The 144,179-nt window shown below is 34.8% G+C and overlaps 3 protein-coding genes and 1 long non-coding RNA gene across 4 annotated transcripts; 2 read left to right on the top strand and 2 right to left on the bottom strand.

The window, feature by feature from the left end:
- Positions 1-1,950: 1,950 nt before the first annotated feature.
- LOC129000589 (uncharacterized) lies at positions 1,951-3,480 on the top strand. The gene is made up of 2 exons (XM_054427550.1): positions 1,951-2,232; positions 3,364-3,480. Exons 1-2 carry the CDS (start codon positions 1,966-1,968, stop codon positions 3,478-3,480), a joined length of 384 nt encoding a protein of 127 aa, XP_054283525.1. The 5' UTR covers positions 1,951-1,965.
- Positions 3,481-5,134: 1,654 nt separating this feature from the next.
- Positions 5,135-13,102, top strand: LOC129000590 (leucine-rich repeat-containing protein 43-like). The gene is made up of 8 exons (XM_054427551.1): positions 5,135-5,339; positions 5,982-6,127; positions 6,332-6,523; positions 7,601-8,167; positions 9,228-9,311; positions 10,059-10,205; positions 10,866-10,899; positions 12,821-13,102. Exons 1-8 carry the CDS (start codon positions 5,135-5,137, stop codon positions 12,931-12,933), a joined length of 1,488 nt encoding a protein of 495 aa, XP_054283526.1. The 3' UTR covers positions 12,934-13,102.
- A 770-nt stretch (positions 13,103-13,872) lies between these two features.
- Positions 13,873-88,955, bottom strand: LOC129000591 (tonsoku-like protein). Its single transcript, XM_054427552.1, has 26 exons — positions 88,664-88,955; positions 81,286-81,413; positions 75,742-75,871; positions 73,006-73,177; positions 72,163-72,277; positions 69,756-69,947; positions 66,062-66,167; positions 64,151-64,302; positions 63,102-63,248; positions 57,502-57,688; positions 56,926-57,054; positions 55,169-55,314; positions 53,702-53,938; positions 51,907-52,039; positions 50,175-50,297; positions 48,952-49,166; positions 48,556-48,801; positions 47,252-47,343; positions 45,918-46,077; positions 44,249-44,379; positions 43,433-43,608; positions 41,726-41,892; positions 38,594-38,716; positions 38,120-38,279; positions 37,740-37,971; positions 13,873-14,784 (listed from the first exon to the last, which is right to left on the bottom strand). Exons 1-26 carry the CDS (start codon positions 88,953-88,955, stop codon positions 14,505-14,507), a joined length of 4,371 nt encoding a protein of 1,456 aa, XP_054283527.1. The 3' UTR covers positions 13,873-14,504.
- On the bottom strand, positions 49,072-52,040 carry LOC129001188 (uncharacterized). Its single transcript, XR_008491403.1, has 3 exons — positions 51,907-52,040; positions 50,175-50,297; positions 49,072-49,166 (listed from the first exon to the last, which is right to left on the bottom strand). It is a non-coding gene; the product is annotated as an uncharacterized LOC129001188 (long non-coding RNA).
- Positions 88,956-144,179: the final 55,224 nt, after the last annotated feature.

The raw sequence follows: 144,179 nt of genomic DNA on the forward strand, positions 1-144,179 counted from the left end.
TGAAATCTGAAGCAAGAAATCATTCTGACAGCTCAGAAAATGATCACAATAGTTGTATGTACTCTGTGGTAAAGAAAGAAAAGAAACAAAATCAACTTGATTTTGGACGCCACAGTGAGAAAAATCACAATCTATTCAGTCCTGATGAAGATGTTAGAGGACAAATGATGAAAAAACAATCAAGGAAGAGTAAAAAGTATGATGAAATTAATATGTTGGATGATTCTTGCCTAGATGAAAGTGATTCAATACATACGTTGAAGCTGAGTGAAAAAGCTGTTAAAACCATTAGTAGACAAAGGAAGAAAACAAATATTTATGAAAGCCTTGGAGACATTTCAAGTCAAGTTTTAGCTAGAAACAAACCTAATGGTAAATATAATAAATCCTCCCAATATGGAGACTCAGTGAGCGAAAGTTGCGATTGGATAAGAAAAAAAGGGGATTGCATCAAACTTGACAAAAACACTCTCGATACAATCAGAAATCAAAGGTTAAAATCAAAGATCTATGAAACCAAAGGAGTTGGTGAAGATATATCAAGCCAAAGAGAGAAAAGTGCACCACTTTATGAGGAAAGTGAATTTTGTGATTGGGTTGATCCAAGACAACATGAAAAATATGATCAAATTTCACTTGAAAAAATGAATAATCACAGAGCAAGAACATCAACCTACAACAGTGAGGAACTCCAGGAATCAGAGAATGTCAACATTGTGTGTCCTGGTCCAAAGCTCCCCAGACGAAACAGCAAGAAGCATTACAGGAGCAAAGACAGCGAGGTTTATCTGTGTGGATATGCAGAGGAGTCTGTTTCAACTAATGAGCATAAAAATCAGATTCAATACTGTCCCTCAAACTACTCAGAAATGAGTAACTCCGTAGATCATGTGAATCCTAAAATGCTATGTAAAATGTCTCGCATGTTCCTGTTCATGCTGAAGAAAAGACATATTTATCAGAAAATCAAATGAATTCGAAGTGTAAACTCTATCTAACAGGAATCAATTTATGTCTAGGATTCAAACTTTGTAGCTTTCAAATTATGGAGCTGATGGTCAAATGTTTTGGAGTACTGTACACCAGCATTTTGACACAAGAATGGGACTATATTTTAGGAATTATTTAAAAATTATTAAAGTACATTTACACAATAAAAACCTTTTTGTGTTTTAACACTTAAGTTATAGGTTTACATTTTGTTAGGGATGAAGATTTCAAACTCTGGTCTTGTGCGCTACTATCTAACTTCGACTTTCCCTTTGTTAAATACTGTAGCATCATCAAATTGATAGCATAATGACAATTGGCATCTCGGTCCAGAATCAACTAGCCTTTGGAGTTGAACTAAGCCAGAGACATACTAAAAAAATATTCCTACATCAAATTTATCTTAGATTTTAAGAAAAATCACGTTTCTAAATTCAGCTTGCTTCGATGACAAAATTAGAGCCAAGAATCTGGTCTTATAGTCACCTACAAAAAATAAATATCAAAAAACGCAACAATGATATTGTTTAGTGTGGGGATTTCCAGGGAGCAGATCGAGGAATAATGAATTCTACTGTACCCCTTTCGAAAGGAAAAGATTATTGATATTTACTTGGATTTTAAGTATTTTGTGTAAAACTATATCACTTTTATCTGATAATGGCAACTTTAACATATTTAACTAATTATATGAGCAAAAAATATGCTCTTTGAGGATAACTAACTTTGCTGTTTGCTCATTGCTGAATCTTGTCCTAGTTAATTTCCTATATTACTGACATGTGATTTAGAACAAAACTAAAACAGCTTTAATTATTAAAGTAAATATTTTAACTTTTAAATATGGCTGATCAAAATTGTTATTCCTGTGACTTTGCAAACCCCCACTGGACATATTTTGAAAGGCAGTTAAAATCCTTTGAATCGAGACAGTGTGAAAACTCTACTAGTCTTAATGAAGCAATCAAGGAAAAAATGGATAAATCTTATCTCAGCAGTTTTCTGTACCATCTCAACAAAAAACAGAAGCAGGAAACTTTCATTCAACAAGATAAACTGGAAAGAATACAGTTTGATATCGTGAAAGGTCTTGTGGATATTGAAAAGTTTGAGAGGTTCAACAATATTTGTGATGATTTGTTTGGGCTGATTGAACTTTACCTTAGGCATCATAGTACAGGGAAAATGACTGTAAAGGAAGTTTTGAAGAGAATGAAGGTCTTAAGACTGACTGGTTCTAAGGTAACGATTATTTAGTTATAATGTTTATAAATTTTGCTAAGTTCCTAGTACGTTTTGTAAAAAGTCTAAGATGGCAAGATTCAATTAGACTACAGTCATAGACAAGCTAATGTGCCAAACCTAACGTGTTGGGCCCTCGTCCTGGTGATGCCGATGGTCCCTTTGCTGCTGCTTGACTGAACTGGCCACACCTAAGCCTGTTTCACATCTACCTGGCTGTCAGGTGCCAGATTAACTGGCAATGCAGTGAAGAAGTATATGGGCACATACGCACAACATGTGTCGTGGCTTGTTAATCACTTACCCGGCTGCCGTGTACTAGTTGAGCGATGCCGGGTGCCCCATCGGCAATGGACAGCTGCTGGTGTCGGGCTGATGTAGCGGCCGGGCCCAATGTGACAGTTCACATACAACCGGCACCTGTTGCCTGTCGTCTCTGCACCACATGTTTTTAGTTCAGCTGTTTGTTGATTTGTGACTTTTGGTTTTGTGCACAACGTTTAAATAAGAATATAACATTTTTTATTAACTTTTTTTAAGAACATAAAAAGCACGATTCATTTGATTTGTTTCACGTTCAAAGGGTGGACCCAGTGTAGGCTACTTGATTCTTCTATCTTCTTCTTTTCAATCGTCTGTACAAAAGTAACATCGCTTAAGATGGAGTACAACTGCCAGAGTGCCGGTGTCGGCGTAAAGTGAAAGGAGAACCCATGCCGATGCCGGTTAGAAGTCAGGTTAATGGCATGCCGGGTATGTGTGAAACGAGTCTTAGGAACTTAAAATCAAATCAAAATCAAACTGATGGGTTATAGTCGTTGGATTGTACCACCAACAAAGTGCAACTGATGTTAGACACTGATTTCTTTTGCAAACATGCTGTCATTTTCACCAAGCCAAACAGAGAGGACAACTTAGTGTTAACATATCTTGTATGCTACAATGATAAAATAGTTAAAAATAAAATTTTGACTGAGCTCAATCTGTAAGTATCTCTCATTCAACTGCTGGAGGTTATCAGTTCAGCTCAACAGTCAGTCAGAACAGCCGACCTGAGGCCACTGTCTGTTGTCCTGCACAGGAGACAGCCAAGAGAGGATTGATTGTCAATGCTAATACTTGTTTGACCAGATAGGCAAGATGGATGACTCTCTACGCAGACTGGTAGACCTGGAGGTTCTAGTGTTGGCTGGCAACTGTCTGTTATCCTGCAAAGGAGTCAGCCAAGGGAGGACTGATTGTCAATGATATAATACTTGTTTGACCAGATAGGCAAGATGGATGACTCTCTACGCAGACTGGTAGACCTGGAGGTTCTAGTGGTGGATGGCAACTGTCTGTTATCCTGCAAAGGAGTCAGCCAAGGGAGGACTGATTGTCAATGATATAATACTTGTTTGACCAGATAGGCAAGATGGATGACTCTCTATGCAGACTAGACCTGGAGGTTCTAGTGTTGGCTGGCAACTGTCTGTTATCCTGCAAAGGAGTCAGCCAAGGGAGGACTGATTGTCAATGATATAATACTTGTTTGACCAGATAGGCAAGATGGATGACTCTCTACGCAGACTGGTAGACCTGGAGGTTCTAGTGTTGGATGGCAACTGTCTGTTATCCTGCAAAGGAGTCAGCCAAGGGATGATTGCTAATACTTGTTTGACCAGATAGGCAAGATGGATGACTCTCTACGCAGACTGGTAGACCTGGAGGTTCTAGTGTTGGCTGGCAACTGTCTGTTATCCTGCAAAGGAGTCAGCCAAGGGAGGACTGATTGTCAATGATATAATACTTGTTTGACCAGATAGGCAAGATGGATGACTCTCTACGCAGACTGGTAGACCTGGAGGTTCTAGTGGTGGATGGCAACTGTCTGTTATCCTGCAAAGGAGTCAGCCAAGGGAGGACTGATTGTCAATGATATAATACTTGTTTGACCAGATAGGCAAGATGGATGACTCTCTACGCAGACTGGTAGACCTGGAGGTTCTAGTGTTGGCTGGCAACTGTCTGTTATCCTGCAAAGGAGTCAGCCAAGGGAGGACTGATTGTCAATGATCTAATACTTGTTTGACCAGATAGGCAAGATGGATGACTCTCTACGCAGACTGGTAGACCTGGAGGTTCTAGTGTTGGCTGGCAACTGTCTGTTATCCTGCAAAGGAGTCAGCCAAGGGAGGACTGATTGTCAATGATATAATACTTGTTTGACCAGATAGGCAAGATGGATGACTCTCTACGCAGACTGGTAGACCTAGAGGGTCTAGTGTTGGCTGGCAACTGTCTGTTATCCTGCAAAGGAGTCAGCCAAGGGAGGACTATAATTGTCAATGATCTAATACTTGTTTGACCAGATAGGCAAGATGGATGACTCTCTACGCAGACTGGTAGACCTGGAGGTTCTAGTGTTGGCTGGCAACTGTCTGTTATCCTGCAAAGGAGTCAGCCAAGGGAGGACTATAATTGTCAATGATCTAATACTTGTCTGACCAGATAGGCAAGATGGATGACTCTCTACGCAGACTGGTAGACCTGGAGGTTCTAGTGTTGGCTGGCAACTGTCTGTTATCCTGCAAAGGAGTCAGCCAAGGGAGGACTATAATTGTCAATGATCTAATACTTGTCTGACCAGATAGGCAAGATGGATGACTCTCTACGCAGACTGGTAGACCTGGAGGTTCTAGTGTTGGCTGGCAACTGTCTGTTATCCTGCAAAGGAGTCAGCCAAGGGAGGACTATAATTGTCAATGATCTAATACTTGTTTGACCAGATAGGCAAGATGGATGACTCTCTACGCAGACTGGTAGACCTGGAGGTTCTAGTGTTGGATGGCAACTGTCTGTTATCCTGCAAAGGAGTCAGCCAAGAGATGATTGCTAATACTTGTTTGACCAGATAGGCAAGATGGATGACTCTCTACGCAGACTTGTAGACCTGGAGGTTCTAGTGTTGGCTGGCAACTGTCTGTTATCCTGCGCAGGAGTCAGCCTCCCACGCAGACTGATGGTTCTGGAGCTCTGTAGCAACAGACTGGCTGACATAACCTCACTGGCAGACGATTCTCCTCCTCTTCTCTACCTCGGCTTGGCTAGAAACAGACTGACCAGTGGTATTGTATGATTTTTTGTAAGAGAACGGTCCAAATCCTGTTCTTGTTACAGTCTATGGAACGTCAGAGAGCATCATCAACTGAAAGCCTGATGTCAAATGACATATAATCAAATGGGTCAATGGGTTCAGTTCAGTTATGCACCTGCCCCTGCCACCTTTAGATTTAAGGGCCCATCCGCTACCCGTTTTCAGACAACTATATTAGTGCTAGAATTTAATCCTTTGAGACCCAGGGATTATTCTTTATTTAATAATCTCTACTTTTATAAAGTTTTCCTTCTTCTTATTTATAATATGACTAAAAATCAAAGGTTTGGTGAACACAAATTTTCAGGATGTGTAAAAATTATTTAATTTTAGATGTCAAAATTTAAGAGTCTGTAGGCTCATAAAAAATTACAAGACTTTAGAGAAAATTGTGTGTGAACTTTATTTATGTAGGCTACCTTTATAGCTGCTGTCCTCAAATACTCTGAAATAAACTTACAGTAACTCTATAAAAAAATCCTTATCAGCAATGTGACTTACCATTAAATGATGATCACATTTGATATTTTAAAGCATTGACACCCCTTTATAATGCAATTATTATTGTTAATCCTGCATTAGCAACTAATTATTGTTGATCATTCTTTTACAGGTGTACTGGAACCTCTGGGAAAGTTTGAGTTCCTGTACCACTTGGACTTGGCACAAAACAATATAGAGGACATGACTCAGTTGGTTGTTGCTTGTTCACATTTGAAGAATCTTTCCTCTCTCGTGCTCATTGGGAACCCTTGCTCTGTTGGTGACCTTTTCTCATTGAGTATTTTAAGAACACAATGTTAGAATATATTGTATTGGGTTTTGATGAATGCTTGCAAAAATATGTTAGTGATAGTTTTGCTAAGCTACTCTTGACTGTCTAAATAATAATCTTTGGCGGGAAGAAAAATAAAATTAGCTCATAAATTAAAAACAAAAGTGATAAGACAAATTTATTTTCAGATGTCACCAAACTATTCAACATATATTATGAAGAATATACCAAAGTTAATCTTTTTGGATGGGGAATTGTTAAAGGATCATAAACCAAATGACGGAAATGAAAGTGATTTAGAACACGATGGTACATTACAAATATACTTGTTTCGTCTCATGGGCGTACCACAACCACATAATAAAAAAATCAATAATAAGGTACTTTATAGATTTACTTTATGATTTGCAGTTTGGATTTTTGTAGATTAAGAAGTATTTTAATAACTGTACGGTAGTTGCTCTTCTTTAACAAGTTTTAGCGAATTTCCCATTTTATAGGGGATGCTATTCCCATAAGTCTCTTAGTAAGACCTGGACCCCGAGACAAATTTAGTTTATCGTTTTGACGTCCCCAGAGCCCAAAAATACCATTACTTCACACTCCTATGTGTATCCATTAGTACGATTTTGATGAAATTTAGTACAAACGTGTGTACCTACCTTTATTTGAATGAGTTCTTGAACCAGCATGATCAGACTACGAGAACGGGGTTTTATGGGGAAAAAATTGTTTGTCTAATTTTTTCATAAATCATAAACCACATTTTAGTTTGTCCTGCCAACATATTGAACATCTCTCATCATCATCTCCTGTCATTATGGAAACATAATTGCTGTTGTCTGTCTTGATAAGAACAAAAGCGTGAAATAATTGTTGACCACACAATCTTAGGATAAACGTTTTGCAATCACGATAATATCATTAGCAAAAGCTAGGCTGGATCTTAATTTTCTGACTTTGTGTTAAACCCAAGATGGGTAGCCGAGTGGTTATAGTGCTTGCCTAGCAATCAAAAGTCGCCGGTTCGCTCCTGAGAAAAGTCAGTAGCTTTTTGATGGTTTCAAATGACCCAGCTGTTCCTGATCATTAGGATTTAAATAAATTTAATGGTCCTGGCCAATGAAACAGCCGATCTTAGTCAGTAACAAAGCTACACAGATCATCTCACACCATTCTACACTCCTATTTTTTGGTTAGAATACGCATCTAGGAAGCATCCCCATTTCAATGATTGATAATAATGGATAATAATTGATAACCACTTGTTGAGCTTTTAGTTTTAAGCTGGACTCGGTTTGATTAACAAAATAAGCCAATAAAATATTTTCTCTATGAAATATGGTTCTTGTACAAAACACTGCGGGCCTCTCTTTGCTAGTGGTAAATCCGGCATAATTCTTATGTGTATTAAATGTAGTGATAACATGACACATATAATACAATTTTTTTTGTAGAAAGTGACACATTCCTTCAGACTTGAATTTGAGCTACCCATTTTACAACAATATATAATAAATAGAGAGACAAGCTTTCTCATTGATGAATCACAGTTAGAACATGAAGAAATTATAGAACCAGATCAAAAGAATTACAAAACAAAAAATAACAAGAAAGAAAAAGGAAAATTAACTGAAATTGAAGAAAAATCAACAAAAGGAAAGAGTAAGAAATTAAAGAATCATAACAAGGAAGAAATAAATAAAACCTCAAAAAATTCAAAATCTGATGCCGGTAATCAATTAAGCAGTGTGAAAAGTAAGAAGGGGAAAAAATCACTCGGAGTAGTGAAAAATTCAAAAAATCCTGAAACTAAAACAACAAATGAGAGTGAGGAAATTGTGAAGTATAAATTACAATTGACATTGGACCAGGGTATTCAAGAATGCTTCAAATCACAAAGGAAAAGCTGGGGTAAAATTATAGAATTTGAAAGTCCAGCTATAGAGGTGTCTAATTGTGATTTGTGGTCATTGAGGGACGTTTTTAGAAGTGTTCTTACACTGAGAGTGGTACATTTAATGGTGAGTAAACTTGTAATACTAAACACACTCAAATACATAAAAAAGAAATATAGGAATAGATTAAATATAATTTGCATAGTCATTGCTCAAAAAGACTAATCTAAAAAATGTGTAGATCACACTTGTTTTTTTCCTATGACGTACATTGCTGGATAAGCCAACAAAAACATATAGTAAGCTTATGTCAAGGCCAATGAGTCCAAAAAGCTGTAAGTAGCCTGACAGTTAGGCAAATTTTAAATGTGTTCAATGGAGTTCATGTGAGGCTGCAGGGATGCCAACTCATAGATTGTCTTATCACCAGGCCACAATTGAGTGGGGAGGGGGGGGGGTTTGACACTCTATTATGCGCCATGTTACCCTAGGTTGGAAAGACTGGATAACTTTGTTCAGAGGACACTGTCTTTCTTTGAATTCTTTGGTTGACTGCAAGATTAAGAATCTGCAATAAAAACTAAATTTTAAGTTTGTTACTGCATGTAATATTGTAAAACAATTTGCAATCTGCATTCCATTCCAAATTTCAAGGCATTTTGTTCAAATTTTGTTCCACCAATTTCCAGAATAGATAGCTCTCGTCAGTCAGTCCATACATGTATATTTTCAAAAATGTCTGTTAACACAAGTAAACCAAACAAAAGCTCTCTGTAAAACTTTTCACAATTTTTAGGTTCTCTTCAGTCATCAGTCAATGCATCTGGTACATTACATTATTAGGTATTTAAAACCCACCTGTAAAATGTGGTGGAGGGATGTCCAGCTTCAGAGATCACTTTGAAGTGGTCCTTTAGCTTTCCATCGCTAGTAAGCTCAATCACCTGCAACTGCAATGCTGGTGATACTTCAATATGATTGGTGACTGTCCAAATCAATGTTGAAGAAGTTTTGAATCCACTTGAATTAGCAAACTGCATAGGCATTCATCAGGATGGCCTCTGTAATAACTGGGGTGGATTCAATATTCTCTGGAAGATTGTTGTTGATGTAAATTCATGGATTATAACAGTCACATTAGTTACAGTGCATTAAAAACAATGGTAACATTTCTTTATTATTGCAGACTTCAACTCCTGTATCAAAGGGAAAATCTAAACAAAAACGAGGAAAAGATGATTCTTTAAAAAGAAATGGTGTTTCTGAAGGGGTGAGTTAAAGCAATATTGGAACTTGACAAAATGTGATAAATGATAATTTAGTGTCAACTAAGAAAATTTAATTTATTAGTAAGTTAATTGGAGCAATGAGATCAATATTTTTCCAAACCAATGCAACAGTACAACAATGTACGGAATTGTACTCACAATATCTCTAGCACATTAACCCAATTTGAGTACTAAAGGCTAATTCAGCAGCCATCTAAAAAACATGATGTACCACTCCAATCCACTTCCAACTATTTAACTCTACAAAAGATGGAAGTCAACGAGATTGGTTGGATTCTTTGAAACTTCTCCCTCACATTACTCATCATGCATTTTGCTATTTTAATTATTTTTTTATTTTTTAAAGAGGTTGGCGCCCTCTTTTAACCTTGCATTTGCCCGTCCACATAGACTAAGCGCCCATGCGTGGAACGTTAACAGCAAAGCAAGGAGTGAGCCGGTACAGTACAAAGGTGAACTGTACTGATAAATTTTAGTGGCAGTGACCAGGATCCGAACCCACGACATCGCTGCCTTGGGCCCGAAGTCCGCGACGCTACCGACTGAGCCACCGACTCACTAAACATTTGATGATTCATTATTTGAAACATTTATTTGAAACATTATTTGATTCATAAACAAAAACATTACTGAAATAGGCATACTGTAGTTAAATGAAATATGTCTAAATTCAAAGGGTGAAATAGGAACCTCATGTATGTCATTACTGAATGGGCTTTGTCAAACAGGATCTTAATAAAGAAGTATTGATCTCCAAGTCAACTTTAGCTCTATTCAGAATACCTTTACAAGATATTATGTGGAATAAAAAGTATTTGGAATACATTTGGACACTAAATAAACCATTTGATGTTGAACCTGCCAATGATTTAGAGGTAAGCAGATATGCATTTAATTTCCTTCTGTTTGTCAATAATTTCTTACTTTTGCTAAATAATAAACACATAACACTTTTTTTATAACAAAATACTGTACAAGGATTTTCCTGTAACAAATTTGTATGGTCTATCACAGCATAGGACTAGTGCAATCATATCTGTTTAAGTGTACTGTACTCGGTAGGCATCCATCTGGATCCCTGTGCTATTTGTGTCTGTGAATCGTGTCTCTAGTGCTTAAAATTTCATATTTTTGACCACTGTACTACTTTTAAAGACAAAACGCCAAAACGGGTATCATTAATATGAATCAGGTTACATACTGGTAATTTTTTTTGCAATTGTTAATTTAAAGCATACAAATTCGTCAATACATAGGTAGCTAGAACACACACAACACAAACATTTAGACGGTACAAGATTAATTAATTTGAAATCATCACCAGGAATAATGTGGATTGATAAACTGACTTTCCATATTTGTGATTAAGTATCAAATTTTTAAGCCTTTGTCATCATGGTGAGTAAAAAACTTCACCGTTCCAAAAATATGTTTGTGGAAACTATACGTAGAAGTATAAGAGCAAGTAAGTAGAATATTGTTTCAAGCATTGGATAATGGTTTGAAATGTGCAATGAACAGAGACTCTTTTTCAGAATCTCCAGTATGCTGTCAAAAAGAAGAAAGAATGTAAGTTGAAATTTATGTTTTTTACCAAGGATATTATGTATGCTGTGAAATCACAGGTGTAAGGGAATACAAAACTGTTAGTCATTTAGCACTACCCAGGGGATACGTAAACCTTTTTGGGGATAGCATTTTCACAGACGGAAAAATCATCCCCTAGATTCCTGTACGCCATCATTACTAGCAGCCGTCCAGTTGATGGAAGTTCAACCGTCCTTCCAAGGACGGTTCGATTTTATCATCAGGTTCTTTTCGTGGCCAAATTAGGTTCTTGTTTTCTCACCTAACTGCATAGATAGGTAGAAAACCCCGTATTCGGAATCAGTTATTGCTAGTTTAAAATAGAGATCAGTCTTGTAGTTGTGGAGTAGAGTCAAATTATGGAGCATATATTTCATACATAAGGGAAGTACTTTTGGGTTGGTTGGTAAGCATAGCTAAGAGAGAAAAAGCTTGATTGGCTTACCACCATAAATTAAGTGATATTTTCATTTTTTTTTAATGTTTTATTTTTTTTTTAGACATGAATTGTATTTATTAAAAGTATTTGTGTAGTTCATTTAACCTGATGCTGGAATAGTACCCAAATGTCTCTTGGAATGAAAAGTTATTTATTTACACAGGCAAAGTTAGGGCCACATTGCCCTTTCTTACACTTACCCTGTCTCTTATACTTAATGATACTGAGCTCAGCTTTCCTTGAACAAGCTATTGTGGCTAAACGATCATTTGGTCTCAGTAAACTAGACAAGATTTTACCTCACTTTTTTCTACACTCAATTCTCACATTTTAGTCCAGTCAAGGAATGAGGTGTAGAGTGCGTGAGCAGGCAACTAAGCGATTCCTTCAGAAACTTGTTCAGGGGGCTTAGGGTGTTAACATACCAAAAGTCCTGACTCCTAGGTGGTGAGCCAGGGGGTGGAGGGGGGGAAAAGTGGGGGAAAAAGGTACGCATTTTGGGTTTTTTGATTATATCTCGAAAACTATCAACTTTTTGTACACTATAGTAAATTATAAAATTGAAGAAGATTAAATTTTCTACAAGAAAAGTATATAATGTGTTTATTTTGGTTCAACAGATTACGAGTTATAACTTATTTAATTGATATCTTATTAAAATACTCCTTCCATAAGAAATACATGTAAATTAGTATGCGAAATGGGGCGAATCCTATCCGCCCAAAGGAAATATAAATGATATTCTGGAAATCTTGACAAAATTTCCAGTAATTTGACACTTTAATCATTAAAATTGATCCAAAATTAAGGCCAGGGCGAGGTAACAAAATTTCGAGTTATGGTGTTTTTTTTATTGGAATGATAAAAAAACCTTAAATCATCCCATTTTTAAACACTCACCCTCGCTTTAATTTTTGACAAAATTTCATGATTAAAGTGTCAAATTACTGGAAATTTTGTCAATATTTCCAGAATATCAGTTATATTTCCTTTGGGCGGATAGGATTCGCCCCATTTCGCATACTAATTTACATGTATTTCTTATGGAAGGAGTATTTTAATAAGATATCAATTAAATAAGTTATAACTCGTAATCTGTTGAACCAAAATAAACACATTATATACTTTTCTTGTAGAAAATTTAATCTTCTTCAATTTTATAATTTACTATAGTATACAAAAAGTTGATAGTTTTCGAGATATAATAAAAAAACCCAAAATGCGTACCTTTTTCCCCCCCTTTTTCCCCCCTCCACCCCCTGGCTCACCACCTAGGAGTCAGGACTTTTGGTATGATAACACCCTAAGCCCCCTGAACAAGTTTCTGAAGGAATCGCTTAGTTACCTGCTCACGCACTCTACACCTACTTTTGGATCATTCATTGACTGGACTATTTACCTCAAACCATGGAGTATAAGCAATACAATGTAATAATTATATGTAATATTTTCTTTTAAACTTAGCAAAAACAAGAAAAGGAGAAGACAAGTCAAGAGATGTTCAGTTAATTATCCCCTCTGCTATGACATGTCACATTGGTATTGGGATCAAACGGAATACTTACCAAGAAAGCTAGAAAGTACAAAGAAATTCATGGAAAAATTGAAAAATACAAATAAAAAGTGTCAACTTCAATAATTTCTGTGGGAAACATTAATATTGGATGGATAAAACATATAAACTTTTATTTGGTTTAAGTAACAAATTTTGTAACATCCTTTTGAATTAAAGGATGGTATTCAATTTGCGGCAAAATGAAAAACAAAACAAACATTAATTTATTTAGAAAAAAACACAACTATATTTTCAGTAACAATTTATTTTACAGTATAAGAAATTGAATATAAGATATAATAATATTATTAAATACTGTTTCACAGTTTTAATAGTACAAATTTTAGCCCTTGGAAATCGGGGAGGGGCTAGATACCAACTAAGGTACAAATGCCAAATGACCAAGGAAATAAGAAAGTAAGCTTAGTTGTGATACCTAGTGAGCAAAATTGGAACCAATATAATTCCGAAATGGAGGGAAGAAGCTATTCTAGTGGCTGCCAAGCTGATAAGCAGTGAAATGCAGCCAAATAGGTATATGGCAGTGATGAGCAGTGATGTTGAAAGATTAGTGTTGTTTAAGACATGGACATAGTACTACTGGCCAATCACGCAATACAGGTTAAATGGGAAAATTCCAGCTTAAATAACTGTACTTTAAACATAAATAAAACAAGGTTGGTAGTCTGAATGTTAGACACAATAATGAAACCATTTGGGCAGCTTTCTTGATGTTGGAACATTCAAGTACTTTAATTCAACCTAATTTTATCGTTAAGTGATAATTTTTAAACAACAGTTAGAAAGCTAATGAAGAAATCAAACTTTTGCCAGGTTCATTACATAAGTTGGTGGGAAAGTACATTAACATTGGGCAGTTTAGTTTAGAGACAGAATCTTATCATACTTAATCTATGTATACACTATGACAGCTAATTTTTTATGAATCTACTGTCTGTAATCAGTAACACAATCTGTATAGTAATTAATAATATATTTTTAATGGTATAAAATAAAAAAAAAATAAAAGAGTCCAGATATAACTTTGGAAATGAAAAATACTGTCTTATTCACACAGCTAAATCTAAATTTAAACACACTTGCATAACTTTTTGTAATAACAAATTAACTTTTTAGAACAAAATACTTAAGCGCTGTTCTTCCTTATCTTACCCTAACTTTCATCTGGAAGCAGCTTATAAATATAGCACAAAATGAATAAATAAGTAACAGTAAAAACTCAAAAATTATTTTTTAAATCACAGTCTTAGTTACCCAAATTCCATGATTATTTTAATCTGCTTTCCCCCAGATCTATTTTTCACTTAAAAAGTGACAAGGGAAAAGCAACAGATTATAATGATTTGTTCGCCTAAGTGGTAGAAAATTCCAAAGTAGGGAAATCTTATGATTTAGTCTTATAATTTAAACTATCCTATTTCTCCTAGATACACTACATCCAAAAACAGGTACATCGGGATCACACAGAGAGTAAATCTATGCAGTACTAACAATCAATAAACGGTTCACCTAAAACAATGATAATGATGACAATGAACTAGGAACTCTATAAAAAAATGCAAACGTGAGCGTTCACGTCACATTTGGTTGCACTTTGAAGGACGTGCAAGTGTTGTTAGTGAAAAGCCCAAAGGGTCCTGTGTGGGCCCAAAAGGGAGTGGGGGAAGAGAGGGAGAGACAGCTGAGTTGATGCACTGGAGGAGGAGGAGCAGAAGGAGAAAACTCCACTTTGACTCCTGGTAGTCGCAAAACTCTGAGTGGCAGCTGGTATAGTGACTGTAAGGACTGTTGGTCTAGTGTCTCTGAGCAACTGAGTTCCAGATGTTCTAGAGATACCACTCTCTGAAGATTTCTGCAACAGGTTGAGTTGAAAACGGTTAGTATATGCTTTTTAAACTGCATTACAGATTTTCTATATTTATTCAATTGGAAACTAGATTATCAGTATAGCAAGGTCAATTCTGGATCCAGATGTTAATTTTCTATTTGGCTATTAATTATTGAAGCTAACTAACAAAAGGTTGTTGGATTGCTAGGGTTTGGACTTTTATTGTCAACCTACTCACAAAAAGTAAAGTTACATGACCTTTTATTTTATATGTCTACTAGACTCTAGGTTTTAATTTCCTCAGGTAAGCTAGCTGAATTCGTACCATTTACCAACTGTCCAAAATGAGTCTTAAGCTAAACAAGATAAAACTATCAGGAAATCACAACTGAGAAGACAAAGAAATTGACCAAGATCACCAAGGCCCCTTTGGCATATATGATTCAGACTCACGACGACAACAACTTGGACATAAAGCAGGAAGATGGGAGGGAAATGGAATTGATTTTGGTTGCCAAGCTAAGGATGGCATTTGAAGGGAATGCCTTGACAAGAACAGAAGTAATGAAGACGTTGTTTTACACCCCTGTAGAGAGTGATTATCATTACTTAGAGATGGATAGCCACAGATTCTGGGTTGGCTCATGGGAAGCGTCCTCTAGGTAAGGTAAGCTAGCTGAGAACAAGAGAATGGTTCATTTCATCCATGTTCAAAGCAGAAAATTAATCAGAAGCAAAAGGTTTGACTGGACCGGAGTGTCTAAAATCCACCACTTGATTATAACATACAAGTGTTGTTGTGTTTTAAATAAAGAATAGATTTGAATAACTTAATGAACTTATTTTATTAAGATGTAAACAGAAAACAAAACTGTAAAATCAAAACATAAACAATCATATTAAAATAATGATCAGCTGGTATAGCAATCCTCCTCCTTTATTTTTCTTCATATACTTACAATCTTCTTATTTGGTCCACATGTCTTTTACACACAATTCCGTCTTCCATTCTAACAAGATAAATAACATTTCCTATTTGTTTCTCAATTTTTCCAACTGTCCATTTGTCATTTGAATTAAGGGAGTAGTTCCTCACCAGCACTCCCTCTCCTATATTAAAGTGTCGCTTTGTTACTTGCATCTCTGTCTCTTTCAAATTAGGCTTCTCTACTAATAGATCCAGTTCTGTTCTTATATTCCTCCCAAACATGAGGCTGTAGGGAGACTTCCCAGTCGTGGAATGCTGTGTTTTTCTCAACTGTTTTAGTATAGTGTTAATCTTGCTCTCGACACATCCATTTGCAATTATAAGGCTCTTCACAGTTTGGACCACCCTTTCAGCTTGTCCATTTGACTTAGGACAAAATGGAGCTATGGTTTTTTGTATTATTCCATACCTTGTGAGAAAATCTTTGAAAGGTTTTGAAGTTAGCTGAGTTCCATTGTCTGATACCAGGACATGAGGAAACCCGAAGGTTGTAAATAATCTATCCAATTGCTTAACACACCAAGCTGTGGTTGTAGATTTTGTAGGTATAATTTCTACCCACTTACTGTAAGCGTCAACGACGATTAAGTACCACCAACCCCGCAGTGGACCAGCAAAATCAATGTGTATGCGTTCCCAAGGTCCGTTCGGGAGCTCCCATGGGTGAGTTGTCTCCTTAGGTGGATTTTTCAATTTTTGTTGACATGAATGACAATGTTTCACCATAGCTTCAATTTCTTGATCCATATTCCTCCAATAACAGTAGCTTCTAGCTAGCAATTTCATTTTTGTCATGCCCATATGACCAGCATGTAATTCTTCCAAGACTTGTTTGTGTAAAGTGGAAGGTACACAAATTCTATGCCCTCTGAATATGCAACCGTCTTGTAGACAAAACTCATTATCATTCAAACTGAGTTCTTTTAAGCTTTTTCCTGATATAAGATGATCGTATACCTTTTTAAGTTCCTTGTCCTTTTGTGTTTCTTCTTCAATTTGTCTTCTTGATACAGGCATCATCTCTACTTGATTTATTAGATACCGTTCATGGTCGTCACATACATTTGATACTTCTGTAACAGGAAATCTTGATAAATAATCCACATTAGCATGTTGTGTCGTACTTCGGTATTCAATCGTATAGTCAAAACCCGATAAGAAATGAGCATAATTAAAAATCCTTGATGCAGTCATAGATGGTAAGGTCTTTGTTGGGTTGAAGATGGCTACAAGGGGTTTGTGATCAGTTATTCAAACAAACTTCCTTCCATAACAGTATGCAAAGAATTTCTTTAAGCCCCCAGTAAATTCCCACAGCTTCTTTATCTATCTGACTGTATTTGCGTTCTGTTTTCGTAAGCGATCTTGATGCAAATGCAATGGGCCTCTCAGATCCATCCTTGTATCTATGTGATAAGCAAGCTCCTAGCCCTGTAGGACTTGCATCTGTTGCTAGGATTAACGTTTCATTTGGGTCATAGTGAGCTAGAGTTTGATCACTTGTTATTTCTGCTTTTACTTTCAGAAATGCATCTTCACATTCTTGAGTCCACGTAAATTGTTTTCCTTGCCGTAACAAACCATTCAGTGGTTCCAGTAAGCTGGACATGTTTGGTACAAAACGTGTGTAATAGTTGGCAAGACCCAAAAATACTCTTAGCTGGTGTACATCACTTGGTCGTTTGGCTTTAATAATAGCTTCGATATTATCAGCAGATTTGTGTAAGCCATTTTCGTCTATGACATGTCCTAAATATTTGACACTCTTCTGGAAAAATTTACATTTGTCACGATTCAAGCGCAAGTTAAACTGTTTGATTCTTCCAAAAACTTTCTGTAGGCGATCTAATGTCTCTGAAATAGTGCTCCCCTGTATCAAAATATCGTCAAAAAAACAAACTGTACCTTCCAGACCATGGAGAACCTTATAAACCGTTGCCAAATACTTGGTGCAACTTTTATGCCAAACATCATTCGATTTACTCTATAAAGTCCCAGATGTGTACTTATGGTCTGTATTTCTCTAGATTCTTCGTCCATCGGAAGGTGTAGATAAGGGGGACGCGGAAAGGTCGCCCCCGGAAACATCACCCCCCTACGTCATATTGACGTCAGAGACCGGGGGTGATGTTTCCGGCCGCGGACACTCAATTTCAGTTGCAGCATGCACTCGTTGATATGACGAGTTATTTTTGAGTTTGCGTAGTAATTAGATAATTATATTCACTTATCATATACATTTACCAGATTTTCTAATTAGAATTGATGTTAACCGGATACGTTAACCCCGATCGTTTTCAAAATGCACACCCCGGAAAGGTCCCCCCTGCCATGATCTCCCCCGGTATACCTGCTGTAGGGCTTGGGCTCGTGACTCGAGCCAGCTATTGTTAACAAGGGTAGAGACTGTCCCATAATACAACCGCTCGACTGAACTCGCAAGAATGGGAAGGATTTGGTATTATTACGCAAATGTTGTGGATATTAAGATAAATACAAATTAACACTTTGATATTGTGCTTTCTCTAGACATTTCCCCTTAATGTTATACATCAAATGATGTATAAATTACATATAGTTTTTTTCCGTCAACGTATAAAATGTATTTGAAAAACGTGGAAATGAAATAAAATGTTTATAGTAATAGTGACAATTAAGTAAGGAATGAACTCGTATTAATATGAGCATTTCCTAATTCTTAAATTGTAAACATTGAGCAATAAATGCTGTATATAATTTTTATACATTTAAATAATTGTCTGGATTTTATGGTAAAATAAATGCATTGAGAATATTCCTGATTTGATATTGGTGAAGGACTCTTTCCCGTAAAAAGAATTTAGAAAGTAAATATTGGTTAGTTTCTTCGGCAATAAAAGGAAAAAGCTCACACTGTTTACGTTTGCGTTGACAGAGAATCAAGCAACAGTGTCACATTCACTTTATTTCATGATTTCACACTGCTGATTTTAAATAACTAAATTTACATTGAAGTAGTACAGTTATTCCATGAACGGTCGCCCATTGTTTTGAAAGTTACACATTTAAATCTACCTGTAGTTCGCAGAATATTAATACGTATAACTTAAAAGTTTGCAAGAGAACATAATCCTAAGTAGTATCCACTATTCTCAGAGTATTGATTTATGGAATTCGTCTGTAATTTGCAGACTATTAATTCGTAGAGTACAACTGTATTTATAGCGGGAAGTATTTTTTGTAAAATAGCTTAGACTTCACCACTTCAGGTATCCCTCCCAGAATACCTGAGCCAAATACGTTTGTTTAACATAGTCAAGGAAAAGTTTAGTTAGTTATTTACTAAAGTCAGTTTCATCTTTTTACCATAATTCGTACATTAACATAATTCATAATTATCAGTGTTATCTAGCCTATGTACTTAATTAATTTGGAAGGGGTTAATTTGTGAACATAGAACGCCTCATTGAGTTTTAAACAGATTTTGAAAATGTTAATGCAATTTGTAAAAAGTATACTCTGAAGTTGCACTAACAATAAAATCAGCTGAAAATATGGTAGGGGATTTTCCCCAGTGTTTTCTAGAGACCTGCTACACCGGTTTACATTTTTATAACCCTCGAAATTTTGGTATATCGATATAGACTACACACATTCTACAAACATGACATAACTTTCATGACATAAACTTATAGGCCTACTTACACAGATTTGATTTCAGACAAATCTTGATTTTACCCAAGGGTAGAAGTATTAGAGATGTATAGTTCAAATCTACAGATTTCCTGAATACGAAGATCCGTTACGGTAGGAAAAAACAACATTTAAAATTGAAACAGTATGCGGGCAAACACCAACGATCAATATTTAAGTAAACTACTTGTAACATAAAAACGTCAATGACAGTTTGAAACCAGCTGTTAGTTAAAACAGCACTGAAACGACTTTAAATTATTAGCGTCGGCTGCTAGACTAAAAAAATTAAACTAAAAAAATGAAATCATGGCATTGACATTCCCTTCCTTAAAAAATTATATTTATTTCAACACAAAAATCACAAAATCGCGAAAGTGGTTGATCCAGAATCCTGAAATGAAAAAAAAAACTCTGTCACGTTTAAAAATATAATATATCACAATCGCACACTCTAGTGGAAATCTATGAAACCCACCCATATGAATTCTTGCTTATCCGTTTACTTTTCCACTCTTTGCGTTTTTGTACATGCCAAGTCAAGTCTTAAAACATTACATTTAAAACAATTGTATTAAATCTTCCATAAATCACAAGAAACAGTGACTCATCCATTTTCCCCGATTCCGAATATTTGTGCGCAATCTTGGCGACTTATGTTCAGTCTCCAGCATTTTGGAGGTGTTCGCAATTCAGACACGCCCGTTCCCATAGTCCGATTATGCTGGTTCACAAACTCGTTCTAATAAACTTGGGCTTACACGTTTGTAACATATCTCATCAAACTCGCAGCGTTGTTGCCCGAGTTACCGCGCTCACGGTCACATATACAGGGTGTATTTATAAAGTCCCGCATGGGCTTAATATTTTCAAAACGGCAATATATAAATCAATAAGATTTGGTACATAAACACCACACCTAAAAACAACGTTTTAAAGACTGTCAGTTTTCTGTCATATAATGGGGACATCCCGCAAGGAGTCAGAAGGAAATCTTAAATAAGAGCATAGGTTGATATTTACAGATAACCGTAGGCATATTCTACAACTTAGTAAAACGTTATTTTTTGTATTAAAGGAATTTTTCATTTAGGACACAAATGATTTTTCTTTTTGCTTTCTTTATTTGTTGTGCTCTTGGTCTTTAATGTTTACCAGGTTTTTAATGATTTATTTGTTGCCAAAAACAATTTAAGAAAATATATTTAATTATTTACTTACATTATTTTTACATAGTTAAAATGACTAAATATTTGATTTGATAATTTGAAATAATATCAACATATTTTTCAACCTTTTCCCATATAAGAAGGTGTCCAAACACTACCAAATAGGTAAAGGTACTACAGTAGAAAAATGTGTATTTATAAAAAGAAATAAAAATAAGAATAAGAAACTAAACACACAAATTTAAAGTGCGTAACACAAAAAATTTATCTTTATGTTTTTTTCTTCATTTTGTGCTCTTGATTTTGATTTTGATATATTTTATTGTTTTAAATTATATTGTAAATGAAGTTTGTACCGGTACTGTATAAATTCCTTGACACTTTTGAGAATATTAAATTGTTATTCAGTTATATTTTTGTATTTTCTTTCCATAATTAAAATGTATAGGCCTAATAGACGATTTAGTACTCATTGTGTGTATTTATTTCTCAATTTAAGTACCTGTCTTCCAAACTTTGTTACAAAATCCTAAATTTGTGTTAGCGAATTTCCCCTATAGGGAATAAGCTATTACCGTAGTACTCATGGTAAGACCTGGACCCGGGACCGATTTACTTTTTCGTTTTGAGGCCCCTAGATGCCAAAAACACCATCCGTTCAAAGTCATAAATTTGATGAAATTTGGTACAAGCGTGTAAACCTACGTTTATTCGAACGAGTTCGCGAACCAGCTTGATCGAACCAAGGGAACGGGGGTTTATGGGGGGTTTTATGGGGTAAAAATTGGGTTTTCCCATTTTTGACACCTAAAACTTAAAATTTAGCAATTTCTTTATAAACCATTTTGTAGAGCTTAAAAAACAAATAATTTAGTATATTGAAGCGTCAATTATGCGCCTAATGGTTACGGAGAAAATTCCAAAAATCTGTAAATTTAAAATTTAAGCTATTACCGTAGTACTCATGGTAAGACCTGGACCCGGGACCGATTTACTTTTTCGTTTTGAGGCCCCTAGATGCCAAAAACACCATCCGTTCAAATTCATAAATTTGATGAAATTTGGTACAAGCGTGTAAACCTACGTTTATTCGAACGAGTTCGCGAACCAGCTTGATCGAACCAAGGGAACGGGGGTTTATGGGGGTTTTATGGGGTAAAAATTGGGTTTTCCCATTTTTGACACTAAAAACTTAAATTTAGCAATTTCTTTATAAACCATTTTGTAGAGCTTAAAAAACAAATAATTTAGTATATTGAAGCGTCAATTATGCGCCTAATGGTTACGGAGAAAATTCCAAAAATCTGTAAATTTAAAATTTCCATGTTATACTTAGAATAAGTAAACTGTTGTAGTTTGCTTGTTTATATACATATTTTTATCAAATTTGGAAAATGCATTCATTTCATACTAAACTATTATCATTTTACAAAAAAAAATACCCCCGCCGCAGCAAACCTGCCGACTAAGCGAATTTCCATTCGACTGATTGGATTTACACTGAAATGTCTACTTAAAAATATAACATTTATTCTTGATTTAAATAGAATTAGTTTAACAAGTACTTAGGTTTGCTGCATCAGGGAGGGTAAAACTGTTTTTTTTTTGTAAAATGTGAATAGTTAGTAAGAAATAAAAACATTTTCCAAATTTGATCAAAATATGTTAACAAACAAGCAAACTACAACAGTTTACTTATTCTCCATAAGAATAACATGGGAATTTTAAATTTACAATTTTTTGAAATGTTCTCCGTAACCATTAGGCGCATAATAACGCTTCAATATACTAAATTATTTGTTTTTTTAAGCTCTACAAAATGGTTTGGAAAGAAATTGCTAAATTTTATGTTTTTTGGGTCAAAAAATGGGAAAAACCTGTTTTTACCCCATAAAACCCCCCGTAAACGGATGCATTGCACGACGTCCAAGTGCCACGACGTCCAATAATATTTATTCAGTGCCACGACGTCCAAAACATAATTTTTGAGTTGTTGCACGACGTCCAAGTGCCACGACGTCCAAAAGTACAGTAACTGCCAAAAATATAGTCTTTCTACAAGCTTTGGACGTCGTGACACTTGGACGTCGTGAAACAACGCACTATAGAATTGTAAAAAAGTTACATTTGCGGGAGTGTTGCACGACGTCCAAAGTCGCTGCCAGTTGCACGACGTCCAAGTGCCACGACGTCCAATAAATATTTGACTGTTGCACGACGTCCAATATAGCTCAGCGCTGTTGCACGACGTCCAAGCTCCTTCATGATGACCGGTTACGATGACCGGCTACTTGCCGAATAGTGTTCTCTCGTGTAAAATGCTTATGGAACGTTTATTAGTTATATATACATGGGTATATGTTCTTGTTCAGAAATATATATACTATGAATATTTGAACCATTAATTGAAACATCATAAAGTAAAAAAACATAAAAAGAAAAAAATAAACAAGGCAACAGTTGGAAAACTATAAGGTTTACATGGTTTGAAAAATGATGACATTTTCTTAACAACCGATCAACGTCATTATGTTTGGAGTAAGCTTTTAAATACTTATTTTTTCAAGACTAGATGAATGTACATTGATCAACATGATCTTTGAAAACTATTTTTTATACCCTCATTTTAATTTTTACTAGTATAAAGAATAGAATGCCTTTTTTGAACTGTTTTTAGGCTTCAATTAAATGTCTTTATGTAGCAAATATGTTTGTTAATAGTATTCACTTAACATTGACTTAATTTCATTTCAATAAATTTTGTGTTTGTGTTTTGCTACACCACTTATTAAATTGCAACCAATGAGAATCTATATAAATAAAATTGGTGTTTTGTCTGTACATTGCTCAGAATCATTCATTTGTAGGTTATTTTTACGTTTTATACATTAAAGAAGCCGAAACAAGTCTCATCTAAATTTCTGTCTGTCTGTCTTCCTGTCTTTCTATAACACTCAAGATGACATTTTACGCAATCTTCTCCAGGAAAACGAGAGTACCTATCAAGATCCAAGTCATTTTAATGTATTCACTGGATTGGCGATAGTGTCTTTAGCCATTAAAATATGGCCTCACTACTTAGTAAATAATATTACGGACTTTAAAAAATGCAGTTTTGTGCGATTTTTGTCAAGTTTTCGTCCAATTTTTATCACATAATGATCTATGAAATAACGAACAGCTGTTCGGATCAAGATTATTTTTTCTCGCTGTCACTGATATGTTTACAAATACCACAACCATTTCCGATCACGTTTTGAAGGCAAAGCCCATTTATCCAAGTGAGATTAAAATCGTTGTCTTACAAAACGGCTTTAATTAATCGCAAGTGGAATAATATAGTGAAACCGTAAATGAAATGTAATAACATCATCCAGGTTAGGAACCAGAGATTCTTTGTGTATAAAATTGTTCTTGAGTTTTGATAACCTTGAATCGGTTGAGTAGTATTTGCGCCGAGTAGTATTTGCGCCGCGTAGCACCAGCAGCATTAAATGAGGGTTAGCAGTTTTGACAGGTTAACAAAGGCGGAACCAATCAACTGCACTAATATGATTATTGATGACGTAGTTCCAACCACATTTTACTTTCAGCGTAAAGTGGTTGCATGCAGTCACCTCGTGATCCGTGCTAATGGTTACACATACATAATTTTAAATCTAATAACTGCAAAATTTATGCCACCACAAATATCTGCAAATATTGTTCACTGGTTGACAACAATACACAGTATACTCCGCCGTTTCAGTATAAAGGCTACCTAAAACCAATTAATTACCAATAACTCAAAAGAGAGGAAATTACGAAAAAAATTAGTTTGTTTCTGTACCAGTTTTGGCAGTTCTGTATACATCGCGGTTCGTGAAGCCTGGGAGTTGAGACAGGCCTTATATCAATTTAAGTTTATCTTAAGTCTAGAAATACTGTACAAAATAACTCTCTAAAACGTGTAGTGGCAATTACCACAAATATACCTCACTAAAGGCGTATTTCCCCATAAGAATAACATGGAGATAATTTTTTTGCCACTAATTCCAAAAATCCTGATATTTGTCTACATATCCCTACATATAATCCTCATATACTATATTCGGAATCAAGCTAAAAAGCTAATTCTTTCATTTACTGACCCATTAAATATAAAGTACAGTAGGTATAATATAACCTCAATTTAGGCACTTTTTCTCCTTAAGAATAACATGGGTGAGTTTTTTTAGCCATTTTCTAATGACCCTGCTTTCGGCCTATACAAGCCCATGCAAATGTTCAATACTATTATACAACTCAATAAACATTACAAATCCCCATCCATTTCCCACGAATATTTTAAAAATCATCAACTTGACAGTGCGAGATTTGCACGTGAACTCGGGCGTGCTCCCGGCCTATGCTTATCGCTTCTCGTACGATTTTGATTAAATTTGGCATGAATGTGTAAGGTTGAATCACCTGGATTAAGTTTACGAACCACCGATATTGGAATGAAACCTGTTGCTATTTGCCTACACATATAGGTATAATATAAATAAATTAACGATACTAACGTCTTCTGTACCATAATGTTAAATTCGCAAAAAATTGATGTTATTACCGTAGGTGGCACCGTAAGACCTAGGCCCGTGACCAATTTACTTTTTCATTTTGTATAGATTTATATACGTCCGTGAACGCGATAACTTGAGTAATTTTAGTTTGCTTGTTTATGGATATATTTTGATCAAACTTTGCAAATTTATTTATTTTATACTAAGCTATTCATGTTTTACTAAAACTCCACTTTAATAGTTTCCTTGTAGCAGCTAACCTAGGTACTCGTTAAACCTAATTTTATTTACATACATTCAATTGAAAATCAATTCAGACAAATAGAAATTCACTTAGTCGGCAGGTTTGCTGTGGCGGGGGTATTGTCTGTTTAGTTAAGTGTTATCACACAATGAAACTGTGAACCTGATACCATAAGGTTTTTTTTGTGAAATAACTTTTAACCCGTTTTGATAAACCAATGTTTTCGATTTAGGTGTCCTTGTACATCTTATGATATAGCAGACGGACGAATGGTAGCTAAAAGTGTCAATTTGGGCTTGCCCCCCCCTCAAAGTTATTGATTTATTTACATGGTTAACTTTTTTAGAACCTGTAATTATGACAAACCTTTTTATAATGGGGTTTTATGTATGAACCCGTGATCCTTCACTTTGATGTATAACCTTTAGATAGCAAACAAAAGACGAAACCATATGGGTCTAAACTATATAACGTTTTTAATCACCAGTTGTAAAAAGCCTTTTTAGTCCCTAGGGAGTACAAGTCAACTGTTGTGAACAGTTGTAAATGTCGATTGTAAGTAATTGCATGGTTCGACATTATTTATCGATTCATTTATTCGGTTAGAGGTTTCAGAAAGGTTTTATTGTAGCTTATTGTTGCATTCTTATCAATTGTGCGACATATCGATGATATAATGTAGGCTACAGAATTGTAGTAGACGAAATGATTGAAAACTGAGCCCTTCTTTGTGGATTCTACGATGTTCATTTTGCTAAATTCTACTCAAAACTGACAATGACAACACCATTGAGTGACCAAAGGTAACATTAGGGAGTGGGTTACTACGAAAGGTATGGGGATATATACCCCTAGCAAATCCCCCTAATACCAATATGACGAGCTGTTTGCATTCCACATAGCACCGCAGACTATCCTGGTGCAACTATTTTCAAAAAATTTCATAGGAAAACAAAAGTCCCCCTTTCTCCTAAATTAGTAATGTGATAAGTAGAAAATATCTACTGGTCATAATAATTATAGCTCAGGAAAAATATCTATACTAACTCAATACTGCATGTGGTGGTATACAAGTGTTTCATCATTTTTTTTGTGCAACAGTGCACTACTAGTACAAGTTAATTAGGAGTATGGAAAACGACACTATTTACAAGCAACTCAGTCAAGTAATGTGTAAGTAATTATGACCCTCGTCACTTCTGCATCATTGAACTAATCAAACTCCGCGGCGCTGGAAGCACGGTTTAATCCGCTGCGCAAATGCTACTCGGCGCAACTGCTACTACACGCCTTGAATCAGTGTTGTATAGGGCTGGGAAACTTGAATTTATTAATGATCGTCGCCAATACCTTACTAACTCATTGACGGCGCTTCGATGGTGGTTGTGTAAAGTGTAAAGTAAAAAATCACAACTGCAGTGGGTGATTGTAACAGAGGTTTACGGTTTATGGATGATGCTAAACTCGCTTTTCCAATGTGTCACTTTCTGTTCCTACTCACCGTATGATGCAATCGCTGGACCATACAGCCAATAGGCCCATAGCCCATCTCTTGGGTACTTACGCCTACCCAATTATTCATAACAACCTTTTCGACGACAATCCTTGTTACCGGTACTTTTCCCTAGAATACACGGCCTCCCTACTTAAGAAATAAAATTACAAACGTCCAAAAACCCAGCATTGCGTGATTTTTGTCACATTTCATTCTAATGTTAAAAGATATACCAATCATTGTTTAGAGAATAGGCCTGCGTAATCTATTAAATAACAAACAGTTGTTTTTATAAGGTTGTTTTTTTAAACTGAATAAGTTTACATTAAAAGTTGTTTACGAATAAAGCAATTAATGGGAAATAATTTTGATTGCCGATAACTTTTCACGAGAAAATCCAAAACCAAGAAATCAATAACCTTGGGACTTGATTAACGCATTTAATTTGTCGGACGTAATTCTTAACTGTAAACGTTGGTTTTTGGTACTGGTTTTGTTTCCTTAGAACCGTTGGTAGCAGCAAGAATAATTTTTACGTACCAACACATCACTGTAATTTACAAATTAGTTATCGTTGGTGTTGCACCTTATTTATACAGTGGTATCACAGCCTTATTCAATTTAATTGATGCCTTAACTGTATAAGTTTTGCTTTTTCTGTCTGTATTCCAAAATGTTAGTTTATGCTAAGAAAATGATAACTCATTTAAGTAAAACATTTGTTTAGCAAACCATCATGAATTGTTTACGATTTACGTTGTTTATGTATCAATAGTTCGTGGCCTATTTTGGTAATTTTTATTATAGGTTAAATTACCATTACCAATCTAAATTGTCTATAGTACTTCATTTTATAAAGTAAGCCGTCATTTCGACAGCATTTCGGGTCATCTTCGGTCCAAGCAAATATAAATTGTTATGATAAAATTTGATGACATTGACAAAGATTTCAAATTCTAATTTTATATGTACTTTGTTATGCTTAAAACGTAGCAAATTCCCTAATTAAGTTCTGTATTTTTGTGTGTATGTCTGTTGGTAACGCATTTATGTAGGGATGGACGGGATTGAATTTTTAGTTCGGGACGGGACGGGACGGGATTTTTATTTCCTTCCCGATTTTCGGGACGGGACGGGACGGGATTTTTTTCTGTGAATAAAAAGAAAGTACTGTATTGCAGTTACCAAAAAAGACATACAAAATCAATTTTTACCATTTGTGGCACTGATCTATAAAAACCAAAAAATGGGTAACAATTTACAGGTACCTATAGAAACTTGTGACTCGCGGGTCACGGGGTGATCGTCTGTATGACTCACGGTCACGGCGCGATCGTCGTCATGACTCGCGGTCACGGCGCGATCGTCGTCATGACTCGCGGTCACGCCACGATCGTCGGTATGACTCGCGGTCACGGTGCGATCGTCGGTATGACTCCGCGGTCACGGGGTTATCGTCGGTATTACTCCACGGTCACGGCGCGATCGTCATCATGACTCGCGGTCACGACGCGATCGTCGTCATGACTCGTGGTCACGACGCGATCGTCGGTATGACTCGCGGTCACGGCGCGATTGTCAGCATGACTCGCGGTCACGGCGCGATCGTCGTCATGACTCGCGGTCACGGCGCGATCGTCATCATGACTAACGGTCACGGGGTTATCGTCGGTATGACTCCACGGTCACGGCGCGATCGTCGGTATGACTTGCGGTCACGGCTCGATTGTCAGCATGACTCCGCCATCACGGCATGATCGTCAGTATGACTCCGCGGTCACGGCGCGATCGTCGGTAGGACTCCGCGGTCACGGCGCGATCGTCGGTAGGACTCCGCGGTCACGGCGCGATCGTCGGTATGACTCACGGTCACGGCGCGATCGTCGGTAGGACTCCGCGGTCACGGCGCGGTCGTCGGTAGGACTCCGCGGTCACGGCGTAATCGTCGAAATGACTTCGTCTCCTGCGTTCGCGGACCTATCGCTCGCAATAACGGCATTATCGGCACTCGCGAAGCGGAAAAATCGCCGACGATCGGACCAAATCCCGTCCCGAAAAATTCCCGAGTCAAATGTAATCCCGTCCCGTTAATCGGGAATATTTTTTTCCCGAAAAATTCCCGAAATTTCGGGACCCGTCCATCCCTACATGTCCTTATTTCTTAGTGTCACGAAAAGGACAAGAGCACCTTGATAATGAAAATGTCAACACGAATAAAGTGTTAAATGGTAAGGTTGAGGTAGTACTTTAAATGCCTTTAACCATTGTGGGAAGTAACTTTCAACTATAGGCCTTAGGGCTATGCCTCATAGATTTGTTTTGGCTTGAAACTGTCAGATACTGTATTTGCGAAGGTTTATATATAATAGTTTTGCCAGCATATCTGAAAATATGCAAACCAACTGCTTTTCTTAATATAAGAAGGTTTCAACTGACTACTTTAAGATCCCCGTGCGTAGAACGGGCACACAGCTAGTATCATATAAATAAGTTGCACACAGGGTTCTTTTGTTTCCCCAACTCTAAAATACAACGCACATGAATTGAAAATGTTATAGGTTTAATAGTACTGTAGCGAATCGAATATCAATAAAGTTAACGTATAACAATAAATTTACATATTCCTAGATTATAATTGAATGTGTTTACGAAGGAACACCACAACCTCAAAATTCAACATTACAGTATATTTACTCAAGATTTATTGTTTTCATATAGCACAGTTGACGTTGCCAACTAGCGTGGGAGCGGAAGTCCTGATAAAGGCTGGTTCTCGGAAAAGTAATAAAATAATAAAATTGTAGTTTGAATGAAACATTTTTTTTAATTTTGTACAGGATTCATGGGATCCTCAGCATCAAGTACAAACTGCAAAATATGTGTCGAAGGTCTGATTAGACCTTCCGAGATTTAGACCTTCAGCAACTGATCCGTTTTTTACCTTCCTTTAATTTATTCTTTTTCATGTTGTGCTTCATGTAACATACATAGACTAGAGGGCCGCTCATGCCCTTGACAAATAAATTAACATTTTCGCACTAATACAAATCAATATCGTCATTAGACAAGAATTAAAACATAAAATTTATAAACAAAACCTACCACGGCATAATCTTGAACAAGTATGCCTACAAACCTACGATAAGCATGTTTGTTATTATTATACTTAACCTACAAATGCTATGACTTAGGGCATACGTGTTTTCCTACATAAAACATGCGAACTAATTGCGAGTGCGACGTGAACTTAGAAAAAGACTAGTAAGAATTTACAACTGTGAATTTCTCAGAATTGATTGACAGTTCAGATGAACCTTTGGCCACAGACTACGGAAACGTACAGTATTATTGTATTAGTATACTGTATTTGTATTATTGTGTTACTAGCAGAGTACCCGTCCTTCGTACGGGGTTGACATATAAGTATAAATGCTTATTGCAGTTATAGAAGAGGACACGATTTAAAAAAAAAAAAAAAAAAACTGGTCTCTTAATTTATACGGTATCCTATTGTGTAGCACACATCTACCATAGTCCTGATGTTCTTGCACCTAGACCATGAAAAAAGTAAAGTTCTCATTGTGTACCACAACTTTTTTTGCTAGTTGGTTCAAATTAGCTGTAATGCAAACAAACAACATAATAGTGCTGCACCCTGTTTGGCAAGCCTTATAACTTTTTAATGCTGTTTAATATCATAGAACCAACTTGTACAGTTGAAACGGCTGACAAAATTCTTTAATTTTTTTAAATATGAATTCTCATAAGGTTAACTAGAGAAAGTCCAGAGCCAGAGCCACCGGGGCGGAGACTGAAAGAATTTTTGAGGTAAGAATATGTTAATCGGGGATGTCATCTATCATCATACCAAATTTCAACCTTGTCGGTTTAGTATTTTTCGCGTTTGCTTGTCACAAACATCCATCCATCCATCCATACATCCATGGTTTGCACTGTAAACAAAAAGCTATCACAATAGTTCCATACCGACAAATAGGAAAAATAGGAAAATATAAATAAATATGGAAAAAGGGTAATTTTCTAACATATTTTAGTGAAATTATATAATCAGGCAAATGGAAATTCAGTCTACAGATTTGCTGTGGAAGGGGGATTATATTACGGTTTACACAAAAATAAATCAAAACATAAACCTCATAACACTCAGGAAAAGGGCCTAGGTTGATAGGGCAATGATTATAGAATCCTAATTATTTCCTATATCCATGATGAATGATTTCTTTTAAAACGAATTATTCCCACTGTTTCACAGGAAACATTTTTAACCATTGTAGTAACATCATTATAGCTTAAAAAGTTGATAGTTTACATAATATTTAGCACATTTGACGGATAAAACTTTTTTGAATTCGTCATATTATAAGTGTATGAAAATTCATATATCTGTGTATCAATATCTACTTATCTCATTTCTGTTCAATGGAAGTTATACAATTTCAATGATACCGGTACTTAAATGGGAAGTCTTACAGCTGTTATAAAACTGTGCATACATTTTATCTTACGAGTAAATTTGCTACCAATTGATATAGTATGACAATTCTATTCTACTGCAGTACTTAGAATTCTACCACTACTCACATTAAACCAACCATATTTACTTTTGGGCTAGTGATTAATTTATTGTATTAATCATACAATATAGTGAATAGTGTAGGTAGTCATTTATTTATTTCGTTTCTATGACATAGCTCTATTTTGTAGAAATCAATTATGCAATCATAACAACAGAAATACTGCATCATTACATTTTACGGTGACATAGTATTTATTTTACATATACAAAATTTTAGCTAATGCAATAATTAGTTCAATTAGAACCATTGAATATTGAATAATTTAAACGATAATCGAAGACGAAGCGGTTGACAACTTTCAAACAGTTGACTAGGAATAGTTGCCTTCAATAATTGCAATGCGAACTGTATGCACTGAGGTCGGCAAACAGTGTTAGTGTTCACAGTGTGCAGGCACTTTGGACGTCGTGGCACTTGGACGTCGTGCAACAGTCAAATATTGATTGGACGTCGTGGCACTTGGACGTCGTGCAACTGGCAAAGGCTTTGGACGTGGTGCAAATGATACGTCTTTACAATTATATAGTGCGCTGTTTCACGACGTCCAAGTGCCACGACGTCCAAAGCTTGTAGAAAGACTAGGCCTATATTTTTGGCAGTTACTGTACTTTTGGACGTCGTGACACTTGGACGTCGTGCAACAACTCAAAAATTATGTTTTGGACGTCGTGGCACTGGAAAAATATTATTGGACGTCGTGGCACTTGGACGTCGTGCAACACTCCCCCGTAAACCCCCGTTCCCATGGTCCGATCATGCTGGATCGCGAACTTGTTCGAATAAACGTACGTTTACACGTTTGTACCAAATTTCATCAAAATCGGATCATTTTTGCTCGAGTTATCGTGCTGACGGACACACATTTATATATATATAAATACTAGCTGACCCGGCGAACTTCGTATCGCCTAAGTTATAGGTTTCCCCTAAGACAGACCGATGGAAAGAAAGTACCGTTACGTTTAATTTTCAAGATGATCTCGTTCGCATCGCTCAATCACGTCCTGGTTGAAGTTCGTTCGCTACGCTCACTCACCTTTGGGTTGGAGCTCGTTCGCTACGCTCACTCACCTTTAGGTTGGAGCTCGTTCGCTGCGCTCACTTGCCTTCAGGTTAGCTCGTTCGCATCGCTCAATCACGTCCTGGTTGAAGTTCGTTCGCTACGCTCACTCACCTTTGGGTTGGAGCTCGTTCGCTACGCTCACTTACCTTTAGGTTGGAGCTCGTTCGCTACGCTCACTCACCTTTTGGTTACAAATTAGCTGTTGTCATAAATGTAAAAGAAATAATAGTGCTGCACCCTGTTGGTAATCCTTGTAACTTTAATGCTATTGAACATCATAGAACAGAACCAACTTGTTTAATTGAAACAGCTGTTAAGATTCATTAATTCCATTTCTCATAAGGTTAACATGGGAAACTCCAGAGCCACTGGGGCGGAGCCCTTTTAAGAATTTCGAAACGGGAAATAGTTTACGTCCGATTCGCATACCTACAGAATTTACACACCAAATTTCATAACGATCGGTGAAGTCGTTCCGGAGGAGTTTGCAGACAAACACTGTGACACGAGAATTTTATATATTAGATATAAATATATATATATATGAATTTGAACGGATGGTGTTTTTGGCCTCTAGAGACCTCAAAACGAGAAAAAAAAATCGGTCCCGTGTCCAGGTCTTACCATGAGTACTACGGTAATAGCTTATTCTCTATTTGGGAAATTCGCTAAAAACACCTTTTTACCCTCCCTGTTGCAGCAAACCTAAGTACTCGTTTAACTTTGATGGTTCAAAACTGGACCCAGCTGTTCTTGATCATTGGGCTTAAAAAAATGGTCCTGGCTAATGAAACAGCTGATCTTAGTCAGTAACAAAGCTACACAGATCATCTCACACCATTCTACACTCATATTTGGGTTAAAATACAGGTGGCGTCCCCATATCAATTGATATTAATATTGATATATATTGAACTAATTTTATTTAAATAGGGAATAAATGTGATATTTTTACAGAGACATTTTAGCGTAAATCCAATCAGGCAAGTGGAAATTCGCTTAGTCTGCAGGTTTGCTGTGTCGGGGGTATTTTTAATTATAATTGGCACTTTGTGATACATTAATTGGAGTATATACGAATGTTACTATCGTTTAAGCGATGTAATACAAGTTTACAGCTCAACATTTCAAATTTTGATTACATATTAAAAATTTGAACTCATGTATATTTTCCCCTTAGTAATTATGAAACATAATTTTGCAAACTTCAGTAGCAAAAAGGTTTTCTAAACATATACATCTTATAACGAAACTAATTTATTGCTATATCAACACTGATTGCAAGTCCTCTTCTCGATTTAAAGTGATTCTGATATTTTGATTATACTTTCATTATATTTTGACTCTATTCCAGTGATATGAAACTAGCCTAGGCTGTTTCTGAATAAAGGTACTTTTTGGCATAACCTTTAGAATAGTATAATTTACATATTTGTAATTACTAACAATTAATTATTTCGATAAGTTTAAGGAATTAATCCCCTAAAAGATATTATTATGTTTATTCTTATTTAATAATCTGTTTCTAATTTTCAAATTATTAATTAAATCGGGGCCAAATCTAAAGCAATGCGATTCATTTTTAATACATTTACAAATTATTATATTTTTAACAAATGTGTTGCTTAACAATTACCATAGGGTGTAAGGTAAGTTTACTGATGTTGATAAGTATAACTACCATTTAATGCAACAGAAAAAATGTATACTTTACGCATTATCGTTGGTTATGAATTAAGTATAAAAGAATCATTTTTTTAAAGTCAATCTTTGCTCGCATTATTTAGTTGTCTTAGAAGTTCGTACACATCTAAATCTACTGATTGATATTCCACCCCAGCGTCTGCAATTTTCTTCTGTGGAAAAGCTGTTGTCCAAGCGACAATAATAATGAACGAGCGGCCGACCCTTAAGAACAATGGACTGAGGAGGACGGGCAGCAGGTAGGCTGCCGAGCAGCCCAGCCCTACTAGGGGTAGCGTTTCAGGGGGGGACGATTCCAGGGTGTACATAGGGGATGCCTTGCCGGGGAAGACCTTTCCGTTTCTACTTGTTTGAATTAAAATTAATAACATAATTAGTTCATATAAACTAGATTTTGATAAATTACTTGTCAAGCCCTTGGGGGGAACGATTCCGGTCGCGGACATAGATTTTATACCAGCTGGTTGTCTGGTTTCGTGACGTCACGTTTAGCCTGGGGGGTGATGTTTCCGGGGGCGACCATTCCGGCGACCCTAGATAAGCATTACTTATGTCTAATGTGCAGAAATATCGACCTTTATTCATGTTAGAAAAAATATCTTCAATTCGCGGGATTGGGTATTTGTCGTCACATATAAGTTTGTTTGCCGTCACTTTGTAGTCAGCACAAATTCTTACGTTTCCATTTGCCTTTCTTACTGGAACAATAGGAGTTCCCCATTTTGAATTTTCAACTTTTGATATTATTCCATTACTCTCCAGTCTATTTAGTTCTTCTTCAACTGATTTCTTCAATGCGTAAGGAACTTGTCGAGGTTTGATAAAAATAGGTCTAGCTCCTTCTTTTAACTCTATGTGACCTTGTTCTGATGTAATTTTTCCGATTCCGGGAGTGAAAATTTCTTGAAACTCTGTCAATAGTTTGTCCAATTTTTCTGAACAATCACTTTCAACCACTTTGATATCTGCCCAATCCATTTTTACTTCTCTCAGCCACTCTCTTCCAAATATTGGCTCAACCTTTTGTCTCAGGACATACAACTTTCCGTAGAAATTAAAATCTCTGTATTTACAATCGACAAAACAAACTCCAAGAGGCTTGATGATTTCACCAGTATATGTTTTCATTTCAACAGCGGTTTTGAAAAGACGTTTATTTACATGTAGTGATTGAAAATCGCTGTAAGATAATGAGCTTAACGCTGCTCCTGTATCAAGTTCCATCTTCAGCTTCTTTCCCTCAATGTCCACATCTATTAAAAACTTATCACTTCCAGATGAAGTTGATCCCATTGTATAAACCTCGTGGATCGATGAATGGTTGTCCTCAATATCAATTAAGTTTGATTTCAATTCCTTGTTTTTCCCAGTTCTTACATCAGTTCCACTTCTAGATAAGCAAACCCTTGAAATATGTCCAATCTTATTACATTTCCTACAGAATTCGTTCTTAAATCTGCATAAATTAGCCTTGTGCTGTTCACTGCCACACCTGTAACACTTGCCTCTTAAATCTTCAAATGAAACTATGGGTTTGTTTCCCTTAAATTGACTTTGTTTGTCTTTGTATCCAGATTGTAGGCGGTTAATGTTTGCAGTTTCTTTTAGAATTGTATTTCCATTTCTCCGGTTAATCTCATAACTTTCAGATTTAGATTGTTCTATGGAAATCGCAGTTTGTACCACTTCGTTGTAAGAAATTTTACCATCTTTTTCTTGAAGAAATCTAATTCTAATTTCATTGTCTTTTAACCCCCGTATGAACTGCATTTTTAAGAACATATCACTTACCGTACTTTCACAGTTATAACAATAAAAATCACAGTCCGTTGCTAAACGTTTAAGTTCTCTGGCATATACGGCTATGTTCTCTCCAGGTTCTTGAACCTTGCAAACAAATTTATGTTGGTTAGCTAGTATGCTAGGTGAAGGCTCAAGACAATTTTTCAAAGATTCTGTGAGTTCATTGAAGGTTTTGTCACCTGGTAACTCAGGAGCTAATGTATCACACAATGTTTGGTGCATCTCTGGAGAAAGTGTACTGACAAACAAACATGTCTTGGTCTTTTCATCTGTAATTTTCTTTAACTGAAAATAGTTTTCAAGTCTCATCAAAAAGTTTTTAAATGTCTCGTTCTCTGTGTAAGGTGTAAAGTTAATGTTAGGTACATGGCTATCGTGTGCAACTGATATAGAAGTTGTGTGTTCATCTGTAGATTTGTTCGGTATAAAGAATGGCTGTAACAATGCTCTTATCTCTAAATATACCTCTTCTACATCAGCCCTGTAATCTTCTTCTTGTTCAAAATCATCTTCATCTTCTATTTGTAAAATATCTTCGTGTAGTGAGATGAATTTATGCCAAGCTTCCTCTGCTACATTTAATCTGCCAGGAGCATCATTGACTGATGAACCCTTGCTTTTTAATAGGTGTAGAGTTCTTGTAATCTGGCCTTTTAGTGCTCCTCTTTTATGTTTCAGTCTTCTGATATCATTTCTTTCATCACTCGTCGCCATTTGTTGTGTTTTAAATAAAGAATAGATTTGAATAACTTAATGAACTCATTTTATTAAGATGTAAACAGAAAACAAAACTGTAAAATCAAAACATAAACAATCATATTAAAATAATGATCAGCTGGTATAGCAAGTGTAAAGAAAACCACACTCCCTCAAGATATACAATTTGATTTGGATACATTTCATAATGGTTTTCACATCAATGTTGTTGCTGAAGTTTTTCATTTTCATGAAAATCCAAAACTAGAGAGTGAAAATCCCTATAATAATGAGATGCAGAATATAGCGGTGACATGTTTGAACACAATGGTAATGGTTCACCCGATAGTTGCTTGTCCCAGTATCTCTTCTGTGGATTCCCCTCCCATTCTGGGACAGAATCTAATTCTCACCTTGGTACTTAAAGGAGATTTAGAGGGTTTCCCTTTCAGGATGGGAATGGATCATTTTCTTTTGACCCGTCAGAAGAGAATGGAGGTGCATTGGCTTAGCCTCAGGAAGTTTACGGCGACATTTTAGTCCCCATGGTTAAAACCGTGAGACGTTTGTTGCAAAACTAAGCAGAGTTGATATGCCTCACTTAAAGCATGTTATGCTGGGAATCATTGGCTGCACTATTTAAGACTGTAAGAGGTGACAATGTACAAAGCCCTTGAGGGTCTGTCACATTCAGGGAAGTTTTACAGGAATTGTTTAGCTCTGAAGCGTTCCATCATAGTGGGCGAACCAAGTGGGGTTTTCTGGCATTATTGACTCTTGCCAATGAGAATTATTTCTCTATAATTTCTCTGCAGAGACAATGTGTTATCTTTACATCTAACTAATCTGTGTAAAAATGAAAAAAGTCCATGTATTTTTGAACCCGAAATTAAATTCAAAATTTGCTAAAAAATATCTAGTCCACTTATTTAACAAGCCTTCATAGGCATACACAACAGGTGTAGAATGTGTTCTTCTCCAAACTGTCGAAGGTTATACTCACTGAGTCAGTCTCTCCAGAGCCGTCTGCTGGTCAGGACAGTGGGCAAGGTTGAGTGTTTGCAGTCTACACGGGTCTCCTCTTGCTAGCCAGTTCGCTACTTCGCCTACCACCCTTTCTCCCGTGTGAGCCAAATGTAGCTCCACTACTCGCTCCACGCTCAGTCCTCCCAGCAATGCTCGCACACCATCGTTCCCCAGTGAGTTTGAACTCGCTTCCAACACCTCAATTCTCTCTGTAACAAATTAGTGATAGTGTTTCAGAGATTAAAAACAGTTGCGTAATTTGTTAATAGCTGAAATTATGTTACTGGCATCCATAAAACAAAATTGTGATGAAAACATAACAAAACAGTCAAATAACACTATAAAGCTTCAACTTACCCATATTGAGTTGATTAGTGCCTGCAAAGCTGCCTGCTGTTAGTCCCACCGATGTGATGGACAGGCCCATGAGACATCTGGTTACTTGGAGTAAACGAGACAGTGGTCCTGTGCATGTCCTACCTAGTCTATTGTGACTCAACTTCAGTACCTTCAGTCTCTGTAAGGTACAAGTAATATTAGTTACCTGGTTCTGTCAATGTTGTACGCTTCAGTATGTTGAGTCAGTAATATTAACATGACTTTTTCTTGGTTTTAAGTTCTCATCACTATTTTAACAAGCTTTACACAAGCTGTAGACGTAGATGAGCTGTACAAATACAAGCTGTACACATACACAATTTTCTATTTACCATAGGAAACAATAAGTATGCACTCAGATCCTTAGATATCTATAAGTAAATTTTGATTTCACTCATGGTCCAATACAGTAAATTAATTATGTATGTATGTACTATGTATTATGTTGTGTACCTGACAAGCCTGGTGTTCTACGACCTGATCCACAAACATGGTGAGTCCATCTCCAGTGATTCCATTGCAACTGACATCTAACTCTTGGAGAACGGGCAGTTTTGGAACCAACTTTCCCAGCAACTACAAACACGAACCATACATTGTTCTGAATAAGAATACTCACACATAATTTTATAACACAACTTTCTATTCACTACTAAAATTAAATTTGGTTAAGATATGGTTTTGAATGGGAGATCTGAGGGGAAGGAGACCAGTAGGAAGACCAAAGGCTAGGTAGTGGGATCAAGTCCGGAAGAATATGGAAAAGATGAGACTAGAAGAGGAAGATTTAGAGGACCGAGAGAACTGGCGACAACGTGTTGGCGAGGCCAAGTACCAGCTTGGGTACAAGTGGCCATGGCAGTAAGTATGTTTTTGAATAGTCCTATGGTATAATTATTCAATGTGTACTAACTAGAACACTAGCTAATGAATACTCAGTAACATAAATGTTTGTGCCAAGGATTGGTTTCACTTGTTACATAGTGGTCAATTCCACAACTTTGGGATACAGGATTCAATTCAAAATTATTGATTAAAAATTCAATCTGAAATCTAAGTTAAATTATTTTTTGTATATGAAAATGACCATAGTAAATTGAGGTCTCAATATCTCTTCAACTGAAGTAAGTTCTGTCATGTACCTACTCCAAGTTAGTTGCACACCAGACCGAGTCCAGAGGTTTTTATAAGGCCCCGTCCTAGCTGAACGACGAAAGATCGGTCGGTCGTCCATGCGTGATCCGTCGCACCAACAAATTTCAAACACGACAATGCAACCGACGGCGTCAAACGACCGACCAAAGACAAACATGTTTGCCTTTGGTCGTGCGTATCATCAGACCGACGATTGCGATTGTAGGCCTTGAAGAGTGAGGTGGTAAAACGATGTTAAAATAAGGTGTTCTTCCACAGAAATTGGCCATATAATGTTTGTAGTCTTCAATGTAAATTCCTTCTTCAATTCGGTGACGATGTAGTCAAATGTATTCCCTGACATCCTAGTGTAGTTTTTATAAAGTTCAGGATACAATCTTAACATTTCATATAACTGATGAAACCCACCAAATTCATACCTGTCCTTAAAAATCTCATTTGTAGCATTCCTGTGGTCCACCGATTTCTTCTTTAGGTAAGCATAGATTATAGAAGAACTGTCCAGCAGCACGAGCTTACGTGTTTTCTCAACCGATAACATGGGTAACAATGGGGGTAACAATTCTAAATGCCTTGCATTTTTCTGAACAATAAGATTATTTGGTTGTAATATTAAAGTATGTATTGTAACATGTCTCCTTGTGTGTAGTATTCTTGTAAATATTGTATATTGTATTCATTAACTGACTATGCTAGTTTTAGCAGTTTTTCGGACATTGTCAATAATTTGTATAAATTCACAAGACAATAAACACATTTAATTTCATTTCATTTCATTTCAATGGTCGAATGGAGAGGAACGTTAGTCGCTGCGACGACTGCATGGCCCAGTGTGGACACTCAATTCCGTCGTCAGACCGACCGACCACCTAAATCTCAATCTGAAGCACTGTCACCTAGCTAGGAAGCTGTGATTAAACACCAATGGCATTAACAATACTAAGCTTGCCTTGCAGGTGTCAGTACATGTCAAGTACAGTTTTAGTGGTTTTGTTGAATTATGCTTGTATAAATAGTTGTAAGTGAAGGTTTTATTTTGAGCTTACTAATGATGAATGCTAAATCAGCTTTAGGTACTTAAAGGGTTAACACGCTCCCTACTGCAATAGTACACAATTTTTCATTCACATGAACCAGCGACGCACATATGCCACGACGAAAGATCGGTTGGTCGCCCATGCGAGCAAATCCGTCTCACCAAAAAATTTCAAACACGACAATGCAACTGACGGCATAGCTTTCAAAAAGTTGTTAGTGAAAAGCCCAAAGGGTCCTGTGTGGGCCCAAAAGGGAGTGGGGGAAGAGAGGGAGAGACAGCTGAGTTGATGCACTGGAGGAGGAGGAGCAGAAGGAGAAAACTCCACTTTGACTCCTGGTAACAATAAGACTGCCGTCGCATATTTGCATCGGGTTCTAATGTTATTGAAATGCTTATATCTTTGTAACGGTCAATTTGAAGGCACTGAATTCCCTGCAGTGGTCTACAGAGATGTCTGACGCACAACTGCGTTGCTTGGTCTGTGGATATGATGTTTGGTGACGGATTAACGTCCGCACTAGTGAGTACTACTACTATCCGCAGTGCTATCCTGATAATTAGACCAATTCGTATATACCAAGGAAAAAATGTGGTTCGGATTCCACTATAAACTGTAGGTCCCTTTAGTTGCCATTAGCTGTTTGGGCTATTAATTAACAGCTGTGTCTAAGGAATGTCGGCCTTAGTCACTAACAAGACTACAAGATCGCGCCACTCATCCTACACTCATCTCCATTCATACTTGGCTTAAAATACCTACATAGTATGGTCGCCATTTCATAAGAAAGTAAAGTAAAGTATAAAAGTCATATGATAGTTGGAAAAACTGGTCTTTACTTTTCTGCATCACAGTATTTATGTATGCAGTATGTATGCTGCATTATCCTATCTAGCTTTTATATTTGTTCAGTTATAAACTGTTCTTGAATAATCTGTTATTTTTTTACTTAAAAACATAAAAAAATTAACTGTTGCATATATGCGACGTTTGGTCTATTTCAAGAAAACTATGAACATTTTCTCTATTGTCTTCGCTGTAGACCGGGTGTCGCAAATATGCGACATTAAGGTTAAAAAAATACAGAAACACTAGAATAAATTATTTACAAACACGATTGTAGTGCATTACAATGTAAATGATCGCTGTTTTACAGGTTTTCGCCCGTGGTCTGTGTGTACTGTTAACCAACTACTGTGGTACCGTGGTACTGTGTCGCATATATGCGACGCTCAGTAGTGAACATGTTAAACGGTTAAGGGATAGCACTTATACAAATACTAAAAGAAGCATGCTTGTAGCTTTGACTAGTGTTTCATGTCAAAAAACACTGGTCTGATTCGAGTGACAGAGAAGTTGGCATTTGAACAAATACAAACTTTGTTTGACTGACCTGAAAGCCGTCGTCACCAAGTCTGTTGTCGCACAGCACCAGATACTGAAGATTTGTCTGAGTAATCAGTGCTCTAAACACAGGGTCCACTGTAACAGCGTCCAGCCCACAGTCTGCCAGTGAGAGAGGAATACCTTCCAGGCACCGTTGTAGGTGGTCATCCACTTCTGTTAACATAAGAACATTAAAAGGAAGTAATAGATCAATCTTATAGGGATGAAAAAATTAATTTAAAATACCAAGCTGGTGTTTTATTAGAAATAAAAACAAATATTTTTGATGCTGACAGGGTTTCTCATCACTTGGTTTCAAAAAACTCATTAAAGATTCAAACAACTCATTGAAGAAATTATGTAGATTAAAAGAGTGGGGGAAAAAAAGGGATGGATTTTATTTGAGTATTATAAGTGGAGGGAATTGTTGTTTTCTACGTTAGAATCCAGTTTCGGGAGCATGATGCAATAGACAAACTATTGCAGCATCAAGTTTTAGCTGTAAAAGATTTGTTCAAATAATGAATTTCAAATAATTATTTAATAATAATTATTTGGAAATTAGTAACTTTTAAAAATAAGATTCAAAGAAAGATTTATGGACCAATTTTAGAAGAAGGAGAGTGGAGTTGAAGACATAATAGGGAATTGAGAGAACTCTACAAGGATTCAGATGTGTTTTGTGAATTTAAATGTAGAAGAATTAGATGGGCTGGGCACGTTATGAGAAGAGAGGAGGGTGATAATATGAAACAAATCTTAATGAGAAATCTCCAAGGAAGACAACCGAGAGGATAGCCGGAGACCTGGAGTAACCAAGGAAGACGCACAAGATATAGAAAGACGGAGGGGTGTTGTTGGTGCGGCAAAATGTCTCCTTAGATATGCGTGGCCTAAGTAAGTAAGTAATGAATTTTGCTATCACAGTTCATCATCCGTTTTTAACACGGTTCAATGTTCTGGGGAAAGATTTGGTTGCTGGTCGCAATACATTCAATGGGTTAACTTTTTCTGTAAAACTGTGTGTGTAAGTATAAAAAGCAGATGTCGTCTGGTCGTCCTCATACGGCGAGAACCACAGAAATGATCTGAAAGTTACTAAAAAGGAAGTACTAAAGAAATTGCTGCTGGTTCTAATGACACTATGAAGAAAGTAATGGTCTGCTTCAAAGAGAGCCTTTTAATGTGTCAAAGAAGGACATGACTTCATCCAAAACTATCTTTGAGTGTTCAGTTAAGCAGGATTAACAAACTGGATAAATTACATATTTTATTGATGTAAGTACATTGTTTGTATGAGCGTAAAACAATTATTATTTATTTATAATAATAATCAATCAATGTATGTGTTCTTTTTGCACCCTCCCATTACAACACCTCCCCAGATATGATAATGAGCTCAGAAGACAGTTCAATTGTACCAAATATGATGTTTTGGGTTATTTTCTTACCTATTTTTACACTTGTTGGTTATTATAGAACAGTGCAATAAAGACTGCAAATTGATTATGTTTGTCATCATTGTTGTTTGCATGCATCTACAGGCCTACTCAAGGTTTCCCTGTTGCATAAAAAGAAACAATCCAGTCCTGAACCAAAAGTACAATCTTGTCCATCCCTGAATTTTAATAATCCAACACATTCCTTGCATAAGGAGCGACGTTAAGTCTGCCACAAGCGTCTGCCTGTGTTTTGTTATCAATGCTCCACTTACCGACACCTATTTCAGCGCAGACCTCCCTGTATCTTTCAGTAGCTTTGTGTACTTTCCAGCTGTTCACCACCCCCACCACCTCATTACAGCCCAGTAGTAGAGAGACAGGGTCCTGGGGGGACAACATGGCTCCCTCCCATGTCTGTAGGCTCAGCCGCGGCTCTTGACCTTCGAAACTGTAACACATACACAAGGGGGGTTGACAATTTTTTTTAATTGTCTACACCAGTGTGTTATGAAAATAGACTCAAACAATAAACGCTTTTGTTTATGGATATGTTTTCAGACTTTGATTTCATTATTACTAAACCTCATGTATTAGTGATTTATAGAGCTTTTTTTTTAAAAAAAAGAGGTTGGCTGCCTCTTTTAACCTTGCATTTGCCCGTCCACATAGACTAAGCGCCCGTGCGTGGATCGTTTACAGCAAAGCAAGGAGTGAGCCAGTACAGTACAAAGGTGAACTGTACTGATAAAATGTTATCGGCAGTGACCAGGATCCGAACCCACGGCATCGCTGCCTTGGGCTCGAAGTCCGCGACGCTACCAACTGAGCCACCGACTCACTAATATTTGGTGGGCTTATAGATGGGGTTTTGACCTGAGCTAATGGAATTAGAATTACTCATTCTGTCTTAACATTTTAGTAATTCATCAATCCATAAAAAACTAAAACATTTTTTTTTTGTAATTAGTTTGTAATAAAACAAGCTTGTAACAGTGTAGTGTTTGATGTCAAACCTTACATACATAAACCTTATATTTAGGATTTTATTGACTAACCCCCATGATAGAACTATAATTACATTTTACTACCTGTAGTAGCGTTTAGCAGCTTCTTCAGCCAGCCAGGCGATGGTTCGAACTTCCTGGGTGTTTTCTTGGGTTGGCAGAGGTATCAGTAGTAACTTCCCTTCCACCCGCACTTTTATGGATGGCAGCCCCATCTAAGGGAGAATACATATAAAATCATTGTATATTAAATATTTGTATTTCAGAAAAAAATTCTGCTGTTTAGTACACATTATAAATATTTTTGTCATACTGCAGAAAAAAACTGCTGTTTTCAATACTGTGTTTGGGTCCATAGTAACCCTTCCCAAAGGGGGGGGGGGGGGGATAAACTGGAGTCCAAGACATTAGCTGTACATTTTATCTACTTGAAAACGTAGTTTGAATTGTAAACAAAATATAAGTAATCATATTTACCATTGACAGTTTTTACTTTTTATACATTATAATTCATTGTTCCTTTCATATCAACTGGATTGCAATTTATTCATAAAGATCACTTCAAAAAAGGAAAAGTTCATAGTTGTTTGTTACTTTGAAGAAACTTTAACAATTACTTAAAACAAGGATCTATGGTTTTTGTTATTTTCCGTGTTATCAAATATTTCTGCTTACGCTGGGAATATCACTATCCCGTATTGCCTGTCCAGTTAAACGGGACCCGTTGTGATGATGTGGAGTAGTATGAGTGTAAATGAAGATACCTGGGCCCTATATATCTTCCTCTAACCACTGCCAAATCACGCACATTTCCTGTCGTAACCCAACTCTATTGCAAGAATTAATCTAACTCGTCAAAGTGCACAATATTACCTTAGCTGCCTATCACAGCCAGCTTTTATGTTCCCAACGTATCTAATTATAATATAGTGAACAGAGAAATATATATATACGGACTTATTCTAATTCGTGAAAAAGGTAACTAGATTTAGCAAATGTGAATTCTAATTTGTGATATTAATTGCCAGACCACGACCATTCTAGAACCCAATAAATTACATAATTTAATTACTACCTACCCTAGCCTACACCCTTCCCCAACCCCTACGAAACTATCTAGACATATTCCAATTTAAGGTACTTATCCGGACTAGATGTACAGCTCCAGGCGGTCGACACTACACTACTACCCTGGCTCGTTGCGCGTGCCTTCCCGGGCCGACTGCGCGCGCATCGTTGTCACGTGACTTGCGCTATTGTAGCGATCCGCTACACCGTTTGGCAGGATTCAAACGCATGGGTTTTAATGGGAGCGTTCATATTGTTGCGGTTGAGGTGCGTCGACGGGATCCACTGCATGCTGCTGCGGCGTAGCGGGATGAGCAGACGACGGGATGAAAGGCAAACATCATGCAGTTAAATGAGAGCAGCCACAACATCCCGTTGTGCCGCGCGTTTATCCCTACTGTTGTCGCTATCATCAGTGCTCAGCATGTGATACTCGCGCACTTCACTCGAAGTATGTTGTGGTAGAACAGGAAGTTGTGACAGGGTAATGTAAATGCGGTAAAAACACATTCCACTAAACAGGATAGTGTGGCGCCGGCCTTATCAAGCGAATCTGTGGCCGGTTTAGAATATTCAAGACTCTTTTTTATTACTTTGTACTTTCACACACTATCCAAACAAAACTCCTATAAGGCAACTGAAATAGACAATCTATAATTTTATTCCTAATAAATACTGTACATACCTGAGTATTCTGTGTGCATTGAGTAGGTTGCTGAGTCGGGGGCTGGAAGTTCATTGGCATTGCTGGTGGAAGTTCTGTTGGAGGAGGCATTGACTGCCTAACAACGCCAAAGCCTGTCAGAGGAACTTGTTGTGTGGCTGTGGAGACTGGCCTCACATTACTGGAACATTTGATTAGATTCATGTTTAATATTGAGGGTGTGATGCTTCACAGGGATTCTCAGATTTTTAGCTTTAAAACCACAAAGCGAAACTTCTGTTTACTACAAGGCAGAATGCTGTGCTGGAGGTGACTTGTGTTCGGTTGGAGCGTGATTGGAAATGTTTTTCCTAATTCTCCACACAGTCTGTTCAATAAACTGCTTTAGACCAGTGGTGTGGATTGTACAGTCAGTGACAAAACAATTTATTAAAAAAATTGCAACAAATTTTAATCAGAAATCGTCAAAATATTAGAATTATTACTAATTTATTTCAGGATGATGAGGTGAGAGATGTGGAAGCTAGAGGAGTGCAGTGGCAGTAAGTGAAGGAATAGGAATTGTGGAGGGACAAAAGAAGAAGGAGAGGCCTAGTGGACACCCAGATCCAGGGATAACCGGAACAGGAGAGGATATATGCATGTATTTATGATCAAGGGTACAACTTGCAAAGAGTCCACCCTGTCAAGTCACCTTAGTGGTCTACCCTTAGTTTCAGGTGGGTATACCCTACCAAGCTATGGAGAGCAAGCTGGTCTAGAGGTAGAGCGTGGGACTTGGTCCCCGAACTCCTGGGTACAAATTCCGCCAATCACCAATGAATTTTATCAAATTTATAATGCGATGATCCCCTCTAAGCCTAGCCTAAAGTGATGTGAAACACAATTCCGAGCTAGAATCTAGAAAAAAATCTACCAGACTCTGCCACAAACAGGCAAACTCACGAGTTTCATATCAGATCTGATTGAGAAAAGATTCCATCCCTATTTCTACAGTTGCTATATATTGGCAGGGGGACATAATTGATCTAACTGTCCAACACACCATAGCCGTAGACAGAATAACATGGACCAAGTGGCTGGGTCTGTATGCTAACTATTGTTCACGGGTTTAGGGACTGCTTTCTTATAACTGTTGCTCGACTGAATTCACATTAAAATGTACTAGGGAACCTAATAGCAAACAGTAATTTTCTCTAATATTACAGGGAAAAAAATAAAACTAGTCAATATTGTGGTTTTTCTAAAGAACTTGATCTAATTGTTGATTTCACACAAAGCATTCATCATATTTTTGTCCATAAAAATTAAGTTAATTTTTTTATTATTTTTAAAATTAGAGAAATAATAATTACCTTTGAGGTTGTTGGGGAGTAAGAATTTCCTGTACAATGTCATGTTCATCACTTATAGTCACAGAGTCTCTTTGCTGCACATCTTCTTCCACCTGAAATGATAAAGTTAAAATTAATATTGTATAAATTACTCTTAATGAATTTAATTATTAGTTGGTTCTTAAAGATTATTTATGTTGCTAACACAGCAGCAAAGTTATTTTTATCACCATGAACTTGTATAAAGCAGACTAGTAAAACTTAAAAAAATAAATTAAATCTGAGCTAACATACAATAGGCAAAAAAGTTTATTAGCGAATTTCCCTATAGGGAAGTAGCTATTACCGTAGGTCTCATGGTAAGACTTAGGCCCGGGACCGATTTACTTTTTCATTTTGATGTCCCCAGAGGCCAAAAACACCACTCGTTCAAATTTTTATATATGTATATATATATATATATATATGTCCGTGAACACGATAACTTGAGTAATTTTTATCCAATTTTGATGAAATTTGGTTTGAAGGTGTAAGGCGGGATAAACTTGAATGAGTTCGCGATCCAGCATGATCGGACCATGGGAACAGGGTTTTATGGGGGGTTTTATGGGGTAAAAATTGGTTTTTCTCACTTTTGACCCTCAAAACACAAAATTTCCCAATTTTTCTCTAAACCTTCTTAAAGAGCTTAAAAAAACAAACAATTCAGTATATCAAAGTGTTTTTGTACGGTTATTGGTTACGGATAAAACTAAAAAAATGGTAAATTTAAAATTCCCATGTTATTCTTATGGAGAATATTGTAAAATGTTGTAGTTTGCTTGTTTATGGATATCTTTTGATCAAACTTGGCAAATATATTCATTTTATACTAAGCAATAATTATTTTACTTAAAACACACACTTTATTAGTTTCCTTGTAGCAGCAAACCTAGGTACTCGTTAAACCTAATGTTATTTAAATAGATCAATTGAAAATCAATTCAGCCAAATGGAAATTTGCTTAGGCGTCAGGTTTGCTGCGGCGGGGGTATTTTTACTGTAAATCCACCGATATAATTTTTTTTTAGTTAAATAGAGTTTAACCCTATAGTTTAGGCGTAGAACTAAAATTTCAAAATGATTCTATCAAAGAAAGTCTCTTATCCTTAAGCTCAATCAACCCATTCACATTTGTTTGCGCAAATGTGTGCTCAAACGTGATGTGTGCCGATAAATGTATAAAAATCACTTACAAAAATTACTGAGGAGAGATCGTTGGAGAACTGGAGAAGACAATACTACTTTTAATATACTGAAAAAATTGTTTCCATAAACCCACACACCTGTCGTTCCCCTGAGTTGCTGGAGTCAGTGAAAAGATCCACAGGGCTGATAGGTCTGTACACACGTCGGGGCGCCGGGGGAGGGCTGTCCAGGCGGTTGGGCCGGCGCTGGGGCTCTCCCTCAAAGTGGTGTGAGCGGCGCCGCTTGATGCCCCTGTGACCTGATGGTGCTAGGTCATCTACCAACCAGTCTTCAACTACCTCATCTTCTGCCACTAGGGCACTGTGCTCAACTCTTGGTGGACTCTGAACAAATATGGGACGAGGAATCGGTAACTCTTTTACTTAGTTTTTGTAAAATATTAACATTAACTATTTTTTTTAATTTAAAGTACATTTATGCCTGTTTTCATAGATGGACAATCAACAGGCTTACCTGTTGTTAAATTATCTTACCTGTGGTGAAGGAAATGTTGTGTGTTTCCGCCGCAGACTTTTCATTGCTTCTTCATACTCTCTTGTAGCTGTTGTACTTTTCTTTGATGGTACTTCAAGTTCTTCTCCACTTCTTCGTAAGGAGGAACTAGATGACCTTGATCTATCTTTATCAGAAAATCTATGTTTGGATGATTGAACATCCTCCTCAAAACTCCTCCTTTTGTTTGATGGCACTAACAAAATAAAAACTTGGATTGAAATTAATTTAAATAAAAAAAAAAAATTAATTATTACGAATGATTACCTAAATTGCGAAGGGTTTAAATTAATTTGTAGGTGGTTAAAAGCTAACTTTTCACTTTTTCAGCGTAACATTCAGTCACCCCACACTCCTTTGTCCACTCGCTATCCAAAACTGGTTTTACAACAATGTTCAGCCTCTTCACTCCACTGTTCATTGTTGTTCCATGATGTAAATGCTATCATTACATTGTTAAATTGTGAAATAGATGTAATTCTGTGTATTTTAATTGATTGATTGTGTGAGATGAATTAGGGAAGAATGGAGTGAACTGACTTGTGAAGATTTTTTACTGCCAAAGACCAGCTTATATCTAAGCCAGTACTATTCAAAAGATATAGGTCTTCTGGTTCCCCTTCAAATCATAGAAACTACGGACTTTTTCAGCATTGAACTATGTTTCTACTGATTACTAGATGAGAACTACATACTCAAATAAATACCCAATAATGATTTTTATCTCTACAATACCATCAGCTCGAATTGTAAGCTTAACCACCACTTCTGTCACAATATCCTTTTCCTGTATCCTGTAATTATTAGCCTATTTCTTTCACTTAATACCAACATTTTAAGCGTTGCAGTTGACTCTGATTCAATAAGACTAATGTGATGGAAGTCACACTCCCAATCACGTAATGTTTAGATTTTTGGAAGCAAGCCAACAATAATCAATTCCGCCTAAGATCACATACAGGTTTTGGTTAAGGTTTGAGCCTTAGACTAAAAAGAGAGCACACAAAACTGCCTGTTGTCTAGTGGAGTTTAGAGACATACCTTCCACCTTGTCAGACAAATGTCATGTTAACTTGGACTTTATTAGAAAATTATCACAACTTTATTTTTATTTTGTAAAATCTTTGATCCTGAGCAGGAATCTGGACAAAAAAAACTTAAATAATCGATAGGTATAGAGCAATATGTACTGGGGTAGAAATACCTTGTCTTTGTGAAGGATAATCCCTGGTGTTTTCCAAATGCCCTCTTGACGTTGATGGCTGACTTGTGAAAGAGGAGGTAACGGGTGAAGGGGATCTCCTTTCAGACTCTGGATTGTGTCCAGCTGGAAAAGGGGGGAAATGTTATCACAAAGCTAAACATATTGTTATTCAAATGTGCTAGATGAACTAGCTAACTGAAAACAATACAATTTTCTGACATTTGACATCAGCATTTATAACCTAAGAAAAAAAGTAGTGAGCCCAGGCAACCACTACTTCCAAGTAGTCCAGGTCAAATGAAACAAACTAAATATGAAGAAAGAAAGTGGTGTTCTAAGTCCCCATTTGGGCACCCCTAGTACCTTGTACAGAAAAGGTAACAATGTCAATAGTGTATTATATTCTGAATTTTCAAACCAGTAAACTACTGAAGCACTCAAAACTGAAACAAGGTACAATGTTACATGTGTGATTTACTATACATACAGTATGTGTACACTATGTTTCGGAACACACCTAACATTTTTACAACATGTTGTCAAATTGCTATCCTTTAGAATTAATTAATTAAGAAAGATGGTTAAAGAAATTTAAGATTAAATTATTAACTCTTTGCCCTCGAATGGTTGGTGGCCACAGCTGTTTTCGCGTCAGCTCGTAATTTTGTTCATGCCTCTCGGGTTGTATGGCCAGCCATTGTGGTTTCTCTGTTAGGTTGGCCACCATTCTGCCAACCTTTTTAAATCAGCTTGTATCAAGTATTTTAGTTTTTCTAATAGTTAAGGCTAATGTTTTCCACATTAAAACAAAAAAAAAATAAATTCAAATAAGTCCAATTATATTTTATTAAAAGCTAATGAAATAAGAAACCTTACAAACTAACATTTTAATATTCTGTGAGTCAGGGTACTATCTCTGTTTAGTGCCACAACCTACAGAAGAATTACTAAACAATGTTAACAAGTGTAGGATGGCCACCTATGCTGGCTGAACGAGCTGACAGGGAAATCAGTAGAGGCCAATAGCGCTGGCCATACGACCTGAGAGGAACTTCCTCTAAAATGGCTTTGAGACCGCAAAGTGTTTTAAGGGAATCTGCATCCATGAGGTCCGGTTTAATTTAAATAACATTTATTTTCATACTAGAAATATAGGAAAGAATATAGCTTGCTTTTTAGACACAATTTGCACTTAAAAGTACAAAATAATTTGTCTTTTCGTTTCTTTCAGCAACACAAACGAGGTTTTTAATCCTCTAACCTGATGACGAGTGAAGGATGAGTTATAGAATGCCTTGCGTAACTCTTTACTGACTCTGAACAGATCCTTTTTCAGCCAAAATCATACTATGGTGTGGGGAAAGAATTATATAGTTTGCTTCTTAAGGATAGTTGCCTTTTTGATTCTTTTCCGTTAATTCACTGTCACTACTATTTTTATTGCAATTCCGATATTTTTAACAGCATAGTCTATGAATATATCAATTATAAAGTTAAACTATTCCAAACTAACCTAACCAACCAAACTTGCGGATTATGAAAAAAATTTGGGTAGTGAATAAACGGAATTGCAATTAAAGAAATAATGGTAATGAATCAACATAAAAGGACCATTTTTTTATGTAATGCATAAATAATATCTACATTCCAGGGATGTATTACAATTATTGATCAACATAAGCTTTACCAGAAGCCACAGCTTACATGTAAGATATAGCTACAGATTTGTTACCTTTTTTCAAAGCAACTCTGAGTGTTTTGACAACATCATCATACTGGGCAAGAGTTTCAGGGTCCAAGTCTGATTTTGTTTCCTTCTTGCTCCTTCTTCGCCAAGCAATCAGGCAATCCAGAACGGTTTCTCCCTGTGAGGAAAACAACTTATACATTGCAGTAGGCACCACAGACTTAAATCATACTATTGACATCGTGATCACTATTTACGTAACCATTATTTGATAGAAAATTGAGAAGGAAAGTCAAACAAAACGGACTACTAAAGTACCAGCCATGGTTGGCTTAGTTCCTAGCGATAAAAATAAATGATTGAGATGGACTGGAAGTGAAAAGGACGTGGGAAGAAGATATGATAAAACCTGTGTTAAAGTTTTACCCACTTTCAAAACAAAAATGAACATAGCTAAATTATTGAACCTCCCTGATGTGCTGATCAAGTACTGATTTCTGTTAAATACACCAACTTTATGAGCAAGCCAAATTGAAAGGATAACTGATGGTACCGTAGCTTTGAGAAAGACAACCATAGTATATTTTATGTAACATAAACTATTATGTATTGAAAAAATAAATAAAAATAACTATGGGAAAAACTTAATTTTAAACTGTAACACGTTCTGTGAGTGGCTCATTAAATTATTTCTTTTTAATTGAAAACATGACTACAGCTGTTCATAAGGTGAAATATCTACTTTAGTTAGGGATAGACAGAATTGAATTTTGAGTTCGGGGCGGGACCGGATTTTTATTTCCTTCCCAATTTTTGGGAAGGGATGGGATGGAATTATTTCCAAGTGCAAAAAAGGATTTAAAAAAAAATCTTGAGTAAACACCATAGCAGAGATATTAAGAAAGACAAACTAAATCAATTTTTGCCTTTGTGGTATTGATCTACAAGAACCATCATTGGGTAAAAATACTAAAACTACAAAGATATTGCAAAACCTTTGACTAACAAATTTCAGATTTGGGGAATTTAATGGTAGAAACACACATACAGCGATTCAGAGCGAGATTTAGCGGCGCAACTGACCTTGCACACAGAGCGACACGAATGGGAGCTTAATCATTTCCAAGATATCACATAGTAAGTTCGCACGCAATTTGCAGCACAGCCAAAACACGTGGCTAAAAACATTCATTTTGCGTGCTTCTAACCGATCGGAGTGGTTGCATGAAGTGAATGGAGGAAGGGAGGTACATGGTAAATATCACCATTTGTTTCCAGTTCTTAAGAAGCATTAATCGCGATTCATGCAATACATGTCTACCTCAATCTTTGAATACATTCTTTCATAAATAGAAGGTTCGAGAAGGTTCCAAATTGCTCCGTTTCCGGTAGAATGGGCATACAGAGCGGACTACTGGCAAAAGGGGAACTAAAAATGTCTACTAGATCATTGCCCACTCCACTCCCAAACACTAGAAAAACAAACAAGATTGTTTCGAAGCTAAAAGCTACGCTCGCAACAGCTATCTGTGTGCGCTTTACTACTTGATTGTATGGGTTTGATTTTGTCACTCTTAATCGCCCAGCTCCACTCCGCTCCCAGTCGCTGTATGTGTGTTTCTACCCTAAGTGTGAAACATCAGTCTCATTATAAAATGCCCATAGCTGACCAGAAACAACCCATAGGTGTTTAAACAGACAATCACTGCTTTTTTAAAAACTGTATGGTGTTTTAAGGTCCGCTTTCGTAACGCCATTGTAAATTTGTGTCGCTGTCACGGAGCCATCTTCAACATGTGCTGCATTCGCGTCATAATTGTGACCTTGTCCCGTGGTTTACCTTATTGGTTCGCATGACAGGTGACGCCCCTCTTCGCAGCAGCAGCTGTATCACAGTCAGGTTGCCGCATGTGGCTGCGTCCAGTAATGGAGTCACTCCATCACTGACGTCGCCTCCTCGGTCATTTATGAGAGCTCCATGGTCCAGCAACTCCTCCACAATCTCCAGGTGTCCGAGGTTGCAAGCCTCGTGGAGTGGCAACCATCCTGCATTGTCTCTCACGTTCACGGGATGACCCTGTGGGATGAAATGTCTTGAATCAACAGATAGAAATGTAAATATTTCTCTTCCTCCCTACTAAAGAATTAAAAAAAGTAATATAAAAATAACTGTAATAATCCTAACTTTATATACAAAGAGGAGAGTGAAGGACTGGTGGCCGACAGCTGTTGACCTTGCCTTTGCCTGCCTCTAAACGTCTTGTCACCATGCGTAAAACATGTTTATCAAAGCTACGGTAGGACCTGAACATTACAATAATGAGCTGTGCTGATACATGTTAGTGGTGAGACTGGGTCCGACATGACTCACAACATCACTGCCATGGCTTTGTAGACTATTGGGCTATTGTCTGAGCTCTTACTGGATATTTACTCTTCCAATAAACTTAAAACAAAAAAAAAAAAAAAGAAACCTGTTGAGTTCTTTATTCATTTCCGAAGACCAAAGCCAATATATACAAATTACAAAGAGAAGCATAGTATACAAGAGGTACAATATACAGGGTGATTGATATAAGTGTGCCAGCCGTTTTATTCGAAAACTATAAGAGATATCAAAAAAAGTTAAATGGTAAGTGCCTTGGACTTTTTATTTAAAAAATTGCAGTAAAGTCGAAAAAATTATTTTAGCCGCCATTTTTCCAATATGGCCGCCAACTTCGATTTTTCTTATGGAACACCCTGTATTTTATGATGTATTCTGATAGAAAATGTAATTTTAAGACGATTTTATTCTTGTAATTTTTTTCATAAACCTAACCGTTTCAAAGATAATAATGGTTTAAGTTGTAAAATTTTGAATGGTTTTCGAATAAAACATCTGGCATGCTTGCTTAGGCCTTTATCGAAACTCTTTCTCATGCAGAAATTTCAAAACTTTAACCATTATTATCTTAGAAACGGTTAGGTTTATGAAAAAAATCACAAGAATAAAATCGTCTTAAAATTACATTTTCTACTAGAATACATCATAAAATACAGGGTGTTCCGTAAGAAAAATCAAAGTTGGCGGCCATATTAGAAAAATGGCGGCTAAAATTATTTTTGTTGACTTGACTACAATCTTTTTAATAAAAAATCCAAGGCACTTACCATTTAACTTTTTTTGATATCTCTTATAGTTTTCGAATAAAACGGCTGGCACACTTATATCAATCACCCTGTAGATGTGCAACATTATGTAGATGTTGACTGTACTGTATAAATCTATATGTTTTTCCCACAGTTTAAAAAATATTACTGTTACCTGATCCAAAAGTTTTCTAACGAGTGCAATATTTCCGTTGATGCTAGCAACATGAAGAGGATACTCTCCTTTTTCATTCCGACGGAAATTTATGGTCGGACATCTTTTGCGTGCTCGATGGGTTTCTCCAGGCTCAGGCTCGTCATCTAAAACATTCATTATTGAATCAGGATTTTAAGTTAACCCTTTGAGGTAGATTTTTTTTCCCATTTTTCGGCGAGTATAGTTTGTCATTTTAGCAGTCAGGAAAATGGTCCCCAGCGACCTATACTCGCCATTCAACCGCAAAAATTAACTTTTTTAATTTTTATTTCTTTTGGTCCGTAGGCTATAGATTGCAATTTTTGAGCAGTCGGCAAAATGGGCGGGCGGTGACCTATACTCCCCATTCGACCGCAAAGGGTTAATCAGTTCCAAAACAAAACCCAAAAATTCAATCTATTATTGATTGCTGATTTGATTGGTACTATGACTATTTCTATTATTATAAATGTTTCAGCTTAAGGCCTAAGTGAAATTTTTGCAAAATGGTAGTGTGATAGAAAATATTCCCAGCTGATGTCAAATATTATTGATTGTTTATGTTGACTGTTTTGCAATAATTATTTTTATTTACTACACTCAACTCTTACTTATAAATATCATTACTTGTAAATTGTGTAACCTTTAATGTGTAATTTTCCTAAGAATGCTTGAGTTTGACTTATTTCGTCCAAAAAGCGCTAGGCTTGCCACGGGGGCAGTCTAGTGTGCGAGAAATAAATCGGTAAAAAAATGTCATCTTTAAAGTCCTAATGAACGATATATTAGGCCTCGATTGTATAAAGGAACGAAAGAAAGCATCACTGTTTCGAAACAAGAACCGAGTCAACCGATATGCCCATTTAATCTCACACGATCGAATGTTGTGCCGGCACGATATATCGCCGCTTAGCAATTTTCGGATGAAACAAGAACAACGATATATCGATCCGTAGCACTTTTCGAGAAAAGACGCACAACGATATATCATTGCTTGGCAATAAAAGGGTTAAATAAAGCCTACTCTTTAAAGGCAAACAATCTTTACTTTATTCTGTAACAGGCAGAGGTTTTTTTAAGGAAGTTTCTCAAACTTAAACCACCTTTTATACTGAGCCTATAAAATTGTAAGCTGGAATATATCCCTAAATTATTAATTTAACTTTTTAAACTATTAGTTTTATCAAACCTACTCCGACTATTTTTCATGCGTAAAACCTAGAAAACAGCATCTAAGACCTTGGTGTAAAAGGTTTCGGTTCATCCCATACTTTCTGTTTTACGTTCACCCAATGATTTTTAGATATTTGAATATCTTTCTATTACACATGTTATTAGGATTCACAGATGTTCTGAATAAATTGTTATTATCTTGTTTGTATTGATGAAAAAGGTATTCATAAATGTATGGACAAAGTGGCTGCCATAGATAGCTATGGCAAGAAAACCTGAGAATGTAAGCGACCTCAGGACATTTTTTTTAGGCTTTCTTGCATTAGTTATGGCAGCCACTTAGTCCATACATTTATGGACAATACACTCTTCATCACTTTCCCTTAGAGCGTTGAAAGTATTCCACTACAAAATAGCTCTGGAGCTACAGAGAAAAACATTCAAACCTACCATATTTTGTTAAACCCATATTTGTTAATGACCATAATGTTTATACAAAATACTTCTTTAGCAAACCTTACACCAAGCTGACATTAAGAAAGTCTAATAATTTAAACCATTACCTGAGAGCTCATTGATGTCAATGTCTGCTCCAATGTCAGGTGTGTTTGCTTCTTCTTCTTCTTCACTTGCACTGTCGTTCATAGGGCCATAAGTTTCTTTCAGGTTTTCAAATTCTGCCTCCATTTTCCCTAGGAAATAAAGCAAACAAGTTGATCCGAATGAACATCATAGACTGGAACATGCTAATTTAAAAATCTCAATGATAACTCTTTTTAACTCTAAAACTAGTATCTGAGACCATTGACTTTTGGATGTACTGAAGTAGACGTCCCATCAATGTATTTGGACCAGCCAGCTCTTGCCAATAGCTAATTCAAATAGACATAAATAAATGAACCACATAAAACATGATACAAGATGTCATTCCAGGGTGTTTACACAACAATAGACTTTGGCACACTCTGAATCCTCCAAAATGTATATCACAGCTGGCTCAATCCAACTACAAGTTCATTTATTCTAAAACTTGCAAATAGAGAAAGCAAAGTCTACTTCAATTATAAGTAAAAAGGTGATATTTAAAAGCCTTGGCAAGAATATTCTTATTTTAATAACGACTAAGCTAGAATACTTACGAGAATCAGTAATCATATTCTTCTCCTTAAGAAACTGCACAAAGGACTCCAATGTCCTGGCCTCTAGTTTGATGTCCTTGGCTGTCTGTGCAAGCGACCTTGCTTTTAGATAACATTCAGTAGTCTCATTTACATCTGCCTCTTTCAGCTCCAGAACCTCTGCAATGCTTAACGTCGTCTTGCAAGCCTGTAAAACAATTGACAAACTTGATAATAGAGATACTTGAGTTTGACATTTTTAAGAACGAGTCGAGCCCAAGCCATTTTTTTTTAAAGGTTGGGTCTCAAGCTTTTTTTAGCAGTGCTTTTTTTAACAGTTATTATGTAATTTCATTGAGAGAAACATCATCATAGTTTTTTGAAATTGCAGGGAAATTCTGGATACCTCCCGTGGTCTAGGAAACTTATCCATATTTTTCCTCAATCGCTGCAAAATCCTAGACATTTCTCTGGGTCATGTAGCCATTGTTTTCCGTGATCACGGCAAAGTCCTGGAAATCTCCTGTATAGACATTGTCTTCCACGATGCTATTCGACTAAATTCTGGTCTCCTGTGGCCGTGTGTACATCACATTTATACCATTAAATATGAAATGGCCAATTTTTATTAAAACCATTGTGTAGAGCACAAGAAAAAATAATTTAGTACATTGAAGCGTTGTAGTGGGCTTATAGGTTAAGGAGAACATTATTGCTTGTTTTTTATAGATGTATTTATTTGGATCAAATTTTTCATATAGATATCCTTCATATCCTTTATAATTAGCATTTTATCAAAAACACTTCTCGTGGAAACGTTAAAAAAATTACGTGAAAATGATGACACAAAGCTTCCCTTGTATATAAAATCATATTACTTAAATGATAGGTGGTTTTGATCCCAGATTCCCAGCAAAAAAAATATAGGGCTATAAATTGTTGAGTGGTCACCGAGGACCAGTCGCGGGACGCTCACGCCTAGGCCGGTCCAGCCAGGTCCTGCTGAAATTAATCAGTCAGCGCAGCCTTGTGGAAAGGACTGGAGTTATTGCGTGTGCGTTGCTAGCGTTACATAACCTATACTGTGTGTTTCGCCCGCTGTTCTAGCGGTGCCAGTCCACCAAGACCGGTAAATTCCCAATTGCACTATTTATTTATTGACTTTGGACATTTATTAACGATTGACATTGACACATTTCTTTTGTGTTCAATAAAGGTGGACTTCCCAATATCAAATTGCTATCAGCAGTTCCATGATTCACTGTGATTGGAATAAACAATGGTAAGAAGGGAGAAAGGGGCTGTATATAATTGTAAATATTAGTTATAGTGCTATTTAACATTTTTAGTGTGAACAACAGTACGTTTGTGGGATAAAAAATGGAGTATTTTCATCGCGGTGCCCACAAATGTCATTGCGAGAATAATAAAGAGAATAATTAATTACTAGTGTACATGTTGCTCGAATTTGAGCAATTGCAAAGAATTACATGAGTTATTTCAAAACGAATAACAGTCATATTTACAATGAGTTTAAAAGAGTCAACTCAAAGATTACCGGTGTGTAACTCAGACCATGCTTATCTTCGTTATTGATAAACCTAAAGCATTCCGGCCGGGTTTCTCCTTCTCAAAATGCCTCGCTGTACACAGGTCATTGATAGAGGGCCAATTGAGAACGAAAAGTCGTTTTGGGGTTAGTGTTAGGGCGCATTTGTAACCTAATAGTTGAGATTGTCCAGGGTCAGGTGCTGACTGTGATGAGTTAAGCCTATTACACGCCACTGTTCTGTAGCTGCGGTCGTTATCACGATTACGCCTCCTGACTATGTTTCATTGTCGTCGCGTCGGAGGCATTTAAAAGGAAAAAAACAACAAATAAACAAATTATAGCTACACAAAACAACGATAAATGCACAAATTGAAGTTACAATAATGCTAACACGATCCGTCTTGGGGGTTATGTTTACACAAACTTAAATAGTAAATAAATGTACTCAATGCGTTTCATTGAATTGAAAAATAAATAACAGCAATTAAATTATACAGCTGATCAAAAATGTAAACAATTATGTTCTTCATTAGGATAACATGGGAACTTTCAAAGCCACTGGGGCAGAGTCCAAGGGATTTTTCAGAAATGTAAGGCCAGTTTGCAAATCTACGCGACACGCTCTTTCCAATGAGACATCAACGGATAAAATCGGTTAAGAAATGGCGGAGGAGTTCAACCGACAAAGTTTCATGTAGCGTATCAATTATATAGATATAGATGTTCCACAAATTTTCTGTATGCAGATAAGCTTTTAGGGATACACTAAAAGTATTAACTGGCTACTCCGTTTCCAAACATTATTTTTGGGGAAATAAACAATACAAAACAATAGATTTTTGTTAACAAATAGGAATAAAAAATCAATGAAAAAGTCAATAAGTTAATGAACTAAGCACTTAAAAAATAAAATGCCTTATTCCCACAATATTAACAATTATTTATTAAGTTAAAAACAAAAAAATAACATTGCAAAAAATCCTATTTTGACAGTTCTCATTTTGTATCACAGCTTTTTGTTGCAGCTTGGTTCAAATTAGCTGTTGTCATAAATTTAAACAATTAATAGTGCTGCACAATATCGGTAAACCTTATTACTTTTTGTTTTTAATTTAAACATCTTTGCCACTAAGACTGATTTTGTAATACGAGGGGGTACCCAAAAGTTCCCGAAATAGCTCTGCCGTGGGTGGAGCTTGCGTAGTACAAATTCTCGCCGCTTGGCTCATGTAGCGCTGCTTATAGCCAGTTCAGTGACGCCTGTTCCGTTGACCTGACGTGTTCTGTCCCCGTGCAGTAATAGTTTTTACTAGTGCTGTTTTGTGATTTTGTCGTTTTTTACAATGGCAAGTTTGAGTGAACAGCGTGCAGCTGTGAAATTTTGTTTTCTACTTGGCAAAAACGTCGCTGAAACAGTTGAAATGTTGAAGACAGCCTACAAAGATGACGCTATGGGGAAAACCCAAGCGTACGAGTGGTTTTCTCGGTTTAAAAATGGTGACATGTCAATTCAGGACAAACCTCGTTCTGGACGACCATCGACTTCACGAACAGACGAAAATCTAGTGAAAGTGAAAGAAATTTTGCTTACAGACCGACGACAGACTATCGAGCAAATATCAGAGGCTAGTGGGCTATCATGGAGCTCAGTTCAACGGATTTTAACCGAAGATTTGAACATGAAAAGGGTTGCCGCCAAGTTTGTGCCTCGTGCTCTCACTGACTTTCAAAATGAACGTTGAATTGAAGCCTGCCATGATTTGAAACAGCAACTTGAAGCCGATCCAGATTTTTTGTCCAAAATAATTACAGGTGACAAATCTTGGTGCTATGGGTGCGACCCTGAAACCAAACAACAATCCAGCCAATGGAAGACGGCATCATCACCCAGACCAAAAAAATACCGTCAAGTCAGATCGAGTGTCAAAACAATGCTCATTTGTTTTTTTGGTATGAAGGGGATTGTCCATTCAGAATTTGTTCCAAAAGTGTTTTATCTTGAAGTCTTAAGAAGACTTCATCCGTCTAGCATCCGTTCTAGCATAGAAGACTAGCATCCGTCGCAAAAGACCTGATTTGTGGCAAACAGGGGACTGGTTTTTTCACCACGACAACGTGCCTGCGCACACGGCAATCTCTGTCACCCAGTTTTTGGTCAAAAATGGCATGGTTACGCTACCACACGCACCCTACTCACCAGATCTGGCTCCGTGCGACTTCTTTTTATTCCCACGGATGAAAAGGGGCATGAAAGATGTCAAGAAAAAAACAACGGAGGAACTGACAGCCATCACTGAAGAGGAGTTCCAAGCATGTTTTGAACAGTGGAAACAACGATGGGATAAGTGTATAAAGTGCAGTGGAGAGTACTTTGAAGGTGATAAGGTTGTTTTGTAAAAAAAATAAATATATGTATATTTTAAACAAAAGATTTTTTTCATATATTTTTCCAATATCCTTTTTATCATCTTTCATCTTATATATTTAAAACATTTGGTTTTTCTTTACACAGTTGGTTTGGCTCTTCTACCCGACCAATTTTTTTGAGGTCTCAAATTGAAGGTACGCACACACAGATTTGCCATCAAGCATCGGCTCGGAATATATTGATCTATAATCCTACTCGGTGTATATATATGTAAACAAATTTTTCTCCCCATGTATTTCTTATGGGAGTTAGATTTGGTTATTCTTTTCCGAGTTCGTTTGGCTCTTCTACCCGGCCGATTTTCATGATTGAGGTCTCAAATTGAAGGTATGCACGTACAGATTTGCCATCAAGCAACGGCATATATTTATCTATAATCCTACTCGGTTTATACGTAAACGAAATTTGCTACCCATTTATTTCTAATGGGAGTTAAATTTGGTTTTTCTTTTCCGAGTTCTTTTGGCTCTTCTACCCGACCGATTTTCATGATTGAGGTCTCGAATTGAATGTATGCACGCACAGACTTGCCATCTAGTATCGGCATATATTTATCTATAATCCCACTCCATGTATACGTAAACGAAATTTGCTCCCCGTGTATTTCTTATGGGAGTTAAATTTGGTTTCTATTTTCTGAGTTTGTTTGGCTCTTCTACCAGACCGATCTTTATGCTTGAGGCGTCTGTGCTTGAGGTCTCAAATTGAAGGCATGAACGCCAAGTTTTCACAACAAGCATCGGAAAATATTTACCTACTGTATTACTCGACCAAAACTTGTAATTTGATTTATTTTCGATTTCTTAATTCAATTTAATATCAGACGAGTTTCAAGCAAACGCAAGGTGAACAACCAATATAAAAATTATTTTTCATAAGGTTTTTCTATGATTAAAAATCAATAGCTCCAGTATTGATAATAATGTCTGTCCATATGTTTTGGACTTAAAATAATCAGTAAATTATAGGCTTTAAATTGAGCTATTGATCATTTGAATCAGTTAAGCTTAAGATACTGTATTACTTAATCAAAAATCATAAATTTGATTATTTCTCAGATATTATATTTATTTTAACGCTGCGGAGCAGCATGGGTGTTCTAGTCTGTTTTAAATTTACTTTAAATTAATTTATCATTGTAATTATTTACTTTTTGTACCAGTTTAAACACAGCCTGACGATGGAAACCTAGTTACCGAAAGCGCTTGTGATTAAAACAGTTTATTATATGTTGGCCTTTTTGAACTTTTAAATTTAGTTATTCATTTCATTATTCATTGCCAATATCTCCAATATAAGTTAACATGTCACACGATGATAATTGTATTTTAGGAGATTTGTAAATTCAACTTGCATCGAAGATTTAACCTAGGGGAAGGGTGGGTGTAAACATGTTTAGGAGCAGTCCAGGTGTCACAACACCCTATCAGTAAACTGTCAGTACTATGCTATCAGTAAAGTGGTGCAGTTGCTAGACACGACTGGCAACACCATTTCAGTTATTTTTTAAAATCTTAACATGCGGAGCTGCCTCCTTGAAGGTTAAATCTGATAAAGCAAACAACAGATAAAAGAAAAGCCTAACCAAAACTGAACTGATAACAATTGCCGACTAAATATTTTCAAAATAGATAACCCTACCTCAACAGGATTGTTAACGTTGAGTTCCAGCTCTTCCCTCAAGTACTTGATGGCCTCATCATACTGCTTGTTATCCTTGTATGTCTGAGACAAAGACACGAAACAAGGCCTTAGTTGCTCTCCTGACTCGCCTAGGTCGCGAGCAGTCTGGGAAAAACAGAACAACATTAAAAACTAGTGCAATACGTCAACAATATGTTGTCTTACAAGACAATGATACGAAACAGAAAAATTTAGAACAGTCTACTCTCAACTGAATGAAAAACCAGTTTAGGTTTATAAATCACAATCGTTAGGGTTATCTAATTGTTTATGTTCACAAACATGTCTTTTCACAACTCAAGTCTTGTACTGTATTTATTTATTTTTTTCTGCCTGTGCTTCACAACGGGGCAAGAATACTAAAGACAATAATGTGGGTCTCGGAATATACTACACAAAATAGTTGCACACACTTACCATGTGAATTATGCAAGCAAATCCCAATCGTACTATTGGTTTTTAATGGAAATCTCTTGACTATTTGCATTAAACTGTATGACAGAATCAAAAGATAAATCAGGAAAAAAGTTAACAAACTATAAATTATTGAACAGAACACAACTTGATTGCTTTCGAGGGTATGATCAGGAACGGGCCATGATCTTCCGATGGCGAGAGGTTCTGATAAACCCACTGATGAATGACGATGGGGTGGTCACAGTTGAGATACTTATTTCATACAACTCAAAAACCAAGTTTGTTTTGGACAGTATAACCTAAAAATCACAGAGAATAGAGGCTTCAAAGCTCACTTATTTCACTTCCCAGAGGCGTGGTAAAATGCGACATAACACCTTTGGAACCTCTCGATACGGAAATGACAACGAAGGTGTCCGTCTGAACTGAACCATCCAAAGACCACATAAATAGACCTTAACTTAGTAACTAGTGCACTCCAAGCAGTTATATCTGTTATCTAGTCCTGCTATAATGTGAAGGCCTGTAGGACCCTGTTATAATGGATTAATCTAACACTTCCACCCTGTACGGATTGATCTAACACTCACAGCCAGCATACGATGGTAGTATTCAATAGCCTTGGAGTAGCTGTACATTGCCACACAGCCATCCCCTAGTGACTCATACAGGGACTTCTTAGTCTCCAAGTCACAATCTGGAGTGTCCAATAGCTTCTGCTCGTAACGACTAACAGCAGCAACTGCAGAAAAAGTATCAGGTTATACCAAATTGACGATGTTTACAGAAAACCTAAGCCCTAAAGCATGTTACAATGAAAGCATTTTATTTACTGTTTAGTCAATAATCTATATATATAATACGTGAAGCCGTATTTTGTTAACGCAACTCCTCCCTTATTTGTGGACCAATTTCAACGTTTAAGGTGTCAAAAGATTCGTCTCAATATGAAGTTTTGCAATAAGGTTTTAGAGTTTTAAAATTCCTACTCTGAAGGGCGTGAGACCCTCTCAAAGGTCGGGTTTTCTCCATAAGAAATACATAGAACAAATTTAAAAACAAAAAACAGCTGGTTATAAGAAGAAACTCATTAGCTTTTTGGGAGTAAACATTAATGTTTGTAATATTCAGTAGGTTAAGACCAAGTTAAACAGTTAATCAGTTTTGTTGGAAGAACAGAAAATGCCTCAAGTTCAAAGAAGAATTATTGTAAACGGGAGGATGAGACAATTTATAATAAGATATCTTATGCGTATGAGGAGAGTAAAAAAAATATGGTCTAACAGATACCCATCCAGATACACATTCACTTGGTGAGATCGAGATATTTCAAAACATTTATTAGAAACTATAATAATGCCTTGACTATCATAAGTTCAAGTAGTAATATCATACCAAATCTTGGCGGACCTTATGTTTTTACTGTTGACTTTTGTATTACTCGCTCTACTTCAATTGAGAAAAACGCAAATGGATTGTTTACGGTTATGTTTCCAGTTCCTCGGACAAACTTATACAAAGTTTTTTGACTTAATTCACCAACACAAAACAGACATTTCAAGTCAAAAATAAGAAGTTTCAAAAACTCATTTGCTATTGAAAGTTTTAGTGGCAATATTAGACCAAACATGAAGGAATTAGTGTTTATGTTGTCACCGATCGAGTAGTTACGGTCAAGTTTATTTTAATGATTCAGGAGAGGCAAATAATATACGCTGCTCAAAAAGAGAAAATGAAAATTGCTATCCAAATCTTATAGCTACAAGAGTTATCCAACCTATTTCGACAAATGAATTGAACTTTCAAAACTTTTAGACAGGTTTTATGAGAAACTCCACTGAACAACGTGAGAACGTTCTGATGCGGGGCATATACTGTGACTGACAGACAACACGTTAAAATACGTTAACCAACTTTCAATGGTGTTGCTGCATTAGCCTATTCAAAGCAGATTATGACTGTCCAGCTGGTAACCCGGAGTTTGAGGGTTAAAAATGGAGCACATGAATTTGTTGATACTGTATCACCCCACTTTACAGGATTCTTTACGGAGAAAATTTGTTTTATTAGGGGGATGTCTCAAATCAAAGAAATAAAATAACCCAAACACAGGTTATCAGTAAGGCAACAGTTTTCTTCAATTCTCAATACTGGAAAAGCTTTCTAGCATCATGTTAACTTGAATTGAAGCAGATCGTTCAGCATTCATTAGAAGTTAGTTATCAGTTAAAACTGAGAGCAGAAATAATGTAGGTGAAACTTGACGACGCAAATACAGATACATATTTAAAATTAGTTTCAAACAAGTGTTTAAACTACTCTAAAATGTAACTAGAATTACTCGAATTTAAGCATAACGTTTTCCTCGGCGTTACGTTTCATACTATGCGGCTCATTGAGCCGCACGGGTTCTCTAGTAATATAAATTAGTAATAATATATTTCAGTTTAAACATTTTACTAAAAGTTTGCGTTTATTTTAATAGAAGTTAATTCAAATACCTGTTTTCAGCTTTTTTTCGACACTACTACGAGTTTCGGTGTTTAATTTGTAAGCCTTCAGAAGACATTGTTTGGCACCTCTAAAATCTGGCAAGTCAAAAAGTATCTGAAAAAACAATAAACAATTTTGGATTAATTGTATTGAATTAGTTTTACCTACAATCGTATGTTTTATAGACTGCATTGAGGCTGACCATTAATTAGTTACTGATGGTTTTCTTCAAAAAACGGTTTCATTTACAACATTTACTGTATTCTAGGCTATTTCAAATTTGAATGATTGTTTCTCCCAAACTGTGCAATCAAACTAACACAAAACAGTTTCCATTAAATAAATTGTTCAACTTTATCTTGGAATTTGTTAGTTTCAAATTTATTTGAATTGTGCAGTTTAAAGTAGGCCTATAAAAAAATGTTATAAATGGTTTGAAGTAGAAACTAATACAAGTAAACACAGTTAATTTTGAACTAATCCTTAGCGTAGGAAGAATTTTTGACACATAAAGAGACAAAAAAATCTACTAACATTTGGGTCTATCCATATCTAGTGATCGAACAGGGGTTGCTTGACCATTTTTAAAATAAATAATATTTTTATCCTAGATACCTTTATCAATTCTGGGTTCAAAAGTGATTTAAAAATTTTTTTATCTTTTTTGTTACTCCTACGGCGGCCATTTTTGTTTTGCGGAACACGCAAATTTTTGCTCATGTAAGGGTTTGCGTTAACTTGCACAACTCGGTAACCATGAACACTAGAGTGATGAAACAAAAAGCATTTTAATCTGGAAGAAACAGCCTAAATATTATGTTCAGTACATATTTATTGAAATGTGTATCAAAAACAGTTTTAAACCCATCTCAACATTTCATAAGAAAACGGAAAAATTTCAACTTTTGAAGGCGTATTACCATTGGAACGAATAAAATCTCAGACTTGATTTTTTTTTTGTGTGTAGCAACTCAGTAGAACTGTTTGTATTTCAAATATCAACCATGAGACTTAATTCCTTTAAAAGTTATCATTTTTCAAAAACTGAAATTTTTTGAAAAATTCAAATTTTGAGTCTCAATATCTTTGTTGGGACAAAGTTTAAAAATCTGAAATTTTTACCAAAAACCCCTCTTATGGTTGTTATACTGCTGTATGAATTTCATCTTTGAGATTTACTTTTAAGCTAAGTTACAGTATCATGAAAATCGCAAAAACCCTATAAGCTCGGCCAACGCGGCTAGTACTGTAGGTAGCTTAAAAATTAATTTATAGGTGTAGGTAATTATCTTATTTAATGTAAACTTAGCTAACTTACTTTAAAGTAATGTATAGCCTTTTCTTGCAAATTTCTTGTCTTATGTGAAATTAAAAAAAACTTTTTATCAGATTATTTTTTTCCAGGTATACAAATTTTTTTCAATAGGCCTAAATATTTTGAACTCATTTATTAATTTATTGAACCACTTTCATTTTAATAAAGACATTTCACATACAAAAGCTGTTTGAAAGACAAGTTCTTAAAGTATACAACTTTTTTTACTTGTTAGTGTTTTTTGTTCTACTTTGATCATGCTAATTAGGAAGTTTGGATGTTTCTTCATTTAGTTTGGGGTTGTCCTTCCAGTGGTTTTTGTCAGTTAAAAGAGATTTAATTTTCTCAAAACTTTGTTTATAGGCACCCAAGCTTGGTCTTTCTAATTTGTTTTAAAGGCGGTTGGTTGTTGGTCCTGCTGGATCTTTATTTTGATAACTGATGTCAATCACCTCTGCCACCCACCACTGTCATACACAAATGCAATAGTCTTTGGTATGAAGTGTAATTTTTACAGCTTTCAGTTGCTAGTGAGGTTACGAAGCACCTAACATTACTACTGTCCGGTACAGGAATAAAACAATGGAAGCTTCTTGTTCTTTAAACAGAAGTAATCTTTAAACAGTTCTCAAATCGGTCCAGGAGTTTGTTGTTGTGGTGTTGAGTGATTTCTTCATCTGTTATAAAAATGAATTATTTTGTTAAGAAAAACTGTTTTGTGACTCATTTACGACTTCCTGTAGGTACTGGAGACTGTATCAGTTCCCACAGAATATGAGTTATTTTTTTTCAAAATACCACAATAAACACTTTATTGATTGTGTTAGGTTACGGTACATTATATCTAAATGGAAAATAAATTTTAAGACCTCAATATAAATAGAATTAACTAAGTTTTATTTAAGTTAAATGATGAATAAAACTTAAAATTTAGCAGGATTTTATTTATTTTTAGTACCGTAGCGGTACATATAGGCCTAATTTGTACTTTGGGTACAAAGTTTAAGTTAAAAATCAGTTTTTGATTTTTGAAATGTACATTAAGATAAGTTTACATTAAATAAAATAATTACCTACACTTATAAATTAATCTTTAAGCTACCTACAGTACTAGCCTCGTTGGCCGAGCTTATGGGTTTTTTGTGATTTTCATGATACTGTAACTTAGCTTAAAAGTAAATCTCAAAGATGAAATTCATACAGCAGTATAACAACCATGAGAGGAGTTTTTGGTAAAAATTTCAGATTTTTAAACTTTGTCCCAACAAAGATATTGAGACTCAAAATTTGAATTTTTCAAAAAATTTCAGTTTTTGAAAAGTGATAACTTTTAAAGGAATTAAGTCTCATGGTTGATATTTGAAATACAAACAATTCTACTGAGTTGCTACACACAAAAAAAAAATCAAGTCTGAGATTTTATTCGTTCCAATGGTAATACACCTTCAAAAGTTGAAATTTTTCCGTTTTCTTGTGAAATGTTGAGATGGGTTTAAAACTGTTTTTGATACAAATTTCAATAAATATGTACTGAACATAATATTTAGGCTGTTTCTTCCAGATTAAAATGCTTTTTGTTTCATCACTCTAGTGTTCATGGTTACCGAGTTGTGCAAGTTAACGCAAACCCTTACATGAGCAAAAATTTGCGTGTTCCGCAAAACAAAAATGGCCGCCGTAGAAGTAACAAAAGAGATAAAAAAAAATTAAAATCACTTTTGAACCCAGAATTGATAGAGGTATCTAGGATAAAATTATTATTTATTTTAAAAATGGTCAAGCAACCAATTATTTTATTTCTGGATCACTTGATATGGATTGACCCATTTAATACTAGTAAATATTCCTAAACGTAAATAGGCTATACCTTTTTACAAATTCATAATACTTATTTTTATTTAATGCAAATTGATCGGACTTAATGGAGATCAATCTAAAAAGAGACTAACTTCAAGGTTTAGCCTAAATGGGATTTTTAAAAGGAATAAGAAAATTGGCCAAAGACGCGCATCAGACTTAAAATTAAAACTTGATTAATTAAGCAAGCTCATCAATTAATACTTAAATATAAAACACCGTGGTCTAAATTTGAGATAGAATAAAAATTTTTCCTTTCTTTCTTTTCATCAATATTCGTCTTTTTCTTTCTTTATAAATTATATTTATATTTGATTTTTGCTAAACCATCTGATACAGAGTGCTTAACACTTCTATTTGTTTTGTTTATTCCTGAAAACTAATGCCGAAATAGAGAACTTTTTGGTTAAAAGTGTGTGAATTGAATAGTTTATTTATAATGATTTAGCCTTTTGGCAATACTATGAAGAAACTATAACTTCAAAGTTAATTACTGTACATTAATTTGTCTATAATTCAGCACTACTTACATCAGCCTTTAGCAGTAATGCTTCGCATATTTGTTGGTTTCTGTCTGGAAGCCGCTGTGCAACGTTGAGTGCTTTGTCTATGTTCGTAAGCGCTCGAGTGTGGTCTCCTTGGTTATAATAGAGTGTCCCTAGGCCACTGTACGAACTGCACAGGATATTCCATATGTCCATACTCTTGCATAGGTTTATTGCCTGGATAATGGATATCAAAATGAATTAAAAACATTATTTACTGTTGTAAAACTTTTGCTACAGAGGCAAATTGTGTGATATTTACCACTGTCATAGCTAAGTATTTAAGTGTAATGAAATATTTACAAATTGTGACAAGAAAAACTGTTGTCAGCTGACCCAAGACTCAAAGTTTCCTTGACTGCACAGTTTACATTAAATTAAACTAGTAGTCGTCCAGTGGTCGAAATTTCGACCAAAGATATTGAATGTACACGCATTGACTATTGGACACTGAAGTAGACATCCCATCCATATGGACCATTTTATTATAAAACATTGTAATTGTGTGAGCCATACAGAATGCGTGTCTAAAATTCTAATTTCTTCCTTATTTGTTGCTGATGACAAAGTGGATGGATCAATACAGTTGCTATAGCTCATAATAAGTCATTCCAAAAGTTGAATTGATAAAAAACATCGTTTATTCGACAGAAATTAGTAATTTAGATCAGCGCAATCTGGTGGTGGCTCACATCAACTACGACGAATTTAATAAAAAAAAACTGTTAACAACTTTCACATAGGCAAAGGTACAGACATCTCTATTTTCATCCCAAACTGTAAATAAAACATGTGATTTCTTTCATTTGTTTTGATTTTATGTTTATATTTCGTTGTTATTTCGTCACCAGCATGGCAACCCATTTAACCAATGTTAATATTTTAAAATTTCGAATTCATATTTTGTGCTTATTTTTGAGCCAATTTTAATTTATAAAGGGATTCTGCACACCTACAGAAAAATATCTTTCTAACAGTATGCGTAGATTTTTCCTATGGTGCACACGAGCTGAGAAAAAAGGTTTTAAAGAAACATGCTTGCCTATTAATATGTAGATTGATATTAGTTGAGAGCAATACTCTTGGTTACCTCTTACCTTACAAATGCTCAAACTCTGAACAATATAACCATAAAGAAATCAGCATAAAAACATCTCATAGTTCACCAAGTTGATTATTTTCTCAGTAAATAATTTAAACACCTTTAAAAAAAAAAGGAATACATTATAAAGGTTGTGGGGTTTTAAGAACGTCTGAGACTTAGATTAGTTGAAGATACCAACAAAGCAGGGTATGCGCATTTTAAGGTGAAGATGCGTGAATGATAGAACTGTCTTGAATGAATGAGCTGACAGATTTGTTACTGACTACGAGACTATCTGGTTCTTCAGCCAGGATCATTAATTGAAAGCCTAACTATTATAAAGATGTTGACTTTCTTCAGATACAAACCAGCAACCTTACGATTACTAGGTGAGCAGTGAGTACTATAACCACTGCCTAGCTACCTAGCTATTGGAAGAAAAATCAGGATATTTTCCAGATTGGTGGTATTTAGAAGCGGTATACATCTTTCTAGATGAAGTCTCAAAAAACGTTTTAAGGTAATTTATAAAACGTTTTAGAATAATCCTTTTAACCCTCGGGCAGTCGCACCTGATCAAATTGATACAAAAAGCTTTCTATTACTGCCATTTTGGAGCGAGTAGTCCAACAATCAACCCCTCCGTAATCGTGGTCTCTACCCCTACCTAATATTGATCAGTGGTGTAACTAGTTTCGTCAGGTTATATATTTAAGTGACATTACTCAAATACCCCAAGACTGCCTTCTCAGTAGGTCGCAGCCACCTCGAGGCAGCTACCCGTTAGCCAAGATCTGTAATTGCATTGAGTCTTATGGAGTAATTCATACAATCAGGTCACAACGTCCCACCTCGGTGGCAGCAAACTGGTCACCAAAGAATTGCGTAGACGGTTGATGGCTGCAACTGTGCTTTTTAAGTGACCCAACTCGTAGCCGGCCATTGCAATATTGCAATATATGTAGATGAAGTATGGTTGTAATATACGTTGTAACAACTTGAATGGATGAGGAGGGTAATACATTTGAGGATAATAGTGAAAGTTTCTTATTAGCTTAGGTAGGCCTGCTGAATCTTTTGGTAAACCAAAGAAGACAGAAAAAGTCTGACGAGGGAAAAAGCTACACACTCAATTTCATCTTGACAAATGAACCATACAAAACGAAACAGAGTAATTTTTGCGAGAAGGTCGTAGTCACCATATGTGAAGGGACAAGCATGGTTGCAATTTGTACAGGACGCCAATGTACAGGCTGCCACTTAGTGAGAAGGCAGCAATTAGTAACTTTTTGTCACTAAAAGACTCACTCGATTGTAGTGACTAATTGCAGTTTCACGATCATTTTGCTCCACCACCAGTCCCAGGTTCAAGTACAACCGAGCTTGCATTTCTACCAATTCCTGCTTGTTAACAGTTGTGATCCTGGAACAAAAACCAAATTTTAAGAAGTACAAAAGTAACAGTGTCAAGCTAACTTAATAAAACAGCAGTTTCTTGGTCTCTTATGTGATCATATCCAACTTTACTTTTGATTCAAAGCTACAAGGCTTTTAGAGGGCACTTAAAAAAATGTAAAAAAATCATAAAAATACCTAATTTTTGGGCTATTCCTCACTGCCACCCAATTATCCAGCACTTTCTTTAATCCGCCCCTATCCAAGGCCACACTAAAAAAACAGGCCGTAATGCTTGTCAAGCATGACGTCACGATAGAAGACGGCAATGACGTAGGTATTTATTTATTTTCCAAGGAAAGTTTAAAACAAGCAGACGTCACAAACGGCAAACATTACGTCATTGCCGTCTTCTATAGTGTCGTCATGCTTGACGAGGATTACGGCCTGTTTATTTAGTGTGGCCTTGCCTTATCTTGCAGCTCCTAGTCTGCAGCATAGTTCAAGGGTTAGGACTATAATGAATTTTCAATAAAATCAAAATATGTAACAATATTTTTTTTGGTCCTAGGACGCTCAGGATTGTTTTTCAAATTACTTCAGGCTAGACCTAGGGGTTGCGGCATTATAACTTAGAAAAATTCATTGGTGATTTGGTGAGATATGAACCCGGGACCACTAGAACCAAATTCCCGCGCTCTGGGACTCTGGGATATGTAAAAGATAAAGTACACTATTATCTAAATTAAACCTTACCTTTCACAGGTCTGCAAACTAAGCTTGCTGTATTTCTCTGATTTTTCAAGGCATTTCAGTTTTTCTTGAGACGCAGGGTTGACAAAGGTGTCTGCTTTTAGGAAGTACATGTGGCCTAAGTTAGCTAAGGCCCTTTGTTCTTCAACTGTGTTATTCTCAACCCGTGCTAACTCTAGCAGGAAAACAGTTTATCTTAGATTTATTTAAGTACCTCACTTTTTCAAAATAATAAACAAACAATAGTTATTTGTGTAACTAGTGGGTAAAGTGGCACTTTGCTGCACACGAGAGCAATGTTTAAGCACGAGCCGCAGGCGAGTGTAGAATGATCTCGAGTGCAGCAAAGGCCTTTTGCACTCGTGTTACACATTATATTTTTCCTACAGTCACTATAAAGCATATAAATAATTAATTAGTCTTTCAAACACTATACAACACGTTTTTAGGTTCAGCTGGCAACACAAATAGGTGCCCTAGAGAAAGTAGTACCCGGTCCGTATCACTCCGCTATTTTTCCTTGGCAAGAAATGTGCTCCGTGTTTTGAGAAGATAGTTCCGTATGTTTTTGTACTTTGAAGTGGTTTCCGCGCCTAAAAAAATGCTTTAAAGGTATTTTCTTGTTTATTAAGATCGTAGGAATGTTTTAAAAACGTTTAAAAGAAAAGTCCAGAAAGTTCAGAAATACCGAAACTATAAACACAAAATGACAGGTTAAATCGTAGTTATAATAGTCAATCAGCTGCTCATAGTATTTTATTATCTTCAAGTGTTGCCAACCTATTTCCAAGCGTACACGGATTACGTGCATAATAGAACGCTGTTTTGTGTTGTTTCGTTGGAATCCTGATGTGCGGCAAAGTATTAACTGTAAGACAAAGTATAAATATGCAGCAATTAGCAGCTTTCTGTACTATAAACAGTACAAGGAAGCCAACTTTGTCGAGTGACTGTAGGAAAAACATTTTTCTGCAAAACATTGATTGTTTGGCCAAGTTAACGTTACTCCCAAATGTAGCTAAGTGCTAACTTTATACACTAGTTTACAAGTACGTGGAAATTTTTTGAGTGCAGCAAATGCAATTTGCACTGGTGCACAATAAATTTTTCCAACAGTTATTATAAAGCATAAAAATAGTTAGTCTTTCAAACACTAAACAACAAGTTTTAGGTTAGGTTAAATCCAAGTGTTGAACAAAATGGGTAACACTGCAACAGCTGATCATAGTCGTAGTTAAGTGTTGCAAACCTATTTCCAAGCATACACGGATTACAACGTGCATAATAAAACATTAAAGCACACTGTTTTGTGTTGTTTTGTTGGAATACTGGTGCTATTATAGATAATAATCTACTTACGTATCACGTATGCCAGTAGGTGTCAATTATTAATACTTGATATGCTGGTGATTGACAAAGTAAAAACTGTGTGAAAAAGTAAAAAGTGTGCGGAAAAGTAAATGCAACAATTATCAGCTTTCTGTACTATAATCAGTGCAAGGAAGCTCACTTTGTCGGGTGACTGTAGGAAAATGTATATTTATTTTATTTATATTTATAATAATTGTATATTTATATATAGGCTTATGTTTTGGCTTTTAGCTCAGCCGATAATTTGTTGAGTAACTGTTGAGTAAGTTGAAGTTCAAATAAATTAAAGCAATAATTAAAGTAATACAACATTAGAGTTAATGGAAAAATGTTTCATTAAACATGGCTACAAAATAAATCCAAACAAAAATAAAAACACAGGTACCAAACAAATACTCCTTATTTTGTATGCGTAGAAATGTGAACAAAATAGTGATAAGATAATGTTCTATTACATTTCATAGTAACCCAGTAAGTATCATTTAATGTGTACTTCGTGAGCACGAAGGACGTGTGTATTTATGTCTCCTTCCCAGAAAGCGTGGTAGGGCGAAACCGCAGATGTCCTTGAGCAGGGGCTTGTATTGATACGTCGTGAGAACAGAACGTCCTTGGTCCATGTAGCGGAACGAGATGGTTCGTTAAGGGCAAGACCGTTCCCACTCAAAGTCGGTTAACTCATGAAACATCAAAGGACTGTGGTTCGGTCCGGGTTCGGTACACATGGCACACGTACTGGGGGGTTCACTGTTCTCACGGCCAGTCTAGTTTTCGAGCCTAGAAGTGCATTGTTTTGCAATTTTTACAAGGTGCGATTGTATCATGAACCATCATAAAACTTTTCACTTCCAGTCATAGGTACTAGTCTTCTTCACCTTCCAATAAAGTTTCCAATAGGTCATTAGGTTTTCTCTTTCCTTTTTTAAACATTTAAGTTAGTGAAGTTTCAATACTGAACGCGATTGAATTCGTTCCTCCTTGCGCTCATATGAAGGAGATCCGCGGTTTTCCCCTACCATGCCTTGTTAGGAGGAGACTTAAGCTACATTCAAAAGCTGTTCTGCTTTAGACTGCAGATCTTGCAAAATGTTTCTCTGGAATGTAGCAAAGAACTACTTTGCAACTTGTTACACAAATAATCTCCCACTACATAAATGTGCCCTCGATCTGTTTGTTTGGAAGTAAAAGAGAATATTCTTCAACTAAAATGTTCATGGTTAAGAAAATAATTTGAACTATGATATTGATATTACAAAGCGCACCTTATGTTTCCAGTCAATGGCCGACTATCTAAAAATTAAATATCCAATAACCCTCAACCCCTATTGTTTAGAATAATCAACTAGTTACTGCCTTGTAGAAGCTCACCTAAATACTTGTGTTGATGTTTGATTCCTTCGTCATATTTTTGCATTTTACTGTACACCTCTCCAATCATTCTATGGCAGACAGCCTTATTGATAGTGTTGTTAGCAGCTTCAGCCGCTGTCTTGGCTTCCTGAAAGATTTTGTTAAAATGTTCAAATGTTGTTAGGGTATAGCATTAAAACGTTTAAACAACGTTAATATCTATATATTAATTTGAAACTGTTTTTCTTTGTGACAGCTATTTTGAGAGAACGGCTGGGCGTAGAAACTCGGTAGAGGTGTCTAAAGAAAGGTCCTGGTCTGTAGATGAGCCATCAAAAGAGAAACATGGAGAATTCCCTCGGGGCTCTGCCCCAGTGGCCTTTAAATTCCCATCCCATGTTATTCTTGTGGAGGAAAACGAGGTTTTTGTCACAGCTAATTTGAGAGAACGGCTGGGCGTAGAAACTTGGTGAGGTGTCTAAAGAAAGGTATTGGTCTGTAGGTGAGCCCTCAAAAGAGAAACGATGTAAATTTCCTTGGGGCTCTGCCCCAGAGGCCTTTAAAGTTCACTCTGCAATTTTGTTTACATTTCGACCAAATGGATAATTTTACACTACTTTTAATGAGCCAGCTGTTAATATTTACTGAAACTGACAAAATTAAATGTTTACATTATTATTTATGATTTTAAATGGATTCTCCACTGCATGGCAAGTTTTTTATAGTTTCAACAAAATGATGAATTTATGATACATTTGAAATGTTTTGTTCAAAAATCTATGCTTTATTGCTCTTAGAAAATTTTAAATTATGAAATAAGTGTGACTTATCAATTTCAAAGGAACATATAACTATTCCTTATCGGGTTAGCTTATACATATTGTAAGGTTGGCACTTGCCTTTTTTCCTACTTTCAATCACCATTTATTTTTAAATTCAAGAAAGAACACCTGAGATTCATTTATTGGTATAACAGTTTTTGATAATCGGGTTGAAAATTGTGTCATAGATGAGTACGTTGAGGATGGGAGCTGTGTTCAAGTTTTGGAATAGACTAACTACGGAGTCTATGATTTTGGTAAAGTAGGTGAACTAATGTCAATTCAGGTATTTAAAAAAAATGTGTACACAGTTTTTGCTTTGATGTACACATGTAGCTAGGTTGAACAACGCATCTTAACCTCACTACATACAAAACATTCGGAAACACAACAGTGTCATCACATCTCATCGCATTTGCATAATTTGTTACCAATGCTGGACTAGGTTATGGATTTGGTTCCGCAAATGTTCAAGATTTGTGATAAAATTTCCTACAATTATGGTTCATTCCAATCCACGAAATACATGCACAGCTTTATGTGATCTATATGGCCAAGGCAAAACTACCCCATAAGTTAATGAATTATCAAGTAAGAACAGGATGATTACATACATGGGTCGATGTGGCAAGAGAAGGATTTAAAATTGCTGAGATCGAAGTAAGAATGTTACTGCTTTCTGGAGAATCAGATATTTTTATAAAAAAAGATGAAGATTTACATCTTTTAAGATAAATCCGGATACAATCTGAATGATTTTCCTAAAGCAGATGGAATTAGTGGTTAGTAATAAATATTGACTCTTTCCGTAACATGATAGACTAATTATATGAACTCATTCTCCCATATAGTGAAAGTGGCTTTGGTATGAAACAAACTCATGAACAAACAATTATAAGACTCCTAAAAAACCTTTTGGGCAACCTAAAGCTGATAATAAGAAAGGTAGGAAATATTGTGTTAAACGAATTCATTAATCACGTTTTTTAGGGAACACAATCGTCATAGGCCTACTTATTATTGCTTATCCTCCCTTCATATAACTAAGATTTTAATGACTTCACTCTATCCAACACAGTTAGCTGAATTTACATAAAACCTCAAGACTAACCGTCGATTTTGACGGGGTTCCACTAGTTGTTATAATGTTAAAATTTATGTGATCTAGGATATGGACATGAATGAAAATCATTGACCATGTATTATGTAAACTTGTATTATGTTCAACTACAGAGTTGAAGACAAACACAATGACAAGGAAACACGACACGTTAACATTTAAGAAAGCAGCTAGCCTACATTAATCGGTTGCGAGCCAAGTGGAAGTTGAGTTGAGCCTGCAGGTGACCAGTGTCAAATTGGACTAACAAAATGTATTACAGTTGGCTCTCGATAATCCGACAGTTACGGGACCGGGGGGGTGTCGGATTACCAAAAACGTCGGATTACCAAAGGTTAGCTTTATTTCACTGAATTTAACTGCATACGTTAAAAAAACCAGTTTTTAATACATATCAAGGACTATTTAACTGTTATAGGTATAAACTAATCAACTTAGGCATTACATATTACAAAAAAGAAAGATTTATTGCATATAAAAATACAAAAATCAGTACAGTATAAATCAAAACTAAAATACAATGTAGGCTAGTGCTCCGTTTTTTCTAAATACATTACAACATTGTAATTACTGTACTGTAACTACAGTGTAGGCCTACACATTTACGGGTTGAAAAAATCTGTGATAGTCTTTTGTTTCTTTTTACGCAAACAGTCTGTCATTGCATTTTCTTGAATGTGTCTCAACATTAACACGTTGTTCAAGTCAAGTCCACGCTCTTCACACCAGCGAATCAAAAGTGTTTGCAGCCAACATAGCTTCGTCACAGCTGATCGTGTATTTTGCCTCCACGGCCTCCTCAATTGTGTCGTCTTGTTCATTAGATATGACTTCCTGTACTATATCTTCATCTGTTAGGTCAGCACACAGGTTGTCGTCTAATACCCATCTTCTTAGGTCTTCTGAAGATTCTTGCGAAACGTTAATATCATCGCAAAGTGTTAGTGTGTCCTCCACAACTCCGTTGTCATCTTGACCATTGTCATTTCCATCGTCGTTATTTTGGAGGAGTGGGTTTTCTGGCCAAACATTTTTCCATGACTTAGAGTTTCAGGTTTGACTTGTTGCCATGCAAATGCTGCATTTAAAATGGCATCCTTGATGTTAAATTTTTTCAAAAGTGATGTGATGTCTGCGTCAGGTTGACAGACGATATCCATAAGTAGGCGCTTCTTATAATGTGCCTTCATTGTCTTGATAACATTTTGATCCATTGGTTGAATCAGAGCAGTTGTATTTTTTGGCAAATACATGGCCTCTATGTAACCACCAGTTGTCTTCACTTTTAATCCCTCCATGTCCGGATGTCCGGGAGCATTATCTAACAGTAAAAGAGCCTTTATAGGCAGACTTTTACTCTTTAAGTGTTGTTTTACCTCTGGGACAAAATGGTTGAAAAACCAGTCATTGAAAACGTCTTGAGTTACCCAAGCTCGGCTTTGATTCATGTAAACAACTGGAAGGGAATCCATATTGATGTTCTTAAATGCCCGGGGGTTCTTACTTTTACCGACAGCTAGCAGTTTTAACATATGACTCCCAGCGCCATTCGAACACACCATTAATGTAATTCTTTCTTTTTGAAGTTTTCTTCCAGAAACCTTTTTTTCATCCCCTGTTACAAAAGTTTTTGTTGGAAGTTGCCGCCAATTTAGGCCGGTTTCGTCGGCATTGTAAACTTGTTCAGGCGTAAGGCCTAGTTCAGTGATTTTAGCTTGAAGGGTCTCAATAAAGTTAGAAATTTCTGTCACATCGGCAGATAGTTTCTCTCCACTCATCTGTAAGAAACGAATACCGTGTCGCTTTTTGAAATTTTCAAACCAGCCATCGCTGGCACGAAAATCATCTTTTTTGATGATTTCACGATAAAAAAACCGCGCTTTCTCTTTTAAAATATCCCCAGAAATCGGGGCATGTCTGTTTCTTTGCTGTTTAAACCACGCATAAAGAGCTTCCTCAACTTGGGGATATTCGCTCATTTTAAGTGTTTTTCTCTTAGAATCGTCTTCAACACATTTTATAAAATGTTCTATTTTTTCCCTATTTTTCACAATGTCATAAACAGTAGGTCGCCCGATGTCATAAACCTTAGAAATAGCCGTGGGAGTTTCACCACGGTCATAACTCTTAATAATTTCCCATTTTTCGGGAAGAGTTAATGTTTTATGCTTACGCTTATTGGTTCCACTTGTGCTCGCCATCACACAACACTTAACAAAACTCTAACACTAAAAACACTGAAGGTAAACTGTCACTTGATCACCAAAAGTACAGTACGTATGCACGAGTCACTTCGCTACCGAACACTGGAACCAGCTACCGGAAACACGTGAGACGCCTAGACCGATGTCAGTCTAGACAGCTGTCTACTGTAGTTTGCCGCAGCGTCGGACTACCGAGCGTGTCGGACTGTTAAGTGTCGGATTATCGAGAGCCAACTGTATATGACCAACTAAATTACCTCTCTCAAAAAAATTATTTTTCGGACACCGCTGATGAAGATAATGAAGGAGGGAAAAAACCTGTAAGTTTAAGTGATTATATAACAAAAGACACATTTGCACTGACAATCGTAAATCAACAATCAACTTTAACTCGGCTTTTATCTTACTAAATCAACAGTTTATTTAAATGTTACTGTGTTGTGTTCCCGTTGATTTTGTGTCTTTAACAATGTTCTGTTTGCTCTTTTTTTAATTGACAGTGTGACGGCCCCAAAAATTCCCAGAACCATTACATATTAGCTGGGGAGGTTTTTTTTAGATGCAACCTCAGGAAACCCTGTCAATACTGTCACAAAAGCTTTGCTTTATTTCAAATATAAAAGGAGGGTCTGTAATATTGAAATGTTTTAACCTTTCAACGTCTGCGTCAGCCAGTTGCCTCACCATTGAATATTCCGTCAGCCATGACTCGACGCCAGGCCAGGCCAATGATCCCAGAAGTATACTCACTGAACTCAGTAGGCCTAACTGCGCAACTACAGTTTGTCTAACGCCCCGAGTGATCGTTAGACAGCAGCACTGCCCGGCATTGAACTGATGTCAAGCGGCATAGCCGCAACGTTGATTGGCTGGTACCCCTCCACGGCCAACTTGGCTACGGACGGAGAACACTCAGTTGAAGTTAGTCTAAATTCTAAATTAATTTCGGTCGGTCGCCTAAATTTCCGCGTCGCCTTTCCCCATAGCCTCCTTGGGAGGCTGGCTATGTTTCCCCTTTTTCTAAAATGGAATTAATCATGACAATCTTTATCTTAGCATTGAAAACCTATAACTTAACTTAATTGGAATGGTTTTTCTCATAAACTAGTAGGCCTACTTGGTGTTTATAAATGTTATAATACAGCAAGTTGAAAGTTACATTATTTTATTGTAATAAATTAAGTTTGTAATTCATTGCGAAGTACGTAGTTTCATTTGGCAACCTATCATGCAACAGTTTTCAGAAGAAGACGAATAATAGCCTACAATAGTTTTTTTTGCACAGGCTGAAGATGGGAACAATTTGGTGCAAAAACTAACTTAGTTAGGCCTATTAAAAGAAATTTTAAGAAATAATTTGATCACCAAGCAGGTACCCACTGCAGATTTTTTAATCCCTACTTCTTAAGACACATACCTTATATTGTTTGATAGCATCCTCATAATTTTCTTTATTGGTTTGCAGGGAAGCAAGTTCTATACATGCAGCATAGAGCTCCTCCAAGTTTCCTTCGTTTATGGCTTTTTCTTTTTTCTTTTCCCACTCTGTAAAATAAAAATGAGTAGGCCTCGGTGTCACTATAAAGATACAAACTAGGCACCGGTACCTATATCACTATACACTGGAAAATCAAGCTTACACTACCTTTTAGCATAGATAAATCATACTCCCTTAGTAGATTTGTCATCCTTATGGAACAGCTGAAGCCAATTTTATTGTTTGTTCTGTACGTCCAACTGTAGAGGTTATGTTTTGTTTACAATTTGTTTCTTGTTATTTCAGTCATTTAAAACCTCATTTAATTATATAAAACGATTTAATCATAAAGAATAACTGGTCCCCTAGTTATATAACCAAATAGTAAAGCACAAATCATGAAAATCCCTAAAATAATAGAAACAAAATGTGGTCTACCCCAGCGATCAGTGTGGACGTTACACATGAACTAGACATGAAAAACAAGCTTCAAAATTTACAATGGGATGAGGAGTCTACTTGTGTTGCTTAGTCTATGCTTTTAGGTTGTACAATAGAACCCTTCATCTGACCTTGGAATAACCGACTCCTCGGGATATTCGACCAGGTGTCCAACCATCTACTTTCCTGGAGGGGCGATAACGCTGAGCGCAAACGGTTAACCGAAAGGCCGGTCACAGATGTTGCCGTAATCACAGTAGACAATCTCCAAGCTGGCTATTACCGATGAGTATTAGCCGGTTCTTCCAAGCGAGATTGTTTCCAGACCCAGAGATGTCATTTTTTGTCATTGGGCTATGAATTAATGATGCTATCTATCAAACAGTTTGACAATAGAAAGTAACAAGACCAGGGTTTAATTTAGACCATTCCCTTTCTAACGTTAAACAATTTCATTGGCGTAGATAACACATAACAATAAAATAAAATAAAGGAGGGTCAGAGGTTTGCCAAAACAATACGTTAAGTTTATTGTGATTTCAGTCGGAAATTCTACCAACTTACCTACAAACACCTAGTCCTACCTTAAAATATAGTTTCCAAGAGATCGTCAATGTGTAGGCCACCTTATATATTAAAAGAGATATATCTACCACCAATAGACGAACTATTTTAAAACCAAAGAGAAACTGCACACTACAGAGCTGAATAGAAATGTTTAGGCATTCTTAAAGGGACACTAAGTTACTTAACAGTTTATGCCTATTCACAAAGTAGAACTACGGGCGACAGAGCGACAGTGTCGTAGAAAGAGGAGGAGGGATGCAGAAAGCCCAGCCTGCCTGTCTGGTTGGCAAAGTTAGGGCCACATTGCCCTTTCTTACACTTAAAAACCTGTCACATTTCTACAGAAAATGCTACATAAGTTAACAAGTTAATAAAATTGAATTTTTGCAAAAAATATTTCTGTATTAAGTCTAGGCCTAACTTACCATTTTATTTTTAGAAGAAAAATTAAATTCGTACGGTACTGCAAACAGTACCGTTAACGCTACAAAACGTAACTTAATGTATTAGGGTAGGCCTAGGTACATGAACGAAAGCTGCGACAAAAAAATTCGGTGCATCGATTGTGAGGAAGAATGCATAACTGAATAACCAAAAGTGATTCAATGTAATAACAGTACCGGTAATTTACAAATTTTCGAATTAATTAATTGAAGCGTTATGAGAAAACTTATTTACAAATAAGTTATTCATTAAAACTATCACACACACAATTCATTTACACGCAACTTGGACCACGTTAGCCCGCAGAAAAGTTTTGGATTTTTCCAAGTCCCTTGCAGAAAGTTTAAGAAAAGTTCTGTTAAGGAAAGTTCTTTGGGGCAGTTTGTCCCTAAACAGTACCGGTACTGTAGTAGCTATTTATTCTGATACAAACGATAATGTAGGCTTACCGGTAACTTTAATATTAATTTCATTCAATAAATTCAGTTACTGTTAGAACAATCTGAATAGGCCTAGGTACTTTTGTAGGTAGGTTGACTAAGTTATCTCGGACCTCAGTCTAGCCTACAATAACTTAGGCCTACTGGTAGGCCTCACGATTACTAGAAAAATATGTACTCTAGTATTCGTGGGTAGGCCTAACTTATCTCCTGGCGTTTCGTCCTCGGAGGAACTTAACTTGCTTGCATTTTGGACATTTATGTGTTTTAACCAAATGTCATTGTATGAACATAAAATTTATCAAAAATAATGTAAAAATGCATTACAAAAGCCTACATTAATATGTATTTCTCTTTAACCTAACCCTAACCTATCAAACTTACTTTGGTGTGACATTGCACTGAGGCCTAAGAGCCGGATGTTCACTTTCAGTCAGATGAAGTACCAAGAAGCTAGCTGCAAATTAGAACAGAACACACTAATCTTCACACCTATAAGTAAGCCTATTATAAAACATACTTTAACTTATATCTATCATCTATCTATGATTGTTTCTACACACAACAGAATTTATCAGTTAGTTGTCAGGAGTTTGTTTTGTTATGATGTTGTTGATGATTTCATGTTCCCGTCATTCCCGACTTCCCGCCATTAAGCAATTTTTTCCAGAAAATCTGGCTTGTCTACTTACCCAAACAGCTGTGAAGTTAACTTTCCTTACAAATTGTCCATTACGGTTGATTATTATAAAAATTCAAATTACTATTCCACATTTATTTGAGAGGTTATTAAATTGTATTTGAGAATCATTACTTTTGTTTGAGAAAATATCAAATGTAAATCAGATATAGTCAGTTGAATTTTATAAAACAAAAAATGTACCTAATTAGTTTGAGAATAGTCAATTGTATTTGAGAAAGTAACTTATTGTATGGAATTGAAAAATCGTTAATTTTATTTCAGAACTAGCTGTGTGCCCGTTCTACGCACGGGGATCTTATAGTAGTTAGTTGAAACCTTCTTATATTAAGATTAAGAACAGCAGTTAGTTTGCATATTTGCAGATATGCTGGCAAAACTATTATATATAAACCTTCGCAAATACAGTATCTGACAGTTCAAGCCAAAATAAATGCTTCGCAATTAAATGTCACCCGGATCGTTATAGTCCATATATGTCCAATGATTAAACTAAAAAATGTTTTATAGATCCATGAAGCGTGTAGCCCTAAAGTAGGCCTATAATTGAAAGTTACTTTCCACATCGGTTAACTTAAACGTATTTAAAGTACTACCTCAACCTCACCATTTAACACTTTATTCCGGTTGACATTTTCAGTATTAAAGGTGATCTTGTCCATTCCGTGAAACACTGAGAAATAAGGACATTAATGCGTTACCAACAGACATACACACAACAATCCAAAAAAGGCCACGAACTATTGATACATAAACAATATAAGGGCGTAAACAATTCATGATGGTTTGCCCAACAAATGTTTTACTCAAATAGGTTATCATTTTCTTAGCATACCGGGTAAGCTAAGATTTGGAATCCAGACAGAAAAAGCAAAACTTATACAGAGTTAAGACATCACTTAAATTGAATACGGACGGCTCTAATAAATAAGGTGCAACACCAACGATAACTAATTTGTAAACTACAGTGATGTGCTGGTACCTACGTAAAAATTATTCTAGCAGCTACCAACGGTTCTAAGTGATGTATTGGACAGCGAGATGAGTTAGGATTAAAAATGACAAAGACAAGACCACATTGTACAACGACAAACGACATCTTTATTTAATCAGTAACAAGAGACAACTTCCGTTTTCTACATCACAATCCAAAGGCTTGTACAGTAAAGTTCCATTGAGGCCTAGGCCATAGATTAACCATATGTAATATATATATATAAAGATACATCATTGCCCTCCACTTTAAATAACAAAAATTAATTATTAGGTTAGGCCTACATTTTGTAATATAACAACATTAACACAACCTTTCAGTCATATTCTGAGAAGGTAAATCTTTTAGGTGGCTTAATGACTCTCCCTTTACTTGAGACATTAGGCAATGGAGTGTCTCTCATGTTAAAGCTAGGCCTAGGTGGAGACCAGGGTGATGTTTGGTTGGATTCAGATTGAGTAGCAACAGGGGAACCTCCAGGAGGGATAGGTCTTGGCGGAGTGCTTGGATTTCTAGTAACAGGTTTAGGTGCACTAAGAACTAGTCCTTTCAGGACACTACCAGTAGAAAAACACACTTTCAACTGATTTACATGGACTTTATGTACGGTCCCAGCTGATACCTTGATAATGTACACTGTAGGGCTTATTCTTTTAACTACTCTTCCTATCTGATACTTAACTTTTATACCTTTGGATACAGGTTTGTTAAGATTCACCCACACAAGTTGATTGACTTCATAACATTGAAATTTTTTAGGTAGGCCTATGTTAGTTTTTGACTGGTTTGGCTTAATTATCTTAGTATCCTTCAAATTAAAATTTACTTCCTTTTTTGTTACAGTCAAAGGTGTCCTAGGTACAAAACTCAATAACATAGCCATTGGAGATTTTCCAGTGACAGAAGTGGGGGTAGCTCTGTATGCAAACAGAGATTCAGACAATGACTGCTCTGGTGTTAAGTTTTTGCATTGGGATAATGTCAACTTAGATAGCAAAACTTTGAAAGTTTGTACTGCCCGTTCGGCCTGCCCATTTGACTGAGGTGAATATGGAGGAATGTAAAATAGTTTGATATTCTTCCTGTAGCAAAACTGTTTTAACTCTACTGAACAAAAAGGAGGACCATTATCCGTAACAATTACATTAGGGAAAGAAAATCTAGCAAACACTTCAGCAAGTTTGGACATGATGATATTGTAATCATGTTTACCTTTCAATAAAAAACATTCAATCCATTTTGAATATGCATCACAAAGAATCAAATATTTACATCCATTGAAATCAAATAAATCAAGATGAACCCGTTCCCAGGCCTTTTTTGGTTTAGGCCATGAGACACGGAACTTGTTGTTGCGTTTGTTTTGCGTGGCTTGACAAACAGTACAAGAAACTACTTTCTTATAAATATCATTATCTAGGGATGGCCACCAAACATACGATCTAGCAAACAGCTTACATCTGGTTATGCCCGCATGACTAAAATGAACTAACTCAAGAGCCTTATCTCTTAGGCTAACTGGTATTACAGTACGACTACCAAAAAATAAACAACCATTGTGTACACTTAAGTTATGCTTGTTTTGTGCGTACACTTGCAATTCCTTTTCAACAGAACGAGGAAAACCCTCAAGTACATATTTAACTACTTTGCATAATGCTTGATCTTTGAGTGTCTCAAGGCTAACTTCTTCAAAGGAAATCAATGGTGTTGACAAGTAAGTGAATAGGCTATCTACTTGATCTTCTACAGAACTAACAGCACTAGGTAGCCTCGATAACGCATCTGCATTAGGAATTAAAGTACCCCTTTTGTGTACAATGTTGTACTGATAGGCTGACAAAATGGTTGCCCAACGTATTAATTTACTTGAAGCTAGTAACGGAATTCTTTTTGTTTCACCAAATAGACTCTTAAGTGGTAAATGATCACTGTAAATGGTGAATTTTCTCCCCCATAAGTATTTATGAAACTTGCGAAGACCAAAAATTACACTCAAAGCTTCCTTTTCAAGTTGGGAATAATTCCTTTGTGCTTGATTAAGGGTAGCTGACTCAAAGGCAATTGGACATTCTTTTCCATTAATTATTTGACTAAGGACGGCCCCTACTCCAAAAGAACTGGAGTCAACTGATAAAATTAGTTCTTTGCTAGGATCATACAAAGTTAACATAGTAGCCTCACTTAAAGCTGTTTTACATTTCGCAAACGCTAAAGCGCATTCAGACGACCAATTCCACTGTTCATCTTTTCTCATTAACTTATGCAAAGGCTCTAATAATAGGTCCGGACACATATGAACAAAGTTTCTATAGTAGTTGAACATAGACACAAATGATTTCAACTGAGACAGATTTGTAGGAGTTGGCATCGACAAAATTTGTTGTACTTTAGAAGCCGAAGGCGCTTTACCTTTTGCTGACAGTTCAAACCCCAAAAATACTAATGAAGATACAAAAAACTCTGACTTTTCTACGTTAAGTTTTACATTATACTTTTCAAGCTGAGATAACACTTTGTTCAAATTTTCTTGACAATGTTTAAGATCAGTTCCGCCTACTAAAATGTCATCTAGATAAGATGCTGTATGACTCAGATTTGTTAGTATAGACTCAATCACAGATTGAAAAATGGCACATGCCGACGCTAAACCAAAGGGTAGGCGATTGTAACGATACAATCCTTTGATAGTGTTAATTACCAACAGATCTTTACTATTTTCATTTACCTCTAGTTGGAGATAGGCCTGCGATAAGTCTAACCTAGTAAAGACAGTACAGCTAGTAAACTTATTAAAAATATCTTCAGGTATTGGTAAAGGATGCTGGTCAACTCTTAAGCACTTATTCAAAGTTGTCTTAAAATCAACACAAAGCCGGAGATTACCATTTGACTTGGGAACGATTACAATAGGACTCGCCCAGTTAGAATGTGTGACTTTAGTAATGATGCCCTCTTTTTCCAGCCTACTCAATTCAACAGAGACCTCACTCTGAGACCGTTCACTCCCCTAACTTGTCCTATGTATGGATTTAGCTTACCACATAACTGAAGTTTCGATGCAGTCGACTTACTCATTAGACTCACTGCACTACCTGTATCGATTAACCAGTCAATAGAATAACCGTTAACATTAAGACTTACTGTTAAAGGTTTGGAGACAGACATAGTATTACAAGTATTCATATAGCCTACACTTTTGACGGAATAACAAAACTTGGACGTATGCCCCACTTTACCACAATTATGGCACACCCAATCTTTGGCAGGACAATTACTTGGCTGATGTTTTTTGAAACATTGTGAACACCTTTTCTTAGTCTTAGAAAAGTTATTGTTTTTCTTCCGCTCACTGCTAACCGAACCACTGCGATAACTACTCCTAGAACTGACAGAAGTCACTGACTTTGAACGTGGACGACTTGGCCTAAAATTTGTACTGTCCTTGTAACCGGTAGGCCTATTGGATTTTGTCACTAATAGGCTTAAATCATTATTAACATTGCCAGCTATAATATTAGCTGACTGTTCAACAGCTTCCATGTTCTTAATTATAGTGCATGCTTCCCTCAAAAGTTGACTTATCTTCTTCTGCCAGAAGCCTACTAACCATTGACGTATTTGACAAGCCAGACACTAGACGATCTCGTAAAGCTTGATCGAAGAACGAGCCGAACTTACAATGATTGGCTAAAGTTTTTATCTCGGTAATATAATCAGATATGGACTCACCAACATGCTGCTTTCGATTATGAAAAGCATACCTCTCCGCTATAGTCTTCTTAACCTTAGCATACTTCGACTTCAGAGAATCCACACACTGTTTATAAGTAGCTTTTGAAAATTCAACTGGAGCAAGGAGACACTTTAAGTCTGAATAAATAGTTGGACTTAGGTTGACACACAAATGACTTTTCTTCAAACCATCATCGTCTATCTTCTCAATGCTGAAGAAGAATTCTAACCTTTCGACGTACTGACTAAAGTCTTCAAGTCCCGGATCAAACGATGGTGCTTTAGACATCTTTCACCAGTTAAAAAAATAGACATTTAAGTAATTAATATTACACTATTTTGCTCGTCGCCAATGATGTATTGGACAGCGAGATGAGTTAGGATTAAAAATGACAAAGACAAGACCACATTGTACTAAGGAAAAGAACCAGTACACTACGTAAGAACCTACCTAAGAACTATAGTACATCCGACCAATTAAATACATTAATATCTAGTCCCGAGGTTATTGATCTCTTGCTTTTGGATTTTCTCGTAAAAAGTTGTAGCGTAAACTTATCGGTGTCAGTTTGAAAAAAAAAAACAACCTTATACCCAAACAACTTTTTGTTATTTAATAGATTACGCATTCTCTAAACAATGATTAGTATATCTATTAACATTAGAAGGAAATGTGACGAAAATCACACAATGTTGGGGTTTTGGTCATTTGTAATTATATTTCTTAAGTAGGTAGGCCATGTATTCTATGGAAAAGTACCGGTATCAAGGATCGTCATCAAAAAGGTTGTTATGAATAAATATGTAGGCTTACGTACCCAAGATATGAGCTATGGGCCTATTGGCTGTATGGTCCAGCGATTGCATCACACGGTGAGTAGAAACAGAAAAAGTGACACATTGGAAAAGCGAGTTTAGCACTTCCTCTGTTAAACCTCTGTTACAATCACCCACTGCAGTTGTGATTTTTTACTTTACACTTTACACAACCGCCATTGAAGCGCCGTCAATGAGTGGAAACCTTTTTTGTAAGCTATTGGCGACGATCATTTCAGTGTCCAGCCCTATACAACACTGATTCAAGGTCTTCTTTCTGGTTGTCAAAACTCAAGAAACATTTTATACTCAAAGAATTTCTGGTTCCGATTTGGATGATGTCTAGTTATTTAATTTCATTTACGGTTGCACTATTAGACTATATTATTGCACTTGCGATTAATTAAATCCGTTATGTAAGAAAAACGTTTTTAATCTCACTTGGTTGGGATTTGCTTTCAAAACGTGATTCGAAATGGTTGCGGTATTTGTAAACAACATTTGTAAACATATCATTGACAGCTAGAAAAAATAATCTTGATCCGAACAGCTGTTCGTTATTTCATAGACGATTATGTGATAAAAATTAAACGAAAATTTGACAAAAATCGCACAAAACTGCATTTTTGAACGTCCGTAATTTTATTTACAAAGTAGTGAGGCTATATTTAAATCACTAAAGACACTCTCGCCAATCCAGTGAATACATTAAAATGACTTGGATCTTGATAGGTACTCTGGTTTTCACGGAGAAGATTGCGTAAAATGCCATCTTGAGTGTTACAGACAAAGGGAAAGACAGACAGACAGGCAGACAGACAGACAGACAGAAATAGAGATAAGACTCGTTTCTGCTTCTTTAATGTATAAAACGTAAAAATAACCTAAAAGTATATAATTCTGAGCAAAGTACAGACAAAACTCTAATTTTATTTATATAGAAGAAGAAGATAGATAGGGCTTTTAATTTTATAAGTTGGTTATTCATTTTGAGTTTCTCCCCATCAAATCACAAGTTCTCAAATACATTTAACCATTTCTTAATTTGATGCCTTCTCAAATACAACTGACTATCCTCAACTTTATCTGATGTTTTCTAAAATATATTTCACGAATCTCGAATACAATTGATATGTTCTCAAACAAACATAACTGTTTCTCAAATAAAATTGGAAAAGGTGTGGTTGATTTGGATATGTGGCAGTGCGATATTTTTTTTGAAAGAAATCTTATTTAATATAAATGCGAAATTCCGATTAACGCACAGGCCAAACCAGCACCAAGAAGCACGAGATTTTGCAAACATATTCCTCTCATAGCGTAGAAAGACAATAAGAAGCGATTTTACAAAATTCCTAATGGGTCCCGCCTATTAACTACCCGATAACTCGAGCAAAAATGATCCGATTTTGATGAAATTTGGTACAAACGTGTAAAAATACGTTTATTCGAACGAGTTCGTGATCCAGCATGATCGGACCATGGGAACGGGGGTTTACGGGGGTTTTATGGGGTAAAAATAGGGTTTTCCCATTTTTGAAAAAAAACATAAATTTTAGCACTTTCTTTCAAAACCATTTTGTAGATCTTAAAAAAAGAAATAATTTAGTATATTAAAGCGTTATAATGCGCCTAATGGTTACGGAGAAAATTCCGAAAAATTGTAAATTTAAAATTCCCATGTTTTTCTTATGGAGAATAAGTAAACTGTTGTAGTTTGCTTCTTTATGAACATATTTTGATAAAATTTTGAAAATGTTATTTCTTACTAACTATTAACATAAAAAAACAGTTTTACCCTCCCTGATGCAGCAAAGCTAAGTACTTGTTAAACTAATTCTATTTAAATCGGGAATAAATGTTATATTTTTAAGTGGACATTTCAGTGTAAATCCAATCAGTCAAATGGAAATTTGCTTAGTCTGCAGGTTTGCTGCGGCGGAATATTTATTATCTCTAAGGGATACAGAGATCGAGGAAGGTTATTTTAACAAAAGGTAGGTAACAAAACGGCTATTGATGACCTGCATGTTCATAGGATATACTAACAACCACTTAGCTAAAAGATTCACCCAATCCGAACTGTAACTGGGCCAGTACCGGGTTATACTAGGCCAGTACTGGGTTATTCGGGCCAGTACTGGGTTATACTGGACAAGTACTGGGTTATACTGGGCCAGTACTGGGTTATACTGGGCCAGTACTGGGTTATACTGGGCCAGTACTGGGTTATACTGGGCAAGTACTGGGTTATACCGGGCCAGTACTGGGTTATACTGGGCAAGTACTGGGTTATACTGGGCCAGTACTGGGTTATACTGGACAAGTACTGGGTTATACTGGGCCAGTACTGGGTTATACTGGGTCAATACTGGGTTATACTGGGCCAGTACTGGGTTATACTGGGCCAGTACTGGGTTATACTGGGCAAGTACTGGGTTATACTGGGCCAGTACTGGGTTATACTGGACAAGTACTGGGTTATACTGGGCCAGTACTGGGTTATACTGGGTCAATACTGGGTTATACTGGGCCAGTACTGGGTTATACTGGGCAAGTACTGGGTTATACCGGGCCAGTACTGGGTTATACTGGGTTAGTACTGGGTTATACTGGGCCAGTACTGGGTTATACCGGGCCAGTACTGGGTTATACTGGGCCAGTACTGGGTTATACTGGGTTGGTACTGGGTTACACTGGGCCAAAACTGGGTTACACTGGGCCGGTAGTGGGTTATAATGGGCCAGTACTGGGTTACACTGGCCCGGTACTGGGTTACACTGGGCCGGTACTGGGTTACACTGGGCCGGTAGTGGGTTATACTGGGCCAGTACTGGGTTATACTGGGTTGGTACTGGGTTACACTGGCCTGGTACTGGGTTACACTGGGCCAAAACTGGGTTACACTGGGCCAGTACTGGGTTACACTGGGCCAGTGCTGGGTTTTACTGGGCCAGTAATGGGTTGTACTAGGCCGGTACTGGGTTATACTGGGCCGGTACTGGGTTATCCTGGACCAGTACTGGGTTACACTGGGCCGGTACTGGCTTATACGTGGCCGGTACTGGGGTTTACTGGGCCAGTATTGGGTTGTGCTGGGCCAGTACTTGGTTGTACTGGGCCAGTACTGGGCTGTACTGGGCCAGTAATGGGTTATACTGGGCCAGTACGAGGTTATACTGGGCCAGTACTAGGTTATACTGGGCCAGTACTAAGTTATACTGGGCCGGTACTAGGTTATCCTGGGCCAGTATTGGGTTATACATGGGACAGTACTGGGTTATACTGGGCCGGTACTGGGTTATGTACTGGGCCGGTAATTGGTTATACTGGGCCAGTACTAAGTTATACTGGGCCGGTACTAGGTTATCCTGGGCCAGTATTGGGTTATCCTGGGCCAGTACTAGGTTATACTTGACCGGTAGCCTACTGGGTTATACTGGGCCAGTACTAAGTTATACCGGGCCGGTACTAGGTTATCCTGGGCCAGTATTGGGTTATACATGGGCCAGTACTGGGTTATACTGGGCCGGTACTGGGTTATGCTGGGCAACCTTAAATTGGGTTTTAAGGTGTAAGGCGGATTAAACTTGAATACGTTCACGAACCAGCATGATTCGGCCATGGAAACGGGGTTTTACAGGGGGTTAATTCCTCTATATATCTCTTAGAGATTAAAATAAACAACGATATATCGTTGCATAGCACTGAAAGGGTGAGAACTTGTGATATACAGTATAGTTATGTTAATAGTTTTGTAGTTGTTTAAACCGTTTCATAGTATGTACACATTAGGTTAAATGTTTAAGGCAAGTTCGTTAGTTCGTTCCACACAATAAGCCAATTATTCATATCAGAGGAGACGAAGCGTGTTTATTTACTTAACCCTCATTTGTATATTTTCCCTACAGTTACTATAAAGCATATAAATAATTAGTCTTTCAAACACTATCAGCTAATTGAATTATTTTAAAATCATCACCACAATGAAATAGAACAGATTACCTACTTTAAAACATAAAACTACAGTAGTTTATAATTCTCCTCTTTGGACTCCAGATACTATAAATATTACTAGTAATAAACTTAAAAGTATGATTGATTATTTAGCATGCAGGGAAAAAATTGTGACTTACTACTTACTTACTAAAAGCAATAAAGCAACGGTTACAAAATTGATTAGTTTCCATTATTTTAATAATTTTTAAAATACCGATGAAGAAATTTACAGAGAGTTAAATTACCGAAAATTGGGCTTTGGGCAAATATTTACCACCTGTAAATATACAATTTTACTACCAACTAAAACGTTTGTTGCTTTTTGCAGCTTTGTTCCAATATTTTTCTGAAATTAACAAAGTCATTAAAATATGTATTCTTTTTTGTACCAACACACAAACACTTTTCTTTCATTTGAAGCACATTCATACAGGTACCGTAGTTGGTTAAACTTGTTTCCTTATCATACATTCTACTACTAATATAGTGGAGGGATTTTAAAACAAAATTAAATTCTTCCCCAAGAAAAAAACTATCAAAATGTCGTGATGATCAGATAGATGGATGGGTAGTGATGAATAAAGGACATACACATTTTATTTTATGATTATACAATCGCAATGTTTTTATTTTTGACACAAACCCATTTCAATTAGTGAAAGTTATCAATATTAACATCAAATGGAAATCTTCATGATAAACATAATTGTATTTGTAAATAAGCAGGAATAAGCTTTTAGGCTCAAACGGATAAAGGATTACCATGCGCAACTGCGGTGCTCTATAATCGTGAAATAAATCCAAAAGGGGTTTAAACGAGATTGGTACTCGCTAATGCCTAGCGGGATGCTAATAATATTAAAGCTTATTTGTTATATTCGTTTCACAGTAATAACCTGTTTTCAATGGAAAATGCCATTGGGTAAATTATTAATTTAATTCGATTTCATTACGTATGTAGCCTACTAATGTTATGACAATTTGAACGGATTATGATTTTGGCTTCTGAGGACATCAAAAGAAAAAAATAAATTGGTCCAGGCCTATCTATGAGACCTACGATACAGATTATACCCTTTATGGGGATTTGCTGCTAAAACATATTGAGATTAAAAGTACAAACATTGTGAAATAAACATTACCACCACTACCACATCAAACCTATACTATAAGAGAATTTCCATTTGCCTGATGAATGGATTTTTACTAAAATATTTGTTGACAGATTTATTTATTCACTATTCACAGGCAATCAGGACTCAGGAGTCGCTATAACGAATAATCGAAATACATTCTTTATCAAAGAATTTGAAAAAGTTTACAACCTGCCTTATGGCCCTGCCTTAACCAAGGTTTCCTTGTAATACAAATGATCTTAATCCTGGTCCACCTCCATACGCTAAAAGTGCAGTATCAAGAATACATTGGTTGAAAAGTGTTATAGATATGATCCAAAACCTAAGCTTGAATGATGCTGGAACTCCTTGGGCAGCTGATCAACTGGTATCAATATGGTCACTGTAAAGAAAAAATATGTTTATGCATCGTATGTATGGATAGTTAACTCTTTTTCCCAACGAAACAGACCTATTCCGTACGTGACTTCGGAGCGTATTCCTAGTTTAAAATTTATCATGTATAAAAAATGCTTTCACATTTCCTCCGAATCTTTTGATCCTCAGGTTGAAATAGTTTCGGTTGTTACTGATCAACCCGTAGCTTAGAAAAAGCTGGAGGATATGAAATATTTCTAAAAATTAACCATTTATTATGAAAAAAACACAATCCAACAGTATAAAATATTGTGTAAGGACAGCGAAATATAATAGTAATTTGCATTATCAATATACTGTGTACATGGATGAACAATGTCAAAGTTTAAAAGTAATAAGGGAGAGCTCCCTGTTGACTCCCCATGATGGTCTTCATGTAATCTTCTCTTACAAAAGAGCTACTTATGTATCAAAGAAGGCTTATCTAGCCTCAATGCCTTTAGGAGACCTCAATTACATGGCGGACGCCTTTATATTGTAGAACACGGTATTGTGTTCGTGCTGGACTTTTTCCACGGTTCATAAAACTATTTCAGACCATCTCAACAAAACTTCTAACTTTATATATCAAGTCTGGAAGAGGAAGGCCACTTGAGCATTTTATTTTGAAATGGTTCAAATTGTTGCGGGCTTACAGGTTCTTTACAGTAAAACTTGGCGATCTTATAATAACTATATACTAGGTGAAACCCGTCGAAATCGACGGTTACTTTGAAGGCTTACGTTAATTCATCCAACTGCGATAAATTGGGTGAAATATACATATTTTGAGGATTTAGCATTGTTTAAAGAGTAATAAGTGTAAAAACAATAATGATATTAATTGCGTTGAATGAAATTAAATTGAAATTACTTCCGTAATTTCATCAGTGTAATATGATTTTATTTCAAAAGGAAATATTTTTTGGGAAGACATATTCTAAATTCAAAGGAGGGTATATCCGTTACAGTGTAAGTTTGATTTTTCCTTCGTCACGTCGCGTGTCGCGCAAGTTTATATCGTACTTCTGTGCCAATGAATGAACCCTCTAGCATAGTTTTGAGAAATTGATTGTGGGGTTACTGTAAAAAGCTGGAATTCCTTGACATGAGGGATGTCAGTTTGTTGTCTCAGCCTTATCAATGACATAAAGTTCTCAATATAATCTTTCTACGGAATGTTAGGTGTAGTAAAATACTTGAAGTGAAGTTGGCTTTTATTCTTGAACTGTTAGGGGCCTCCTGGTCCATATGGTCTTGCAGCTTCATTGGCAACAAATAATGCAAATGACATAGCAATGGGACATTTTCAAAAAGCAAAAATACTGTAAATTGGCTGTTACGTATATATTGACGTTTACATATTGTTAATCAACGTATCTGATAAAGGATTATGTGATCTAGTTTAAAAGGAATACAGTATGACCTTTCTGTCATGACAGTAGCTGCTTAATTAGTATTTTCTCTTTGTACCATATTTTACAGCCAAAATGTCGTGTTATTTTCAATAATGTTACCAACCCAGTGCGCCAAAGTCCTTAATATAGGCAGGTGCAAATAATTTGTCAAGATGGGTACCATTTTAGGCAAGGTTTCTATGTTTGAATTTTATTAGACACGATAAGAGCAGATATTTATACATAAATGCATATTTAATATGTGTAGAATAATATGATAAAATGTTGGAAAAAGTGGTGAAAAAGGCAGAGGTGTACAATAGATATAAGATAGTTCAATGAGAAATGATTTAAGAATTGCTGATAAAAGGATTTTCCAATGATTTCGTAATGGAACGTTATATTGCAAAACATTACATGATAAAGAAGAAATTCAATTTTAAAATCAGAAAATAACATTGCAAATACTTATTTGGTAGAATTCAGTAACTCCAAATAAATGTGTGTTGTTTGAAATACAATTTAAATAGCTTATTCCCTATGGGAAATTCCCTAATAAAAATGAACAGCTGTTTCATTAAAAAGTATTATTCACATGACCAAAATGTAAACAACTCTGTGGAGGGATCTTTAAAGGCTTCTGGGGCAGAGTCCTAAGGAATTTTGCTTGGTTTTTCTTTTTGTAACTCATCTACAGACAAAGACCTTTCTTTGGACACCTCTACCAAGTTTCTACACCCAGCCGTTCTCTCAAATTAGTGGGGACAAAGTTTCCAATTAAATATTTAGATTACCCCATGTTAATCTTATGGGAGAAACTCCAACTTTGATGGCCTGTGGGGCAAAGCCCGAGGATTTTTAATACATAAATTGGTGAAAGGGGGCGTCTACACAAAAAATACTTTATTTTGACACGTCGTTTGTAAAAATCCGTCCATTATTAACGGAGGAGTAGTGTTTTGTAGAAATCGCCTTCACGTATTAGGGTGTTCATTTGAAAACTTTCCATATCTGTTGTGTGCAAAGGTAAGGCTTTTAACACTTGTTTGTTCTCATTTCCCCCTAATTTGGACATGCCAAATCCAATAAAATTATTTTCAATTTTGAAAAATGCCCCAAAAGGGCCCAATTTGGGGGGTAGGGGTGCTTTTTGAGAAATTTTCAAATGTAAACATGGGTTGTGTGATACATCAATTTAAAGGTCTAATCACCCCGATCATTTTGGTGCAAAAAAAGTTTAATTATCTTTAACCGTATTTACAGGGTGGGTCAAAACGTTTTAAAAAAGGACTTTGAAGTTAAGTACCGTATTACCCTAACTACTGAACGGAACAGCGCCAAATTTCTTTCCAAGCTTATTCTTGAGCTACTCTTTAAGATAACTTGTAGTAAGGGCATTTTCCAAGTTATTTTCTAATTTTTAAAAAATCTAAAATTTTAAGAATAAAAGAAAGCTGAAAACTCAAAATTCTTAAATAGCAAGGTATAACAAATTTCATACCACGTGAAAGGTCCTTCTTTAACAAACATTTTACGTATTTAAGTTTTCTTTCTATCTCTTACCGTTTAAAAATTGCAGTAGAAAAACATAATTTTCTGTGGTAAAATTGTAACTAGTTTTCTAATAAAACAGCCAAAATTCGTCTCTAGACACATTAAATGGTGCAATAACTGAAGGAAACAATTCATAATTATTTTTAGGTAGATAGGCAAACAAGTCATTACGTTTTACTTTGTGAGAAACAAGTTTTATAGCTGATGAGAAAAACCCAAGCGTGGGCCGCTTTCTGTAGTACCATTGACTAGTCAATGGTAGTACTAATTTCAAAAGTACCATTTCCTGTAGTACCTAATAAAATATGGTGTAAACTTAAAAAAATAAACTTTATTTTACTTATTGGTCATAACAAAAGTGTTCCAGGATAACTGCAAAGTGTTTAACAATAGATATCCAGGTATAACCTTGAGTCATATGGCTGTAAATGATTTAGTTAGGAAGTTTTCTGAAACTGGCTCAGTTACCAATAAGAAAAGAACAGGATGAAGGGTCCAAGATGAATTCTGACACACGTAAAAGTAGTCGATCAATTTGTTATGAATCCTACTACATCGTTGAACAAAGTGCAATGTGTTTTATTAGAAAACTAGTTATAATTTTACCATGGAAAATTATGTTTTTCCACTGCAATTTTTAAACGGTAAGAGATAGAAAGAAAACTTAAATACGTAAAATGTTTGTTAAAAAAGGACCTTTCACGTGGTATGTAATTTGTTATACCTTGCTATTTAAGAATTTTGAGTTTTCAGCTTTCTTTTATTCTTAAAATTTGAGATTTTTTAAAAATTAGAAAATAACTTGGAAAATGCCCTTACTACATGTTATCTTAAAGCGTAGCTCAAGAATAAGCTTGGAAAGAAATTTGGCGCTGTTCCGTTCAGTAGTTAGGGTAATACGGTACTTAACTTCAAAGTCCTTTTTTAAAACGTTTTGACCCACCCTGTAAATACGGTTAAAGATAATTAAACTTTTTTTGCACCAAAATGATCGGGGTGATTAGACCTTTAAATTGATGTATCACACAACCCATGTTTACATTTGAAAATTTCTCAAAAAGCACCCCTACCCCCCAAATTGGGCCCTTTTGGGGCATTTTTCAAAATTGAAAATAATTTTATTGAATTTGGCATGTCCAAATTAGGGGGAAATGAGAACAAACAAGTGTTAAAAGCCTTACCTTTGCACACAACAGATATGGAAAGTTTTCAAATGAACACCCTGTGTATATAAGGACTAGCTGTAACCCGCGGGCTTTGCCCCGTTTAACTTCTTAATTTTCAAGATTATCTCGTTCACATGGCTCAATCACGTCCTGGTTGAAGTTTGTTCGCTACGCTCACTCACCTTTAGGTTGGAGCTCGTTCGCTACGCTCACTCACCTTTAGGTTGGAGCTCGTTCGCTGCGCTCACTTGCCTTCAGGTTAGCTCGTTCGCTACGCTAACTCGCCTCCAGGTTAAAGTTCGTTCGCTACGCTCACTCACCTTTTGGTTGCAAATTAGCTGTTGTCATAAATGTAAAAGAAATAATAGTGCTGCACCCTGTTGGTAATTTTTGTAACTTTAATGCTATTGAACATCACAGAACAGAACCAACTTGTTTAATTGAAACAGCTGTTAAGATTCAATAATTTCATTTCTCATAAGGTTAACATGGGAAACTCCAGAGCCACTGGGGCGGAGCCCGATGGATTTTTGAAATAAGAATATGCCTATATGTTAATCGGGAATGTGAGCTATCATCATGCCAAATTTCAGCCCAATCCGACCAGTATTTTTCGCGTTCACTTGTCACAAACATACATCCATACATCCATACATCCATCCATACATCCATACATCCAAACTTTCTCATTTATAATATTAGTAGGATTAACGCTAATATTCTTCTACACTGTGTAATTATTACAATCACCTCACTAACCCTACCTAAACCTAGCTATTGTGCAGATTATTCTAATTTAAAATGCTTCTACTTAAAGCTAACCTCTAAAGGATTTATCACTATTTCTGCCACAACACTGTCACTACACTGCTACCGTCACTATTACTATCACTGTCACTGTCACATCGGCTGGGGAGCGAGCTGGCGTAGTGGTTAGAGCGCGGGACTTCAGTCCCTGAGGTCCCGGGTTCGATCCCCGCCAAGTCACCAATGGATTTTATCCAAGTGATAATGCCGCAACCCCTAGGTCTAGCCTGAAGTAATGTGAAAAACAATCCCAGGCTCGTGCCTAGCGTCCTTAGGAAAAAAAAAAAAAAAAAAAAAACTGTCACATCGGCGTGCGGTCGCTGCGCTGATCTCAGACCTCACTCGACTTACTAGACTCAGACTGGTCTGTGCCGGAAGACGGTCACTTATAAGTTTGTCGAAGATACTTCTAGAAGTTCAAATATTTTTTGATAAAGCTGCTTACAGAACGGCGTAGAGCTGTAGAAGGTTCTGGTCCAATAATGGTGCTCATATCGAGTTATACTAAGTTTCTAATAAAACTTTGAGAATTTAGCTTTATATAAATACTATAGGTCGGCCGCTTAGAAAACGACCTCCTCCAGCATTGGTTTAGCATTAGCGCGCAGGTCGTTTTCTAAGCGGCCGAACTATAGCTGTAACCCGCAGGCTTTGCCCCGTTTAACTTCTTCATTTTCAAGATGATCTCGTTCGCATGGCTCAATCACGTCCTGGTTGAAGTTCGTTCGCTACGCTCACTCACCTTTAGGTTGGAGCTTGTTCGCTACGCTCACTCACCTTTAGGTTGGAGCTCGTTCGCTGCGCTCACTTGCCTTCAGGTTAGCTCGTTCGCTACGCTCACTTGCCTTCAGGTTAGTTCGTTCGCCAAATCACTTATGGATGTTATTTAAGTGATAATACCGCAACCCCTAGGTTAAGTATTTTAAAGGCTGAAGTAATGTGAAAAACGATCCCGGGTTCGTGTCTATTGTCTTAGGACAAAAAACCTTACAATATCATTTGGAGTCATTTTAGACGCATTCCGACTCCAAAATGTTATTTCCATACAGTATTAACAAACATCAGTAACCACTGAACTTTTGTACCCATCCAATAAAGACTCTAGAGCCAACAATGTAGTTCGGGTTACAGGTCTACATTAAAACACAAGTTTTATATGTTTTGCCAAATCAATTATATCATAATGTTGTACTTTTTTATACCACCTTTGCAACTGAGATATAGCAAAACCTTAGGCTCTAGAGTCTATACTTTTTATGAGTACAAAAGTTTGAATATGTCTCATAGGGTGATACAAAAGTAGTATTATAATAAATAATTACAATGCATGTTTTAATATTTAGAGCAGTCGGAACATTTGCAAACTGAGAAGAACAAATTAACTTTAAGACCCTAAATTAAGTGTAATGTTTTCTTTCTCAGCTCTGATTTTTAGTAGCGTTTTAACCCTAAAGGTTCATAGTAGTATAGGGAGGGTGCATTTGGGGCAACAGGTGTTGCCCCCCGCAAAGCCATACCTTGTTTATTGTTTACAATCCTTGACCCCTGACCTCCAGTAATCAGCCGATAGCGCCAATCAAACGTTTAACCCCAATTGACCCCAATTAAAAAACAATTAGATAAAAGATATCGCATTCCGGCGTTATCCGTTATCGGGGATTCCCCGACCCGCGGGTCGCCGCGTCTGTTTACATCGTCCGCCATTGTTGTTTACACTTCTTTATCTCCTTTTGCGCGCGTGATCAAGTCTGTCGATGTGTGCTAACAGCTATTCGCGCTCTATCTATTGGTAAAACAGTGAACTAGATGAAATACTAGAGTTTTGTAATTTTTGTGATTTAAAAGTGTAGCAAAAAAGAAGTCATGCTGCCTCAATGGGATTTTTTTAGTTTCCCTATCACTCACTATTTACAAAGCTAAGACGTTACCACTGAGCCAGCATGACTTCTACAGACTGCCTTGTATTTTTATGTCATATAGCTAACCCAATAAATTCAGTCTTAGTGTAGCCATCGATCTAGTACAATGTCTGGACCTAATCAAGAACAGCCAAATTCATCTCTTGGCTCTTCAAATGCCAACAGAGCCAACCTTACTTTGGATTTTTCCAGACCACATCAACGCAATTATGAACGCATGGCTGGAGATAGGAATCGTGAACAGAGTGGGTTCGTGTCATCATCTACTTGGACGAGTGGAGATGACAGGTGGTACAAAGCTCAATCTAGCGATGCTAGCTCAAACGTTGTTAATCGTCCCATCCAAGTTTCAAAAGTGACTAACAGCCAGAGTGATATAGTTGAAAACCAATTGAGGATTTTGTTTGGCTAGACAGAATTTTTGGTATAAAAGTCATGTTTCAAGCTTGTATGGTTTCAGTCTACTTTGATATCCGACTGTGTGGAAATGTCTATAGCAGTAAATATGGAATTTCACGAAGAATTTATTATAACAAATGATATGAAAATTCAATTCAAAAATGACCAATTGGAAACAAAAATTTTCATTATTGTATACACACCAAATGGGAGAGAAAGTGTTTCGCTGGATGTTGACAAGTGGACGGAATTTAAGAAATCAATCAGTGATGTGGACCAAGAGTTTTACAGAAGATTCAATCACCAGCCAGCATCAATGGATGCCTCATTAGTCACATCTATAACTCCACCATCACCCCAGAAATCTTCTATTGATACTTTTAATGTGCGGAACGAGGATCTTGTAAAATCAGGATTCTACAGGACAAAATGTTATGAACAAGTAATATGTTATGAGTGTGGTTGGCAGTCGGGCAGTGAAAGATTATCATTACGATACTTGAACTTTCTTCATAAAGTATTAAATCCCAAGTGTAAAATGAGTGAATATGCTGAAGATGACTATATAAACTATTTTAACCACAAAAAGTCTATTGAAAATACTGAAAATATAATGACAGAAAAGTTTATTATATGGCCAAAATTATATCCGAGTATTGAAGATATGATTAAAACTGCATCCAGTTTCATGCATCAAGTGTGGTGTTGTCTTAGATCATTTGGGTCTTGATGACAAGCCTGCAGAAGAACACCAGAAGGTTTCACCCGATTGTACATTTGAATAATAAAATGTATAAAACCGATTATATTGTTATTTAAGTTATTCTCTTATACTCTTTAAGATGTTAATATCACTTATCAACTATAGCACAAAATTTGCTTTTTGCAATCCCACTAAAAAACCAAGAGTGGACCTAAAATAGAGCTGAGTGGACCAGTGTCCACCTAGTGGACCAATCATCTTATTTAGATTGGCTAGTTTAAATGCCATACTTGTAATGATGGAGTTTTTTTTTCTTAAACTAAATTAATGAGCTCTAGGTACATAATTAATGATGTACCTAACAGGAGTCAGAAATAATTTAGTGCAGGAAGTATATTAAAGAATAATACGTTTGTGGGAATGATGTGGCCACACTAGATCTGACTAGATTTGTAAAAGATATACTTATGAGCCGTTTACTACCATACTACTTCGGGTGATTTTTAAACTTGGTAAATAGTATAAAAATACAAAAATCTGTAGTAGTCTAATTCAAAACCATCTATATTTTTTTTAACCACAAACTAAAGAAAGAGAAAAAAAGTTTATGTTCGATATGACGATAAACTTAAAGATAAGGAACCAGTTGATAGATATATTGTGTGACCTCAAACTGGTCACTGTTTCATCTCTACACTTTCTAGTTAAAATACAATACTATAGATGAAACAAACCTTCTTAGGCAATACTGAGTAATCGTTATTTGTATTTTAATCATTTTATATATATGGTAGTTGTTGTGAATCAAGATGTGACAGTTGTTGTGAAATAAAGAGTGCAGACCAATTTACAGGAACATTAAAAGGTAATAATTTCCAATTTATTGTGACAATCTTTGAAAGGATTTTATTCCTAGTAATGAATTAATAGATAATGACAAACATAAAATGTAGAGAGTTTGAATTAATTGGCTGAGAATACAAATAATAATATAACCAATAAGCATGTTAAGTGTTCATTTTTGATCAACTTAATTTAATAAGCACATGGATGGTTTTAAAATACTGATAGTGATACTTAAACATATGTATAGACTAAATATTTTTGTTTAAAAACGCATTCTTATACGAGACTTTTGAATTATTATTAACTAGGTGAAACCCGTTAATAACCCGTTAATCCCATTATCGATGGATGCTTTAAATGTTTACGATAATTCTTCTAACTACGATAAAAAGGGTAAAAATATCAGCCTTTTTTATTGATTTTTAAAAATACTATTTTTTGTAAACACTTATCACTGGAATATTTAGTGATATTCCAGTACTTAAAGGATAAATTAATATAGAATTTAACATGGCATTCAAATACCTACTGTTTTAGTTTAGTATGTACTACTGTTTTCATTTGTAGTGCAGTAGGAATAATGGAAAATATACCTAAAGGTGGAACTAATTGCAACACAAATTATTCTTGCTGGGAATGGTGGGTATTATGCTTCCAATCAACATACTAAAAATATACATCCTACCATCTATAAAAAGCTTTAAAATTTTTAACTTTAGTAAAAATATCTTTTTGGGTATCAAATTTTAGAAAATGTAATACTGAAAAATATTTTGATAGTGGTTATAAGCACTATTTAGAAATACAATCGTAGTATAAAAAATATATTCGCCACAGCAAACCTACCGAATATGCAAATTTCCATTTGTCTGAATCGATTTTTAATTAAATCTACTTAGGCTAAATTGCATCAGAGTTTTTCTGCCTAAAGGAAACTAATAAAGTGGGTTTTTAGTAAAATATACCAAGTTTTTTTTTTCAAAATATATCAATAAAGAATGACACTACAACATTCTATAATATTCTCCATGAGAATTAAATGGGAATTTAAAATGTATATTTTTTTATTTTCTCTGTTACCAATAACCGTATGAAAACACTTTTATATACAAAATTATTTGTTTTAAGCTCTTTAAAAAGGTACACAGATAAATAGAGAAATTTTGTGTTTTGAGGGTCAAAAATTAGAAAGCCCAATATTTACCTCATAAAACCCCCCGTAAAACTCTGTTCCCAAGGTCCGATTATTCTGGTTTGCAAACTTATTCAAGTTTATCTCACTTTACACCTTTAAACTAAGTTTCATCAAAATCAGACACAAACTATTCAAGTTATCGCTTTTACGAATACACATACAAATCAATTATATACAAATTTTAATAAATGGTGTTTTTGACCTCTGTGGACATCAACTCGAAAAAGTTAATTGTTCAACAAGGGCCTATGTTTTACCATTCCACCTACGGTAATAGCTACTTGTCTATTGGGGAAATTCGTTAAAACGGAAAGCATATCCAGTATTGCCTAAGATGAAATATGTAGTGCAGCTTAATTTTAAAAATAACTACTACTCAAGTTATCGTTTTTACGAATACACATATAAATGAATTATATAAAAATTTTAATGAATGGTGTTTTTGGCCTCTGGGGACATCAAAACGAAAAAGTTAATTGTTCAACAAGGGCCTATGTTTTACCATTTCACCTACGGTAATAGCTACTTGTCTATTAGGGAAATTCGCTAAAACAGAAAGCATATCCAGTATTGCCTAAGATGAAATATGTAGTGTAGCTTAATTTTAAGAATAACAACTCTACTGACGTATTTGTAAAGCAAAAACCATTCACCGATTTAGTTATTCTGTTGAAAAATAGTATGCCAATTTGTATGTCTTTAAATACTTTGATTCAAAACTAATAATAGTTAAAGATAAAGAGGAGCTAATCACATAACCTTGAACTGACCATGGTCTTATCATTAGCCACTGCCACTTTTCTGACCAAACATGAAATTGAGTACTAATCAATTAGTATTATTTGACATGTTTTTGTTCAACCTCAAATCTTATGTGTGGGGAATCGTAGGAGAACGTGACATTCATAACAAAACATAGCCTAGTGCAACTCAATTTCTAAGTGTATTGAAAGGTAACAAATGTGTTTAAATTATTACGATTCTATCGAAAAATACATTATGCTAAGTAACAGATAAGTACAACAAAACACTTGCACATAAGTAATGTTTCACATCCTTTACTCTGAGGCATTTCTGAAACAAATCTTTCATCCACTACCTCATTCATGTTTTAGCTCAATTGATAGTAAAACAAACATTTCAAACGGTAATTTATGTAGCCTACTGAAACCTTAAAACTATTAACTAAAAAAATGTTGTTTATTTAGAATCAACTTACTCACATTTTTAAAGCCATTAACATAACTGTGTGAGATGTTTGAATATAATCATATATATTTAAATGTTGTATATAAATAGATTTTTTGGGTTATTAACCCAAGAGGACTCACATAATGATTGAAACAACTGGGTTGGTAATATAATTTTAGTTAAACATGTAATTAACAGGTGTTGGCAGCATTTACCACCTCTTTCTACAGACAGCCTGAATAATTTTCCAATCTCACCCATTTCCTAGATTCGGTGTCTGGTATGTTCGATTGTTTTGATAAATTGCTACTAAACTATTTTTGATCCTCATAAATTGATATTGAAACCTATGTTTACCAATTGCTTAAAACATCAAATAAGGTTATATTAATTAGCTCTCTATCTACAAATAATCCAAAAATGGGTGGGTATTTTTTTTACTATAACTCTCTAACTAGCAGCCCAACTGTAATGACAGCAACTATAATAAGGTTTTAGTTAAATCCAAATAAAACAATCGTAAAATGGGATAATTTGTATACCTTTAGAAAGACAAGATTCTAAACTTATAATTTATTGCATAGATGAAATTATATCACAACTAGATAGCTGTAATTAGACAATAAAGTTAAACAAACATTTCAGTTGCACCATGTACACATCATAAAACTGTCAAACACGGTTGTTTTCAAAAAATATAACATGATATTTTTTGTCTACTACAAATAAACAAGTGGTATTACTGCAACAAGGAAAGATTTTCCTACGTATACAAATGTATACAAATCTTTTTGATATAATTACATATGATCTAACAACAACTGCAACAAATCAAACAGTTTTTACATGTTCATGAAGTGTCAGAGTGACTTTAATAGTCACCATCGTAAAACATGTATTATATTACACCACTACTGCTGAATTTATCAGCTGATACTTTTCATGAATATTTATCTAACTAAATCTCAATCTCTATTGACAATCAACACTAAAGTCGAGTTTTAGTGAGATTTTACTTTATCAGTTTACATAAAGATGTTTTCTACAAAACAGTACTCCTTCATTAATAATAAACAGATTTTTACAAATGATATGTCAAAATGACCCTCAAGCCATCAAAATCCTAGTGTATTTCTTATGAAAAAAATATTTTGTTTACTTAACCAGACAAATAATCTTATATATTAAAAAAAGTTTCGTTTTTATTTTCTGAGTTTGTTTGGCTCCTCTACCTAACCAATTTTCATGATTGAGGTCTCAAATTGAATGTATGCATGCACAGATTTGCCATCAAGCATTGGTATATATTTGTCTATAATCCCACTCGGTGTATATGAAAGCGAAATTTACTCCCCATGTATTTCTTTTGGGAGTTAAATTTGGTTGGTCTTTTTCAAGTTCCTTTGGCTTTTCTACTGGACCGATTTTCATGATAGAGGTCTCAAATTTAAGGTATGCACGCACAGATTTGTCATCAAGCATCGACATAATATATTTATCTATCAACCCACTTGGCTTACATGTTAACGAAATTTGCTTCCATGTATTACTTTTCCAATTTCGTTTGGCTCTTCTACCCAACCAATTTGATTGATTGAGGTCTCAAATTGAAGGCATACGCATCAAATTTTCACATAAAGCATCGATAGATATTTACATTTTCTAATTCTTACTTAAATTTAAAATGCGCCTTTGTCAGTTATAATTTTATAATCTAAGATTATAATTAATCTTAAGGTTATAATTTTATATTTTAGTCTAAGAACCTTCAGTGAAATACTGGCTTTCATTTAAGCTATTAGTTATTCAAATCGGATGAGTTTCAAGTAAACGCGAGGTGAACAATCAACATAAAAATTATTTTTCATTAGGTGTTGATATGATTAAAAATCAACAGCTCCAGTATTGTTCATGTTTTCTATATTTTATAGACTCAAAATAGTCAATAAATTATAGATGTCGGTTTGAGCTATTAATCGTTTAAATTAGTTTAGCTCAAGATAATGTATTATTTAATTAAAAATCATAAATTTGATTATTTCTCAGATATTATATTTATTTTAACGCTGCAGGGCAGCTTGGGTCCTCTAGGTTGTATTAATTACTACAGCTGTTCATAGTAAACACATGATACACATGAGCGTTAGTTTTCAGAGTGAGTTTATTTTCAGTTACACTGGATTGAATACACTACCTTTAAGTTGACTGTCATCGTAAATTATAACTGTTATTCATTTTGAAATAACGCCTGCAATAGTTTGAAATTGCTTTAATTTGGATATTATTTATTGTGCTTTGACTGAAATATGACATAAGAGACTTGAGACACTATTTTTAGCAGGTTTTGTGTGAACTTTATTGAGTGTTTACCAACGACGTATATCTCGAGTATGACTTTATCACTTTAAATAATACTAATTTTCCAATCTCGTTCGTTTCCTACATTCAGTGTCTGGTATGTTTGATTGTTTTAATAAATTGCTACTAAATTAATTTTGATCCTCATAAATTGATATTGAAACCTATGTTATCTTATGTGGTTAGGCAATAGCTTTAAATAGTGTTATTAAGTTTATGATAGAACTCAAATGCTGATGAAAACAGATTGAAAAATATTGAAATGTTTCACACAAATAAGAGGTTAGTCACCTTTTCAAAACCTCTTGACACTACATTTTACTTTTCTGACTATGAAGATCGGAGATGCACCAGTTTGTTGGATAGAGATCGTTTTAAGCGAAGGATTAGTCAAGTTGAAATTGTTTTACAAAACTATCACATGCTTAAGGTACATCATGTTAGTCACTGCTCTCTTGATGATCATTCTATGTGTTATAAATTCTTAGTAAAATAAGGAAACTAACTCATCTGTTGTGCACAGTGTAATACACACTAACTTGTCAATTGGTGTCTAAACAATCCAACATTAATTTATATAATGGCCCTGCAGGGAGGTGGATGACATTAAATGAGTGGAAACTAAAATCTTCTTCTGCTAAACATCTTACTGATGGAGACTTCATCTGGATGCTTAGCTAAAAGGATACCACTAAGTGCGTTTATTGTGGAGTAAAAATGTTTAAAGTTGCTCATCAAAACTTTTTAAATATGTGCAGGATATAAATCTTTTAAAGTGCTAATGTTTTAGCTTCATACACACTACTACGTTATAATGAAAATTGATTTTAAGAACATTGGAGTGGATAATTATGTCATGATGTAACATGCTTAACACTTTATAAGCATATTCCAAAAATGTGGTTCCATGCAACTATTAAAATGCCAAAAGTTTTGTCAAGAGTATTTTAGACAATTTGACGTTTAGTGTGTTGTTGAACAGACCACTTCAAAACCTCCAAAGTTGATGCATTTAATACACCGGCTAATACAGTATTTACTTTAATGATAGATCTTGCGATTATACTACTAACAAACTAAATAGCTAATATATCGTCTTTACTCAATTCAAATTCGTTTAGATCTAATTACTTCTTCATCAGAGGATGGTGGTTCTATTTCTTCATTAGGGACTTTATATAGTTCCCCCCAATTTAGATAATCACTTTCCCCAGCAATAGGTAAATTGGCAGACCTTCCCGTATGTTTTTTATGGATATAGTTAAATAGAATCACGCTGAATTTTTTCAATTCTCTATCATGATGTTCCTTGTTTTGCGTTATTAAACCTTGATGGTGTGATATTTTCTCATTGATGGTATTAATATCGGATTGAAGTTTAGCCAAATGTGTAGACATTGGTATAAATTTATCATTCATACTTTTCTCCAAGTATCCTTTTGTTACAGCACCATCTTTACCCTCAGGCTCAGCTAGATGTGTTATTTGTTTTCCCTGGGCATCATAATGGGAGTCCTTAAGTGATATACAGAGTCGTTTTACAGTCTGGTAGTTGACTCCGTCAGTGTCTTCAATAGGATTTCCCACATTTATTAACCTTTTACTTCTAAGATTATAGGAGTGTCTATCACCTGGTATTATTTTTTTATCGACATATTCCTTTGAAGCCGCGTCATTACTGTTTTTGGGTTTACCTATATTGGTCACGATTTTGCCCTGTAAGTTGTAGTTCCCCTCGGCTGTAAGAACATATCCCTCACTTTTAATAGGGTCTTTGCTCGATTTGCTACTACGTCCAAACTTATCAATAGTCATTATATTAATGATTTAAACCTAGAGTTTCCACCACCTCTTATACACCCAGCTTCACGCAGCTCTTCTATGATACTAATGATCTCATTGGAATGTACTCTGTTTCCGGTCTCTGTAGGCATGATAATATACCCGAGTCTGTTTACAAGCTCATTTACATCATCCCAATATAATGTCTCGAGAATGTATGTTTTTCCATAGTAAGCCTCTCCCTTGTTCTAACATTAATGGCTGTATAATTCTAAGATATTTAACACCTTTACTCGATTTAACTCGACCTGTAGGCTCATATTTCTCTCTATGTGCGTTTGTAGCATACAATATACTTTTGTATGTATTCAAATCGTTTTCCATGTAAGTACCTTTATCGGGTAATCGTTTAAATAATAGTTCGTAAAGACCTTCAGACGCTCCATAGTTAACACCACCGATATATTTATATACAGACTGTCCCAAAAGTCCCGGACCGGTTTAATATTTTCTAAACGACAACAGATATATCAATAAGATTTGGTACATCAACATCACACCTAAAAATCTACTTTTTTATGGAAATATAAATTTTCTGTCACATCATGGGGACGTCCCGCAAGGAGTCAGAAGGAAATCTTAAATAAAAGCATAGGTTGACATGTACATCAAATTAAAGGTCTTTACTAGCAGAATATAATGCTGCAAATTTGAACTCAAACGGACAACCAAGTCAAGAATGACAGTGGTTCAAAGATTCATTTAATTTGCATTTGGGGCACCTCAGCATACAAAACTATCACTACTATGTTTTGAGCCCTAGGAATCGGAAAATTTTTTTTAACGTAAGCATAGGTCGATATGCACATCAAATTAAAGGTCTTCACTAGTAGATTACAATGCCATAAATTCAAGCTCAAAAGAACGCCTGAGTAAAAAATGGCAGTCGTTCAAAGATTCAAAATGGCAGGTTCAAGAAATCTTTGAACGGCCGCCATTTTGTAACGGGTGATCCTTTCGAGGCGCGGTTTCCGGCATTGAACTCTGCTAGCAAAGCCCTTTAAACTTATGTGCATATTGACCTATGCTTCTATTTAAGATTTCCTTCTGACTCCTTGCGGGACGTCCCCATGATATGACAGAAAATTGATAGTTCCTTAAAAAAGTAGATTTTTAAGTGTGGTGTTGATGTGCAAAATCTTATAGATTTATCTGTTGTCGTTTAGAAAATATTAAACCGTTCCGGGACTTTTGGGACAGTCTGTATATTACCTTTATCGTTAAAGTCCAAGTTTTCACTACCAACCATTAACACACTGCCAAATGTGTAGTCTAAAGTTGCTCTATTTTAGAGGAGTTTTTATGAGGGACAGTTTACCATTGAGAGTTCATGAAAATGAATCAGCAGTTATTAACCTAGATAGTATAAAGGGAAATGGTACTCATTGGGTGTGTTATTATACGAGAGGTTTTCATATTGAATACTTCGATAGTTTTGGCAACTTAAAACCACCAATTGAGTTACAACAGTATTTCAACACAGGATTTCATCCTATATTGGTCAAATATAACTATTTCCTAAAACAAAAATTCAACTCTGTCAACTGTAGTCATTTTTGTTTGGATTTTCTTGCTAAAAAAAGATGATTTGTATTACTGGAAATTCATCTAATTTAAATTGCTCACTGTTCCCTCCAATGGACTTATCATCAGCAAATGAATGGGAGCTAGGATTCCTGGATTTAATGACATATAACTCAATACCAAACGTGGAGGAAGGTATAAACAACATTTTACATGTTGGAAATGATATACAAATATCCTTACCAACAGGATCTTATGAAATCAGTGACATCAACACGTATATAAATAAGCAGATTAAAAAAAAGCATCCTTCTGTTACATTTGAGTTGGTTGCTAATAATAATACTTTGAAAAGTGAAATCAAGTGTTCAGAAACTTTAGATTTTAGCAAACCTTCAAATATAGGTTTGTTACTGGGATTTAGTGAAAAAGTCATTCTTGAAGCGAATAAATGGCATGTATCTCCAACTCAAGTCACCATTAATAAAGTTGATGTCGTAAGAATAACATGCAATATTGTGTGCGGATCATACAGAGACGGTATTGAAGGACATGTGTTACATGAGTTTTATCCTTTAGTTGGACCCGGTTTTAAAATAGTTGAAAAACCAACATCAATCATTTACCTACCTATTTTCAATAGAAAAAGTCTGTCAGCGTTTAACATTAAATTAGAGGATCAAGAAGGTAGGCTTGTTAATTTTAGAGGTGAGAACATCAATCTACGGTTACACATAAGAAAGAAATCACAACATACATAATGGGATTTATTTTTGATAACCAAAAATCAGTAGGAAAACCGCAAAATACATACAAGCCAATAAATCCCAATCACACGATCAGTAACAATCGAGAGGTTAAACAGTTAACACTGAAGAACCGTTTATTCTTAAAATCACTAGGGTTTTACAAAAAAAAAGATGAATGACATCCTGAAGATTAGTGAAAATGTGAACTATGATGATACCATATGCAACATAGAATATCACAGCCACACACCATACTCTTCCAATTCACTAAAGAACAGCGATGAAATACGAATCCCAGTTCATCAACAAGATGTCTATACACTGCCTAGTAAGAGTTTTTTAGTAATCGAGGGGAAAATTGTAAAGGCCGCCGATAAGAAAGATGATACTACGACTGAATTGATTACCAATGCCATGTCTTTTTTGTTTGATGAAATTAGATATGAGTTATGTGGAACAGAAGTTGATAGAGTAAAAAATGTTGGAATTACAACTACAATGAAGAACATATTGACTTCCCGCTCTTCTGATCAAAATTGGATGGAAAATGCCGGCTGGAAAGTTACCACAGTAGCAGTGCTAGATGAAAAAACTAATTTTTCATTTTGCATACCACTGAAATAATGTTTTTTAGATCTAAAAATCCTATTTTTTCTCTTTTGAACAATTCAATTTTCCAAACAATCATTGTAATCCTTAAATGGCATATAATTCATCACTACTGTTTTTAAACATCTGCAGAACTTAATTTTTTAGTTGCATACATACTACTATTGATTATAATAAAAAGAGTTTTTAAAACAACAAGAACAGATAATCACACCATAATGTAACAAGCTTAAAAGGCATGCTTTTAGGTATATGCCTAAAAATGCAATTCCATGCAACTACAGTATTAAGATATCAAAAGTATTTTCAACAGTCCTTTAGACAATTTGAAAAGTCACATTTATTGTGTCGTTGAACATGAGAAGGTCAGACCACATCAAAACATCCAAAGCTGGATATTAAATAATGATAGTGAATGAAAGATTTATCTCAGAAATATATCTGAGTAAAATATGCAAAATATCCAACTTAAGATATAGCAAGTTCAATTTATTAGGTGAGAATAAAAAAGGATTATAAACCCTTTCCACTAAAGTTTACAAAATGCCATATCACTATTTTAAATTGATGTAAATGAGTGATTATCACAGACATGATTCAAATAAAACACGTGGTACCTAGGTTCACAGTTCATAGTCCACTGCATGTTAGAATATTCCGCAAAATTCTATAAATTGCAAAAACTTAAGTAGCAGGAGAGCGGAGATTAGTAAGAACCATAATTGAAGAAAGTCTCTGTTTAAAAAAAAATCAACTCCAAATTGAGAGATTTGAAAGAAAATTCGAGCGAGTACCAGGAGCGCTGAAGATACTAGGAAACAAAATCGACGGATTCAAAAGTGCGTGCAATAAAGAAATCAACTCCAAACGAAATAGATTTGAAAGAAAATTCGAGCGAGTATCAGGAGAGCTGAAGATGCTAGGAAACTGAATCGACGGAGCCAAAAGCGCGCGCAAAAGGAGATAAAGAAGTGTAAACAACAATGGCGGACGATGTAAACAGACGCGGCGACCCGCGGGTCGGGGAATCCCCGATAACGGATAACGCCGGAATGCGATATCTTTTATCTAATTGTTTTTTAATTGGGGTCAATTGGGGTTAAACGTTTGATTGGCGCTATCGGCTGATTACTGGAGGTCAGGGGTCAAGGATTGTAAACAATAAACAAGGTATGGCTTTGCGGGGGGCAACACCTGTTGCCCCAAATGCACCCTCCCTATACTACTGTTCATTCAAATATACCCACTCTGCTAATTGTTTTGGAGTTTCATTTAATTCCATCTCAAAGTGTAAACAAACTTTTTTAACGCTCAGACTAAAACTGAACCCATTTTATATTAATTTCCATCCAGTTTAATACAACTTAAATTCAATTAAAATGTTGGCTTATTGTCTGCCGTTTGAAGATGAAAGAATGTAATTTTTAGACTGAAACATTGAAGGGATAACATCAATACACATGCTTAGTAGTTAAAAGTTAACACCTTATTATTTTGATTTGTTTATTGGCTTCCATGCTAATCAAACTGTATTGGGTTTTCAGTTAAAAATATGCTAAGACCTACCTTAAATACTGTGTTAAAAATGTATTTTTAACATATACAAAGCTGAGTAAAGATTCAGCTCTATTTATTTGAATATAACACGTTTTTGATTAGGTGTAGATAAAAAAATACAACGAAATTTTTAACTGTCAGGAAATAGGCAGCTACAGCTACCTAACCTTACGGATCAATTGTTTTGATATTCGGTACAAAAATAATTGTACAAAGTTCTGTCAAAACACTCTTTGACATTAAAAATATAAAATACATGTTTGGTCGTATGGAAAGGTATGTTTAAATAGAAGTGGTTTGAAACACAAATTATATCGACATTTGTTTGATAAAAATGAAAGTGTACGGGTACGGCTTAGAAATGCATTATATGATACAATATTGTAAGTAGTGAAAACATTTCATACTTATTATATAAATATGAAATATATTTCCCACACATAAAAAATGGTAGTTGTTGCTTGGGGGTGGACTCGCCCATTGTTTCACTACTCATACAGTTAAGCGCAGAATAATCTTGATGCCTACTAATAGTTTAAGTGACGACTACGATGTACAATGCATGTAAATATCTTCTGTACAAACACTTACATTTAATACACCAAATACATTAAACCAAAATAGAATTAAAATATACGTAAACAGTTTGCTTGCGAACGAATAGTTATGACTGGCCTATTGCATGAGACTTCACAGGCTAGTGCTTGTGGCTCCAAGCGTTGAATATGCTTTGGGGCTTCACCTGACCACGAACATGTGGTAAGCCTGGTGTTATTGGACTACTCGAATAGAGATGTCGGTTATATTGGAAACGCATCTGTTATTTCAACGAAATAACATCAAAGTCAAGTGTAAATAGCTCGTTCAGATAAAGCTTGCATACATGAGTTACTTTTGGAATGATTTTAAAGTAGGTAGATCATTATTTTATTGTACTATGGTTGAAAAGGTATTTAACTAAACATAACCTTCACATAAATTAACGGATGTTTGTTAAATTTAAAATTACCCAACTAAAAATGTTTATGGTAGCAAAAACATGTTTTCGAAGTAAAAAAGCAACTTCTTTTTATTTAAATATTTATATTGTCCCTCCAGACAAACTACCTGCTATATACAGCCTAAATTATCTTTTTAACCAAATGACTTGGAACAAGTCTTAACCTTTTTATGAAGTTAATTGTTGGTGATGGTAGGTAAATGTTGTTCAAAGGTTTATTGCGGACATTTCACATCACAATGGTAAAAAACAATACACAACGTTTCGGGATCTGGAATCTGATCCCGTCCTCAGGTGAAAAAAAACTTAACTAACACATTACAACTAACAATACAAAAAAGCCCAACTTAAGTTGTAAACAGTACAGAGAGTAGCAGTCAAAAATATGCACTGTATAGCGTTCAAGTCATGATACAAAATGCACAAATTTACCAGCCACAAATTACATAGTCTATATAAGATGTATGGTAAACAGCTCACACAATGGAACACTAATCAAAATAGCTCACTGACACTAAATTTTCGCAATAAATCTTTGAACACCAGCAAGTATGGCGAATTGTCACTAAATGTAAAATAATTAAAAACACGTTGATTGTTACAGTGTGAGCTTGAACTGCTACTGCTGTGGAACTTGATACAAAGCTGGCGAATTGCGGTCTTATCACACACACAAATAAAAACATTTATTCATATTTTGTTCATTATTTATATTGAGAATTTTAATTTTCAATTATACTTTGAGGAAAATTTTGAACATTTGTCTTATGCAACCGAACCCATAAAACAAAATGATTATATAATAGTGATGATAGTAATCCTTTTAACAAATAATTTGCAGTTTGCAAAGTCATCATCTATTACCTAACATAGATAAATAAATTACTTTATACAAAAAGTACGTTCCTTCTCTATTTGATTCTTTGGTCTATTTAATGTAGTGTATATTACACTTAGAATATAATGGAAGATCAAGTACCTCTCGAATCTTAATTATTCTAGCTAAGTTATTTAGTAATATCTTTCGTCTGAATGTAAGTTAAAAGGCCCTTCCGTGCCATTAGCAAAGAGGGTGAATTGGAAAAGATTTAAATTGAACTGATAACGAGTCAATTGGCTTAGTTGAAATGCTTTTGTTGATTTACACCATTTTGCATTCAGGTGGGTTTTAGTCTTATAAGTTCTTATTACTTATTTATTAATAAACAGTAATACTTTTGAAAAAAAACCGCATCAATCATGTTAATGCTGCTTAAAATAAAATTAAAAAAATAAATTTAGTTTTTGTAAATAATAATAATAGTACAAATTAAAACAATACCCATTGAATAGCTTATGATTTTGTTAGTCAATAGAATTCCGAAATTCTAATATTTTTACTAAACGTATTTTTGCACATGAATGAGCAATGTCAAAATTTATAAGTAATAAGGAAAGCATTCCTGTTGGCTTCCTGTGAGGTGTTTCCTGTTATTTTATTTTACAAAAGATCTAATTATATATCAAATAAGGCTTATCTAGTTACAATGCCTCAGGAGACCAAAAAATACTTGACGGACCTTTTTATTTTATAAGACAAGGTAATGTGTTCATTATATAGGCTACTGATATTAAATTAATTTTTGATGAATTTCAGACAAGTTTGTATGAGTCATAATTTCAAATATCGAGTTTAGAGGTACACTTGATCACATCTTTTGCAAGTTAACATAGACTATTCAACTCAGCGGTGAAAATCATTAAAATAGGTAGCCTACATATGATATTGGACTTTTTATAATTTTGATTTTACAGTAAAAGATTACCATAACTGATAATGTGGCCTTTTTAATTTCTCTATAATTACAGTAGTTGTATAAAATATTCAGAAATAAACTTTAGCAAAATCGTTACGAAAATAGTAATAAAGTAATTTTTCAATAGTGCAGTATTAAAGTAACCTTAAATGGATGTACTTTAAATTGTTTATTTGACGCACAAAATAATTTACATTGCATATACAACTGTAATACTGTACATAGTATTTGTTTTACGAAAAGGTAAACAAATATTTGTTCTGTGCTACGCTGCCATCTAATCAATTTTATGCTTATTTCTTACTCATCTTCGCCATGTATTGTAGCCTGTTGTTTCGGCGTCGTCAAAACGACATTGTTACTTCTCTATAACTCAATATATTTATCAAACGATATACACAGAAAAGTACTTCCACGCATTAGAGAGTTTATAAATACTTTATTTAAATTATATATAACTAACGTAACTCAATGTAAGTCCATAACAAACAGTTATGGACACAGCAGTATACAGAAACAAATTGATTCACTTAAAGTTAATTTTTAATCACATATACTTTATAATGAAATGTAATTAAAATAATCTGTAATGGAAGTATTCCATTGGAAACTGCTTATTACTGTGGCACAAATATAACGTATAAGCTTTAATATTATTAGCATCCCGCTAGGCATTAGCGAGTACTAATCTCATTTAAAACTTTTTTTATATTTATTTCCGGATTATAGAGCACCGCAGTTGCGCATGATAATCCTTTATCCGTTTGAACCTAAAAGCTTATTCCTGCTTATTTAGTAAAAAATCATGTTTATCATAATGATTTCGTTTGATGTTTATATTTTTATCACTCAGATAAATGGGCTTAAGTATGTCTAAAGTTAAAAATGATAGCTGGGAAAGTGCAGAAATAGGATTGGTTGTTTTAAAATGTTCATTACGGAAGGAATTGTGTTTTTGATGGGTACCCAGAATTCTCACAGAAGACTAGAAAGGAAAAAAGGATTTACGGCAATTTTTACACTCTATAAACCATTTCTGCACTTTATACCTACACTCATTGCAGGACCATAGCCTTCCGTTATCTGGAGATGAATGTTAGCTTCGGATATGTTTCTTTTAATAAAAAAAAAAGGTATCACTGACCTTATCTCGCACGTGACGGGGGATTCGATAATTAAAAACATTTTTAAAACTCACAGTGAAGCGTACACGTAAGCTACAGAGCTGCAAATGGTGTCTACAAATGATGCCAGGGGCGAGGAGCATCGCTGCGACCTTCAAGTGCGCTGGGGTATGCGCAAAAAACCTTTACTTAAAAAAAAGTGCAACGATCTAATTACATTTTCCAAGATTTTTTAACCATCTATTCTTACACAAGTAGTTGATACAGATGAAATACAATGTTTTGCAAAATTAGGTGATGGTTTTATGTATGTATAGGCTGCACAATTTGTTTTTCAGGATTAGTTTTGCCAACAGTGTCATTTGGAGGCTTCTGATTGACTATAATGAAGGTTTACTAATTAAAAAATTAGTTTTGTTCATAAAATAAAATTATAAATGCCTCAAATTCAATTTTATATTTTTATTATGAAACTAAACCGTCATAACCTAACCAAACCAACCAAACGTGCTGTGATGATGAAAAAATCTAATGAAGGTTTATTGTTCGAAAAAATTGTTCTGTTCATAAAATGAAATTATTAATGCCTCAAATTCAATTTTATAGTTTTTTTTAATTATAAAATTAAACCGTGATAAATAACCAAACTAACCAGACTTGCTGATAATGAAAAATAGTATGAAGGTTTAATCGAAAAAAATATTTCTGTTCATAAAATAAAACTATAAATGGCTCAAATTCAATATTATAATGTTTTAATTATAAAATTAAACTGTCATATCCTAACCAAACCAACCAAACTTGTTGATAATGCAAAAATCCAAGACAAAAAAATATTGCCACGGGTGGGATTTGAACCCGGATCTATCGGCCTATCAGACCGACACTCTATTTACTACACCACCGAGGCCGATGGCATTAAACCGTATCGGTGCGGTAATGGTGTTCCCTCAGCAAATCAGAAGCCTCAAAATAACACTGAAGGCAATACTAATCCTGAAATAAAAATTCAGCGTATAGCATTGGGATTGATTTTATAATTCACCTGTTTTCATAACACACTAAGGTTTATTTAGAAAACGTTTTAGTCTATTGACACATAGCTTAAAACTAACTACAGTACAATATTCAACAATAGATTGCATAGAATTATAGCACAACTGTCAATGATAATCCGAAATGATGTCCATTCAATAAGTTGAATTCTTATTAATTAATAAAAGTGAGACATTAGAAAGCAGCATGAATAAGAATTCGAACAACAAAGACAAAATTAGTTAACGAAAACAAAATTACAAAAGTGTTAAACGGACACAAAAGAAAATAAATAGCTTATTTCTAAATACATAAATTTAACTTGAGACAAAACTTCATTTTATGCAATATTTTCCTAGTCATTTTGATGGGCCTATATAAGATTTAGTAATACTCCTAAGATTAAAGGCACCTGTTCAAGTGATTTATACTGAAACACCTAATGTAACAGCTTCTTCGCGCAACAAATCATCTGAGATACTCTTTACGATGCAACTTTATAAAACTTGGCTTCTTTGTAAAATAAAACCGATAGTAACAGTGGCCATTTGATTATTGTTTATAGCTTAGAAGGTAAGAGCTCAATGAAACCAAAACAAAGTCATTTAACTTCTAATTTATTAGCTAAGAATAAATTAGGAAGGAATTGAAAAGTTATTGCATGTAAAACGTATGAATATGAATGTTTTAAAATTAGTCTTTTCCTTTTGAATTCATTTTAATAAAACAACTTAGTGTGGGGGGAAAAGCGAGTTTACTTGGGGTAAAATATCAGCATACTGAGAAAAGATCTTATACATATATCCCATCTGATTTACGTTCCCCATTTCTAATCGGAGAGAAATTAATTAGAAATAAAAATTTCTTTATAGATAAAATTGACTGATATATTGAACATAATGGTTTTATGTTAAATAGATTATACAGTGCAACAAATACTTATATACTAACCAAAATAATATTTGTAAATAGATTTTGGTTTATAATGCAAATTTCCGAAAGCGTTTAATATTACAGTACATTTGATTCTCGTGATTATTTTCCATTTTCACGGTAAAACAAGGCGGTAATCTCAGATTCCCAGTCATCAAGCAGAATATTGGACAAGTTATGCAATCAGCTTCCTTGTTTCCAAGTCCAAAGAGCAAACTCTGCAGCAACTTGTTTGTATCTTTGTAGCTGCAGTGTTGATTGACTTGAATACTGTATTAGTAAACGTTCAACTGGAAATATACGTTTTATGCTGAGGCAGTATAATCTTACTAATATTATAAATGTGAAAGTTTGTGTGTTTGTTTGTTTGAAGTTCAATCACGCATAAACTACTGGACGGATTGGGCTGAAATTTGGCATGAGGAAAGCTCACATTCCTGATTAACATATAGACGGATAGATTAACATAAGAGTTACCAACAGGGTGCAGCACTATTATTTTTTTGCATTTATGTAAACAGCTAATTTTAACTAAGCAGCAACAAAAAACTGTGATACGCATTAAGAACTGTCAAAGTATGATTGTTTACAGTTATGTTTATGTTTTTAATGTCATGAATAATTTGTGATATTTTGGGAATTTTTAATAATTTATTTTTCTCTATTGTTTAGGTGAAGTGGTAGAACATTATGGCCATAGTAAATGTGTAATACTATAGTATACCGTAAATTTAAAGAAGCAATTTTTATCAAACTGTGTCCTCCCCCATTGCAAACGCAAAGCTTGATTATAACAGCATTAAGCATTTTAAACTTATATGCCAACCCCGTACGAAGAACGGGTACTCTGCTAGTATAATAATATTTTTCATATCAACGTATTTTGCACACGAATGAACAGTGTCTAAGTTTAAAAGTAATAAGGGAGAGCTCCCTGTTGACTCCCCATGATGGTCTTCATGTAAGCTTCTCTTACAAAAGAGCTACTTGTGTATCTAAGAAGGCTTATCTAGCCTCAATGCCATATGCGACCTCAATTACGTGGCGGACTTATATATAGTATATATACGTTTATAAAGAGTATATACGTATATATACTCTTTATAAAACTCCTAACTTTATTCATTGAGTCTAGAAAGGTGGTTTTTCAATAGGTGCATATAAGGAATTGTCGGAGCACATAAGTAATTGTAACCGTCAGTTTCCGTTGAAAAAATCGTTTCTTTCTTTTCGAATGCAATAGTTCCTGATGTTGAATAACGCTCTATGCATCATCGTAATTGTGATAAGCGAAAAAAATCAATACTCTTTGTTTCTGAACATCATTTATGTGTTATATTAAATAGTCAAATTCCATAAATATAACCAAAGACTCATTACTCTACCCTTTTGACTAGTAAACAAGTAAAATTGAAACAGTACATTTTAAGGGTTCATAATTGACCTGAATTAAAACAGTGTAAAGTAAAAAAAAAAAATAATAATAATTCAAGTAAGCCGATTGACTTGTTTTTCCAATTTACCCTCTGCAGTAGGCTAAGAGCACGGAACAGCTTTTTAACTTACATTTAGTCCCAGGATTATTGCTAAATAGTGTCAATGAGGAGACTAGAAAGGCAATTGACCGTCTCTACATTTACAATACGATCGAGCAGCTAAGGGGTTTTAAAACTATGAGATGATATTTTGTGTAATTTATTTAAGACTTTTTCCAAATAGTAGTCGAATAAAGAGGTTTTTAACGTTTTAAACTACAACTATGTCATAATGACTACAGTGGATACGTTTGATAAATTATTTACCTTCAACCAGATAGGTTTCAAAGTATAGGAATCGATTGGTTTAAATTATTTTCATATATATAAAAGTATTAAAAAACTGCGAAATGGAGCTTTTTTATTTCTTAAATATTTTAGATCATCGGAAACTTAAGTTTTATTTCCTAACACAAATCGAAAAATATGAAAGTAATTACATAACAAGGGAAACAGTTTGTTCTATTTGCTGCTAAAAGCATCCTTTGTAAAAACTCAAGCTTCACCCGTTTCGGCCATACCATGAAAAGTTATGGGATGCGAAGAGTTTAATAAAATATAATGCAAGTGTTCCATTGGAGCGGCTGAACATCAAAAGGTATTCCCTGCTTTTATAACATAGCGGGATATAACTCAAACAAATAGCGCCCTGGCTTTAAAAACACAACTACGCGATACAATATTGTCCATATTTGTATGCATAACTTTGCTCGGTGCAAAGGTGTTTATGAATTGTTTGACACGAATAATTTAAAAATATGGAATAATCCAAATCAGGTGAAGTAAACTTTAGTTACCTGCGTGAGTACCGTTAATTAATTTACCAAATTAAGTCCAATATTATAACGCATAAGCATTAATATGTTATGAAAAATCATTAATATGTTACGAATTATTCATAATTAATATAGTTAAACATTATTAATATGTTATAATATATTTTTTTACGCCAGCTGCATTGTTTTACGTTTTGAAAGGGAACTGTCCAAACCCGGTCTTGTTACTACCTAACGTCGACCTTTTTGTTAGATAGCATCATTAATTCATAGTACATTGACAAATGGCATCTGGGTCTAGAAACGGTCTCGAATGGATTCGAACCAGCAACCTTCAGATTTGAAGGCAAGCACTATAACTACTCGGCTACCCAGGAAATTAATTATTAATTAGTTAACGTAATTAATTTTTTACTGTTAGTATAATCGACCAAAGCTTATACTACACTCCTGCTTTTGATTTACAACACATACTCCTCCTGAACAGCTGATGCGTTTCGCATGTTATTTTGCACGTCCGTGGTAACCAGCTGAAGGTGTAATAAATCTGAAATGTCTGATTATGTCCTAATTTGACTCTATACGATCTGACCTCTCTGGGAATAATGAGTACGTGATAAAGTTTCTGAAATGTATTGTATTAATAATTCCTGCTCTATTTGATGTTGCGAGCAGACAACTGCACTATACATTTGACAACAAGTTAAATCCTGAATGTGACGGAGATAAAATTACGGTAGTTTAGTGTGAACTATGACAATTGATTTACTAAATAACTTCTTGATCAGCATTGTACGTTTTATTAAATTTACGGAAAGTAAATAAAAGAAACGTCTTATAACACTTAAAACATATATTTACGCTTATACTGTTACTCACAAGACGGTAAATATACAAAAACGATGGTAAGTGGTGATCGATTTCGATTGGACACTCCAACCATCATCAGACCCAATAGGCGAATGTTAAAGAATGTTATAGCGAATGTTATAGGCATTCGCCTATTGGGTCTGATGATGATTGGAGTGTCCAATCGAAATCGATCACCACTTAACATTGTTTTTGTATATTTACCGTCTTGTGAGTAACAGTATAAGCGTAAATATATGTTTTAAGTGTTATAAGACGTTTCTTTTATTTACTTTCCGTAATTGATTTACTAATTTAAATTTCTATTACTTAAGATAAAGTTTAATAATAGATACTAGGTCTTATATATTAGTATATATATATATATATATATATATATCTTATATATTGGTTAAATAAAGTAGGTACCTCAAAAAGATCATTGATCAAATATTAACACATATGTTGGATTAGATATTGTTTTAAAGGCAAAAATGGTGTAGTTTTACCGTCGGAAACATTATTTATTGTTTTGGGAAAAAAACTCTTACTTATTTCACTGATCAACGAGTATTGATGATACGCTGTGTTTGTTGCATTGGTTAATCCGTCAAGAAAATGGATTTTTTGAGTCTTATGTTTAACAAATTGGCCTTTTACAATCTTTTTAAATTAACGCTATTAATTATTTTGAACATTAATTAATTAATCTGACCGAAATTTATATTTTAAAAAGATGGAGTTTAATACCTTCGTATGAATTAGTATTTTATATACAGGGTTAGTAAAAAGTCTGGAGACCCCCTGTTATTTTTTAACACTAGAAAAACTAGACTCGGCACACCTTTAAGGCATGTTATGAAGTACTTTTTGGGCATAATCGCCACTTGGTGTACATCCCCAAATCGGGGGATTTTGGGGAAAACTCAAACATTTCAAATACAAAGAAGTACTTAAAAAGTACTTCATATCATGCCAAAAAGGTGTGTAGAGTTTAGTTTTCCTAGTGTGAGCCATTACAAAATTTACAGGGGGTCTCCAGACTTGGAAAGTTGCAAGTTAAATTTAACTTCTGAGAATTTCAATTGGCTGCAATTTTTACTGGATTGAGATAGAGACCTCTAGTTTGCGTTGTTGGTTTTCTCGTACCAGTACCTTTAAAATGAGGGGTCACTCGATATGTCTTTGTGTCTGAAATTTTTGAGTTTTCCCCAAAATCCCCCATTTTGGGGATGTACACCAAGTGGCAGTTTTACCCAAAAAGTGCTTCATAACATGCCATAAAGGTGTACTGAGTTTAGTTTTTCTAGTATGGGCTGTTAAAAAAATAACAGGGTGTCTCCATACTTTTTACTAACACTGTAGCTAACCTTTTACCAAAAAATGATACATTTTTATAAATATTGTCTTAACACTTATCATAAATTGTAGTTCCTGAACACACTCGTTATTGAATAAGATTTTTGATTTGTTTTGTTTAAGTTTAATCCATTTATTATAAAAAAATATCACCCCAAATAACTCATTTGTAAGTACGCTATAATATTATTAAGACACACTTTATTAGGCTACATACTTTATACTTTACTTTATACTTTCCACCTACCTAAATTTTAATATAGTTAGTATACTTCATATTCTAATTTATTGTACTCACAAAGTTTAATTCGTCCCTTTTATAAAAAAATGTCTTAAAAAAGAAAAAACTTACTTACTGTCTTAAAATATTACTCCTCTTTACTCCTAAGAATTTGAACACTTCATCTATTCCCGTCTTTAGATTCCACATTAGAGGGTAATGCACAAGTAATTTGGACCGTGGCCAAAGATTCATACAATACATTTTGGCTTCTATCCATTTACCTCTATTTGTACTAGATTGGCACAACCGAACCGCCCAACCTCGGACGGGGTTGATAGTACAAGCTAATAAAGGAATAATTTATTAAGATTTTATTTTATTTAATAATAATGTATGTTAAATGTACTCATAACATTTAGTGTATAATGTAGTATCATCAATACTGTTGTGTTGTAACATTTTAATTAATCTAATTAAAAAGCGAAATCACACAGTTGGTACATAATGCACCAAACATAGGGCATTTCCTGAGCAATATGATAACAATATGTACATTGAACATTTAATAACACGCAGTAACTGTACAAAACCAATCACGACAGCACAATCATTGCAATCAGTCCACAAGCCAAGTTTTCGCCAAAGGATGTTTACTGAAGGGGATTGGTCAACCAAACTGATCGTCCAGGGGATTAGTTAATTGATTTGACATGACTTTTGACTAAGCAAACTACGTTTAGGCAGCAATCCAGTAATTCTCAAACTGTTGTTATATTAAAACAATATAGGAAGTAGCCATATTAGAATACTTTATCAGCTACGTTTATAAATTATGTTTAGTTGTTTTGCTATGTTACTAGTATCACTCCTACTTTACTTTCCCTAATAAGGTTGTAATTAAGCCTTATAAATCCCAGGAGTTTTTGGTAATCAAGTTATCAATGTTACCCTGATTACACCTCAGATACCATCGTCTTATGAAAGAAAATTTATCTTCACTAGAATAAGTAAGGGTCATTTATAAAATATATATGGGGATGATATGGCCTAAAATTTTGTCTGTTTAGTTCTTTAGATTAGACTTAATTTACTTGCATTCCTAATAACAATCTGTATATTTATCAGATTCCTTTAGATTTAATAAAAAGTAAGAGAGCTTTGAATAGCAATAATTATGTAAAAATATATGTATCGCAGTCATGGTATTTAACATTCATTGATTTTTTTTTAATTCAATTTACTTAGAACTAATAACATTATTAGCAGTCCAAATTACAAATAAGTGGATTCAGCTTACTTTTGGACCGTTCAGTTCCAAGTCAGGTACAGAGAGAACATTGATGACCTCTGCAGCTTGGCATGGTTAAGCTTACAATTACTACTCCTTTGTACGACTTCTGTTTACAGTGCTATTTTCTCATTTTAGATCTAAAGTGTTAGCTAAATGGGTTTCATAATTGTTAAATACATTTTACTAACCGAGAAATATTAATGTTTGTTTCCTATGTATATATTTAATTATTATACTTAAACTAGCAGAGTACCCGTCCTTCGTACGGGGTTGGCATATAAGTATAAATGCTTATTGTAGTTATGGGAGAGGACACGGTTTAAGACAATTTTGTCTTTTAATTTATACGGTATCCTATAGTGTCCTACAGTATCTACCATAGCCCTAATTTTCTACCACTGCACCTAAACCATGAAAAAAAGTTAAGTTCTCATTGTGTACCACAACTTTTTGTTGCTAGTTGGTTAAAATTAGCGTTAGTATTTTTCGCGTTTACTTGTCACAAACATCCATCCATCCATCCATACATCCAAACTTTCTTACTTATAATATTAGTAGGATAAGTAAACTGTTGTAATATTGCTTGTTTATGGATCAATTTTTATCAAACTTGGCAAATGTATTTATTTCATAGTAAGCTAATGATATGTTCCTTAAAATCACACTTCGTTGCCCTCCCTGTAGGCAGAAAAAACCTAGGTACTCGTTAAACCTAATGTTATCGTTGGTGCAATTAGTAGCGCCATTTGAACAGCTACTGCAAATCAGCGCTACTATTCTATTTGCTAGCAGCTATACCCGGGCCTTGCATTGGGGTCAGTATGCAAAAGAGACAATGTTGGTTCTTAGAAACATGCCAAATGGTTTTCCAAATGCCAAATTTAGAAACAAAATTTAACTGTACTACTTAACTTGATAATAGTACGTTTTTGTTAAATCTTACTGTGATTACTTATTTATGCTACCTACCATACAAAACCAAAGATAGATTTTAAGGTATAATAAAAGAATGTATTTCATGGTTTGCACTGTAAACGAAAAACTATCACAATAAACCTCATAAAACTCAGAATAAGAGCCTAGATTGATAGGGCAATGATTATAGAATCTTAATTATTTCCTATATCCATGAACAATTTATATGGTTTGACAGCTCCATTTAAGTAATGTCAAATAATGTTTACATTCGGGCTAGTGACATCATTATTTTAAATTTATAATCCTTACCCTCTCTGTTCTAATATTCGTGCAGTATTTAATATGTTTGAACCAGCTGTGTGGAAATATGAAATCAACATTCATTTGACAGTTAGTTCTGCTTGTTTACATTTTTAAACTTTGTAGGTTTGTTCTTTGTTACCATGGATACCATCAATCAATATTTACTTTTAAATCTCTCACCTCAAATTTTTGAAAGCCCACGGGGCAGAGCCCTAGGACAATATCGAAGCGGGAATAGTTCTATATGTATCCTCGGAGCTGTAGCTTCATTTGTGTGCAATTTGAGCCCAGTCGGTTCAGTAGTTTTTGAGATTACCTCATACAAACACACACACACACACACACACACAGACACCACCTCTTCTTTATAATAGTATAGATAGATTAGAGGTGTTTAAGCCATAAGCATGTGGATTTGAAACCACAATCTTATCTAATCTCTCTTCTCAATCGAATGCGAAAATAAAGAAACAGGGTTAGCTCAAGGTAGAAATTCCGAAAGATAAATTAATACGTTAAATATATTTCCCGTTGATTTTTAACATAATTAAAGTTATTTGTAATAAACCAGTCTGATCAATGAGTCACACCATACAGACTATCGGGAAAAATATGAAATCAAATACAATGCAAATAATGTCTCTGGCGCGGATGGACATCAATATATTGGGCTTATTTTATTGATTGATCGATTCATATAACTCAAACAACTACCGCTTTAACAATACAATACCACAACAACAATGCAATGCTCTCCTTACTTATGTGTATGACTTATGCGAAGTCCATCGATGTACATTTAATAGTAAACTAGATAAAATATTAGATATGCCGAAGGGAGTATGTTTTATCTATGGCCGTACTGAGTAAAAATATCATTGATGCCTCGGCATGTAATTATATTGTAATTAATTGGTTTTTTATATTATAAAAATAATTTATCCGTTCTTTAATGTTATGTATACACCAGTGGGAAATTTATATGGTAGAAATCTGAACACTTTTAAGGTAAAATTGTCCGAAGTTCTACACGTGACACTTTAAGTACAACCTAAATCAATTTAAACACGGTAAATGATCATATTATGTATTTTACTTCTTCAGGCGTAAACAATCATCATTATCATTATTTGAGAGATCAACAATTTATCAGATATAGATTAATAGACACAAATTAATTTCCAAGATTTAATAAAGAAATAACCACGAAAATATATTGAACAATTTTGATCATAAACTAAATTTTTTTGACTGCAAAGCGTTAGGTCACTAAGAGCACTAGGAACTAAAAATGGTTTATTCACACTTGTGCTACTATATCCCAAATCAAAAGTCCATATCAACAAAACACGCTCGTATTGAATCATATTTAAGAAAACAGTACTTCTTTGCTATGGTTTGGTTTTGGAAATAAGAAACAAAATAACACATAACATTATTTATTTTTCTTATAATATTAGACAGTTCTAATAGTTTTTTATAGTGGCTAAGAGATAAGGCATGGTTTTACAAATACCACGAATATGCTTCATAGAAAACAATAAAAAATATAAAAGTACCACACTTGCCATTTCCGTATCATGCATGAATCTCTAACTACAGTTCGGCATTTTGCCAAGTTGGAATTTTGCCACTAGTTCCTAGACCTTCTGTACTAACTTGGCTCTAAACCAGGCCCTAAAAATATTTAGTTAGTTATTTTTACTATAGATAATTAAAGCTAAAATTAAAATCTTGTAAATAGAGTTGATAGACCTACAACAATGTATAATGGAATACTATATTGGCGGTGACTAAATTCGTTCTCGACCAATCAAAATTCATTTGAATACACTGAAATATCAATAATACTGTGTACATTTATTAACAATAATACACTTTTATTTGCAGTTTGATTAACCAAAGCTTAATTGGTTTGGCTTGGCCGAAAACTTGGTAGCATTAAATTGTAATAATTATGTTAGGCTAAACAGAATTACTGTTACATTAAAGTATTAATATATCTGATCTTAATACAGCTGTTTGGCTGAAAGTTTAGTAACTTTACATTGTAAAAGGCCAACAACAGCTAAACTTTTATTTACATTATATTGTAATATAGTTGTTGAGCTAAAAACTTACATTACAGTTTGGCTGAACATTTAGTAGCACTAATCTGTGAAACCACAGCACGTAGTTACACTCTCTTCAGCTTCATTACATTTTAAATGTATTCATTTGGCTAAACACTTAACTCTATACAGGTGCTAGGCTACAGACATTCTGTTCATTATCTTTCCTAGACTCTTTAATTTTAAGTTGAAAATAGGAAAAACCTTATTTAGGAAATAAAAAGTATAGTATACAGTACTTTACCTTACAGTAATGTACTTTAAATCCGTTAATACCAGAAAGTTTTTAGTTAAAAATTAAAACAATATAGCTTTTATGCTATTACCTTTCAAATACTTTTATTATTATAGTCCGTTATCGTAACTAGCTTCAGAGAATGATGGCTAGGATAAAAATTATATTTGAATAGAAAATGTTATGTCAGGAAGAATTTTATTAATGTATTATCAGCATTTTTAATCACTCGGGAAGCTAAGTTTCAGCTCTACAGAAGCTAACCTCCCAATTCTGTTAATTACAAACTTCATTTTAAATTGATATACATAACATATATTTTATGATTGACTTTTATAATGTGTTTAATACTGATGCAAAGTATGTTGGTAACGAGCATTTTGGTTATCCCCCCCCTTCGTTCTACACTCCTCAGCATGAAACTTGGTAAAATATGTGAAATTGTATAATAAAATTAAAATTAAATTAATAAATAATAAAATATGACCAGAAAAATGTATGCATATTATAAATATGATTGAGTTTTACTAAATTTTTAAGTTAAACTCAATCAAATTGATTTTTATTCACACATTTAGAAAACGTTTGCTTTGGCAAAACTAAGTAAAATCAACCCAACGCATTTAATTCTCTTGGTAAACATTAAACGTAACTTAGAGAGTAGATAAGTTTCCAAGGGACAAATTTATGCCTCCTCTTTCTAAAGTTTTCCATTTTGTCAGTGACTTTTAGTCTATGTGGACTTCTAAGTCTACGAATAGTCTTTTTTAAGTAAAAAGGTTTAACCACATCACACAATATTCTTCTTATATCAAAACAGGGCTATCTTTTATATCTGATGTACTGTGACAAGTAAAATATTTTACACGAAAGGAGTGGAATTTTTATCAATGTATGGATTTATTATAAAGTTATGTTACCCACTTAGTAAAAACAAAAAGGAAAGAAAAACATAACTTAAAAATGGCTTAGCTTTTCAAATTGAAATGTACAACTTTTGTTTGTATAAAATATTGATATAATAATTCTTAATTTCTTTCTAAATGCCCTTTCAGTGCATTTTAATACAATTTTATCTACCCTGGTTAAAATCCATGACAAAGTATATGGGATGAGCTTAAAACGATCAAAAAGCGCCTCATACTCATGCTCATACTCATTATTTAACCAACGACCTAAACAAATTTAATTAGTAAAAAGTACAAACATAAATAGTTTTGCTAATTAGCTAAAAAGGACCGATGGTAACCAATTTCTAAGTTCCTTGGGTTCATGAAAATTATGTTTATGAAGTCAAAGAAACATACAGGATTGAAGGGTCATGACTAAAAAAGGGAAATTTTTTGATATTAAAAGCCAGTTGATATGTAAAGAAAGCATATAATCTCAATAACTTAAACTCTTGATTTTAATGACTTCTTTTAACAAAGTCATAAAAAAATGTTACTCACACAAAAAATTTCAAGATTGCAACTTTTAATGAAGTATCCCCCACAAACGTGCGTTTCTAACTTTTTAACCTTGTATGAAATAATTGTTCCCACATGGAACTGTTAAACTGTCTGAAGAAGTTTAAGAACATCTCGGGCATTACAAATACAAACGTTTGTGTAATTCAGGAGCTGTCCAGCAATCGGAACGTGGCTAGAAACTTAAACTGGTAATAAATAGTGAACTTTGCAATATGGTCAGGTTTACTCTACTCAAAAGGGCAAAATAAAATTTTGATGGTTGTGTTTTTACAACGAAGAACTTTATAGGTTTAGACAATATACAGGGTTTTTCTAAGTTGTCTGGACATATTTTCCGGACTTGTTCCTTGGGCTAAGACAAACCTAAAATGGCATAAGTATTGGTATAAAATGCTTAGATTTCTGTTTGTCGGTCTGTTTGTGATTTTTAAGAATTATTTTATATCTTGGGGTATTATTCGAGATAGAAGTTTCAATTCATTTTTTCGTTCTAATATCTCAAACCGTTTCAATATGGCAGTCATTTAAAATATGTAATGCCAAATTTCATGAAAACCGTAATTCGTGACTTTCATATTGTTTATTATTTGCAATTTACAGAGCAGTAATGATAGTCCTATTAAATTGCGTAACCGAATGTAGAAAAAAATGATAACTTGGTTGTTTGCCATCTGATTTTAACCAAAAAGGTGTTATATGATTTGGATTTAAATTTCCAATCTTTTTGATCTGAAAAAACTATTTTCTTAACATTTACAGTTTTCATGAAATTAGGCATTAAAGATTTGAAATGGCCGCCATATTGAACCGGCTTGAGATATTGGAACGAAACTTTGTAAGCTCTTTTTTCCTACTAAATTACACATTTATACCAGTTTTAAAATTTCTATCTTGAAAAATGCCTAAGATATAAAATGATTCTTAAAAATCGCAAACAGACCGACAAACAGATATCTAGGCTGTTTAAACCCATATTTATACGGCATTTTGGTTTGACAGCCCAAGGAACAAGCCCATAAAATATGTCCAGACAATCTGGAAACACCCTGTAGAGTTTGTTACGTGAAGGGACTCATTTTGGATTTTTTATAGTGATAAAACTATATTTTAAAGCGTGTAGAATCAGTGCCTAAACCATTTCTAACACATTGTTATATACTTTAACCTTTTTAGCATATTTCATGTTTTGTATTGGTATTCGGAGAAGTGTTACACAGATGTCAGTCATTTGGTAGACATATAATCTGTATATTGACACTATTATCTCTAGGGCTGTAGCGGACACTGCACAGGCTGCGTGAGTTGTGTTTGCTGATGCTAATGGAAATTAAAATGGTATTTTTGAAATTATTAAAAGTATTTTTTTTAAACACTACTTCATAGATAAATTGGCGATAAACGGATTTCTAAGAACTTTGAAATTTTGGTATAAAGAACATGAACAGGTTAAATAAACCCACTCACTCCCGAGGGATATTTCAATAAAATCAACCAGAGTCCGTTTTTTTTCGCGGAGAATGGTTTGACCTAACTAACTTCAAAGGAAGAAATTAACAGCTTCTGGATTAATCAGTCCATCCAACGTCCAAATTTCCCTTTTACCCAATCCGTTCATTTGAAAACCCTGCATTTATAAAAGGTTGATTGTTTCATGGTTAAATGGAATTATCTTAAAACCTTTTATTGCAGATGTGTCAAATGAATTTATTCAAAAAATAATGGGAGTGTGTTATACAATACTTTGATGGACGTGAATAACGATTAAGAAGTATTTAAAATAACAATAAACAATCGGTATTCATGTGTTACGGTTAATGTGTTCTTAGCTATTAAAAACGTGGTTTATGTGATTTAAAATCATTCTAGCTTTGCCTACTTGGGTATTTTCCTTTCTGAAAACGTATACCAGAATATATATTGATAATAAGATGATAAAAGCGTAAAATACTTTGGGGTAGTGTCTTTCAGCAAGAGATATGTAGACCTATTCGAGACGTATTGCCCCTTGGGCTGTAACTGACGGGCTGCGTAAATTATGTTTGCTGTTGCAAACGGAATTTTGGGTAAGGCCAACCCTTATATTAATATTAATACGGTTATTGGCAACATTGGAAAGAAATAGGAGATGGTTTCGAAATATATATAACGGGTTGTTGTTTGGTAGCTACTAATTTAAAACATTTTGACTAGCATTTACTCGTAATTAAATTAATGTTAGTTAAATATGAAATAAATCTGATAATTTTCAGGGAATACGTTAGTAGAAATCCAGCTGGGTAAATGAAAATTTGCTTAGTCTGCAGGTTTGCTGTGGCGGGGCTATTTAAATTTGTAATAGTTCACTAATTTTCCCCTACTAGCCACTATAGTTCGGCTGCTTATAAAACGACCTGCGCGCTAATGCTAAACCAATGTTGGAGGAGGTCGCTTTCTAAGCGGCCGAACTATAGAAACACTCAATTATACTGTTTGCAATAACTATGCTTACAACAATCGAACCCACTAAACAATCTTTTGACTTTTACTTAAGTTTGTCAATAATACTGCGTGTCTAGGTCAAATCTAGCAGCTCATCCGATTTATTTATGTCGTAACTCTGTTAATTTTTAAAGTATCGACATTGCCAACAGTTTATTCCTCAACCATAGAAACATATTCTAAGAAAATATGTAAAATTTACATAAAGAACTAATTACACGTAAACTTGATGAGGCATTGTTAGGGAGGCTAGCCTGGAAGGGCAGTAATACCATTGAGTAACCCACACAATTATACTTCTCAACCCATTGTACATTTTTAAGCTCGTTTTTCGTGTCTTTATTGTTGATGACACTGAACGCTAGTGTCGACAAAATACTTTTATGTTATTTTTGGGTTAATTTTATTATTTATGCTTGACTGTTTGGTTATATAACTAGTAAACGAGTTATTGTTTATGATTAAACAAGAGGTTCTACCCATGAATTCACGGGTGTACAGAAGCCACCATTAAATTAATTTAATCAACTTTGACTTTATATTTCATATAAAGGACCCAAGTTCTAGAAATTGCCATTTGAAAAGATGTTAAAAGCAGCGGAACCTTCATACCTTACGTCCTAAGGTGGCCGAGGTGGGTAAAAAAGGTTGTACCTGAACTCGCCGCTACCCCTCACGACATCTACGTAACAACCTCTTGGAACGAACAACATACATGGTTTGTTAATCTCATATTCATCGTGTTTCGAACACCTTTAATCACTCACTTGTATCAAACAGCTGGAAATAGTTTTACTGTCCATTCACCGCATCTCTTTTAAGAACATAAAAAGTAAATAATAAAATAAGTAAACAAAAATGTAAACAAACAAACTATATTGTCAATTGCATTGGCCAGCCGTTGTTCATTTAAATTAATCGAATAACGTTAACTTCCAAAACATGCAATGCGTAGCCCTTTGGAAATCAGCCTGTGGAGCAGAGCCCTTAGGGGGTTCGTCCATATCAATACTTTTCGGCAAATCTACACACTCTAAGCTTAATTTTGATATGCCATATGCCTATATTATTATTTGGTAAATGGCCTTAACAGTTTACAAAAAAATTTATTATATCACTTTAATAATATAATAGATAACTTTATTTGGTTAACAGAGGTTTAAAACGACTGAAATAACAAGAAATAAATTGTAAACAAAACATGACGTCTATAGTGCACCGGAAGGAACTAACAATAAAATGGTCTTCAGCTGATCAATAAGGATGAAAAATCTACCAAGGGTGTATGTTATGTTTTATCCATGGTAATACTTAGCTGGGTTAGCAAGATATCTAATCTCTTGGATCTTGTGGTCAGTAGACGACGTACGAGGAATGATACTAAGAGGCCGGTCTAGCAGCTGCAGCACTGTCTTATCCTGGCTTAGCCTTGGACTCAGCACACATAGAGTGGATCATATGATGATAACATCAGCATCACGTTTTAACAATATAATGAAACCTCGATTCAAATTATATAGGTTAACCTTAACTCAAATGTCATATACATTTTATAGTCCTATTTTTTTGAATATTAATTCAGTTATGGACGACATTTTATGATAGTTGCGTCATGTTTTAGCCTTTAATATTAAAATTACTTTAGTAGGACCTTGTGTGGTACGTGAATTACTTTTAACTAGTGTACATGTTGCTCGAATTCGAGCAATTGCAAAGTATTACAGGAGTCATTTAAAAACGAACAACAGTCATATTTATAATGATTAAAAGAGTCAACTCAAATATTACCTGTGTGTAACTCAGACCATGTTTATCTTTGTTATTGATAAACCATTCCGACCAGTTTTATTCTTCTCAAAATGCCTTGCTGTACAGGCAACACAGGTCATTGATAGAGGGTCAATTATTGAGAACGAACAGTCGTTTTGGGGTATAGCGTTAGGGCGCATAATTTTGTAACCTATGCGCCACTGTTCTGTAGCTGTTCTGTAACACAAATTTAAGATACAACCATACTAACACGATCCGTCTTGGGGGTTATGTTTACACAAACTCAAATAGTAAATAAATGTACTCAATTCGTTTTATTGAATTGAAAAATAAATAACAGCAATTAAATTATACAGCTGATCAAAATGTAAACAATTTTGTTCGTCATAAGGATAACATGGGAACTTTCAAAGCCACTGGGGCAGAGCCCAAGGGACTTTTTCAAAAATGTAAGGCCAGTTTGCAAATTTTCGTGACGCGCTCTTTCCAATGAGACGTCAATGGATAAAATCGGTTAAGAAATGGCGGAGCAGTTCAACCGACAAAGTTTCATGTAGCGTATTAATTATATAGATAGTAAATCTAGGAAATAACACGATACCAAACTTAACAATTCGTGATGTTAATCAACTGACAAACTGATTGATTGGTCCATTATTATCAAAAGGGCAATTATTTAGGATAGCTTTTTCAGGGCTTTCAATAAATCAGCATTAAATATTTTATTTTTGACATTGAGATGTGGAATTACCCCTAAACTGGCTAGGAACTATAATAGTATAAATACCTTCAGTATCCACTTAGTCAGTTACAGCGACCTAGGTTTCAGCTAGGATCATCAGGCGTTCCAGTCAGAAATGTTTAGACCCTTGGATGTCGTTTAGTCACAACTGTATACACTTCACAAGACACAAACACAAACAAATACACATTTACCGATATTTACTAAGGAAGAACGAATACATTTAGAAAAATCCCTAGCCGCGACTCGTGACATCCAAGCCACATTACCTAGGTAAAAGTAAGCTTAGTAATAATAACCATTAAATACTTAAAAATATTATTGAATCAGTCCATGTGTTGCAAACTTAGAAAATTATTGGTGACAATTGTGTAATATATTTAAAACAATAAAAATAAATCCATATCCGAACAATATCCTAAAACATCAATGTAAAAAAAAAAACTATACACTTAGTAAAAAGAACTATATCCTACGATGTTTCCAGATATTTGAATGGTCTTGAGTATATACCAATATGGCGGCTGCTAAGATAGTAATGATGAATGGGTGTTATCAGTCCCTGTGCTGAAGCTGTCTCCTGTCTACTCTCTTTTTACCTCTTCTTTACTCTTATTGTATATTCAATATTCAGCACAAGCTTAAGTTTGAATGACAAAATATGATTTATTTGAAAAACATAACTTTATTTGAATTGTATATTTTTAAGACATTTTAGCTGTTATTGTATATTAGCACAATTTCAAAACAGTATTTTTTAATTATTTCCATATTCTTATGTTACTTTCACAAATATTTATCTTTGTAATTTTTTACAATAAATTTGACATCTCAGTAGCTATACTCCTAAGCAAGGTAGTTTGTTTCTATAAAGCTTTGATCTTCCATTTAACTCACGACATGTAGCTTTGAATATTACAATCTTCCCAACAGTAAATTGATTCACTTATTGTTAACGAAATTTTACATGGGTATTATAAATTATTTCAATGAGAAACGTCAAAATATAATAAGGGGGTTAATTACTCGTAAAGATCTTACAGAATAATAAAAACCCCAAATTAAAAAAGGTTTACTTAACAATAATGGATAGCTCAATGTACATAAGTTATACAGTGTACGAAATTAAATTACTTTTTAAGCAATATTTCAGACAAGTAAATATATCATACAAACATACCGTTATATTTTTGTATTTAATCATAATCATGGGGCCCAATAAAGTACTAAGGTCCAGTGCACAATTGAGAAACATATTACAATATTATTAAAATGAATAATGTATTATTTTATATTTCTATCAAACAATGATTTTCTCAAGTCATTGATTGTGTATAGACGTTGATAATTAATGAAGGAAAATTTATCTCAATTTTTTTGTTATAGGTCTATGATCTTTTTGGTCATTCTATACCTTACTTGTGACCAATATACCAAAGTACATGTAGAACCCATTGTTACCCCCAGTAAAATATAATACATGTTCGGCAGTGTTATAATTTTATACTGATATACACACACACGGTCGACTAAACATGTTGGCTCGTGTAAACTGTTGGCAAAAACAACCACATTATCATCCTTCTGTTTGGCCTTTTAACTTAAGTGGTATATTTCCTAAATAATTCATATCTAATGATATAATTTAATTTTCGTTTAACATTAATTGTTGATTTTATAGCTTTCAATAAACTTGACACCTAATATTACCTGTTATGCTACAGGTTCGTTTTTATGAAACTTTTATTTATTTATAGCTCGTTAAAATAGATAAATAGAGTTAAGAACAAGTAAAGGAAACATTGCTTTCCATGCCAAGAATAAGTTGTAACTATTGTTAATTTAATAAACTCATTAGGGATTTTTAATTGATTTTACTTTTTCGTTAAATTTTAATATGGTGCGCATTTGAATCTATTCTGTTATAGTATTAGGTTTTGTGTGATGCATTTACATTAATTCATCATTAATTGAATGCAAATAATTTAAGTAGATAAATAAAATTGTACTTATAGTTAACGGATATTGGTAGAGTCTAGCCTTTAAAGTATAGGTAAGACATAAAACAAAATATCTAGGATATTAAAAGTATCCTTTTCGTGGCAAGGATTAGTGATAAAAAAGTTATATCATTTATTCAGTTAACATTATCATAGTGTTCTACACACATGAAATTGTCATTTTGTATCAAGTCTAGTTTATTGAGATAAAGTATTAACGTTTAAACGTCCCTTCACTTAAACGTGAAAGCACTTTATAGGTAGAGGCTCCACTACTGTGGTGCCATAACCCCTAATGCTCCCCTTGCTACAAGCTGGCTCTTTGACTTAATTGAGCACAACACTGCATTCCTCTCGTCCATAGAGCAGATAATTTTGTTAATAAAGGACAAAATTGAGTAATTAACACAATTCAAGCTTATTCTATACGTTATACATTAAAAATTGAAAATCCATGTATATAATGGGATGTTCAGGTACAAGGGTTCTTCAATGTACCTGTCATGTGCCATATCAATCCACTGCAATCCGATATTTAATTACAATTGGAAATTCAATAATGGGTAGTATTTTACATAAATTAACTTCTAAAAGTTCTTTGGCTTTACCTATGCTGGCTGTGTGTATACTTTATAGTTGAACTTAATAGGTTACAGGATAGTATTGATATTTTTTCACTTTACTCTTAAAGTTTAACTGAATTTTAAGATGGTTTGATAATGATTGATTCCAATTTTCTGATAATTTACTGTGTTTATTTGATGAATCTTTTTTTATTCATTAGGACTAAGTTGTTATTTTAACCCTAGGGAGTAATTCAAGAGCAAGGGCTCTCTACTCCCTAGGGTGTAAAAAGGCTACTTATGACCCACAACACCTGCATTAAAAATGGTTTTTTTTTTTCAATATAATGAAAAAGGATTCATGCCGAAAACGAGAATTTTAGGTAAAACAACTTGTAGTGGTGATATAAAGTACATATGTTGTAGATTTTAAACATTGAAAAGACTGAGAACTATTTTTTTTAATGATAATAGTTTGACATCGGTGGATCAAAACAATACATAAAGAGAGGGTAGTGTTAAGTTAATTCCCATTTGTCTAATTGAGTTAGGTTAGCTTAGTTCTTTTTTAAGCTTATTAGGGGTTTAATACAAGCATTATTATATACCCCATGGTATCAATGGCAATGTATTACAAAAGATATGAAAATTTATTGTTTTATCTATTAAGATTAATCTGAATAACATACAAAATAGATTACAGCACAATTATCATTTCATTGCGAGGAAAACATATTGGTTGGCCTAATCAAATGATAATACGAAGATCTTCTAAATAAATATAAAGACATTTCAGCTAAGCCACATACGTTGACACAGCTTTGTGAAAGTCCGGCCTTCATATTTTTCTTATGTTTTATTCATAAAGGGTTGAAAGGCTGTCAAATGTATTTCCACAGTATTACTCCAGTGGCTAGCTTGGGATTTGTCTCCAGTATTTTCTTTAATAAAATTGCGTCAAAACTAAATATAATTGGATGCAATCCATTATTTAATCGCTAGAAAAGTTTTTTTTCTTTTCTGAATCATCTACATCATATATATATGTTGAATCTATTCATGAAAGTATCCAATCGTGAAAACTTAGAAATTGCTACCGCATTCTTTACCAAGTATATAATTTGCATTGTATAGTTAAAGTAATAATAATGTTGTACTACGAGCGTTAGAGTTACCACACGTTTTCAACTAAACATTTTAGGATTATTTACTAAAGTAGTATACTATTCCTTTTTTTAAATACACATTCCATGATATCTTTTTCCGTAAAATAATAATCTATTACACAAATTAAAATATAAAAATTGATATCATGAAAACACGTGAGGTTCTTGAATCGAAGGTGTTACTTTTACCCATTTATTACAAAAAATAGTCAGGTTGGAGAATCATGCATGAAGCAATGACGATGTATCTGAAAAGTAAAAAGAAATATTGTTGAAATACTAATTATTCGACTTTAGTTAGATACATAAATGCTCATTATGAACTCGTATTTGGACGATAAGCACAGTTATTTATTTGATTTTGTAAAGTTAGATCATGAATAGTTCTAAATGTTAATGGTCTGTGTCTGTTGATTATACAGGTGGCAAAAGTTTTCTAAGTATTATTTATTATATAAAATAGACTTTAGATTATTTTGCAAAAAAGTTCACCATAAACCAACATTGACTAAAAAAATCTATTTTTCTTAAAATCAGTTTAAGATTTAAAACCAAATTACGGATATAAATTGCTATTGAAATGTATAGCAAAGTTAGTTTCCTTTTCCTAGCAAATATAGGTAGGGAGTTAAACTACTCCATTACACAAAGCAAATGGCCCTTACTTGCATACATTGTGACGTTGTGGCAAGAGTAAATGGACTCCCATTAAATAGTCTGTGCCAGCCTGTAACGACCCTCTTCTATTGAGGAATGAAGTGTAAATCAAAGCTGCTAAATCAAAGTATTTGGCATTTTAACGCTGCAAATATCTAGGTGCATTTTACTGAATCGGCAACTTAATGTTTGAGTTACACACTCTTGTGTAGAAAAAGCTTAGGATTCATTTTTTATTCAGTTTTTCATGCATTTAAAATGGATAAAACAACGTATTAGTTAACTGTTAATACTAAAGAAGTAATTTTATTTACCTTGATAGATTTAACACTATTAGTAACGCCACATGTTAATAGGATTGATTCTTCTAGGGGTAGACTGTGAAAAATGCAATTTGGTAATTTGCTGTCTTTGTAACTTTTGTGATTTTGCTAACAAGTTTGGTATCAGTTATGAATTTGTGAAATCCAAACCTATAACAAGTTGTAAAACACTAACACGATATATCTCAATACAAATAATACTTTAAATAAAATATTACACTTTCACCTCCTTTGATATTATTCATAAATACAAAGATAAACATAGCGAAAAATAAAGTCTCTCTTGAAATTCCAGTAACACTTTGGTAAAAGGGTTTATGATAATGATAAAACATAAAAAATAGATTTCAACAATTAGAAAGTAGTAGTAATTTCCAATTTTCCACTGAACTGTGACAGAGTTTGAGAGCAGGTAATGCAGCGTGATAACCTGATAACGGAAACAGATTATTAAATCCTGCGATGATTTGGCGGGAACTGAGGCGGTAAATGTGGCAGCTGATAACATAACAATTATACACTTTATTGTTCTGCTTTACTATTATAGTGAAATCCAGTCTTTCTCACCCAATTTGGTGGATTGCTGTTTTTGTGGTAATTATAAAAAATCATCATTCCACGAAAATTTCACGAAAACCGTTAGCTTTACAAAAAATTGACAAGAGACAAAAGTTATTAAATTTTATGTAGTTTTCATTGATACCTTATTTGTGAAGATTGGATGAATGATAACGGAGAAATGTCTTCTTTTCGTAACGCATGATCACTTTTCTCCATTTAAACAATGCTAATACACCTTTTAAATTAATGACACACCTTATGCATTACTTTTTACATGAATACGCCTTTTAGAAATGCATGTTCAAGTTATTTGTTAAAATGACAACGTGGATAATTGTCATCAAACGACACATTTGCCGCCTCAGTTGCCACCAAAACATCACAAGATTAATTCCTCTGTTAATCTTATCACATTATCAAGCAGTATCAAATGTGTTCAAATGATTAGTAGAATCCTATTAAAATAATTATTAGGACACATTCACTAGGGGTATTATGAAAATCAGCCATATTTAATCGATCACCTTACTATTTAATCAATCGTATAGAATATAATGAAGTTACTCAATAATTAACAAATATAAAGTATACTTTATTAATATAACTGTACTACAAATTTAACCTATAAAAAGGAAACGATATTAATTTTAAATGTTTTGTTTGGAATTGATTTATTTTAGTATATGCCTACTTGTCTCGTGTTTCTTTGTTTTAATTTGGACACTGTCAAAATTCCAAAGAAAATATTAAAACATGGTACTGCACTGTATGTTGAACTTTATACATCATTAGAAACAATTGTTCCTCGTATTTATGTTATTTAGGCGACAACACGTCTTAAAGTCTTGACAATGACACCTTGCGTGTCGAAACCGATCGTTATCCAGACGACCGATGGAATACGTTGGCAACATAAGGTATTCAACCTCTCAACTTTTATCTTTATCTTGCTCCAACTTTCTTTAATTATTTGCCAACTGATATAAAAACTTGTTTCAACAAAAGACGATTTTGTTATCTCACAAAAATGTTTCTATCCTCCAACGATTCTAATGCATATTATCGAAATTGTTGCCAAGTTTATCTATGACGTGTATCCATTTCCCAATTTATCGTATTTTATTTCTATATCTTAATCTTAATGATCAACATATTACTTCTAAACCACATGTTTTTATATCCTAAATGCATCTAGTTACTCTCCCTTGTTATTTGTACATTTTTTTCATATTTTTCAGGTCTAAGGTATTTAGTCCTATTTTAACAATGAAGTTTAGTAATATTATTTTTTTTAGAGTTGCTTTAGAGTGTAACATTTATTGATGTCGGTGATCCCATCTTTTGAGCTGTTTTTATATGTGTATATACGTAATAGAACATCCCAAACAGGTTTTTGACCTAGGGATGAATTGTTTCATAGTTAAATAAGTGTGTGAGTTAGTTAATCTAAGTTATTCATAAGTTACTCTGTGTATAAGCCTGTAAATAAATATGAAACAATAAAGATTTTCTGATTTCTGATTTTCTCGAATATATTATTTTATGTAGTAAGATAGCTTTGAAAAACAAATGCTGTAAATTTTTTAATAAAGAGCATTGCATGAAGGAATAAGTACAGCAGACTACTATAAAAGTTGCTAAACGTCAACCAATTATATTTCATTCAATAAAACCAAAGAAAAAGCGTAAACCCTATTTTATTTGTTTCGGCCTTTCATATAGGGCCAGTCCACACCTAAAAATAGTAATATATAAAGAAAAATCTATCCCATCCAACTCAATATAGGTAAGGAAATAACCTATTTTTAATAAAATGGCCTTACATTTAGGTAAAAACATTTATTGCCTATCGTTACTAAAGAAATTTCGTCTGTGAAAAATATATGGTCAGGCAATAAAGTTGGTTGTGAAAGAAAAGGAAACATCTGAATAGACCAGTAGTTAATCTCTGTCACCTACAACTCCTTTGACCTCACAATGGGGTCTGTCGCGTTTTAAATTACATCCTAGTTGTATTATGTTATATAAGTAGAAATTTATGCTTTTAGCCTAAGATACAGAATTAATTGCTTTACAGGTATTAGACCTATAACAATTTAGTCGGTGGGATGTTATTGTTATGGACGTATT

This window comes from Macrosteles quadrilineatus, unplaced genomic scaffold, assembly GCF_028750875.1.
Source record: "Macrosteles quadrilineatus isolate MER2022 unplaced genomic scaffold, UCM_ALF_1.0 Scaffold_8__2_contigs__length_117827958, whole genome shotgun sequence".
In the NCBI taxonomy this organism is placed as follows: Eukaryota; Metazoa; Arthropoda; class Insecta; order Hemiptera; family Cicadellidae; genus Macrosteles; species Macrosteles quadrilineatus.

Bases quoted from the DNA above. Each gene is read 5' to 3' on its own strand.
- LOC129000589 (XM_054427550.1), top strand. From the start codon at position 1,966: ATGGATAAATCTTATCTCAGCAGTTTTCTGTACCATCTCAACAAAAAA. The intron at 2,233-3,363 runs GTAACGATTATT...TTGTTTGACCAG, and splicing joins TAAGACTGACTGGTTCTAAG to ATAGGCAAGATGGATGACTC.
- LOC129000590 (XM_054427551.1), top strand. From the start codon at position 5,135: ATGGATGACTCTCTACGCAGACTTGTAGACCTGGAGGTTCTAGTGTTG. The intron at 5,340-5,981 runs GTATTGTATGAT...ATTCTTTTACAG, and splicing joins TAGAAACAGACTGACCAGTG to GTGTACTGGAACCTCTGGGA. The intron at 10,206-10,865 runs GTAAGCAGATAT...ACTCTTTTTCAG, and splicing joins AACCTGCCAATGATTTAGAG to AATCTCCAGTATGCTGTCAA.
- LOC129000591 (XM_054427552.1), bottom strand. From the start codon at position 88,955: ATGTCTAAAGCACCATCGTTTGATCCGGGACTTGAAGACTTTAGTCAG. The intron at 66,168-69,755 runs GTAAGTAGTGCT...TTGTTTTTTCAG, and splicing joins CATTACTGCTAAAGGCTGAT to ATACTTTTTGACTTGCCAGA. The intron at 52,040-53,701 runs GTAAACCACGGG...TTTTCCTCACAG, and splicing joins CTGTCATGCGAACCAATAAG to GGAGAAACCGTTCTGGATTG.